Below are 144,179 nucleotides of genomic sequence, written 5' to 3' on the forward strand. Positions count from 1 at the left end.
TATGTAGTGTATTACAAAATGGCACCAAAAAAAGTGCTTAGAGAAGGCATTAGGGAAGTAAAAATGTTTTTCAACTAAGATGTATACTATTTAAACAACAGTACTGCATTTAGCAGATAATTAGTCTATGATATCTTTTGAACTTTGAAAATAAGTTTAGAAGGAGCAGATAATCTGTGATCTAAAAAATGACAACTTTGACTGCTTGCTGGTTGCTTTTTTGTTTTCTTTTTCAGCCTTTGCTTGAAGATTTTTTTTCAAAGGCAGTTTCCTAACCATGCACTCATAATTATGGACACATGGATAGGCCTTGAGGAAAACATACAGGTCTGCTCACCTATACACTACAAGAATTTTTTTTATTAATTCATATTATTTTACTTCCAATAAATGCTTTTAGCTAAGGTTGACTAAATTTTTTACCTTTAAGACCCTGCTTTGAATTGCCTATAATTGCCATATTTAAACTGTTAAACTGATACGTCCCATGACAGATGTCTACTCTAAGACGAATAATTTTGGAAAATTCCAGCAAAAATAGCTCTCCAGTTTTGCAATTTTAAAGAAAGACATTTTTCTTTTTTTTTTTTTTTCCCTCCATTAATGTGTTATTTTGAAGCAGTTAACTTGAATATTCTTGGTATTTTTGAATAAATCTCTCTTCACTTTACAATGGTGTCTTTGTAGAAATGGGTGCAAATGAAGTTCCAGATAAATTCTTAGCAACAAAAAGCTGTAGCAACAAAACAATCACACACACACACAAACACTCCCTTCCCATTGATTTTATTGGGGGTGAAATTATGCCATTTGGAGTTAACAATTTTATACTAACTACTAATATAAATTCAGTATTGTTCAAATATTTTCTATTTGTCTGTGGTTTACCTGTTTCTCCTCTTTTGTTGCCTTCCTCCAGGCCCTTGTACATGATGTTTAAGGCAGCAGGTACAGGAATCTGTGGACCCACATGATTAATCGTATAGATGGTTCAGTCAGCCTGGTGCCTCAGTACGCTGTCAGAAAGAGACACCACAGGATCACAGTGACAGGAAACACTACCCCAATGAGTTACTTTCTTTTGTAGGTGGAGAGAAGGAAAGGAAGGAAGGAAGGAAGGAAGGAAGGAAGGAAGGAAGGAAGGAAGGAAGGAAGGAAGGAAGGAAGGAAGGAAGGAAGGAAGGAAGGAAGGAAGGAAGGAAGGAAGGAAGGAAGGAAGGAAGGAAGGAAGGAAGGAAGGAAGGAAGGAAGGAAGGAAGGAAGGAAGGAAGGAAGAAAGAAAGAAAGAAAGAAAGAAAGAAAGAGAAAAGAATTAACATATAATACTTAAACCAGTATTTTGACTCTAAAAATTAATTTAAGAAAACTTAATTTTCAAAAAATTTTAATGGAAGGAAATAGAGAACCACGATTAACACCTACATGCAGATACACTTTTTTTTTAGACAGCAACATCACAAAAACGTAACATGCTATCATGATAACTCTTCTGTCTAATTTCTTTAATTTTCTTCTTAATGAAAGTACTTTTCCAAAGCCCTATTCCAACCCTCTGAGAAGATCTTTTTAGGAAAAGTAAAAGTGAACTTTTCAAAGAAATACTTTTTGGTATCCATGGTTGAAGTTGTGCTATTATTCATTCACAGTAGCTCATAATATGTTAGGCTTTAACTCTACCAATAGAAAGAAAATTGTGATCCCCATGAAAAATTTGCCTTATAGCAAAAATTGCAGAAGATTTTAATGCCTCGACAGATTATGACAGCCTAGTGTTCACAAACTAAACCTCCAGTTCAGTTCACACTGAAAATGTGTGTGCTTAACTCTGGTCACACAAACAGGTGTAGGCTGAGTCTACTCTCAGCTGCTGAGTGCCCTCATGTCCTCAGCACATGGGAAGAGTGCTCAGTGATTATGCAAACTTTCTTCCTGTGGCACCCACTCCACAAGTACATGTGCAAGTCTGTGCATGCAGAAGACAGTGCTTCACTGTGGAGCTTGAGCAGGGCGAAATTGTTCCCTTGCTCAGGGGAACTTCGGACTGTTTCTCAGTTTAGTAAAATAAACACAGCTTTAGAAGTTAGGAAGAGTCTTTAAGTGGTTAAGCATATATGTGAGTATTTCTAGGATCAAAAGACAGGTAGAATAGAGAAAATTAGTTGGAAAGTAAAAATAACCATTTGCCAGGTTAGGCTGTATAATGTTTTAGTCATTCTTGTCATGTTAGAGGTAAATAATTTGTTTCCCTGTACCAACACTTCATTCAGCCACAGTCTTTCAGAAGGGTTCCCATTTACCGCTGATTTTAAATTGTAAAGTGACAAAAGACTTTCATTTTACACATTAGATCTTCTTGATAAGTTTTTTTTTTTTTTTTTAAAGAGAACCAATCAGTGTGTTGAAATGAATGGAAATCTACTACATATCATAATATTCAATCGCCATTTAGCAGATAAATAATGAAGATGAAAGTTTCTTCATTTTCACTATACATCACTCCCTGCTCAAGTTTGCCGCTTCAGCAGCTCTCTGAAAAAGATATGTCTTGCAGCATGCCTTCAAGGGCATTAGTTTTGGACTATTTCAGATTAAAGAGACTTTCCTGAGAACACACTGCCAAGAATACTTTCTCTTTTACATCCAGAAGGATCCAGCTTGAGTGACACCTGACACATGTTGTGCTTGAAAAGGTCCTGTAAGACATATATGCCTGAGAAGACAATAATGGCTTTACAGATCAGTTCAGAAAGGGCATGCCCTTTCAGTCTTCATGGTCTCATCTGAATGTCCATCAGCTAAGGCAAGTAATTAAAATAGCCTTTACTGCTGTTTGACTTTACGCCCAGATGAGGTGCCTATCTCTCCAGTCTCTCTAAATTTTTTCCGCCACTCTGCTTCTGTTCTCCATTGAATCCTAGCCAATTCTCTTCCCCAGAAAAGGCACTTGGCACCCATAGTAATTAAGAATAGTCTTATTGCCTTATTAAAAGGAAGTTGCAGCAGCATCCTTCGCAATTACACAGTGCACCAGAAGGCACCATTCCAAAAGGTCAAACACTAATTGCTGTTACAGGAGGAATTAGCCTGATCAAACATAGATACCTAACCAATAGGTATCTACAACTGAAGTAGCTGCCCACCAGAGAGAAGAAAAAGACATTTTTAGGCTGTGGTTTATCTGACCGATTTCAGTCAGCTACTTTAGTTAATCATGTCCTGAAGAACCTTTGATTCTTTCTATTGACGCTAAAGAGAGACTTCAGTATGCAGCTCACATGGAGGCACCAGCCCATCTAAAGGTAGGTGAGGTAAAGCCTGTGCTGATGAATGTGTGCATCAGAGCAGGCTGTAAAGTCAGATGGAAGTTCTGTGTCTCTGTGTGTGATTAGACTGAATACCTCCATCTGGAAATGGTAGAAAGAAGTACCTTTCTAGCTTCCTAGAAACAACTAAGTTAGTGGGTACTTTGCCTTTGAAACCTGAAATTGACTTTTACAAAACATTCTTTTAAATTACGTGAACTTTAAATTAAATGAACTTTCAACATTAAATTACATGAACTGGGTTGGGATTTCTACAGACACAGTAACTCTAAAATATTAATGTATCTTATCAACTTCAGAGCTGCTTCATTAGCACTTATACATGGAGGTCATCTTCATAGTCAGAAAAGGAAAAATAAAAGCCAAAACCTTTAAATTAGAATGTCTTAGATCATTGAAAAAAAATGAAAAAAAAATTCAACCATGAATGCTTATCAAGTTTTTGTTTTAAGCATCCAAGTTTGAAAATAGAACCTGGTTTGCTTGTTGATTTATGTTAGGACATTTCGTTGGGATATTTATGTGTCAGTTATGCAGATCTTGGTTGCATGAAACTTAATCTTTCTGAAACTTAAAATTTGTAGGAAGTACCTTACATTTAATCACATAGTCTTTGGCAGAACTTCAAATCAGTAAATTCTGATTATGTATATATGGTAATTCTGCATATATGGATACACACAGTATGATTTACATGTGCAATTTCTGGTTTGTGGTATTTTAGAAAAATGGAACAAGAACACAAATTAAACTCCCATAAATTCCTGGAGTCAAGGAAAACCTGAGAACTTCATAATTCCTTCTCACTTGTTGCCTTTGACTGGTAGAAGTTACAGTACTAACATTAAATCTGTCATTTCAATTTTTTATCTGTAGTGGATGCTGAAATTAATTTTAAGTCAGCTGTGAGTTACAGGAGAAACATAAAATGTTCCTTTGTCTCAGAAAGTGAGGCCTTGATAATTTTTCTGGCTCACTATATAAAATTAACATTTAAAAAAGAAGTAAAAACCTGAACATCATGACGTGAAACACTTGATATTGTTAGTGAAAATGTCTTTCACACACAGTCATTTCCACTAAAACAGTATCAGAAGAAGCAATACTTACAAGTTTGTACAGAAATAGATTTATTGTGAGAGTAAATCTATTTCTGATAGAAATAGATTTCAGAGCTAAAGCCCCCAGCATTCTTGAACACTGTAACATAGGTAGACCAGGTTGTACATCACCATGCAGTACCACATATATGTGTCTTACAAATCTGACTTGTGTGTCTACTTGCAGAGGAAGAGAGTTCAACAGTAATGGACTTCTGTCTTGGAAGAGTTTCCTACAGACAGCTCAATAAAAGAGTAGATCTAGTTTGTAGATATGTGATGTGGACACTTCTGCAATGTTATAGAAGTCACTGTATGCCTTCTGTAAAGTAACAGCTCAGAGGTCATGATGATGGGGTGATGTGGTCAGAACAGCATTTATTTCTGTAAACTTAGGGTAAAAACTCACCATACAAGCAGTAATTTTAAATTATTGCACTTAAAAGTATCTTCAAAATAAGTGAGTGCACAAATAAATGTAAGTTTCCATCTTGGTTCAAGATGAGCATGATAACTACCAGTTATAGTAGGATATATTTCTGATATTTTTTCCAAAGATCAAAAAGGGGTGTTTATCCTTTGTACAATGTTCAGTAAATGCAGCAAAGAAAGGGTGTCTGTATCTTGTTGTCAGCAGAAACCTAGGGGTTGTTTAATTCTATAATAAAGAAACTTCAGACTGCTTATAGTTATTCTAATGGCTCTGTCTCTAATGGCATGCTTTAAAGTTGTAGTTGATTGTATTGTAAGATATTGAGTAAGAGGGCAGCAGTTTTATTTTGGCTCATGGACTAGGATGAGAAAAATCAATTCTCTGTCAAGAAGACAGAACTTGTAGTGTAGAAGAAAAATCTCTAAATACATACATTGGCTTTGTGACAGCAGAAAGTTAAAGAGGAATCAAAACATAGACATGCATATTGTATGCCACACTGTATAGATGACACATCAGAAAGAGTTTAGTTTCAGTGTCTACTGAAGCTAACAAAGTAGAATAATAAAGACAATTGTACTTCAATGTGATGGAGAACAAGGCCATGTCTAATATCGCAATGAAAATGTAATTTAAAAAAAACCCTTTAACTCAATAAAAAAAAATTCTTGCATAATGATGACATCTGCAAGCAATAATTTCCTTTGTGATTTAATTATTGTTAACTATTGAGCAATTCATCCTGTTTGCATTTCAGCTTCTGGAGTTTTCCCTGACTAGCGTACTGGAGGGAATATTACTGGTATCACAGCAGGTGGCACTATTTCCTTCATATTCGTTCTGACTCTGACTCTTCAGACACAGAACACAAAATAATTAAAAGTATTGTATTTCATGAGACCTATGAAACTGTGTTCATTACAAGGTCTGTTGGCTGAACACCAGCTTGAGGGTCTCCGTGTCTTCTTCTTATTCCAGTACCTCCCAGATACTGCTGAACTGGTGTTCAGATGCATAGCTAAGTAACATACAACTGAGAGCAAGGACAGCTAGGAAGTGGACTGTAGGTTCAAATTGCCTCCTTTCTCTTTTTTTTTTTTTTTTTTTTTTTTTTTTTTTTTTTTTTTTTTTTTGAGAAACTATCATGTCCTGGGGTTGCTATTTCTTGGAACAGAAGTGAGAGTAGACAAATTAGATAGTACCTGAGGTCCTGCCTTGTTGGGAGATAAAAAAGTCACCTGCCTGGTGTCTTTGATGAGAGCAATACTAGGAAGTATCTCAAAGGTGTCTCGGTAAAAAAAAGAGCCTTTTCATTGGGTGTTTAGAGAGCTGTCATCTCATAATTTGCTGTCTAAAGCTAGAGTTTATGGCAAAGCCAAATTTTTCCACAGTGCACCAGTCTTGGCTTTACTTTACATCTTCCATCTGGATGAAAAACTCTTAAGGCCAGAAATGCTTGTGCTGCATGTTTAAAAAGAGTAATGCCTAACTATCCTACACCCTAAAATACTGAAGCCTTGATGCTAAAATGCACGGTATGGTGTTTGTTGTGTGACTGATACAACCTTCGTACCTTGTCATGGCAAATTCAGCCCACCCTGAGGGGTAGGAATAATTCCTACCATACCCTGACAAGATAAGCAGGACTTGCGTTAGGTAGGAAAAATGTCTTTTTAGGACTAGGAGCTTCTATTCTGTTTGATAGGTGCAAGTGTTTTGTTAATTAATTACATGAAAACTTGATTAAACTTTTCTCTTTTTTTGTCCTAAAGCTGTGTCTATGACCACAGAAGATTGAATGTGTGGTTGTTATCTAAGAAGAGATTGCTGCACAAGGGTGAGGCATCTGGTATCATCAGGACAAATTGTATTTGCGGAATTTAATTATTTAATTTAACAGTTTCCCATTTTGTATTTTCCATACTCACCTTTATTAAAAATGAGAAGTACAGAATGGATTACATCAAATTATTGAAATTGTGTCAAGATTTAAGATTATTTATGTCCAGAATCAAGTAGCAGATTAAACAACTAGGCCAAGATGTGTCCTGAGGTTTTATCTTTCCTACCAAGGTCTTCTGCTTTCCCTGTGCCTTCTACATGAATTAATTTAGCTGTATTTTCTTCCTCCAACTTGATAAATACATTGCTCTAGAAAAGAGAGAGAAAATTAATTAAATTGACAGTTATGAGCCCATTCTAAGGTAATGGTGCTGAGTTGTTATTAAGTGAGGTGAGGCCTTGAGCTAGTATACTCTGGAGTTCTTTTTGTGTAGACATCTTTTCAATTGTCAAAAAGAAATTGGTGATTTTGTTTGCTTTGAAAAAGAAAAAAATATTAGAATTATAATGTCTATTGTATCACAGGTTTCTACTGTCTGTCAAAATCTCCACTCTTTTGGCACAAATATTTTGCAGTGGGTAAAGCCAATTTGAAAGCATCTAAAAATAATGTTGGAAAAATTCTGCTACTAACCAACAGGTTGACTTTGCGAGCACACACTGAATTAATTTTCTTAAGAATACATTCGAACTGAAAGTTGTTTATTATGGAAAGTTGAGTTGTATTTTGTCTATAGGTCTATTTGCATGCAGAGTCGTCAATCTTACTAAAAAGGAAAATTTTAAAATCAGAGGAATTTGGCTTCTGTGTACGAGGGCATAGTTGGCTACTGCGACATAGTATAAAATAAAAATAATTTAATTCGGCCAAATGTTGTACAAATTATGTTTCTTGTTCCATGAGTTATGCAATGGTTAATAGTTATTAACTCTCATGAAGATAAAAGCTTGTATATCAGTGCACACTTGGCTCCCAAAATCCAAGTCAGTCAGCTTAAGCAGCTATGAGGATGAGAATCTGGAGAGTTGCCCTCTGCACAAGGGACTGAGGTAGTACCGGTGCTTGCTTCAGTGTAGTTTGCTACACCCTGGTGACTGAAGTGGATTGACTCTTTTGCCTGTCCTTTTAGTGGGAATTAACCATGTGGCCTCAGTTTAGAAGCATGCTTAATTCACAAAATCTCATATTGGGTTCTTCCCTTGTCACAGTGGGTACAGCAGCTGTGACAGATGACACAGACTTATCGTCAGTTGGTCCTCGAGGCAGCTGGAGCTAGCAGAGCACAGTGATAAGGGTCAAAATCTGCTCAGGAGAAGTTCTTTTATTTTGCTTGTCACACTTCTGTACTCCCTAAGACTGGGCTAACAAAAATGATAATGCCTCAGCGACAGAGAGATTAGGGCTTAAATGAGGCAGTGTGCATCACCTCCAAAATTTTATAGCAATGTCTTCAGTCCAAAATGGAGTACTTAAGCTGCGTGGTTTTGGACAGGTGAGAACAAAACCTCCTAATTAAATACACTGACCAGTGCACTGCTGGAGTCACTGCTGAACAGTGAAGACTATCACTCCTTTCCCTAGCATTCCCTTGATGGTTTTTGAAATGGTGCCTTTGCATAGATCTCTTTGTCCTGTATAATCAGTGGAGGGGGGTGGATGGCTCTGAAATGTGATTTATGTCAACTTTCAACTTACCTCCTTCCACTGGTGACAGGGGGAGTTGGATGACTTAATTAGACTGGACATCTAAACTGCAGCTGGCAAAGTTAGTAGAGGTGGTGCTCTCTCAAAATGACAGCAATCTAGAGAAAATATCAATTTTATCTTAAAAGTAGATGGGATAATTCAATATTTCTGAATTGATCTTCCTAAGGTTAAAAATGATAGGAATGAAAAAGAGGCAGAGGCTCCTAAAAATATGGAGAATACTGCACTGTGATATGGAGAATTTTAAACAGAATTGGCCAAGCAAATAACTAAAATGTGGAATGAGATTAATCAAATCATATGCAATCCTGCCAGAGAAAAAACTTAAAATGAAATAATATTAGAAGAGATAAAATGTTTGTGCATTTTATGTGGATGATTGTATTTAAAAAAATAGCAGAGGCTGTAATGAGCAGTAATTTCAATCAGAGCTTCAAAAGCAGTACTTGAGTTGCTGAATAGCAGTTCTAAATATGGTAAACAGCAAAAGAGCCATCTCCTCTACTGTAAAATTAAAAAGGTTCATTGAAGCTAAAGATGCTATGATGACTTACATCAGCTGAAGAGCTGCCCCATGAAGTTTATCAGTTCCATATTGAAATATAAATTGGAAGGCATGTATAATAATTACTTCAGCTGCTTCCTGTCAGACAGTGTTTAAACCTGCATGCTGTATCTAAGGGCTGCCTCATCCAAAAGGGTCCAAGAAGGAAGCCAGGGTGAGGAGAAAAAAAAAAATCAGAGAGAAAAAAAAAATAATTTGTCTATTTTACAGGTGGAAAGAAAGACAAACTACTCCCTATTCTTCACAGCATATTTTTAACAGAGTGCTTCAGCATGGACTTTGATTATATACTAACACATCTAGACTAATCTTCAAACAAAGAGTTGTAAAAGCAAAGGATGCAGGCATTAGCATCAGATTTGCCTAAACCACTTAATAATCATGTTGCAGCACTCTGAACAAGCTGCAAGCTTGAGAGTAGGGAGTGACAATAATCAGGCATCATTGTCACATAGACAGATGCCAGTCTGGAAAGTTACCACAGAATGAATCAGATTAAGCCTTTGCAGCTTGGCTAGTGGAAAAGGATATTGGAGGACATATTGGTGGCTTTTGGCTACAGCAAATGACAAAATTAGTTACTTTTCACATTACTTCATGAGGATCCTCTTCCTTCAGGGAAAAAGGATTTTGTTCATGAATACCTCTTCCCTTACAATGAAGAGACATAAAGTTTTACTTCCTCAGTTCTTGACATACACATCTCATCTTTTCTGTCTTCAGTCCTACCCTTTACACGCACAATTTGTGGCTTTATATATGTATATATATAGGTATACACACATATATACACATATACAGATATAAGGTACATATATATATATATATCAGTTTCTCTGCATATCTTGCAGTGATCCAATCTTTACAGAAAACAATTTTTAAGTGGACCTCTCAGATTCCTTAAAGACATAACATTAAGGAAATAAATGACAAATAATCATAACCCCCGTCCCTGATTAGGATAGTGAAAACAGTTGGTGACATGTATCTTTTATATAATTAATTCATCACTAATCATGGAAAGTATTCTACCATTTTGACTTAAAGTTTTCTTTTTTTTTCTGATCACAAAGTAATTATAAAATATATGCAGGCAAAAAAACCCCCACCACTACAATGAAAAGAACACTTGTTCAGATCCTGTAACAATTTAAAAAGACAAAAATGTAACAATTTTAAACCAGAAAACGTTAAAAAATTACTTTGGGTAGAGGCTTAAACAAAGTACCTAAGGGATTTCTTCTTTTATATTGTTAAGATGCTTTTACATCTATTGTTCTTAAATCAGCCTGTGTTTTCAGGGTGCAAGAAGACACTTGATAATATGAACAGTTTTCTTCATAATGTTCCTTGGAACATTCACTGGTGAGAACTAAGAAGATACAGGGCTGTGAATCTCTGGCACCACGGGTTCATAGTCATCTCTGTACAGTGGAAATAAATACATCCAATTCTGATTGCAAGATATGGAATGGGACTGGTGTCTTCTCTGAATGATATTTACCTTAATGTCGCCATCATGTGAAAAACGTGGAAGGGAGGAGAAGCGTCTTATCAACTCCTGCCTATTCAAATAAGCAAAAGGCTTTTAGGAGCTAGGAGAAAATGCTGGAGGTGAGAAGTTGAGAGAAATGTGGTCGTGTCAATCAGAATGTCCTCTTTGTTTGTTTATTTTACTCCTCACCAAGTATTGGATATCTTGGTTGAAGGTGCTGCTCTCTTCCCTACCAGCATGCTCATATATAAAAAAAATATTTGCATCAGTTTACAACAGAAGTGTTTACAGTGCAGCAATATATGGATATGTTGCACAATGCAGGTTTTCCAGAGCAGGGAATATGCCACATGAATGGCATCTGTGGCTCTGAGTTTTAAAGGTGAACTAAGTAATTCATTCTAGGTACGGTAAAGGATATTCCTGTTAACAAATATGGGAGTCTGGCTTTATTTCAGTATATGTTCATATTGATCTAATGGAAAACATATGGCCTATTTATGGGAGTTGAGTATTAAAGGACATTTTCACCCTTATGATGTTCCCACTAATGGGTAAAATGAACCACTTTTATTATCTTAGAGAGCTGTCCAGCTGCATTAAATACAAGGTATGCTTGATTAACCCTCACTGTATTTCTACCTTATAATGTATATGTCTTCAAATGAAACACAATAAGATGGTGTTTTAAATTTGAGCGCTCCTGCTGGAAGTAACATTATCTTTTTTGCTCTTTTGCTATAGAATAAATCTGAATAGATTAATTTCTTTTAAAAATCTTTAAAATCCCTATTTTTTAGTTGTATCAGTTGCATTTAAACACTTATTTTGAAGGCAAAGTACCTGACACCATTATTCCTACAGATAATATTACTAGTGAAACACTAGTTTGAGTCTAGTAAGTGCTGTATTGCCCATAAAGCAATGCAAAATGCTCTGTGAAAGAACTGAGATCTCATTTCCAAGTTAAGATATTCTGAACAACTGGACCATTGCTTTAAAAAAAAAAAGAAGCTGCATTAATGCATTTTTCATTTATTTCTTTTTGATTGCACAAGAGATAGGAAGTGTATTGTAGAATTTTTATGCTATCTATAGTGATCTAGCTTTTTTTCCTTTTATTAAATAATTAATTAAGTAAAATTCAAAATAAAAATATTTTGATGCATTTCAAAAGCAGTGGTCTTGGCTGGCCTTTTAGAAAACAAAACTATTGGGTTTTTTGTTGTCTTTTCTTTCTTCTACCTCTCTCATTTGTAGTCTTAAAATCTTGACTTTGCACAGTGTAAATAGTTTCACTACTCAACTGAACTAATAATAGTTATAAAGGTAAACGTGGAGGTGATATTTTGGAAGATTTAGAGTACAGCAGTCTTCCAGAGAGAAACAAAATAACCCCCCCTGTCATTCAGAGCCATGTGTCTTTAAATGCTTTTTAATCCGTTATCTTCTCTAATTTAATTTCTTTCAAATATATTCTGTTTTACTTATATGTTTAACATCTTTATGGACTACATCTTTACAGCTTTCTAAGCATTTTTCAGAAATCTTAATTCTAACTAGGATATTTTCCTGTCCTCCCCCCCCCGTTTTTTTTTCTGTACTGCAGTCTATCTAGGTAATGAATTGGTCTTTGAATCATAAAGAAGAATGGAAGCTTAACTAAGGCTGATATTTAAAGGATGAAAATATTCTTCTATAACAGGGCTGGACATTCATTTCCTTTTTACACATTCCTGTATTTTCTGTTAATTTTACTATCTTCTATGAGATAGAGGGTGGATAAAAGTGCTTGGGAATTTATCCAATCTACAATTGTACTTGAAGTCCTTTGATTGTCTTAAAAGCTCTTGGTGACCTCTTGCACTTAGTGCATCTACCCAATTTTAGTTCTCTGGTTTCCATGGCTTCCAAACGTTACTCATTTTGTTTAATAAATATCATTACTGACACTCATCTTTCCAGCAGCTAGAGCAATTTTATCCAAGTGAATCCCACAATAGTTCTGCAGTCTGACTTAATGTGATCCTGAAAATTAATTTCCCATGCAACTTCTGCCATTAGGAGTGAAGTGGTTACATGCTGAACTGATTTTCCTCTGAGTTCTGAACCCCAGAGCCAGCCTCACTTCTGGTCAACATAATTGTAGCCAGGTAGCAATAAAATACGCTTGAAGCGAAGAACCTTTAAATGTTACAAGATCAATTATATCAGTTGATCTTTTCTAGGAGCCAGTACTGACATAATCAGACTTACGAGCTACAATTATTAGTTGCTGAGAAATGCTTCCTCCTCTGTTCAAAATGGATGGTCCCCCTCTCAAAAACTGCAGAACTTTAATGAAAGCAAAGCTTATTGCTGCCTTTTACCTCTTCTGTATTGCAGCTGAAGAAATATCTACTGAAATGTATCTTGAGGGGAAGACAAAAAGACAGTGTCAGGTGGGAAATATATGTCTATGGGATAGAATTCAAATTCTGCTTGATAAATGTGTCTTTGTTGAAGACTTCTTTTTTTCCCAAATAGAGAAAACCCATGAATTTATTAAAAAATAATCTGATTGATAAGTATAGGAAGAATAAGTAGAAGATGCAATCCATCCATAGCATGAAAAACAAGTGACATAAATAAGGACAGATCAATGTAGGTAAATTGCCATAGTCAAGTGCCATAGTCATAGTCAGGTAATGTTTGAATTACAGGAATGCTGAGTATCAGTCTCCTATTTGCCAAGTCTAGGGATTTCTACTTCCAAAGACAAACAGTGATGATAAAGGGAGTATTTATGTAATTTATGCATTTGTGTTTAATAGAATGTTTCTGTTTTGATACATAAAAAGCATTGAAAGGATACTGAAATTTAGGTTCAGTTGGCGTTTTACATGCTACAAGGAAAGAGGAAAAAATCAGAGTATTCCTTACTTTTCATTTTGTTGGCTCAGCTTGTTTTTATTTTTCAAAAGGATAGTTCTTTGCAAGACTGATATTTCAAAAGAAAATAGGGTGGTTTGATTTGACTGCCTGGTGGCACATTTCAGGGTAAAAAACTTAATGAAATGTTGTTTCAAGAAAATTAAAAAGAGAGAGACAAATGAACCATGTACAGTAAATAATTGTTCTAGGAAAGTCAAGGAGGTCTCTAATAACTCAGTTTTACTAACTAAACTAAATATTGGCAATTCGCTTTGTAAAAGACCAAGTATCTAAAATTAAGAGCTTCACAGGACTACTCTGATTTTAGGTACCAGTGGCAATGAGCAGCAATATACATGTGTATAAAATAGTAAATGTCTTGCTCTAAATAGTCTTTTAAATTAGTGCTTCAGAATTCCTACAGTTATTGTAAGATATTGACTTTCTCATAGCAATAAATTCACTTTTGGGGTTGCTTGCCACTGTCTGAATACCAATGTGATGTAAATGAAGAACTGACACTCGGTGACTGGCAACCTTATGGCTGCCAGCCTTTCAGTTGGTACCAGCACACAGAATCCCAGTGATTTGTATGCAGTGCTAAATCACTCTATCTACTGCCTAACTGTGCAGCAGATGTATTTGACCATAACATCTGATAGCATTCAGTAAGCAATTTCATGTTGAACTCTTTACCCAAATGCTTGACTTAGTGGCTCTGCTTACTAGCAAATTCCATAGAAATGAACTATGGGGCAGCCCTGGACTCTCTTGTCTCTTTGCTTCTAATTTTAATCTCCTTCACACTAGCAGTGGACCATTAATCCTGAAAGAAAATTTATTTGGTGTCTTAAGAGATGTTGGTTTAGTGCTCTATACCACTGCTTCGGCTATGGACAGGCAAACAAAGATAGGTTCCGCTCTTTTCAAATGTGCTGTCATTCACCCTGATAAAAGATTCGGCAGCTTACAAAAAAATATTTTTGTTTTATATAAGGTCTGGAAATAAAGAATGGTTTATAAATTAAGATTTCTTTTATAAATTAAGATTTCTGTTTACACTTTGTCAGGAGGTTTTTTAAGACGTGTGAAAGGGAGTACAATAAAGAGAAATGAATGAAACTGTATTAATTTAAAAGTAGGGACTAAGATGCTGCACTGAATGGATAAGAAAAACTTTGTGCAAACTAAGGAATAAATCACCTGATTGCGTTTTGATTGTTCATGTTAATTTAATAATATATTCCAGGATTTTAGCATCCACACTAGAGGTCATTACATAACTTCTTACAAATAAAAACAATTCATGACTTCTTGCTCTGTTAGCATGGTGGAGAAGGAAGACTATAAGTCTGAACAAAAGTACGAAGTTAATGTTCAAAAGATTGGACAAAGTGGAACAAGCTGGAAAAAATGCAGGTAAAAAGCTTCAGTAGGAATTTTGCCACTATAGAAGAAGAGTATTTAGAGAGAAGAGAATAATTTAATTATATTTTTGCACAGTCTTATCCTTCATCTCTTTTTTTCTGCTTCATTATCTTGGCTCTACCATATAGCTGTCAGGTCTCCTAGGTTGTTTTGGGGAAATATACTGGGAGTTTCTGCAAAGGAGATAAATATGGAGAGCAAAGCCCTCACAACTACATGGGTACAGAGAGGAATGAAAACAGGCATCACTGTTAGAATTTTGCAGCATATCTCATTCCTCTTCTTAGTATGACTCTAGGCAGAAAGATCATACTGCAAACATAAAATGGCTTTTTTAAACACAGACACTAGCCTCTGAAGCACTTACAAAAGGGCTATATGCCAGGAAACTGGAATGGAACAAATACTACAAGAATGCAGAATAGTTTTCCTTGTAACAACAAAGACAATGTTAGATTCCAAATAAAAGACTTTAACAACCTGCCAAAGTAATAACTATGCTTTCTCTCTTGTGCCTTTGGCCACACTCATCTCTGAGGATTAATCCTGTGTGAGATATAAAGGACAGCTAAAGCTAAAAAAACCCTTTTTCTGTTTCAAGAGGGTGTTAGAGGTCTTGCCAGAATAGGGAAAAATGTATAGCCTTTTCATCTAGGATAACTAAAAAGACTTAGGCAGTGGATTTCACGTTCTGAAGAAGGTTATTCTAGATCATGGTAACAAAATTTTAAAAGGATTCATTCTTAAATGTCATTCCCTCCTTATCTCTGCTAATCAATTAACAATATACTCGCACATTTGTTTGAAAAATCAATTATTTGTAAACACTGCAACATTTCTCAGCTTTAGTTCCTTTAATAGTGTTGCAAATAGTTAAGAAGATTACTCATTTTTACTTTCTAGGCATTCAGAGAATATATTTTGACAGAAACAGTTTGTATGTTGCTTTGCTGCCCATGGATAAAAGTCATGAGGAACCGTGGCCTAAGGTTCTACACTTCAGTTTCCCCTCTGCAGCTCAGCCACCTACAATAAAAAGAAAGGTGCTGAGGAGTGCAGTGTGCTTAGGAAGACATCTAAACCCTAAGATGCTGATTACTTGTGATTAACCAAAATGGAAACTACGTTAGTCGTTTCACTGTGGGTTTAGCTCCCATCCTGCAGATCTCTACAGTTTTGTTTGAGTAATTTGCAGTATAAAGTTGCAGAATTTTCACTTTAAATAATTCTGTATTTGTAATTCTTTTTATTTCCAAATCTGACATTGAGGTCATGATGTCTTACAGGACCTCTTTTTCACATTAACAGACCATTAGCGGTGAAATCTGCACCACGTGAGTGAGTCCTGGAGCAGCAAAAACTTCTGGATGAATTTTGTTTTCTATAATTGTCCATCTCAATGTATTTTAACATGAATGCCTGAATATGCAAAAAATTTTATTTAAGTAAGCTACTGAGTTTTATTCTATAAAGGAAAAAACAAAAAGAAAATCAGGCAAACTTCCCACCCCACTACTAACTATAAATAAATTGATCAAAACTTTTTCTGCATATTGATTTTTTGAAAAAGCATTATCTTTCTGGCTTTTGAAAAATTATTAATAAAGAAGAGAATGCTATTCATAAACACTGGGTTGAGACAAGTGTTTTGAGGTTGTTCTGACTGAGAACAGGCATCTTTACGTTCCATAAAAATAGCCATTATTACTGATTATTTTAAATGGCAGATAACTTTGCTAGTCTGATATAATGGAATGCCAGTTCAATTGTGAAGTTCTGTGATGTGAAGCAGTATGTTTAGGAGAATATTTCACTCTTGACAGTAATAATCCTAAATTACTACATCTCAGCAAGATTCAGAAAATGTGTTTCAAATTTAGTGCTACTTATACTAGTTTTGTAGAACAGTAAGAATTAGAAAATCATGTCATGATTTTAAATTATTAAAACACATATTTAGGACCTGTTAAAAGAATGAGTTAAAATGTGAAAATACTATGAAAAGATTACTTCGTGTGTTCAAGGACGCTGAATATTTATTTTACAGAGGTTGAAGACTGGGTGCACGTTTGTTATTTTTTCCCTGAAATATATTCTAACTTATTCTGTATCAATGTTAAATGATTTTTTGACAGACACAGAAGAACAGTTTGCCTAGGCTAAGTTCCATTTCCTGCTGTCCCACTGCTGACCCTATGATTCTCTCTGAAATATGCTGAAGGAAAGCTCTTCACATGTGTGAAAGTGGGAGATGGCTGTGGGGTTCATCAGTACATAGTCTTCTCTCGTCTTTGCTATTTATATCTTCCTTTCTCAGTTGACAGAAGGTGAAAAACACCTAGCTTTGTAAGCTGGAAAAGGGTATGCTGCAGATTGACACAGCTCCAGATAAATGCAGAGGGATGTGAGAGAAAATCAGCTTCTTTAGACTAGCGGGGCAATCTTACTATAGATTTTAAGAAATGACAATACGAAGTATTAATTTTGATGCAAAAAAGCATCTGCTACTTTACCCATCTACTGGGGATATCTGATAAGTGTGTTTTGTGTGGGTTCTCATCTAGGCTTCTTTTTAGGTGATAACTGTTCTTCCATATAAATGTAATATTAGTATAATGTTCCTCTGGTTAAGTTATACATGAATGTTTTTTCTTTGGAGAAACTCATAATATGTACTGAGACCCATCTGCAACTAAGTTTGTCCTTATTAGCTTTTTCTTGAGAGGTTTTATTACTCGTTTTTGACCATTTCTTCCTGTTGCAAAGACAGAAATTTCCTAACTCACATCTCAACAGCAGTTAGGAAAGATTAGCTATCTATCTGTGAATGCACTCATGGAACAGACAAGGTATAAGGATGTTAGTGTGCACATGTGTGTGGAGGAACCCAGCACCACCCAACCTGATTTTCAATTCTGTGGGCAGTCTTAATTGCCATGAATACCACCTCTCACAGACATGAGGCTCCTATAAGATTGCTTGAGCTCTTTTCTTGTAAAAGCATTTTTTTTTCAAAGACATTTAAAGTCCTTTCGGAAAGTTGCATAGAAAATGGTTTCCATTTTATGATTTCAGATTTCTTAGTAAAATATGATTGCTTCTGACTGTAATATTAAAGTTCTCTGTGGGAGTATCAAGATACACAATGATTAAACACATACAAAAAATGGAGAAAATGAATGACCTGTACATTTATATGAAATATGTATTATTAAAGGTTTCCCTTTAAATGGGGGTAATTTTTGAGATATGCTGCATTGACTTTCTTGTATATCACATTACGCTGTATTGTATGTCTCATTACACTGTGTTATCACTTCATGGTATTGTAGTTTGTATGGTGACAGGTAGAGTGTAATGTAATGTGATGATGTACTGTAGCTGTGAAATACTATTAAATTATGACACTCTAGGGATTCAGTAAAATACACCATTTCACTAATCTCAGTTTCAGAATCTGTAGGAGAGTGCTGAGGGAAATACTTGCCTTGAAAGGATTTTCTGAGTTTACTTACCTCATTTGTGATCCATATGGCTTATTGCTGAAATTGCCATTTCCATAGGATTCTGATATTGGAGGTAATACCTAGACTTTCCTTGTCTAGTGCAGTAATGCTCCAGTAATCCCTTAACTGCATGCTACTAAACTAGTGGTATCTCTTGCCGAGATAGTCCTTTAATTTAGAAGATTATGAATGCCTCCACTTGGTGCTTGACCTCATCTACAGCACAAACTGAGAATTAGCTGAGAATTTAACAGAAAGATTGACTTGGGAAGGCTGTGGACACTGGAAATTTAAAAGCAACAGCAACAAAACCCCCAAACTTCATGCACTTTCCTATATCTCTGTTTTTTGTCAAAAACTGTCAAAGCAAGTCTGTGTTCAATTTTTCATTTATTAAGACCACGGGAGGAGTCCTCTACCAACATGAAAGTTGAGTGATCCATTGTCCTGTATTACAAAGCATATTTAACCTTGAGTTAAAGTGACTCAAAGAATTTTTAATCTGATTATAGAGGAAATGATCACCTTTACCTTTGTTTATGGAACAAATATATTTAATTGCTTAGGTAGGATTTTAAGACATTGTGTATCTATGACAGAAACACAGCTTAGCCAATGGCACATGACTAACAAAATTATTAATTTTAAATTGTATGACATTGATTCTCAGATTGGTTGACATCAGTATTGTACAAAGTAGATGTATGTCTTCAAAAGCATTCTTTGTGAAGAGTATTTCGCTTATTTTTGCTATTTTCCTGTCATGGGACACAGTAGCTGTAGAGGTATTGGAATAGAGGTCTTGGGGTTAATATATTTTTTTTCTTTCATGTAAAAATGGGTAGCCATATGTAGCCTCTATGTACATTTCCTTTTTTCAGATAGAAAGAACATCTTGAAGCATTTTTGAGAATCTTAAGATCTGTATCATATCTGATATTTGTTATCTGCAGTGCTGTTGTCCAAGCACTGTGGGAAACAATTAACAATTATACTTTTCCTCTCTCCTCCTCCAAGAGCCAATTTGTGGAGAAAGCAAAGAATGGTACCTTCCCTGTGTTCTGTGAAGTAGATATTTTCTGCCTTGTTGAAATGACTCTCCAGTACCTTGAACATACTTGAGTATGCTCCTACTGATGTGTCTCAAACGTCTGTTCCTGGCCTTTCCAAAAGTTATCACACTATTTCAGGAGAATCACACAGGATATACCCCAACGTAGTGTGGTCATAGGTGGCAAGGTGTGTGGAAAAATATGGTCAGGATGGTTTTCCAATTGGATAGTGTTAAATTTGAGTATGACTTAAATGGTATGGCATAAGGGGTGGAGGTCGTGCTGGTTTTGTCTAGGATAGAGTTATTTTTCTTCATAGTAACTGGTATGGGGCTGTGTTTTGGATTTGTGAGAGAAACAGTGTTGTTAACACAAGGAAGTTTTAGCTGTTGCTGAGCAGCACTCACACAGAGTCAAGGCCTTTTCTGTCTCTACCCTATCTCACCAGGGAGCAGGCTGGGGGTGCACAAGGAGTTGGGAGGGGCCACAGCTGGGACAGCTCATCTCAGCTGACTGAAGGGATTTTCCAGACTGTATGATGTTTCAGCAACAAATCTGGACTAAGAAGAAAGAAGAGGAAGGTCATTTGGAGTGATGCTCTGACTTCTCAAGGTTGCACATGATGGAGCCCACCTGTCCTGGGGATGGCTGAACCTGCCAGCCCATGAGAAGTAGTGAATGAATTCCTCATTTTGCTTTACTTCTTACTGCACCTTTGCTTTACCTATTAGACTGTCTTTATCTCAATGCACTGAATTTTCTCACTTTCAGTCTTCTGATTCTCTTGCCATCCCACTGAAGAAGAGTGAGCAGGGGCTGCATGGGGCTGAGCTGCTGTCTGGGGTTAAAACATGACAATAATGCAGACTAGAAAGGAAGGGCAAAAGCCTTTACATCACTCATCCCTGTATCTGAATAGCTACAGTGCGGAGAAGTGTTTGTATAACAAATGTACTATGCTGATTTTGATTGTGAATTACACTTCCTTTCATGAGGTAATTAAAGTAAGACAGCAAAAAAACATTCCTAGTTTCATTGGAAAGCTTTAATAATAATTTGCATGTTAATTTTCTTCTGAAAGCTAATGAGAATCATCAGTTCTTTGTAGTTCTGTATTATAACCATGACTTTGATTATCTCCTTCATTACCTCCTCATACTACATTATGTCCTGATCTATATGTACTAGCCATTTTTTAGATCTTGAATTTGCAATAGCATTTTTTGTCAAAATTCAGTGCAGTAGTAACAAGTCATGAATAGCACCTGCTCTGGCTGCAGATCTAGTTCATTGGAATTTAGAAATCTTTTTCAGTTCTGATACCTTTTATCAATAGTTACTGATACTGTATTTGGAAATGTTTCACTTATCTCCTTGACTTCACTTGTGGCCTTTTTAATAAAAATTCTGAAAAACAAGTGTAGCTATTTTTCTACAGCTTCTCTTCAATGAAACTGCGCTGCTTGTAATTTTTGTCAGCTTTGATGCTGTTCGTTGTTAAGGAACACATTCAGGGCAGGCAGCTCTGTTTGCAAGATGCAGTGCCAGCTGCAGGGTGAGCTCTGGGTGGAGAAGGACCCAGGCAAGAAGCTGTGAACTGCTGAACCTTTGCCTAACAAAGGGCATGGGGACCTGTGGCCCAGCCAGGTGAATGCACATGGCAGGAGCTGATGACCCCAGACTTTTGCTTATTTTGACTGTGAGAGCATAAAAACCCATAGGTTCCTTTGCTTGGGGTCCCTCCTTGGAGGCACCCAGCTCAAGCTGCTACTTCGTTATTGTTATTGCAGCAGGATTAAATTATTTTAAGCATCTGGACATCTAAGACTCCGCTGTGGGAAACCTGTGGTCGAGCTGGTGAGGAAACCTGGTGTGACTGTGGGGTGTGTAGTGAGGGAGCCTTGGTCTGAGATCAGGTGGTTGAGTGTGACTGCCAGAGGTGTGCCTGGATGGTTGGACAGGGAAGTTTGCTTATATGCTAATAGCATATGCTGATAGATATACAACACTAATTTATATTTTTATTTCCAGCTGAATTTTGGTTTTAGCCCTCTCCGAGCTTTTCTAAAAGTCATGATGTTATGCAAATCTCAAGGATTGTTTTAAATGCTTGCAGAATTCCAGTTTTTCACACCTAAATAATTGAATACATTTTACTTTTGTATATGTTTTATCTGTTTTTCATGCTGCATTTGTGAATTAGAATTACTTGGGACTTGCAATATACCCTGAGTGATTTTCCTGTTGCTGCATTTACCATTACCTTTAAAGAAAACTTGATCAAGCCACCTCACTGGTTAAAAGTTGGAAAACCACTAATTATTTGGTAATAGAAACCTAGAACAAACATTGCAGTTGAGATTTCATCTTCTGTGCAGTTTTTTGGCTTTCCTGCCTCTGTTCCTCTCAGTTGTTCCTGAAAAGGTGCAAACAATAGAAAGTCAAAATGAGTGACTTAAATCTGTTTTGGACACAATGCATCTGTTCATGGTTAATTCTTCTATTTACCCCCTAAGAAACTGTAGTTATCCACTTCCAAGGAGATCCTCAGCTGATTTAAACATAATGGTCAGGGTTCATTAGAAATCAAACTCTCAGGTTACTGAGAAGCTATCCACTGAGTACCAAATGCCAGAGAAAAGTTTTCCTAATCACACTAAAACGCTGCAGTTTGTTTCTGCATTGCTGAAAAGACTATTAATTATGAGTGCATTTTTATGAACATATGACTTTTTATTAATGATGGATGATCTTCAAAAGGTTAAGCTATGAATAACCACGTTGGAGTTTGCACTAGGTTGATTAGAACAGTAAAATAGGTGTGCTTCTGTGCTGCCTGGCTCTTTGTGCAGAGCAGGCTGCCGTGACCAGGCGGCACAGACAGGGCCTTGCAGCAGCCCTGTGGTGTGGTCCAGCTCCCAGCCTGCCATGCTGGGCTGGCAAGGATGCAGCCCCTGAGGGCTTTCTTGGCGGGAAAATGCTGGCAACCTCTAGCCTGGCACCACTGCTCTGACAATGGTGAGGGAGGTGTGCCACAGCACACTGAATAGCTTTCTAAAATACATCTTATACAACTAAACAGTTTCTAGGGGAAATGGCAATACCCTGACTCAGTTACATTTTAGGGCATCTCAGCGGAGCCTCTGGTATCTTCTGAAAGAAGCAGTAATAGATGGAAAAGCCATTCTTGTTACAACAATATCTGTTCACTAATATCCCTTCAATAGATTTCAGCAGGCTACCATGGTTTTCTGACAAAAATGTTTAATCCTGCGTATCTTTTCTGCCTTCCTCCATTTTTTTTTTTTTAATTCAGGCAATCTATTAACAAAGGTCTTTATTTTACAAGTGCAAAAATGGAGTTGCTGATTATTACTTTTTCAGAAAAGGATATATACATTTCCAGAAAATTAGCATTTTGTGGTTACTTATAGTGAAAAGACTTTATGAATATATTGCACCTGCCGCTGTACTTCAGTAGAGCCCAGTGTTGGCTGAAAAACTGAAAGAACAATTCTTCCATTTAACATAAAACAAAATATCAGTTATTCAGTTTTATACAAAAGATAAGATTTAATTTTGAAGCTAAAGTTATTTGATGCTGAAGCTGCTACTTGACAAATGATTACTTCTTTCTCTAGTTAGCATGATCATTAGTAGTCTTGAAATATCATTTCTTCCTACTTTATAATACATTCCCATTACACTAGAAAGGACCAGTGGTTCTCACTTCTCTGCTTTGCAGCTTCTGCTGAGTGAACAGGCAAGAAGGCAGAGGAGGTAAAGTATTTTGATTGGGCATTTTTGCTGTTACCATAGAGACTCATTGAAAAACTCAACTAAATGTACTCCTTAAAATGTCAAACACAGGAAGCAGGAGGGAAATTTCAGTGGAAAAATATCTGAAAAGCATAAAGCTGTTATATTAGCTAAACTCACTGCACCACTCCTCCATTCACTGTAGGTTAAGTAAATCCTGCTTCTGAACCAAAGGGAATTATTTCCTTTCAAATATGGGCTTTCAATTACCTTTGAGATATGAACTCTAATCTCTTTGGTAGAAGATGAAAATTAACTGTATCTACCAATGCCAGTCTTACATGAAGCTTAATTAATTTGGATTTGATTCCTCCTCTCGCTTCAGCTAAAAAAAGTAAACACATGAGCAATAATTTTACAATGCACAGAACACTGTGTGCACCTCTGATTTTATTATGGAGGGCTAGGGATGAGCCAAATACTTTTTAGCCTTGCAAATTTTTATTACTGGTTTTCCCTAGAGGTGTGGGCTTTCAGCAAGGGGTCAGTAAGCACTGAAGCCAACTCGGCTGTGGGAGTGGGTTGACTTTGTTGCCCAGCGGGGAGATACTGAGAGCCCAGCACTGACAGCCTCTGCCCGCCCTCTGTGCTCACAGCCTGACCCACACTTGCATTACCACCTTCTCTCTCTCCTCTCATTTAAGGAGATTAAGGATGATTATTTAGAGAAGGGTCCTCACTATCAGCAGCAGCGCTGAACTATGGAAACTTCCCAAAACTCATATCACATAGCACCATAACTGTTTTAATAGGAAATAATGTACACATGATGAAAAGTAAATGTAAGATGAAAATTGTAAGTTGCGTGGTTTGCAGAAGGATTAATATAAAGTTGCCTAAAAGACCAATGGGGATCAATTTTAGAATTAATATCCTGTCAGCTCTGTCATGTAGACTAAAACACTTTGGCTAGATTGGATATATTAGAGTGCAGTATTTATTTTGTGGTCATAAGTATTGGGCTATGGGCCAGGATTCCCAAGTTCTTTAGTCCTTTCCCAGGTTTTGACAAATACATTGTAGAATTTTCCTTGACCTTCCTTCCTCTTTGCTTTGTCTGTGAAACTACTACCATGGTACTGACTATGCAAAAATATTCCATATACCTCAGGTCTAATGTTTTAGTAGTTATTCTTGATAATACTTGGTTTCTTGGAATTTCTTATATCTGAAGGAATAACATGCTGTTATGAATTCATAAACACTGGAAAAAACCACATTTTTTTCATTCACGAGTCTCATCTACATTATTTCTTTAGTTGGAGGGTAGACTTCTTTTCCATGTAAAAATCTTATGTTAAAAAATCAAGATTACTGTGCAATGAAAAAAATTTGGTAATATGTAATATTTGAATTATGTGAAAGATCTAGTAATAATTATCAGTAAAAACATAAAGCTTTGTTAGTTGTGTGCTAATTTTTCCTCTTCTCTTTTTCAATGCCCAAATGAGAGATGAAACAAATAAAAGGCAGCAAAAGGAGTAACTTTACCCAAAAAAATTTCTTGTAAAGAAAGGTTTCCCAATATATCTCAAAATATATTTTGAATTTTACCTTTTCTGCAAGTCCTCACTTTTCAAGTCTCTCTTGTTAAAAGGTATTACTTAGTGGCAGTAATTTTGTTTTATAAAATACTCTTCACAGTTATCTTACCGGATTGTCTTAATACATCCATTATGTTGCAATTCTTCTTGATGCATGTTGAAGGTGATAAATATAGAAGTTCCTGTTTTGACACAGTATCATGTTAAAATAAATAAACCATAAAAAAGGCAACTTTTCAAATATTAAATGCTTGTGATTTTTTGAAGATGTATCACATTAGTGCCCAGACTGAGAACTCTTAATCCTTCTTCAACAAGGAAAATCTGTCACAGCAGTAAAAAAGAAAGGCTTTTATTGAATTAACAGGAAAATAATAACAATAATCTAATAATGGTGAATGCCTTGGGAAGTCTTATATGTGGACTTGAATACCCTGATTATATTTAAATCTTTCCACATACATTTAAAGTTGCTTATAAAATGAACCACTTTTCCATGTCATCTGTTCTCTATTCTCTAGTAGGTGTTGTGCATCCCTTCATCATAAGAAAGGACGTCAAGAGATGGACACTTGTGCTGTGACAGTGTTCAGGCCCTGCCTAAAAGAACAGGTGATAACAAAGATGCTCTACAGGTGTGAGGGACAAACCACTCATGCCTGTTTCACCTCAATTTCTGTCAAATTGCTAAAAGTAATTTATGAAAATATTCATTTACTTCCCCAGATATGTCTGCAAATACAATGACTTATTTTGTTAAGAATGGCAGTCTAAGAATGAATGTATTTGAGAGCAAGATCTTTTTATGAGGTAATTGCCTTTAAAAATTCTCCTATTGACTATCTGACTTAATAAACTTGTATGATATCTGGACAATGTTTTAAAATTTAATAAGAAACATAACTTTGGTGCTTACTATTGCGAAATTATTTTAAATATGGTGTTTACAGAAATTCAGAAGAAGAAGAAAACATTGCATATATCACGATGTTATTAAACACTAAACTAGGATTTATGTTAAAGGACTAGTTTTAACCCTTTCAGACCTTTAAGAAATACTGAATGCCACATAGAAGAAGCATGACATATTTTTTTATTTGGTATAATTACATGGTATTAGTCCTCATTCTTTATATTTCTGCTTTGACTCTGGAAAATCATGCGTGAAAGAATATTAAAAAAAAAAATCTTAGATTTTAAACACATCTTGGGCTGTGTTCCTTTTCTTGCTACCGTAATGTGAATTTTGTCTTTCATGGCTACTGATCTGTTCTGTGTTGCAGTAAAATGCTAATCTAAAAATCAATGGAAACATTTTTCCCATAAAACACAACGCCCTCCAGAGGTTTACTTGGCTCTGTATAGGTCAAAATCTGTGACCTCACAGTATTTGTAAAATACCAGTGGTAACTTCTCAGATTGTCACACCAAAATTGTTTTCAGGTCTCCAAGGACGGTTCACACTCTAGTGTCAGTAGCAACAAAGGTAAGGGCAACAATTATATGTCAGCTCTATTTTATCTTCAAAGAGGGCATTTTGCCAGTCTAACACATTGGCTGAAAAAGCCTCACATGTACAGATCTTTGTTTTCTTTCTAATTTATTTTTAGAGATGTGGTAGAACCTGAGATGAATCTATAAAAATAAATAGGATCAGGACAACCATGTAAGACCACCATAGATGTAGTCACAGATAAACTGAAAGGAAGTTCACTTTCTTTCAGCTTTTGGAGCAAAATATATATTCCAATCTTTTCCCCTGTTTTGCAGTTTCCCATAGTAATAACAGTCTTTTACACTGAGCAAGCCAGCAACTAAGAAAATTTAAGTTGCCTAAATAAAAATAATTGTAAAGCAGTCTAAGGTTTCAGACTGCATGGGTTTTATTATTATTTTTTAAATTAAAACCTTTACATATTTTCTCATTTTTCTCTTTCACAATGTTATAAAGGCTTGCGGAAAAATAAAGAGATTCCTCAGGAAAACAATATTTGATTGACTGCTGGTTTTATTCTATGTTTTTTGAAAAAGGTCTTTTCTTTATGTAATGCTGTTGGTAAAAGATTGGTTGTCATCTTTGCAGGTATGGAATAATTAAAGAAGAGGACATAAATGAGATGAACATCTTAGCAATACTAGGGAGTATTATAATATATTGAAGGAAGGAGAAAACTTCTCAAGGGAGCAGAAAGGTTACAGATAAGAGAAACACAATTAAATTCCATTATAAACTTACTAGGGAAGAATTAAATGAAATGCACTATTTGTGAGACTTCGTAGATAGTATTTGTGAAGAAAAAAAAAAAGGATAATGGGACATTCATGGATGTATCAATGCATGACTTTTTGGGGAAAAAAATATAAATATGAGAGACAGAGAGACAGCTTTTGAGCAGAAATAAAGTGCTGAAAGACTGGAATCATAAAGAAACACTGAAAGAAATGGCAAGTTTCTCATTGATCTAAATAGAATGTAGGTGTTCAGCTGGCAACTTCTGAACTAATTCAGCTTTGATCCTCTCCACAGAGGAAGGAGCCATTACTCTGACATTGGTTTAAGACAAAAAAAAAAGGTTATGCAACTGCTGAAAATGGTTCTACTGAACTGAAAGGTTGTTAGAGCAGAGCACAGATCACTGATGTTCCACATTACCTCAGGCAGATAATTGCTCTTTCAAAAAGGATAAGTATGCATACGTAGAAATGACTCATAATACACATTTACACTTTGAACTAATTATTATTTAATCAGTGTCTGATAAAAAAAATAAAACCTCAGAAGAGGTAATTTCCTTTTGTTTTATTGCGTAAACAAGGGTCATGTAGAGCCAGCTGTGTAAATGTGTATTCTTCTTTCAGGCATGTTATTCTAGGCAGAACTAGGAGCAGTCTCTATTTTTAGAGCTGCCTGATACTCCCTGCTGTGCAAAGCTGTCTCTATTATATGAGCTTTGCCAAACTTTCCTGTTTTACTTGAAAATTATTATAGTAAACATCTTCATGAATGTACCCAAAAATGTTCAGCCATAAAAGTGTAGTTATGATCAAGAAGCCAGAGAAGAAAGTAAATTTTTTAATCTTAAATGCTGCTTGAGACACAGAGAAGTGCCACAATACATTGAAATGCCCTATGCATTTCACTTTTTGAAACTTCACATTTTGCAGGTATTATTTCTTGTGTCAGATATGACCCTTATGCCATCTTTAATGGAGACTTAAAATTTAACGTAGTTGCATACTTTAAACAGTTTATACATTCTCAGCAGAAACTCACAATTGGTATGTTCCTATCAGAACACATCATCACTGTGGGTGCTCTACATTGGATAGTGCCCTACTCGAGGCTGCTCTTACTTTCAACACAAGAAAACAGGATATTTTAGGCAAGGCCTATCCCAGTTAAGGGTCATTTGAAGAGCAGAGTGTAACATTTGAAAAGCATATTATTACTGAATAAGCAGAGTACCACATATATGCATGTTGATTTTCTTTACAACATTTGAATTTCTTCTGAACCAGAGCAGTATATGCATGTAACCACTGCACATCTTTAGACTTCTCAGCAATGCTGAAAACAGAATGACTTACCTTAGGCAGGGTGTTCCCATAGTTACAGATTCTGGTCCCTAAATGGAGTTTTTCAAAATCTGTTTTCCTGGTTTTCTGTGGATATATATTTAAACAAGAGGTATACAATGATACATTCACTGTCATTGTCATTTTTTTAAAAAAGAAACACAGTTCTACTGTCTAATTGAAAAAACCCAGGAATGGGCACTGACCTTTCATGCCAGTCATGCCCCTGAGCCTCCACTCAGTGAAGAACTAGAAAAGTTATTTGCCCAGCAGAGGCATGCCCTGGGACATTATCATGCTGCTCAAGTGGTAACATGTAGTCCAACCAAAGTCCAAAAACATGCAAAAAAAGGAAGTGACTTTTCAGCCATTTGGTCACCTCCTAAAAATCTATTGTAAAAGTGGGATGATCCACAAGAAGGGCAACATCCAATATTTCCTTTGTTTTTATTTCCTACTTATTACTACACTTTCCACACTTTTTCTGACTTATTACTACACTTCCACCTTTTTGGTAACATCCTCAGTGTAAAATCTATGTCCATGATAAACTCTTCCAAAGGACAGTTGGAGTTTGCTTTATCAGATAAATTGGTACTAACTCCACAATTTTCAAACACACATAGAGTGAAGGAGAACATTTAAGGCAATTGGATATTTTGAATGAATATGGAAATGAGACAACCATATTCAAAAGGTATAAAGTAAAAGGATTTAGTTTATTATTCAAGTTAAATTCTTTTACACCACAAAACAAGGATGATTTTGCTAAAATAGATATTAATGTAAAACTTAAAAGGCAAGTGTGACCTGCTAGAAATGTGCCTAGTTGTGAATTCCTAGTTAAGTGCACAAGTTTCCTTGTGGATACAAACAGAAGGCAAAATGTCCAAGTCCACATAAAAATGCTAGAAAAACTTGAAAGTATAACCCAAGTGTAAATCAAACCAGTTTGGATGGATGAGAAGGTTCTGATCTGAGTAATAAAATAAAACTATTCTATTATGACTTTCAAGTCCCTAAAAGCAATAGGGAGTCTTGAAGTCGATCTCAGAGCACAACTCTGTGAGGTGTTATCTCTGCAAAAGAAAAAGCACTTATCAAAAATTCCTTTAAAGGTTAGAGCTTTCTTCAGCTATAGGTCACAAAGAGCTGAGGTATTAAAGTGCCACACTGATACTTTTTCTGATACCAGAAAAAGTCCCTCCATCAGCTTCATAAATTCTTACCTAAGAAAGAAGTAGTTTTATTGAACAATACAAAAGAGGATGGGTAGAAGTGGTATAATTGCACCTTGCTTTCTCTCAGTTATTATCAGGAGCAAAATACTAGTAAGGATCACAATAAGGTGAGCACTATCTATTTGCTGTAAATTTTAATCATCTAAAAATCTAAGACTCTTGTGCTTAGTAATCTAAACTGGAAGACTGATTATGTTCAGATACTAAAAAGTAGAAATAAATGTGCTTCTTCATACTTAATGGTAACAAGAAATCAACATCCAATATTTGTAAAATGCATTTAGCTGTTAGTACTCTGTATGTTGTCTGTGTGTAACACTTGGTTGTAGAGGGACAGAACAGTTACTTTGAACCTCTGGTGGGTTAGGTTGCTTTATCCAGATGGTGTATGTGAAGAGAATATGGCAGCCAGCAAAACGACCTTCCCATGAGAAAGTAAAGAGAAGATAGCCTAGACACAGTGGAATTGAGATTTCACCTCCATGGAGGGTTGGAAATGATAAAAAATCCTCACCTCTCTCAAGACTTTGGGACAAAAGAAACAGCTATTCCCCAAAGACATAAGCATGTGGCAGTTTTTACACCAGAAATATGAATAGCTAAGCTCCCAGCAGAATGGTAAGAGTCCCCGAGGAACCTTGGCTCCACACTGAATCAGTGCTACTAACAAAATACACAGGCATGGGGCATGGGTGTAGAGAAAGGTGTTATGTGGAACAATAAAATGTAGGCATTTAGGACTGAGATGCAACCTGAGAGCTCTTTGGTCCCCTGTGGAGACAACACCACAGAGCACCTCTGAAGTACAGTGCTTCTGTTAGGTAGTTCCTTGTTCCTTTGTCTGGCAGATACATGTATTTATAGGGCAGATATATACATTTAGTAGCACATGTTCAGGGTGGTGACCGTTCACACAGTCCTGATACTTTGAAACAGACACACAGATCAAAAACATTCTCCTTGATGAAGCAAATGTCACAGCAGATATGTGGAAACATGCAGACGTAGTTCCAAAATCACAACCAAGTGAGATTTTCTATCTAAATTCATATTTGGAAGGTTCTAAAAGAGGAAGAATATTTACCTTTTAAGTGGAAGATGTAAAAAATTTGAGCCACATCAAAACTGTGGAACTGCTACATGATACCTGGATATACACTGGTAGCATATCAGGATGAGACCTGCATGTGCATCGTGTCATACAGCATTCTTCCCTCTTCTCCCCTGCTTCCTCTTTCCATTGGATGAAATTGTGGGTATGTGACTAAAAAAAGAATTTACTGAGCACTCTGGTTGTTCATGAGAGCAGGTTTATAGGAATTTATAGGAACACAACATAAAGTATATACAGCCAACATGCTGCCACTGCTCATGCTCAACTGGTTAATATTTCAGAGGTAATTCCATTAAGAACAATACATAATAGCATATTATAGTAAAGGTGGAAATAACTGGTCCAAAGTAGACTACTGTTTCTACCTGATTAACATAAATTCCTACAGTCTAACCAGGATCAAAGTTTAATCTTTTCAAAGCTTTCTTGTATACACACATCTGCCGCACTTGACATTTTAACAACATCTGTTTTCACTTATCTGATGTCTCTATTTCATTCTGCTTAATGCTGAGAATATGTTCTTGTGTGCACATGGAATTTTATCTTTCTGACTTCCCAAGTCAGTGTGGACATCTGTTGTTCATGATTATTTACTCTGCCTGCTGATTTTGAGGAAGGAAGATGTTACTGTTCAGAAAAGGAAGTTAAGGTATATTAAAATTTTAACCCCTTTGTTACAGGAGGCAGGTGGTTGTCCAGAGTCATATTTTTGTAGAGTCAACCTTGAATCTTGCTCTAAGCAAGGATTGCTTGTAGTGACTTAGACAGGACAGTATATGTCCTTAGCATTCCAGTAGGAAAACAAAAAGAGGGCTCAGAAAGGCAGACAGGATTTGAGGCTTACATGTTTCATTAGCTTTCTTCAGTAAAGCCAGACTCGTCTTTGATTCTCTGAGATAAAGGCAGGAAATAAATTCTTAGGGATAGTTTCTCTGGCCTAGATGTAAAATAAGTTACAGCATTTATTTTAAGTTCTGATTTTAAATATTAGCGGTCTCTGCTAATAACTTAGGACAATTTGCATCACTGTTGTTGATGCAATGCTGATATAAACAGAACAGGGTCAGAAGGGAAGTTTTTCTTGGCACTAGGAAAATAGGGAAATATTTGTTATATGAGTAGAAAGGGCTTGTGTTTCTCCTATATTTATTGCAAACAATTCTACTACTAAGAGTACTTTTATTTAAAGGATTGTGTCAGGATAAAGCTATCCCCATACAAGAGGAAACAGAGAATCTTGGCAGCCCTGAGCATAAATTTATCCTCTCTCCAAACAGCATTAACTTGTACAACCTTTTTCCCACAAACTACAAAATACTACCTTTTAAGAAATGACAGTGAAGATCTACAATGCACACCTATACAGAGACACAAAAAAACCCCCTCTTGTGCAGTAGAAAATGGTACTAATCTTATTCAAACTGCATAGCAAATGCTCTGAGTCAGCAAGCATCATTTAATCACAGTGTGTTAATGAAACAAAAGAGTATTAGATTTAGCACTGGTGAAAAGAAATTCTCTTGTTATTCAGATTACCAGCTGAGTGAGCATATTCTGATGACTAGGAGAACCCAAAGGCTCATCTCTCAACCCAAAAGTAGGTTTAACAATACAATTGGAGTCTATACAGCCAAATTCTCTCTCCCTCCCAAACTGTCTCATCTTTATTACCTATTGGGAATGCTCCAAGCCCTCTGCAGTCTTCTGATCTGATCATTAGTGTAGCTGCAGTTATTGTCTTACATTGTAGTTTTTGTTGACAAGGGTGTGAGCCAAAAATTGTGTCAGGCAATGGGATAACTATGAAATGCAGTGGATTATTGTAGACCAGTGCTACATGCTATGTGTGAAGCCATTTGGTGATCATACTTGCAGAGATTATGACGCTGGATTTGTATGTGGTTAGTAAACAATGCCTAGACCATCTTACAGACATATTTTGCTGCATTTGAGTGGTGTTAGCCCTACTTTGACTGGGCATGTTGCTCTAGCTGACCTCTAGAAGTGTTTTCCATCTAACACAGTTCTGTGATTCCTTGGCAAGTAATAGCAATTTCCTCTCATTCTCAGGGTTGGCAGGTTAAGTTATATTCACTTAGAAATATTGGCATTAAACAGTGAAGAACTTCACTGATCTACAATATCATTTATGGTGTGAAAATATGCCATGAAATAGATTATTCAAAATTTACTACTCTTCAAGATAAAGATATATGTAAAGATGAAGTGCTGTCAAACCTGCAGCACTTACAGTAGTGTCCTAGTGGTTTTTAGAACTTTTGTTCCCAAGAGTGCATTTTATGACAGGTTGTGAAGACCACATTTCATAACATTACACTTTAATGATACTTCCTGTCTTGATTCAGCGTAAGCTGTTCTTTTTACAGCCCTCCAACCATATAACAGTGAAAGAATTAGAAACAAGGTTAAGTAATAGTTAATGTGAATACAGTGTGGTAAATACAAATAGTTTAGAAGATTTGCTTTTCAATATTTACAATTTTTTTTTTTTTTCTGCCATTCGGATGACCTGGTGAGCAAGAGCAATAGATCTCTTTATTTCTTCATTCTACACTACATAGGTAGCAGTCTTAACTTCAAGACACAAGTTTTTTTTGAATGGGCTTAATTTTGTATAGTATAAATATTTTAAAGTTAGCTGTCTAAATCTAGGATAATTTCCTTTGCTGTAAAAAATGACTATTTGCCATCTTCAGAGTTCCACATTTCACCCTAAAATAGATATCTCTCTCATCATGTCATGAAAGGGAGAAATTGTGACACAAGTCCAAGGTAAAAAATTCTTTAACAGTTTAAGGACTTAGGGTCTGCATATCCAGAACAGTTGAAAAAGAATGTTCAAGTGGTTAAAAGGGCATGTTCATATATTTTAAAATACTTTTATGTCTATGTTTAACTCCTTTATTTCATGCTTTGTTTATAAATATTAGACAAGGAATGAAGGAACCGCTCTGTAGAATCAAACCAAAGGAAAACACATTTTGGCATCCTGTCCTTGGAAGCAACATCAATACTTAGGAAATATAAGAAGCACTGAGTGATCAACCTTTTAGTCAACTCTCAATTTCTGGTATATAGCCATTTAAAATCTTCCCGTAAAAATTACACCTGAAGTGTTGTATTTAATATTCACTACGGGCCTAAATGCCTGAGAGGTATTAAATCCATTATCTGAATACATTTCCACCTTTGACCTCCAAAATGACTGTAATGAACTCAACTCTGCATTCAACATGATGCTCTATGAGGAAAACAGTGCTTGTTTATTGTATATCTGATGAACTTTGGATGACAATCCATAATTATAATGTTAAAATAAAGATAGTACGATTCATAACCATTTACCATTTCTTTTTCAAAATTATACAGATCTTGATGCTATTTTTCCTCAGTCATACCATTTTAGACTCAGTTGCATTTTATGTGGGTGAGATAACATATGTCTAATTGTTCTTTGCTGTAACATTTTTTCTAGTCCTGCCAGTCTGGTTTTAAAGCACAGATAATATTTATAATGTAACTTTCCAGATTGCAGTTATTTATTCAAGTCATCTATACATAGTATACATTCCCAGAGACCTGTCCATATTGACTGGAGGTTCTCTCTATACCCAAATTAGAGATTATAACTCAGTTTTGTAGGTGTTTTTGTTTTCCTTTTGTGTGCATTATTCTATGCTTACTAATTTTACATTTCATGTGTTATTTCATCCTCGAGTCACTGAGTATGGACAAATACTCTTGATGTCTTTACAGATACTTTTGATTTTGACTATGTAGAGTAATTTTGAATTATTTGAAAACATCCCTGCCTGCTATTTATCATGTTTCCAAACATTCAGGCATATATTGAGCAGCCAATGTCCAAATTTAAGAAATTCAAGTGAGAGCTTGTTGAAAGCTTTTTGAAAATAGAAATGTGATTAGATCATACTTATCCACCTACTCAGTGATACTTTAGAAAAGCAGATAGATTTATAAGGCATATTTTTCCTTTGCAAAGCCCATATTAAGTCCTTATCAATATTTTTTATCTATCCTGTGTTTACTACTTCCTTTTTTTACACAGGCTTTAGCAGTTAGATTGATACATATCAGCCAAATACTGTTTTCCCCATTTTTAATATTTTGTCATTTCTGTCCTTCCATTCCTCTGCCTATTGATTTAAGAAACAGGTTACACATGGTAGTAAAGATCCTCATAGCTTCATATGAGAGTTCTTTAAAAGTTTGTTGAAAATGATTTCGTTTTATTCAGTTCACTATACTTGCTTATTTAGACTTTTTTTTTTTTAATCCCACTTAGGAAAGATTCAGTTGGAAGTACTTCCTCAAATTCATGCTGCAAAATTAAGACCAGATACAAGAATCCTCTAGATTACCTTCGGCTTGAGCACAATTCTAGAAATTCACTCCTTAATTCTGCAGTTTTCTCATGCGAATTTATTGTATGAGTGTTCCTCATATCTTTCCATCATCTGCTGATGCCTTTCATTCCCGGAAGCCTTCTGTTTTTGATATGTTTGAAAAAAATTTATTTCGAGCCTGTACAACTTTAACATATAGATCCTTGACATGCTTCTTGACCTGACATTATGGGTCTAAATCTGAATTTCCAGGTTTATGCTCTTTTGCATTTTTCATGGAGGCAGCTTGTGTTTTTTTGAGGCCTATTTTCCCCATGAGTAAAGTCCGTTTTAAGACTCATATATTCTTCCATTTCAATTTCATAATAATTTTCTTTCTCACATATATGTAGCTTGCCTTTTCAGGGAACTTTGTCAATCTTTTTCTTCCTACAAGATACAGAACTAAAATATATTTTGATGATTGTGTCCACCAAATAACAGCTTGAAGGTTAATCTAAAAACTGGCCAGTGAATCTTATTGTGCTCTCTAGAATACTACCCTTCATCCCACCCAGCTGTCTGGTTGCAACTTCCAAAGTGTTTCACAGTTCCTTTTCTACATATGGTTTTCTTTCAGTAGAAATCTGAACATATTGAGAAAGAGGAAGGGGAAGGAAGGTGAAAAGATGTGGGAAGTTTTCTGAGATCTTACTGTATAAGTGAAGCTTGAAAGATATGTTTTGAACTAAAGCTAGTGTGATAAGATTAGAGCAAGAGTTGCCTTTTTTTTTATGGTGTGACTGAGCCTCCAAGAAAAGGTAAATTATACTGTATAAAAATATAACACCCACAGCTTGACTTGAATTTTACCAATATACATAGGAGTTATTGAAAACTCTAATTATCTTTGTGTTTCAATCTTTGCAGCTCCCTGATTTGTGTTTGTACATCGTACTTTATGCCTATAATAGCAAGTTTGAAAGCAAAAGAATCGCAGCATATAGTTATCTGGAGATTTCTATTTCTGGAATAATGTGTAATAAATTCTAATTCAACCCAGTTCTTCGTGTGTATGAGATCATTTCAGAATGATATCCCAGCAGACTTCTTATTGATATTGCAGAAAACATACTAAAGAAGGAATTCTTGTGACATATGAACTAATCTAACAACCCAGTACTATCTTCCTCAAGTTGTTCTTTCTAGCATCAAAGACAACAGACAATATGTGGGAGAGCAGAACTGCTTAAGACTTGTAGTGCATTTGCTATTATTATTACCGTTCACATTAAAATATTTATTTAATCAATCAAATGAAAACATCATGTTTTTCATTGTAGTCATTAGGGCACTTTTTCAGTGAAAGACACTTGGAATTTCAAACCTATTTTAGCTTACTACTTCTCTTTTATTATTTCTCTGATATCAGCAAACTGTGACTTAATTTGATATATTTTGTAATATGTTACAGAGCACGCACTTTTATTATCATTATAAAACCTCAGAAATATTGATCTAGAACTTATGGTGAAGATACATAGCAAGTTTCCACTTTCTTGAACTTAATATTCAAGTCCATATTTTCTTCAGGTAACAGTGCTGGATTTTTTTCTCTTTGGGTGCTTATAATTTCTTTGCTGTTTTACTTTGCTAACTTATATTGGTGTTTGCTTTGTTATCTTTCCATTTTTGATTCCATATGAAATAACATTCACTCTCTTCTCCATCAGAACCATTCAAGAAAATCCAGATCAAAGAGCATGTCAAGAATCATTAGAAAGGCAGATTTCATTACAATTAAAAAAAAATCAAATATATAAAACACTGAGATTTGGATTTATTTTTTAATAAAAATTTAAAATTCCTCTTCAAAACAATCATTTTGCTGAAAGTGTGCAGCTAACCCTCTTCTAGGACATTTAAAACAAAATATTTGCTGATAAGAAGTGGAGTTAAACAATTATATTACATTGGCTATCCATGACCTTACTATGTTAGGTATTAAACTGTGATTCAAGACAGTAAAAAGGCCATAAGGGCCTTACAAAGCAAGATAGTGTTGCCAAGTGAGTTGAACAACATGAGATTAAACATGTAACTGTTTTTGTTTGTGTTCTAGAATAAGAGAAAAACAAAATCATTAAGGTTGGAAAAAAACCCCCAAATCGTTGAGCCTGGTCTTTTAACAAACATCACTTTGTCAACTAAACCACAGTCCTCAGTGCCATATTCAGTTGTCTCTTGAACATTTCCAGGGATGGTGACTCCACCACCTCCCTGGGGAGGGCATTCTAATGCTTAAACAACCTTTCAGTGAAGAAATTCTTCCCGATGTCCAACCTGAAGCACCCCTGGAACAACTTAAGTGCATTTCCTTTTGTTCCTTTTGTTGCCTGATCTGTTAAACTTATTGCATCTAAATTATTTGAAACTGACGTTTCTCCTGCTCAGCAAGTATAAATAGTCAATGTTCTTTTGACACCAGCAGAGAAATGAGTCTGACAGAAAACTTAGATATGGATAATGTGAATCTACATAAATACGGTTTGGGATCATTTCATGCGTAAGAAGCAGTGTGAGAAAAAGTTTTCCAACAGTGTTAAGTAACTTTTTTTATGTAATAGTAAATTTGGCATAAAAATAAATGGAGTGTCATTTTTAATAAGAAATTCAACCTATTTCCAGTTACTAATTTCTGTAATAAGTTTCTAATTGAGCTAAGAAAAAGCAATACATGGGGCTTGAATTTCAAACGGATGATAATGTTATATAACATATTTATTGTAGTATCTCCTACAATATTATGTGAGTACAAAGGGAAGAGAAATAATACGTGTGATTACAAGCAGGAGCAGGTCCAGCAGAGATATACTGAACAGAGAAATTTGGTAAAAATTCTACTATGGCTAAATTTTCAAAACTTTAAGCATTCCTCAAAACAGGTAAAGATTTTTTTCTTTCTCAGGACTGAATACAGATTCAAGTCTCAGAAATATCATTTTATTCAAAAATGTAGACTGGAAGGAAATATATAAATTACATTTTCTTCAGGCTCATAGAATACAGTTTAATTCTTAATCCACTATTTGCACATAAATGAGTAATATAAGAAAATTATATTATGCCATGGAAATCATGAAAATATTGACTACTCATCCCTGTTCCCTTATATACACAGCACACAGTAAATATTTGAGATAGATATTAAGATGAAAATGTCAGTGGAAAATATTGTGAGGTAGGCATTGCTTCCAGTTCTGTCTTCCATCAGCCAGGATGGATCTCCTAATTAAAGTATCTCAATCCTTTAATTATTTTTTTTCTCCTCAGGAGAACAGGGGCTACTGGGAAGGCTCCCAGGAAAATTTTTGGGAGACAAGAAAATCAGTATGACCTACTATAGCAGAGTAGCATGAGAGCAAGGGGAGGAAAGATCTCCTGTTTCTCAGAGTAATACAATAACAGGAAAGAAAGACATATAAGTCAAGGAATAATAGCAATACAGTAAGCACAATCTCACTATTCAAAGAAGCATCCAACTACTTGAGGCTGAATTGACACAAGTCAGTCTCACATATTTTCCAGAAGCTTCATCTCTTGGTCTCTGATTGACCTGACTTATCTTCTTTTAGAGGATCCTATGATCACCAGATTGCTCAGGCTGGAAAGGACTTCATGATGACTCTAGTTCAACCTTTTGCTCAGCACAGCCAATTCTGAGGTGATACCTAATTACTCAGGGCTTTGTCCAGTTTGGTTTTGGGTGGAGGATACAGTACCCAAGGTTGAAGCTTAAGCAGCCTCCCTATATAGTCTGAAATCTCTCTGACTTTGCCCAGCTCACCTCTTTCTCCCTGAATTCACTGTGGCAGCATAAAAAAAAAATTAATTTTTGTCTATAGGGTTCAGAAATGACATCATGTATGTAGCTAGGTAAGTCACAACTGTGTTTCGTAATGTTAGAGATAGAAAAAAGGTGATTATTGCATTGTGTTAATTGACATTAACAAAGTCGAAGACAGTTTTTTTCAGCCAGTTTTAGACATCTTTATATGATTTTTTTAATCTAAGTTCTCTTTATGAGCAGAGCATACATCATCTCTCGTTCATGTACTGTAGATGATTAAAATGGGTCAGTCTAATTGTCATAGAACTCCATTGAGTATATTTTCCAGTTGATATGTTTCTTGAAATTTGCTATGAAACTTAGCACAAGTTATTTCATGTTTAACTAAAATTTGTGGCCACTGCTTAGTTCAGTTTACAAAAATGAACTTCATTAATGTTGCAGACCTGCTATTCAATTGCACCTCAACGAAATTTCCCCAAGACAAGTAGGTCAACATTACTCCTCTTTTGCCAGTCACATTTGTTTCAATACGTTTGTTAGTGAGGTCATTTCTGATACTACCCAGCTCTATATTAGATATATGTGTATATCCATGATATCCGAAAAGTCATGGCAGTCAGGGGAAGTCCTGGTTGATTGGTAAAAGGGAAACATAGCAACCATCCTTAAAAACTGAAGAAAGGAAAACCCTGGGAACTACTGACCTGTCAACCTCACCTCTGTGGCAGGGAACAGATCCTCCTACAATGTCTGGTAAGGCACATGGAGGACAGGGAGGTGATTTGAGACAACCAGCACAGCTTCGCCAAGGGAAAATCCTGTCTGACCAATCTAGTGACTTTCTCTGATGAAGTAACTACATCAGTGGATAAGGGAAGAGCTCCAGATGCCTTTTATCTGGACTTCTGTCAAGCCTTTGACATGGTCTCCCGCGACATCCTTCTCTCCAAATTGAAGAGTGATGGTTTCAACAGGTGGACTGTTAGGTAGATAAGGAATTGGTTGGACAATCATATCCAGAGGGCAGAGATAAATGGCTCAGAGTCCTGATAGACTGAGAGTCCTCATCATCAGTGATGATTGGTGTCCCTCATGGGTCTGTATTGGGAGCAGTGTTATTTAATATCTTCATTAACGGCATAAATGGAGGAATCATGTGCACCCTCAGCAAATTTGCAGATGTCAACAAGCAGAGGGACCTGGACAGGCTCAAGAAGTGGGTCCATGGGAATCTCATGAGGTTTAACAAGACCAAATGCAAGGTGCTGCACCTGGGCCGGGGCAACCCCTGGTATCAACACAGGCTAGGGGATGAACAGATTGAGAGGAGCCCTGCTCAGAAGGACTTGGCGGTGCTGGTGGATGAGAGGCTAGATGTGATCTGGCAATGTGGGCTTGTGGCCCAGAAAGCCAAATGTATCCTGGGCTGCACCAAAAGCAGTGCTGCCAGCAGGTCGGGGAAGGTGACCCTGCTCTGGTAAGACCCACTTGTAGGACTGCACCCAGCTCTGGGGTCCCCATCACAGGAAAGACAGGGACCTGTTGTAACATGTCCAGAGGAGGGACATCAGGATGATCCTATGAGGAAAGGCTGAGAAAATTTGGATTGTTCAGCCTGGAGAAGAGAATGCTTTGGGGTGACTGAATTGTGTCCTTCCAGCACCTGAAGGGAGCCTGCAGGAAAGGTGGGGCAAGAGTATGCAAGAGCAAGTAAGGGCAAATGGGGAGGAATTAGTTTGAATTGAAAGAGAGTAGGTTTAGATCACATATGAGGAAAAAATTCTTTACTGTGAGGCACTAAAACAGGTTGCCCAGAGAAATTGTGGCTGCCCCACCCCTGGAATTGTTCAAGGGCAGGCTGAATGGCTCTGTGAGAAACCTGGTCTAGTGGAAGGTGCCCCTGTCCATGTCAGGGGGGTTGGAACTAGATGATCTTCAAGGTCCTGTTCCAAACCGTAGTATGATTCTATGATATGGAAATTGCAAGACTGCTACAGCACAGAAAAAATTAAGACGTCAGTTATTAAGTTTTTTGAGAGTACTGAGGAATGAACTACTGTTCTTGGGAAGAATTTGATGTTTTGCCTTTAAACAGGGATATCTATTATTTCATAAACAGAGATTTTGATGAAGTAGAGAATGTATTCTTAGTTTATTGGTTAAGAGTAACTGGTTGATTTCCACATGACATTTATTTTGATTTATCTATTAAATATGTTTATCTGATCAGAAAGAAATGACAATTCTGATACTATTGCTTTGTGGTTAAAATCTAATATGTTGTTATTATTTTGTCAAATTCCTCTTTTGTTTCCCAAGTGCTCATTCAATTGAAAAGTTTGTGAAGCAAATTTTTGAAAATATTTTTCATCTAATATTTCAACATCATAATGCTGTGCAATTTGCCTATTAAAATAATTCATTTGTCAAGAGAGTATTGTCATTTTGATAAGTGATTGATAGTAGCTTGTAGACAGCTTTGAGACTAGTGAAGATGAAAGCAGTTAAACTGTCAACTGGCCACAACACTAACTTCAAATTAAGCAAGTATTCTGGAAATAATAAAGTATTTTTGCTAAATTAGTGATAGGAGGAATACAATGCAATGTGAGTTTAATCTATTGGGACTTTGTTAATTTGTTCATATGAATGATTTGAGCCCAAGTTATGAAGACAGCATCATAGTCGTGAAGGCAGGGAAAATACTTCAGAGGATAGGTGAGTCACCTTGTGACTCATGATTTTTGCAACCTTTTAAAACATGTCTGCTTGAATGGTACTTTATAGATGATGCACATCTTGCATGTGAAAAATGGACCTTTGAATCTTGATTACATCAATTAACAGAAAAGCAAATGCTTTGAAATCCCAGATCTCTTTAACAAAAGGTTGCATACTCCCTCCACCAAATAACCAAAACCAACCCCCAAAACAACTAAACTAAAACCAAAAACAAACCCAAACCCTTGCCACCAATAATTTTAAATTTCTGCAATCCAGGGTTTGGACCACATATTTCCTAATCTAAAAAATCTGCATTATTTTAATTTAATTTCTCTGAGCTAGGAATTTAATGCTACTTTTCATCACTGGCAAATTTAAAAAACCGAGAAGCTCCTTTATCTCCTCAAGTTTCTCCTATCTTTTCTTAAGAGCTCTTAGTTGACATACTTTACTATGTTGAAATTAATATGATTTAAACATTTTGTCCCACAGATGGGACAGAATAAGAAATATACATATGCAATTAGTTGGCTTGTACATTGTAACTACAATTAAGCTGCCCTGACTCAGTCATTAATTCATATCCTTATGTACTAAGGCCAGTTAACTGGAAATTTTGAAATCTAATGGATGTCTTCAACATATTTAATCCTTAAACACTTTCAATCTCTACCTAAAATGTAAAAGAAAAGGATCATACAAAGCTGTGACTCTACAAATATGTTCAAATATACATTTGCTGAAAATATAAGAAAGTGCATGTCCATTGTGGTTCAGTAAGGACATAACATTACTTTGTTGTTTTTCTTTTCCAAAATTGAGTGACAATTCCCCTGAGGAAAACAAGGTAGTTCAAAATAGCATTTAACAAGCTAATAAATAAACAGAACTACTGCCTTGCTTCATGTGGAAATTAGTCTATTAGATATGCAGGCAACATGATTTCCATGGTTACAAATGACCTGCTAATCTCTTAAATTATCCAGTCATCACGAACAACAAGCCTACTAAATAATTATACTAAAATGCAAGAACTGTTTCCAACAGTATTTTCAAAGTGAAATTCTCCCAGAGAGAGGAGATTTTTACCTGGTAAAAAGTTGCTCCACTATTTCAGTGTAGGCTCAACAACGGCTTTCTTTGAAACAGTTTACCTTCAACACTTTATTTTAAATAACAGTATTTTATCCATTGTGTTAATATTGTAGGTAAGAAGAACAGTAATCTATTGGGCATGATGGGAGGTCTGTTTTATTTGAGTAAAAACTCATTTAATATAGATTTGAATGTTTCTTGTTGCAAGGACACAGCGTATGTTAGCCTGATGCATTTCTATTTCTGGTATTTTCTACAGCTAATAATCACAATTTTCCATGAAGTAAATTCATTCTGTTTGCTTACATTGAGTTCAGTTTGTCTAACTGAAGGGAAAAAACCAGACAAAAAGTCAATGGCATTTGAATGATCACTCTTCATCACCTATAAACTACAGATATGTCTTCAGAAATTTGTTCAGAATTTTCTAAATCTAATGTAAATCTAAAACTGTTCTGAAGTGGCAACAGGAAAAGCTCTTCATGGTCTCTTACATGAGACAGATATATGTATGCAATGACTGCTATGGAATACATATTTCATCATCATCATCAGTTTTAATGAAGTGGTAAGTTTGCTTTGCTATCTTGACCTAAAGACAGAACAAAACCATTTGGCTAATGACTGATTTTTCATATACTATTTTTCATTGTAATTAGTCCCAAATGCTTATCAAGGTCAGTCCTCCCTTAATGTCTCTACTATAAAACACTGCAACTCCATTAACCTAATTTTTCCTTTTTGGGATCCTTAATCAGCAAACAGTTGCACACTTGAGTATTTTTTCAGCAAACTTCCATAACTTTACCACAGGAATGTAATATTTAACATTTTTAAAGCCTCAGCACCTCCTAATCTTTGCTGTATGAGAAATATTGCTTTCATTTAAGGATATCGATGAGGATACAAACTAAGTTTGTATCCCTTACAAATGAAAAGAGCTGGTTTGGTTCCACAGTAAACTTTAGCTCCAAATTTGAAGGAAAGTCAAAGGAGGATGAAATATTTTAGAGTGTGAAATTCCTGGGGTCTGACTTGAGCGCTGGATAGAAGTAATAGTATCCATTCTAAGTGAATTGGCAGCTGATTTCACCATGATTTAAGATAATTATGAGATTCTATTTTGACTTGATTGTCTAGACTTCATTTGAATTTCTTTGATTTGCCCTATTTAATAACTGAGTTATATTTTTTTATCAATACCAGAAATGAGAACTAAAGTCTTTATCTCACATTTTATAACATGACCTTTCTTTTCACCAGCCTTTATATTTTCCCCCATTTCAATTTACCCCTTAAATGTACTTTAAGAGAAAGCAATCTCCTTCCCAATTTTACTTGGACAATACTACCTTCTATGTGAAAATTTTCACTGTATCTTAGTCAAAACCTGCATTTTTTTTTTTTTTTCTCCAAAGCAGAATCACTTTTTTCCAAAATGTTATTCTAGCAGTTTAGCCTTTCAGTAGTGTTTTTGACATCACTGTACTTTTCTCTTAATCCTAGGAACTTTTATCAATCATGTTTTTCTGTGCATTCACCAAAATGAGCGGAAAAAATTAATTGAAACAAAAACATAGCACCACATGGCTCCTGTTCTAGTTGCCTAAGTCACCACTGACAAACTGATCCAAAGTTTGCAATGTGGTGATTCTGTATAATGCCTACCACAATGCTACTCTTATCTCTCAGAGAAGCCCATATCAATAACTCTGGTAAGCGTGGAAATTACATGTATTTGTATTTCTCTGGACTCAATCAAAAGACTTATTATACTTATGAAACTTATTGCCTATATTTCAGCTATTTAAATGAACTTTAAAATAGGCAAAATATATAACATGTTCTTTTACCCTTTGTCTTGAGTCCATATTTCCTACTTTTTCCTACTTAACAGAGAAAAGGAGATAAATAGTCATTTTACACCTCTAACTGTACTATATCTAATATCTATATTTTCTATATAATATATCATACCTTCCATAATTTTTTTTTCTTCTCTGTCATGCAGTTTGAGAGAGGCAATATTTTAATTGTTTCAACTTAAGCTCTACTCATTTTATCTTTGTGTAGTGCCTTAAGGTGTAAGTAAGGTGTAAGTAAGGTGTACTTAATATACACCTTTTCTATTTCTGTTTCTCATTCCTATTCAGTGATCTGAACTATTCAACTACACTACTGGAAAATGTTGGCTTTCAGAGTTCTTGGAGCAATGAAGGAAACTGCTGTTAGATTTTTCAAAAGGAATGCTTTTACTCATCATGGAGTCTGTTTCTGAGAAAGTCATGTCTGATATTCTCAGAACTTAGAGATCTGCTATCTTTCTTCTAGCAACTATGGTTTCAAAATGCAACTTTTTTTTTTTTAAGGGACATATTTATTTACTGTTATTTTTTTTATCCCAAAGACTGATTTAGGTGAGGGTCTTTCACTGAAAATCACATTTTGATGCCTAACATCTATAGTAGACCTAATCATAAACAAGGTCACTTCTGACTCAGACTCAGAAATAACATTCTAAAGCTTTCACACAATATTTCAACAGAGGTTTGCCGGTCTAAAATCTGGCTCTATAATAGGTTTCATTTAATCAGTCATCTTCATTTTGAACAACAGTAAGAACACAGCTCTGATTATTCTATCTTTCAGTTATAATGAGGATATATAAACCAGTTTTACAACATGCCTAAAAGGAAGATGTTTGGGCTCAATCACTCCTAATGGACTTTTTACCCAAAGTAATTTGATTTCTGTTTGTTTGGTCTCAATCAAAATCCAATTATACACTGCATACAGTAAGACTACAGCTGTTTGAATTATGTATGTTTTTAATGTAAAGGAAAATGTCTAGAACGTGAGGTTCATTGAACTTTCCCACTGAAGAATGCCTAAGAATTACTGAGAGAGGAGGATGGAAGCCAGAGTTTTAATATTTCATTGAAGCAAAGAGTTGTTTATTACTCTATTCATTTCTAAATGTGAACAAATACTACAACAAAGACATATTCTCTTGTCTATGGAAGGGAAAGAAACTTTATTCTAATTAAAGGTTGGCTAGACTGCTTCCTACTTAAGGAGAAAGAAAATAAATCTGGGAATTGAAATGTTAAGCTAGTCCGTATCTTTTGAAAGGCTTCAGAGGAAAGATTGACTATTAAACCAGATATAGTCCACTAAAAGAAAGAAAATATACTGTCTTACTACTGTATAGTTTATTAAGACAGAGCAAGTCCGATGAATGCCATAAAGACAGACCTTCTGATACAACCTAAGGGTTTTTCTAAAGATTTATCACTGAGTTGTCTATTTTAGATACTAACAGTCAATATTTGCATATTTACTGGCTGAAGTAAGCTGGCTTGAAAAAGGTATAATTTACAGCCATAGGAAAACAATAAAACATTCAATCAATTCTATTTTGAAAATTAAGAAAATATGGACTGGATGAACAGATCACTGGATGGGTTAAATGTTGGTTATATGAGGAGGCTGAAAGGGTAGCAGTTGTTGGCTTAATATTTGGTTGGCAGCCAATAACAAATAAACAGCCTAAGGGTCAGTGCTGGACTGGTATTATTCAATTCTCATCTGGATTATGAAATGGACTGCACCCTCAGCACCTTTTCACATGGTACTAGATTAGGATAAAAAATTGTAGTGCCAAGTTATAGAATTGAGTCCACTGGGATCATGATAAAGTCTGCAACTGGAGCCAGCAGAAAATGTGAGAAGTTCAGTAAAAAGAGGGGCAAAATTCTGCAGATGAAGTGATAAAAGAATTAAAATCTCATGAATCTGTACAGCTGGGAAACAATTGACTGAACAACAGGCATTTGAGAAAGACCCAGGTTTTTCACACTAGCTACCAGTGTTCTGCCCTCATGAGCATACCAAAATCATAGTGGGTTGAAAGAGGAAGGGTGTGGTCAGCAGACTGAGGGAGGTTAATGTCTTCCCATTCAGCACTGGGGAGGCAACAAATTTGTACATCACAACTACTACTAGGACTCCAGTTTAGTTTACTCATCTTCAAGCAGGTCAGGCTGGAAATAAACTTTTTCTATTGTAAATTTTCTTACCCTTATTTTCTCCCCTTTTCTTCATTTTACCCTGTTTTTCAAAACCGTGTGGGCTAAAAATTAACCAGTCCTGCTTGCACAGGAGTAAGTTACTCTTCATCCACAAAATAGAGAAAGCTTTCAGATTGTGTAGGTTAAAAGACTACTAAACCCACATGATATGTGAGATTCACCCTACACCCACACTTCCTTCTGATGAACAAAGTGCAGAACATTTATTCCATTGATTTAAATATGTCACCAGGACCCTTCAGGCCTGTGTGGAATGGACATAACATGGGCTAATGATAAGATTAAAAAATGTATCTGCTGCTTTAAGCTTCATTCTCTTCCACACTTTTTTCACAAAATATATAGTATATGTATATATATTTATATAAATCTTTATTTCATATACTATATATTTTATATACTAAATATTTTTAATATCAATTATATATATATATTTAAATATTTTGTTGCACTATATTTGTATATTCATTTATACACATAATATTTGTATATTATATATATATATATATATATTTCTTTAATTACGTTTATGTACACCTCTAGGGAACACACAAAGGTTTTCAAATGAGAATTACTATCAGGTGAATACTAATGCTTGATGCTAAAGCCTTCTACTTACTAGCAAAATAGCTGATTCCAAAAATTCTATATAAGTTAATCTATCAAAGCATCAAAGAAAGAAAGAAGAAGTTGTGACTAGCTTTTTACAAAACTGTGTTTGGCAAGTAAGGTGAAAGCAGATACTGCAAAACTAGTGACTTATTCAGTGTCAAAATTTGCACTTTTCCAGGAGCTCAGAACTTTGTAACATCACTTGTAAATTAGCAAGTACTGACCAGGTGAAAACAGCTCTATTCATTTTTTCCCTCAGTGGATATTTAGCAGCAGTAAATGCTGCAATCCAGTCAAGCCTCCGAAGGGTAGAAAAGTTAAGGAACGCAGGATTATCCAGGTTTCATCTCCTCACTTTTTTCTTAGATATTCTTTGACTGCAGTCATATAGTGTAAAATACTCTATTGTCAGGTTAGATTTGAGTTGATGACCATTTTCACCTTGTAAATGATGTGCAGTATCTTATATATTAAGTATAACTTAATAAAAAGTTATAATGACCATCGATATTGAAGACACCAGAATTGTTCCCTCCTTGGAACACAAAAGCACTGTGCTACTGCAAATGTCATAATGTGGCAGCTATTGGGAAATGTTACCACTAAAAGGAGCAGCCAGTACACCTGCACTAAACTGTTTCAGATTCCTGAGTAAAATGCAGCGTTAAAATTACATTTTCAAGTACTGGTTTTGGCTGAGACATCTTGGCAGAAGTTCATTTCAGTTAAAAATTTACTGCTAATAATTGCTGAACTAGGAAGGACAGATATTTTTCATGCTGCTTCTGTTTCAACATTCCCTTGCTGTCAGCACTAGCCTTTTTGCTGTTCTAAGGCAGTTCCACATTGGGGAGACTGAGGCAAACCACTCAGTCATCAGCTAAAATAGTACCACAGAGTTCTTGGGATTTGGCCCACAGAGTATAATAACTCGTCTACCTGCCTAAAATTTCACTTGGATTTTTTACTAAGCAAACCCTTACACTTAAGTGCTCCCTAGTATTGATTGCTTTTCTGTGGTTTTGCATAAGCAGTCTGGTGCAGTGTATTCATGTAATAAGGTGATGAAAGCACATGAAGAGATTACTTTGATTCTTCTTCTTGAAGTTCCTTTTTGTTGAACATCAGATATTGACTGGGAAGAGAAATATGGAAATAAAGTCAGAGAAATTTAGATACAAGTATTTATCTTGACATTTGAAGAACCAGTTATCTACCAATTCCCAGTCAGAAAGGGTTTGTATTGTAAATGAAATGTTTCTCCAGGCTATTTTTAAAGGCATAACCAAAAAGTTTCAATTATTTTTATTGCAGATCTTCTTTCACAGCCTAAATTCTCTTTTAAATAACCAAATAAAGGAGCACATGTATCCCTAATTCTTCTTCACAGATAATTTTTGACTTTTGTCTTCCTTTCCTTCTACATCAACCATTATAGCACTCTAACAAAGGCTTCTATCCAGCAGTCTTCAGGCTGGTTTGCAGGGTTCAAATTCAGTTGTATCTTTTTGCCACGTAGTGCCCACTTTGAATCAGAGTGTAAAAAAGTGATTGTTATGTCTCTGATTCAGGATGCTCTACCCTGATGTTCCATTCCATCATCAGTCCATGGCCTCTTGAAAATGTTACATCTTCTCAAAGGTATGTCATATTAAATGCCAGCATTTCAGGTTTGCTTTTCTCAGATGCATTAGCCTGACTTTTCCAAGATAAATTTCCCTTTGTTTTTCTCAGCCTGTGCTTTTATAATAGCTTTTGAAGTATTATTTATTTTTTTCAGAAGCTGTTTGTTCGTCATTCTGCTTTTACTTTATTTATGAATTTCATTAATGTGATTAGCTTTGATTGATTGACAGGTAAATCTACCTGCAAAAGGAAAAGTCAGAGCTCTGTCCTAGTTTAATATATGATTGTCATCTGAGTATATGACAGCTAGCTGAATAGTGAGCTCCAAAAGATATCTGGAAGATTTGAAAACACCAGTATCTCAATTTCACAAGATGAAAAATAAGCTGGTAGAAAGATTTAGGGAATTTTGGACTGCCTTGATGTGTGCTACAGCATGTAACTATAATGTGGCTAATATCCAGAGTCATATGCAGAGCCATTATGACTGTATGGAGTATAAATGGTAAGGCTTGTGAAGCAAGGAGCTGCAGGGGACCTTTGTGGAGGAGCCCATGAAGTGCCCTGTGCTTATTTCAACCCAGTCTGACACTGGGCTGAGCAGTCCATCACCTGTCAAGACTGCAGCCTGTCAGGGAACACTTTGGTGCATTTTTAAGGAAGAGCAGCTGGCCCGAGGCACTGCTGAGGCTCTGGATGCTACGAAGACATGCAGAAGGGTATGCTTTCAGGAAGACATAGCAGAAAGATGCTAATGAGGAGACAGCTAAGGGTAAGGCTGGAGACACTGTCCTGGAAAGAGGTGACCCATATTGGCCTAGGGACACCTCTTGGGTTAGGGACTCTGGCTGTAGGTGACCCTTGTCAGGGAAGGAGCACTGCTAAGGGACTTCAGCCTTTGGAAGTTCAACATTAAGGCATAGAGTCTGCTGAGGAACTGTGGCCATGGGTGTCCCAAGCTGTGACAGACACCCTGAAGGGCTGCAGCTATGGATGACCCACCCCGAGGCAGGGGCACCTCTGAGGCCAGTGGCCTGCGAATAACACATGTCAGAGCAGTGGAAAATGAAGAAGCCCAAAGCAGTGGAAAAACAGAGGCATGGAGCAGCAGATAAAAAGTAGTACCCACCCAACCTCCTGTGCTGCCTGTGTTTCCACCGTATGAATAGGATAGGATAGATTGTGTGTAGCCCTTATCAAACATGAGCGAAAACTAGACTAGGAAGGGGTAAAAAAGTAAGTTATGTTTTTTGTTGGGTCATCCCCCCCCACCCCCCAGTACCCAAATCAGAGATGAAAACATGGTGTTAATGAATGATAAATTAAATGAAGTAAAATTAATCAAGTCGATGCTGTTATTTTCATGCTGATGTTGGATATAGTGCAGAATTGTCAGAGAAGAGAAGAGAAGAGAAGAGAAGAGAAGAGAAGAGAAGAGAAGAGAAGAGAAGAGAAGAGAAGAGAAGAGAAGAGAAGAGGTGACCTAGGCTGAATGGGAACCTACCTAAGTGATTGGTTGGAATTTGGTAGGGGAAAAATACTATACTTTAAACATTCACTGTGGTAAAAACTAAGGCATGTTGGTAATGGGCCTCCTTTTTCAGTCAAGAATCCTTGCACCAAGTAGCATCCATGCTATTTAGTATTAGTAACTACTAATACTAGTACTTAATATTACTTGCTTAGTTCGTATTGCAAAAGTAGAGTACAAAGGAAGCATGACTTGAAGCTGAGACTAGGTTCTGCTTCTCTTTTTGTGACTTCTCATACTAACAAGTTCTGTGGTACTTATCATTGTTCCTTGTCTTCCATGAAGCTTTTTTATTTGTGCATTCTATTAGATTCAAAATAAATTCTACACCGAATCCTGAGCAAATAAATTGCGGTACCGACCATATCCAAAGTTATGCAAGAATATTAAAGCAAATTAAGAAATGTGCAATATAACTTTCCAGTGGAGTGCAACATAGTTTTATGCTATAATTTTTCCTGATTAAGAAGCATAGTGAACAGTGTTGATTGAAATGAAGAAACTTTTTCTTTTTTCTTTCCTTGTAGTATTTTGGAATGACTTATAAACACAGAAATTCTGAGTAGTCTCCACAAGCTGTTCTTTTGAAAATAACCATATGTGGCTTTAAAATGCTCCATCCACTTTTTCTTGCAGGCAGTGTTCTGCATGGCCTCTGAAAGCTCCACATTATAAAATTAGGATGAAAAAATATAAATGAAGCTGCTGGGTTCATTAAATAGCAAATGGAAAGACAGCTGCCAGGTTGACACATAAGTCAAGTCTTCTGTGTGTGCTGTGATTTGCAAGTAGAAGGCTGTAAGTGTATTAGCTCCTAAGTGTTTCAGTGTCATGTATCTAAAAGCTGTAATGCAGCAGGTAACAAAGCACATTTATTGTGAAACAATAATATCAAAAGGAAAATCCGCTTAAATCTTCAACTTTGACAAACCTCACATTTCATCTTCTCTGGAAGTGCTGCATTAGTTGTGTTAACCCCTCACAACTGTTTGAGTCTCTAAAATGGTCATTTTTGGAATAACAAATTTTAATTAATGTAAATATTTTTAATATAAAATAATGTAAAATATTTGGAGGGTTTATTTTTTTCTCATTTTCATAAAATGCATGCAATCTAAGTTTACCATTGCTAACCAAGACATTATTTGATATTGGTAAATGAAAAGGACTTGCTGTACCATGCATGTTGTACTTCCAAGATTATTTTGAGCCTATTGAGTATATCAGTACTGTAACTTTTGGTTATCCTCAGTTATCCTTCCTACAATCCCAGGAAGGGAGTATGAAACTTCTGGAGCATGCAGAACCCCCAAGCCTACCCAGAGGCATAGTATGCCATTAATACAGCACCACAAGGTTCGGATACCTGCAGGGAGGGATAGAAAGACTTTCACCTCCCCCAGTGGTCCTGCTTCGATGGCGTGCAGACAAGCTGGGTTCTACCTAAACAGACTAAACACAGCCATATTTGTTCTTGACACTTAATTTACTAGGTGCATCATACAATGCTGATGTAATTCTAGTCAGATCAAGCTACATCTGTTAAAGAGAAATGGTGAAATGTGCTCTGTGAATATGACAGGAAAACATGGTGAGGATTAATGAAAAAGAAATTGAATTATTTTGTTGATTTGGAGGTACTTTTAATTGAAAAAAAAATAGCATTGAATATATGATGATCATATGCACTGCTAAGCAGCAAGTTTTCTTACATGACTGATATGGTGGTCTTGGGGATGAAAGCAGAGGGACAGCCATTCATACAGCTTCAGGGAATGGTGGGTGATAAGTATTGAATTATTAGTTCTAATCTAGTTTTTGTTGAAGTCCAGCAGCCTTCAGAAGAAAATCCCACAAAAAATATTGGGTTTAGAACAGAGTTCTGTCATCTCTACTTTCTTTCTCGACATTGTGTAGAAAGTATTTGAGTTTCAACAGGTAGGAAACCCGCACTTGTGTTCTCCAGATGCAGCATTTATCTAAAGGCTGGTGGGTGATAGGGAAAACTGGTTTGCACAGAGTGTGGGTTGACCCTGGCAGGATTCCAGGTACCCATCAAAGCTGCTCTATCACTGCCTTCCACAAGCGAACAAGGGGGAGAAAATATGACAAAAGATTCATAAGTTGAGATAAAAACAGGGAGAGAACACTCATTGGTTCCTGTCACAGGCAAAACAGACTTGACTTGGGGAAATTAATTGAATTTATTACCAGTTAAAAGCAGAGCACAAAAAAGAGAAATAAGACAAATCTTGAAAACTCACAGGTTGTTTCTGTCACCGCTGAGGGAGAGGAGTCCTTCCCTGGCTCTAGTGTGGAGTTCGTCCCAGAGAAGACAGTCCTCCATGAACTTCTCCAGTGTGAGTCCTTCCCACGGGAAGCAGTTCTTCATGAACTGCTTCAATGTGTCTCCCTTTCCACAGGGTGCAGTCCTTCAAGAACAGGCAATGTGGGTTTCCCACATCCTATCAGCAAACCTGCTCCAGCGTGGGCTCCTCTCTCTGCAGATCACAGGTCCCTGCCAGGACTCTGCTCCAGTGTGGGTGTCCCATGGGGTCACAGCCTCCTCTCAGGCATCCACCTGTTCTGGTGTGGGTCTTCTCTATGGGCTGCCGGTGGGTCTGTGCATCTTTGTGGTCCTCCATGAAAAGGCACAGCTGCTACGCCAGGGTCTTTGCCATGGGCAACAGGGGAATCTCATTTCTGGCACCTGGAGCACCTCTGCCACCTCCTTCTCCACTGAACTTGGTGTCTGCAGAGGTGTTCTTCTCACATATGCTCAATCTTAGTGCAATTACATCTGTGCAATAATATTTTTTTCCTTATTAAATATATTATCACAGAGGTGTTACTACCGTCTCTGATGGGCTCGGGCCTGGACAGCAGCAGGTCCATCCTGGAGCTGGCTGGCATTGGCTCTGTCAGACATGGGAGAAGTTTCTAGAAACTTCTCACAGAAGCCACCTCTAGTCTCTCCTGCTACCAAAACCTGGCCACGCAAATCAGATACACACGTATACCTGTGCTGAGAATGCCTCCAAAGCTTTTTCTATTTCAGCTAAAATAAACTGAGACTTCTATCTTTTTGGCACTTTGAAAAGGACAAGGGATGAATGAACCCAGTGCCAAAGTCCCATCTGGAAATGGAAGGTAATACTGATCTTATCTGGCTGCTTTTCTGGCTATTGTTAATATAAATGAGCTCAAAGACCAAGTGTTATGGTAAAGAAGCATTTAGATATCCTAGCTCTGATCTTCAAGGCTATTTGGATTCCAGTTTACTGAGATTTTTCCAGCTTAAAAGTATAAATGATTTCATAAAAGCCTGTCAGTAAGTGAACCTTTTAAAACACACCTTTTTCTCTGTAGTGCCTATGTTTTTTAGTTCAAATTCAATAGAATATCTCTGTGAAAAATGTGGCATCATTGTGCAGCATGTCACCAAAGAACAGGATATTTTATGATTTGTTAAATTGCCTGGCTAGGAGCTCAAATCCTGGTAGCTTCAAATAATTTTAATAAGATAAACTTTCTTTAAAGTAACTCTTAAAATCAGGATGAATTTTTTAGCTCATTCTGTTACCTGAGGTAACTGCAGAATAGTTCAATTGAATCAAATTTGAAAAAAAACCTTTTCATTTTAACTGCACTGTCATTGTGGATTGTGAGAGTCTGAAGTCATATAAACCAGCAGAGCTAAAGAACAAACAAAAATGCTTTTAGTTCTTTTAAATGATAGGAAAAAATGTGACTTTGAGTAAGTTTTCTTAACAGCTATTCTTCAGACCTTGTTCTACTTGAAGATAATGGAGTATAAAATAATCTCCCATCGAGGACTGACCATATGAAACGGCAACAGATGAAAGTGACAGTTTTTAAAACCACTGAAGCACAGGTAGTAGTGCAATCTGAGGACTGACATCGACAAATAACTTGAGGAAAAAGCAAAAGCAAGTTTAAGTTATTGCGTAATGGAAATTTGGAATAAAGAAGCTTGAGCGTTTCCTTTCAGTAATAAAAATGGGACTACTTTAAAATGTATTTTTTTTTACCACCCTGAGAAAAAAGCACTGACATGCTTGAGCCATGGAATAAATATGAATGTTGAGAAGTCAAGTGATGGTCCACAGTGTGCATTTTTGGAAATGGTGTCTTATAGTCTTTCTTCTCCCTGTGCTGTGGAGCCACTAAGCTAAGGTTCCTATCTGCACCTTGTTCTTACCTCAGCTATATTTGAATTGAATTTGGATTTTAGCATCTTTAAGCCCTTTTAAGCTTATCTTTCATCAAGAGATCTCAAAACTGATAGAAAATTTATTTCAAAGTAAATCTGTGAGTTTTTTACATATATCATTGTAAAAAGATAGTTATTTCAGCTAAGCTAAAAAAACCCCAACCCCCAAAAAACTTATTCCTCATTCTAGAGTAAAGCAAACTCCCTTCTCCCACTCTATTTTAAACGACTTCATCATTATTGAGAAATATTATTAATTATATTCTTCCATGAGCTTCTTTTCCACCTGAAATCAAGCTTATGAATTCCTTACAGAAGCATAACTCGATATTAACACTATTTCTCATGTAATTTCTAAGCTTCCTTTAGACTGTGGTACAGAATTCTGGACTAGAAATTGTATTTTTTGTTTAATAGATTTTGATACACTTTTTGCTCATGAATTCATCAAATTGATTTTTTAACCCATCTCAGCTGTTAACATGCACAATATTCTAAACAGTAAGTGCTACAATTTTAACTGCATGTTATGAAAATATATATATATTTTGCTTTAAACTAATACCTGTTACATTTGATGACGCTTTATTCATTCATTGTGGAAAATGGTGAATTCTCTAAATGAGTAAGTTTTTCTACTTTTTTCTCCATCTCATTAATTATTAAATAAAACTGTTTTATCACCCACAAAATTTTCACATTGTAAAGCTTATAGTTGATTGATTTTGTCCTTGTGCAGAAGTTTAAAACCTTTGCTTACATTGTAGTTTTTCTTTATGTTTTTCCCTATTATACTCTGCCAGTTATCATCTTCAGAAAATGAAATGCTCAAGTTTGAAATATTTACCCAGTAGCCAAATTATGTTTTCTGCTTCTCCTTTTTTTTTCATCTCCTCTTCTAATAATTCTTGGTGTTTTTTTCAATCAATGGTGAACACTGAAATTTTGAAGAACCTATTCACCATATTTACTTCAGCTTTATTTTTGTCTAGATACAGTTACATTTGTTTGTGTATTATTTCACATTGAATTTTGTAGGATCATAGAATGCTAGAGGTTGGAAGGAACCCCAGAATTACCCAGTTTCACCCCCTTTACATGGGCAGGGACACTTTCCACCAGATCTGCTCAAAACCCATCCAACCTTGAACATCTCCAGGGATGAGGCAGCCAGACCTTCTCTGGGCAACCTGTTACACTGCCTCACTGGACTCAATCCATCAGCTAGTCTTAGTCTTTTGTGAAATTCTCATGCAGCTCTTTTGAGACAGATTAAATTTTTCTATATCTGTAACATCAACAAACCTTGTCATTTCACTGTTCTCCCTGTTCACTGTATTATATGGAAATGCATTGAGGAGTACAAGTCCCCACACAAACCTCTGAACAACATTTACTTTCTCTGACCATGAGACAAAGTTTAGTAGTTATTTACATCGTTTATTAGTTAATTACATAGAAGTTAGCTAGTAAAATACATAGATAATTGAAACTTCCACGGTTTAATAAAGCTCATTTAAAAATCTTGACTAACCATAATATTGCTGATTTATTGGTTTTTATTCTTTCAGTTTGTTTTAATCTCTGTTCTATACTTGGAAATATTTTCTCAAACTCATTTCTTTAAAAAGATCTGGCACAAGAACTTCCTAAGTCTCTCTATATAATAAACACAAGAACTTTCATCATGATAAACTGATATGTTTTGTGATATGTAGTATTTTATTTTCCCCTGATATATAGTAATGAATTTCTCATTTTCTGTTTGGTTTTAACTTCCAGCACTCTGCACTAATTTTATATAGAAGGTTCTAATGCAGAACTTAATTTATGTTGGTTTGGAACTGGAGTGTTTTGAGCTAAAAATTGGTTTCAAGGCCATTTCCAAGAGGCACGTACTACCTAATATGACGACAATGTTACATATACTGAACTCTCTTCTCTCTGACCTCAGAACACTAACATATTTTCATATGGGCAACTAAATAACTTTCAGCTGGTAATGATTTTCAGCCATTAGTGACCTGGACTGAATCTGAACTTGTGACCTACATGTGTACACTGGATTCTTAATCGTAACTGTAAAGTCCCTCAGATCAAGTCCTTCTCTCTTTCATTTTGCCATTCTTTTTTTTAAAAGAGGAGTTTAGTCTGATATTCTGCTTCCCTATTCTATGGTTACAATTCCATAGACCTAAGTCACAGTCTTATATGAGATATAATTTTAAAATTATTTTTTCTTACTTTTTCTGAGAATAGGCTATATCAGGAATCAAATAATAATAGAGGTCATGACTGAGGATGGGGCTGAATAATACTGAGCACTTACATAGCACTTTACATCCTCAAAGAGCTGCACAAACACTAAATAAAACTAATGTATCTCATTAAGAAATCTGTTCACGTGTGTTCTGACGAGACAAACAAGCATGCAAAAATGCGTGACAAATTACTTAAATATTTCTCTTTTGCAAAGGGAATTGTGCCTGAAATGTGGTTCATCTTTTCGCAATATAATATTTGTTTCTTTTTCATTAGTAGAGTAGAGTGAATAGACATCATTTAAGGTGTCTCTTCAGGGTGGGTGAATGTGTTTTGTAAAAAAATAACTTTGGATTTTATGACAAATTTTCTGCATGACATTATTATTATGTGAATTAGCAAAGGAAACTTCAGCTTTAGCATTTAGCAGCGTGTGGTAAAGAATTTTAATTTCCTTATTTTAAAGGTTAAGTGTTCCTTCAAGCCTACTTGTTACCATTTCCAAACAGAATAAATAGGGAACTTCCTCTAAGAAAGCTATGAGTTCATTTTATAAATATTTTAATGGAAATATGTTGCTTTCACATTCCTATCCCTAAGTGAGCAGTCAAGAATTAATATAAACAACTTATTTTTATAAAAAATGGAGATTTTTCAATTCTAAGCATTTTTTTTAAATTGATTGAAGCATTTGAGCAAACCTTGGGCATATATAATTCACTGGTCAAAATGTATGTGAGGATTGCTGAGGAATTTTTTACAACTAAACTATTTATTAGAGGTCCATCCTCACCAGCTCTCTGAGACTGACGTAACAGTACTACTCATATACAATACAAAGCAAAAGGCAATATGTATATCCATGAGAAATTGAAGTAATCTTCAGAAATCAATGTTCTTATTCTTTTTATGTGATATTCCCTTCCTCTGGTGGGTAGGGCCACTCAGACTTTTGAGAAGTCAAGTTTATTTTGATAGATAAAATATTGTTGAGTGACATACTGCTATTAAAATTATGATAGAAGAGTGAGATCAATTTTTTTGCTAGTCTACTTCTCTGGATAATCTTAGGCTCTCAATAAAGTTCGATGGCTTGGGCAGAAGGACCATTGGAGCCCTTTCCCTAGCAGATTACCCTTGCTGAGCTTCCAAGCCTTCCCATCCATTCAGCCATTATACTTAAAAGTCCCTTTGTGCGCACTTGACCCCTTGCTTTCTCATCCAGGTCCTGTAATTTCCTTACTGGTAAAATACTTTGAAGTCTTTCTTCCTTCCTGCTTTTACACTATTTCTTCCTAGAAGGTAACAGCTGTCTGCATAAACAGAATGGAAACACAGCCTTTGTATGCAGCTGGAAATACATAAGAAAGCAAAACACTACTTAGATCCTGGACATTTTGGACCACACGTCTTGGTATTGACAGTCACCCCTCACTCCACCCATTCTACTGCACAGTTTGTTACAAAACATTTCAGGCATTGTTGTGTGGAAATGTGCCTTTGCACAGCGATGTTGGCTCATAGTGCAGAAAGAAACCCAGAGCACTATCTTCACTTGATCACACAGGTGAATATTTCTAGGACTTTGCTAAACACTGAGAATGCTAAAATACCCTGAAATGACTGTCCTTATTTCCCTCATTAAAAGCAGGCAAGTGAACATACAAATACAACATAATCCAAAAGAATTAATAAATAGAAGAGCTCAATCCAGCCAACAATTTATTCTGGTGAGCGATTTTTATTCCTTACCAGCTTGGAAATATCTTTGAGAAATACTTACCTGTTTAAAAATTGAACTGGCTGCACAAAGAGAATACAGAATACAGGTTCCATAGGTTTAGGTTTGTATTATATTTACACATTTTATGCAAAAATATGTCCTCTTTATCCATAATTTAGGGAATGGGGTACAAAAAACCCCCACAACAACCCATTTTTAATATATTTTGCAATAAATTCCTTTCTTTAGTAACTTTTTAAGCTGAATTTTGGGTTTCTATTGTTTTATTATGCTTATGTTTCTCATATATGAGCACATGATTGCAGAAGCTATGTGTGACAACCCAGAGCTTTAATTTTCTATTAAAAATATAGACTACTCATCTTTTCAGTTTTTATACAATAGAGCTTTGGAAAACAGGCTTGAGATCTCAGATGACAGCTGAAGGGAAAACTTATGGGGTATGATCACACATAAAGGTTCAAACAATCTTCCTTTTGAACACAAGTGCTGTACTATGCAAGTAGGAGATGCTTTATAAATATGCCCTTTTATTTTTCAGTTCTAAACTATAATCTATGAATTGAAGGACAATTCATTTCAGGGGAAGTTAAAAATTCACTTATACCAGTCACAACCTCATTGGAACAAAACAAATCTTAGCAGACAAGAAATCAAATAACTCAGTATGAAATAACAAATCCAAATCAGGGAGTGACACTCAGATCAAGAATAATATAGAAGTAAAACATTTCAGAAGCAGAGCAGGTAACAGGTGAACAAATATAGTCTCAGGAAAGCTGCCAAGCATTGAAAAGGGAAATAAAAATTGACTAAATTTGAAGTAATTACAGAATTCAGGTTTTTTTTCAAATGAAAATTAATGTTGAAACTACTGGAAATAGTCCAAGTAAGAGTAGTAGGACTGCAAGGTAAAACTTGTAAAGGACTTCTTCTAGCAGTGCAATAAAGAGAAATCCATAACTTGTGTTCAGAAACTTCACACCAAACATAACTTCTTTACTGATCAGAATATGACTGTTTGAAAATAAAGGCAAATTTTGTTCCAGCACAGCTTTTTATTCTCTAAATTTCAACTTCATAAGCCCTCTGTTTTATCTATCCTTATTGATCTTTCTAGTTCTCAGTAATTTTTCTAAGGCTGTATTTACTTACCTGATGCTTGTTTATTGACATGTTCATTTGTGTTCTTAATCTTTTTCTTGTCACCTCTTAGTTTAATTTATTATTTCATAATTATTTTTCTGATTAGCTATAGAATAGAATCACTGAGTGTTTTGGGTTGGAAGAGACATTAAAGATCATCTAGTTCTAACCTCCCTGCCATGGCCAGGGGCACCTTTCCTTGGACCAGGTTTCTCAGACCCTCATCCAACCTGGCCTTGAGCAATTAGAGGGATGGAGCATTCACAACTTCCCTGAGCAACCTGTTCCTGTGCCTCGCCACCTCCACAGTTAAGAATTTATTCCTAATATCTAATCCTAACCTACCCCCGTTCAATTTAAGGCCATTTCCCTTTGCTGTATCACTACAGGCTCTTGTAAAAAAATCCCTCTCCAGCTCTCTTGTAAACCCCTTTAGGTACCAGAAGGCTGCTCTAAGGTGTCCCCAGAGCCTTCTCTTCTCCAGGATGAACAGCTCCAGCTCTTTCTGCCTGTCTTCATAGGAGAACTGTTCCAGCCCTCTGATCATCTTTGTGGCCTCCTCTGGACTCGCTCCAACAGTTCCATGTCCTGCTTATGCTGTGGGCCCCAGAGCTGGATGCAGCAGTCTAGCTGGAGTCTCACAAAAGCAAAGTAGAGGGACAGAATCACCTTCCTCATCCTGTCGGCCATGATGCTTTTTGGTGCAGCCCAGGATATGGTTGGCTTTCTGCACTGCAAGCTCACATTGTTGGGTCATAAATTTCTCATCAATCAACACCCCCAAGTCCTTCTCCTCTGGGTTGCCTTTAATCCATTCTCCACCCAGCCGGTGTTTGTGTTAAGGATTTCCCTGATCCACATGCAGGATCTTACACTTTGCCATGTTGAACTTCAAGAGGTCCACATGGCAAGGTCCATCTGGATGGAATCCTTTGCCTCCAGTATGTCCACCACATCACACAGTTTGGTGTCATGGACAAACTTGCTGAGGGTGCATGGAATCCCACTGTCTGTATCACTGACGAAGATGTTAAACAAGATTACTTGTCTGGAAGTATAGTGTACCTCATTCTGCTCTTTCTGGGCTGGATATTCAGTTTTCCCCCTCATTTTACAATAGGGAGAACTGCACTGCTGAAAAATCTTGTCAGCATGACCATGAAGGATGTTTATGGCCTTCAGGTCAATCACTCATTAAAGCATTTCAGCTATTGAAGTGAGATTTTTGTTGGCACATATAAGACACCAAGTAGTTTATGCAAGAATCATTATGCTTACTTACTGCATCACGTGAGGTTTAATGAATTGCTCTGTGCAGGACCTGTGCGATATCCAGGAACTTTGTGTACTATAAGTAGAGTGATGTGTATTTCATATATATCACTCCTTATATAGAGATCAAAGAGTGGTATTCAACATTTATTTTTAGCAGGTATTAGGACAACTATAGACTGATTAAAACTTTGTAAAAGTGCTTTCAGAGTCTCCTGTCTAAGAGCAATACACCAAGAACAATGATGAAAAATTCTGTTTAAAAATATATTTTTTATTTTAATAACTTGTAATTGTTTCAGACAGTACTATATGTGACAGCGTCTTTAGAAACATATCTAAATTTGCGTTTGTGTTCTGAGGAGAAAAAGTAGACAAAATTATTTAATTGTGGGTTAGCTTATATATGATGCAATCTTTTTTCCCACTGAATTTCATTACATATGTCAGAATAATTTAAGTAAGGTCAGTCAGTCCTGAATCAGAACAGCTAAGAAACTTTTTTAAAATCTACCCACATAAAGTTCTTGAATTCGGGTAGGTACATCAGCAAACGCATTGCATGAGATCTCAGACAAAATCTGGGAATGCCCTAGATTCTGATTCAGGTGCTGTGCGATGGGTTGTGAGTTCAGATGTTCCAATATTAATTGAAATTTAATAACTTCTTCATAGTCAATCCATTTTCAAGCCATATAATTCTATTAGTCAATTCCCATAGTTTCCTTATATGTCTTTTAGACAAAAAGCAGATGTCTTTCAATCATTTCCAACTACAAATGAACCTTGATGACAAAATCCAATCTTAAAACAAAATAAACACCACCACCCCTCAAAAAGACAAACATTTAGAACACCTGCCACATGTATATTGTTGTTCTGTGGTTCTCCTAACCTTTAAATTAATATGACTCTTTTTAATTTTTGTAATACCATATATTTAGGAAGCTGAGATCTGTGGTGTTTTATAGGATTTTTTTTGTGAGCTAGATTAAAATACAATTGGTTTGTCTTGACTCTCACACTATAGAACTATAAGACTTTCAAAAATGTAGTGCTCGAGCAGAATTATTATGCAGTTCAGGAAATGGCTTGTCTCTTCTGAATTTCGTAATATGAGAGGTATCTTGCTCTCTTTATATACAACTCTCCTTGGAATAGATGCTAATTTAATATTTTCCTGATATTCCCTTGCAACAGGTTCAGATAAGAGTAGATGTGATATGCAGTAACTAAATATTACTTTGCCCCTAAAGCAGTGCCTGTCATAAGAATACTTTTTACAAACATTCATTAAGTTCCTGGAACATAAAGATATTATAATAATTTTACCAGAAAGAGGAAAGAAGGTCAAACGGCAGTTCTTCTACTTCTGATGTTGTTCCCCATGTATATGTTCCCCTCCTGTTTCATTCTTCATATTTTTTTAATTTTTTTTTTTCAGAGTAAACATTGTTAAATAATATAATTTTGATCGTATAAATGGTCCTATGATTTTCCTCTGGATTTGCTTAACTCTGAAGTCTCAGAACCTCAAAGTACTCGAAGAGCACTGTATATCCAGCTGGCCATTGGTGCTACTGAAAGCTATTTGCCAGCACATTTCTTTGGGATGTTTGGCCTTCTTATGTATTTTATTCTAGTTCTTTATTTTGTTCCATAATGCCTTGTACAAATCCCAGGATAGAATAAATTACTAAATCAGAAGCTGGGATATACTCATAACTGGGAGTATGTATTAGGAGAACTGCAGATAGAGATTAAAGTTTCTGTGAGATAAGTCTTCAGAAAGAGCTTCTCAAAACTGTGGATTAGCTAATATATAAGGGATATAAAGCATGATATTTCTTTGCCATGTCACTTCATGAAAGTTATATCTTTCCTAGCAATAGTGAAATTTTTTTGGGGATCTGAATCAATGACTTACCCTGAAAAAATATTATACTAATAATTGAAAATTTCAATTACAAATACTCTTTTAATCCAAGGCCATATTAAAAGCAGACTGATATGCTGCCCATTGCCCAGTCATGCAGATTTCTCAGATAGTACTGGAAAATTCCATCTCTTTGAAAGACGTGATGTTCTACTCACATAAGAGAAACACATTTTCTTTTTGAAGGAAATAAATAACCTTTTCTTTTATAAAAGGTGTTTTTCACACCTTCAATCAAGCAGTAGATATCCTCCAAATTAAAAAAAAACCAACTGTGTGTGCTTATGAAAGCATTGTGAATGTCCTCCACCTTTGCACTTTTATACCAGGAACAGAGATACAAGTGCCTGTCTGCTGATGTAGAAACACAGAAGGAATGGTAGTCTTCAGGTAAGGGATGTCATCCAGAAGGATCTTGCCAGCCTGTAGAAGTGGGCCAGTATGAACCTCATAAAATGCAACAAGGCCAAGTGGAAAGTCCTGGATATGAGCAGGAAATGTGAACTTGCATCTTAGAAAGGCAGTCACAACTTGGGCTCACCAAAATAATTGTGGTCAGCAGCAGATCAAGGGAGGTGATTTTTCCTCTCCACTCTCATGGGACTCCACCTAGAGTACTGTGCCCCACTCTGGACTCACCAGTACAAGCAAGACATAAGCCTCTTAGAGCAGGTCCAGAGGAAGGTCACAAAAATGGTCAGAAGGAAGGAACACATCTCCTGTGAAGAAGGGCTGAGGTTGCTGGGGCTGTTCAGCCTGGAGAGGAGAAGGTCCTGGGGAAACCATATTGAGGCCTTCCAACATACAAAAGAGTCTTGTAAGAAAGGTGGAGAGAGACTTTTTTTACCAAGGCCTGTAGTGACAAGACAAGGAACAAAGGTTTTAAACTGGTAGAGGGATGAGTTAGATTGAACATAAGGAGGAAATATTGCATGATGACACTGAGAAGTTGCGGCTGTCACATCACTGTAACTGTTGAGGGTCGAATGGGGCTTTTAGCAGCCTGACCTAGTGAACTGCGTGGCTGTCCATGGCAAGGGACTTGGAGTAGATCTTTAAGGGTTTCTTCCAACCCAAAAATTTTAATGGTTCTATAAAAACGTGAGCAAATAAGTGAAAAGCAGATGTGGGAATCATGAAGTGAAACACAGTACACTCAAAACAGCAGGAGTTTCAGAAAATTTGAACACAGTGCTTCAAATGCATGTGCAAATGAAATTCCAATTAAGTACATGCACATATGAGGATTTGGGTAGGAAATATCTTATACTATGTACTTTTGTGGGACAGTACCTAGCATGGTTAGGTCATGGTACGGACTTGAGTCTTTCAGCACTGAATGAACCTTGTTTAACGGAGTATCAGAGAAATGCCAGAACCTGTGGCTATGACGAAAGAATATTCTACCTGATAAGGAACATATGCACTGAGACCAAGGTACTGGTTCTGAAAAACAACTCTTTCCAGTAGTAGACAGGGAAATGATGATTTTTTTGTTGTTTCAGTTTTTTTTCCTCTATGGCTTCGTGTCTGCTTGGGGCCAGCTGAGTCTAAAGGCTCATCCAGCTGAACCAGATGGAGATATCATAAATCCAGTCTAAGGAACCACTGATCAAGGTTTTCAGGACAGCCACTTGATCCTGAGATGCCTAAAGTCCACATGATTTTGACTAGAGTATTAAAATATTTATTAAGGGGAGTTGTTCATGTTTGTGTGTAGGGTTGGGGGTAGTGGTGTTATTTGTTGGTTTGTTTACTTTTAATTTAGATCTATTAGTCAAAGCCTGGCTCAGGACTGAGAATTTGTGAGTGTTTTCCAGCTCACTCTTTTTCTGTTTAAATGCCTCCCAGCCCAACACACAACAGTAGCATAGTAATCGCCAAGTATCAAAAGGAACACTGCTTTGGCTAGTTTCAAAATTGCTATTACAGCAAAGGGAGAGGTAGCTCAGTATCCCTTGCAGACCTTTTAAATCAACAGCTTGCATAGTATTACTTGTATTACCAGGGATTTCTTCCTTTATGTTGGGTAAAAAGACATTGTATACATTCAGCACTATGGAAATTATTTATAAGTGGCATTTTTTCAACAACAAAATTTTTGAAATGCGATACAACATTTTTTTATCTTTTAATTATTCTCCTACCCAAATACTTTCTGTATATTTACTGACTTCTATTTCAAGCAAGATCCACTGACACTCATTTAACTAGAGCTCGCACTGAAAACTATGCCTTTCATAGACACACCATGAAATCACCATTTTACCCTTAAGAGTATCACATTGGGATGCAGACTATTAAGTTTCCACAATCCTAGTGGGTTTTTTCAGTGTGACTACCCATCTAAATCAAAATATCAGAATAAAGTCTCAGGGAGTGATCTCAGGATATAGTCCAATGAAAGAACAAGTCAAGAGACCACCTTTTATATTTGAATTCTTTGAACAATTCTTCTGCTGTGAAGCACAACATCTAGAGCTGTCTCATCTCACTTTCCTAATTAGTAGTATGGAGTGGAGCATCAGTATGATAGCCTGTTATTCTTGTGTCATGAGCACAGTGCACTATCACAGTTCCAATCACATGGATTGACAAATATTCCCTTTTCTAGTGGCAGGTCTAGAAACCAGAAAATTCGTGTGTCTACAAATTAATTCTAAGACAGAATTCAAGCTATGTGTCTCTGTGTTTGCAACTCATAAGCTTCTTGTTTGATGTTTTTTGTAAGTCTATTACAATTGTGATTTGTATGCAGAGTGACAATATTAACAGCTTAAATATTTTGGGGAGATAAAAGGAAGTTGATGAAAATTTTACACCTAGAAGGAATATTCAATATTTTTTCATTGCATCAATGTCAGAAGATTGATAAATCTTCTCTTGGCTCAGCCACTTTACTAAGTTTAAATTTACCTCAGGATATGTAAAGTGTGTAAAACATGCAAAACATATTCTACCCTTGAGAGATACTCTTTTTCTAAAGGAATGAACTGGAAATGACTTCGCTTTACAGTACAGAAAAATTGCAGAGGAAGGTTGATAGAATATACTTGGCTTATTCTGCTGAACTCTAAGCTTGGAATAATTATTATATCTTTGAAAAATGCAAGATAAAGCATTCATTACTGACTCACATCACCAAAATATAGAGAAAAAGGATACCATTTCTGAAATTGGCCTCATATATCTGGATATTTTTTTTATTGTGTTCTGGTCAGTGGCTGAACCTACCTGACAAGAGCTGGAGGAACATTGTGGAGGGAAACTAACCACTAGATTTGAGAAATTAATGTGGTTGTTTTAAGTAATTTTATTTTCCCAGTGGGTGATATTGACTGTGTTTCTATTTTTACTTAATAGATGTGACAAGTTGGCAACAAGGTCTACCTCTTCTCTACGTTCCGTAACATTGCTTTGAAACACTTTTGCTCACATTCAATAATTTTAAAAATGCCTGGCTATTCTTGTGCTTTAACAATGTCTTTATTAGTGAATATGATTTCTCATTTGTGAATACAGAGCTTCCTTTTAGTGGCAATAATGCTGATTATTTCTAATTATTAATATACTAAAATGAGATAATTTTTTTCCAATAAAGCTGCTTAAGACTGCTTGTGGCTTTGTTTCCACAAATAATGATTCCTCTAAGGACATTTCTTGTTCTTGAGTTTGTTTTATTAGGAGACTCTTCTACTCCCATGCCATCGGCCAAGCCTTAATCACATATTGTCACAGAAAAAAACCCACAGAAATTCCTAGAGAATGTCCATTATTTTCAAGCCTTGTCCAGAAGAGTAAAAAGTGAGACAAACAAGAAGGAAACGAAAATGTCACCAAAATTTTAGTCTTCCTTCCTCTTATCTGTAGCAGTCAGTTGACAAATACTGCTGAAATAAGAGAGAATGTTACAGAGAATAAAAGTGCCGGAAACTCCTAAGCATGCTATAAAGAGAAGAAAACAAATAAAGCTGGTGAGGAATTTGCTTAAGTTTCATCAGGAAAGTCTGGAAAACAGTCTGCATTGTCTATGACCACAGTATTATAAACCTGTGATTGTCTCACACATTATCTACACCAAAGAAGTTTTCTATTTCATTCAGAAAATATATATAAGCTCAGAATAATAAGGCAGGGGTGAATGTCATTGCCTATCAAGTAATTGAAGATTACAGAAAATACTGGTTCTGTGGTATGATTACTGAGAAAGGAAAAAAAATAGCACGAGCATAGAATTCCAGTTTTCAAGATAATGTCTGGAAATGTAATGTGTTTGTTTGTCAGCTATTTGCAGGAGATACTTTGATTTGTTTCTGCTTTTGGATTTTTAAGATCACGCCTTTTATCACTGTGAATTCCTGCAACCCTTATTGTGATTGCACACAAAAAGTAAAATATTTTCACTGGATTTATGACTGTGGGCAATAACACGTGCTTTTTTTGTCAGTAATATCTCCAAGAAAAGCAGCATTTTTTTCTATTATCATTATTTAAGGTTGCAGAATTCCTATGGAAGATCAAAGTGAGATTATTATGCAAGCCAGTATTAAAATGGTCCTTTTATTGTAGTATTTCCCAGAGTTCATTCGAGAAAGAAGGAAAGGATGGCAGTGAAGGAACATCAATACAGGGATAAGAATATAATTGAACAACTGAGTAATTCAACTTACCTGTACTTAGAGGACCTGTAAACAGAAGTTTATTGCAATGCAGCATGTAAGTAAGGAGTTTTTTTATCTTCAGCCTTTCTGAATTATTTGTATACAGAAAGCAGCCTACTGAAGGATGTCTTAGAAAAATTTAAAAAAGCAAACTAAAGGGGACAGGGGATGAGAGGAAGAAAAGAAAACACAAGGTCATGGAAGACTTGCCTAGCTGGTATGAGATCAATATAATTTTGTAACTCATTATCCTGACCCCAAAAGATGGTATAAAAATCAACAATGTATTGAAGTAACTACACTTTCCTCAGCAAGATTTATTAGGCAAAGGGGAAAGAGAAGAAGCTAGATCCTTTATCACCAAAGATATCAAATCCTCATTAATGTTGTGGAAACAAGATAATTTATATTTATTTTCAGTGAGATAGAAAAATCCAATAGATGAATAAACCCAGCAATATATGTTTGCTGTAACATTATGTACAACAGATAATTTTTAGGTTATATTTTCTCCCACCAGATATAATTAAGGCAGATTTAGGCACAGTGGTAGAACACCAATTTAAATTTCCTTCCTTTCTCCTTAATTTGTGCCTGAGTTTTACTCTTTTGTTTCAAAACTAGCTGCATCCAGAAGACCTGTGTTTTTGCAATATCAGTGAAAAGTGAACCACCACTCCAGAAAATAATAAAGGTGGGACAAGAGACAGAAAACCAATCAAAGGATATAGGCTGCAAGAAATATGTATATGTATATGCATATGTATATGTATAAGTATATGTATATATAGATATAGATACAGATATAGATATAGATATATATGATAAGGCTGTTAAAAAAAAGTAGATTTAGGTTTATTCTGAACAATGATCAGAAATATCATAAGAAAGTAATTATGGAAAAAATCTACTTCACGTATTTTGCAAAAAGATTATCAACATCTCTAAGAAAAACCTTTGCATTTGAAGATCCATGCTATACACATTTATATGGCCTAGTTATTCCTTTCCAGATACATCCAGAATTTACCTAAATTTTTATTCTTATATGAAATATTATTCCTGTGTCATTCTTGAAGAAGTGACTCTGGAATAAGACCAGGATATGAGCCGAACACTTTCTAAGCTTCCTTCAGTCATATAAAAATTATCTCCACTCATCTTGCCATTCACTTATGCTGTAAGTAGAAAGGAGAGCAGAACAGAAAGGTGATACAGAACATCCCATGAATTACCAGATCTAGATTTTATGAGATCAAGAAGGGGAGCCATTTTTATGATCAAGAAGATTTCAACTGTCTCCCATAAAACTCTATTTTTACCAAGAGGAAACTATGAGCTCAAGAAACAGGATTTTTTTTTCTCAGTTGCTGTAATATACTATTTTCAGCCTCTAAAATACTGAAATCTACAGTAGACCTTTATAAACTGTCTTCTGACATTATTTTCTCCTTTTCTGTAGACAATAGCTACATGTGTGATATAAAGGAAAGGCAAAAGTATTATTTTAGTGACATCGCAAATAAAAGATATCTGCATATATCTCTGTGTGGTCTGCATTTGATTTGACCTCTATGCATTCAGCAGCTGGTTAAAGCATTATGATTTTATGCATAGATCTCCAAAGGAATTCTTGCGAACTTTCAGTCTTGCAGATTTGTCTAATTCATCTTGTTGATTTATCTTACTGAAGAGGAATTTTCTGTTGCATAATTTTGACCTCACTTAAAATGTATTTTTTAAGTGTAGACCAAAAGACCCCAGTGCGAGTTTTTCAAATGTACAGAATAATTATGCAAATTTGAAAGGTTTCAAAGACCCAGTACCAAACCCTATATACTCAGAATACTTTATTAGATGAGTCACATTAAACCAATTGTGAGCCACAATTCAAGGTCAAACAATTATATATATTTTTTCCCTGTTATATTTGTGAGTCCTGGTAATAAGAGGGAAGTGGTGGAGTCACCATCCCTGGAAGTGTTCAAAAAATAACTGGACATGACATTTTTTGATATGGTTTAGTGGTATTAGATGGTCTTGGAGGACCTTTCCAACCTTAATGATTCTATGATTCTACGAACGTACCAATTAATTCACTGATTCACACAATGGCCTTTTCTACTTTATTTAATGGGTATATTTGAGCTCTGCATAACTAATGAAAAGACGGAATAGGATTCTGGCATGTGATGAAGCAGGATTATGTCTAGTCTAAACCCACAATTTTATCAACAATGGACAAAAATTTTGATAAGACTGTTACTTTTAAATCTGAAAGTATTTTTAAATTTACTTTTAAAAAAATATTTTAAAATCAGCTTTTTAGGCTTTTGATTACAACCTGTTGATGTGGTTATACACATTCTGAAAAGTAAGCATGCCAAGAAAATCTCAGATTTGGTATAGGGTGAAAACTCTGACATAAATTGCTGAGTTGTCATGCACCATAGGTGGAAGGGTTAGGGAAAGGAATGGAAAAAATATTTATTGTTTGGTGGCTTTCTCAAACACCAAATTAGCAATGTGTACATGTGGTTCTATCCTCTCCTTTTCCTGTTGGGTGTTATTTTTCTCTCACCACAAACTGAAACCATCCTGTGTTCTGACCTAAAACAGCTTGTATGTAAAATTCTTTTGGCTGAGGATCAGTAAAAAAGCAACAATTTTCCTAACCTTTCCACCCAAATATCTTCAGAAAGAGCAAAGGGGTTAACAGATGAAAGCCTTTTAGCACATAGTCATAGTTTAGTTGTTGCTGAAGTAGTAAGTATAGGTAACCACAAGAGAAACTTCCTGTGTCTCTGCAAGCATGTGTTTGAGACACTTGAATACTATTTAGCTGTTAAAATAACAAACCACAGGTAATTCTTGTTTCTTTGTAGGTAGATATGATAGGAAAGCTTGGGTACTAGCAAAAGGTAAATATTAAAGAATTTTTGATTGTAACATAACAAGTAGTTCACCTGGGTATCATATGCCAGCCAATTCCTGAATTTCAGATTAAATGAGCAAATTTTATTTCAAAGTTCCTAAATATTGTGGCAGCATGACTCACAAGCCAGGAGAGGAAACTAAGAACATTTGAAAAGGTCTGTTGAATTTCAGTGCAGAGAAGCCCAAAAATTTTGAATTTTCATTTTTCATTATTGAACATCTTTGCCCTAATTCATTATGTATTTATCTATATTCCGTTTTGACAGTTCCATTTTCTTTCTAACACACAGAAAACCTTTCCACTACCTACTAAGGAAAAGAATGGACCCTGTTATCAGATTTTAATCCAGCATATCTTTAAGAGAAATTGATCCTCAAGTGGTAAGTATTCCTTATATTTTTAAAAGCAGCTTAATAATACTCTTCTGAAAAGCAGAATTTCTATTTTGGTTATAATGTGAGTAGGCACATTTTGAATTATTAGCTTTTCAGTGGAATAGTGTTAGCATTGATTTAAAATACCAATTTATTAGCTGTGGAGAAAATAATGCTGGGGAAATTAATGATGATTCAGGATTTATTTAGCTGAGGTTATAAAAACATAGCAAAAATTAGTAGTTCTGATTGCTTTTTCGTATTGAAACTCTCTGGGTGGGTTCTCAGTGGGATTCTGAGCAGTCGTTATGAGCTGCAGTGTTTAAATGTTGGGATTTTATTAATAGACAAAGTGAACAGTGAAGTTCTCCTGTATGACAAGCAAAGGAATTGGGGTACAGAGAATTTAACTTGCAGGAAGGTAGCCAAGAATTACTCATGCATTATATGGTGCATTTTCCTTATTTGGTAAGAAGAGGAACACTTCCATTAAGTTCACTCTTAGATACAGTGGAATTTTTAAAATAAGAGATATATCCAGTAGTGAGCAGAAAATGGTTATTGTAACTTATACAAGCAAAGTCCTGTAATTCTTTGTGAGCTTCATTTTGCATTTCTTATTTACCAGACTCATATTTTAAAAAGAATCAATATATCTAAGTAATTAAATTAATAGAAAAATAAAATATATGAAAAGTTAATTAAATTGTAATACCTTGAAGAATATACTGTAGTATCTTCTTACTTGAAGATATTAATTCAACATACTGGCATTTCATAGACCATCAGTCAGATCTGAGAAATACTTCCAAATGTAAAATATATTCAGTAAAGCTAGCCAGATTGTTACTGAGGTTCATATTTATCACCAACTGCAGCTTCTTTTCTAGTTAATGAATCATCCACAATCTGATTTTTTTTTTTTCCGGGAACATGTCAGTTTTTTGGTATGCCCAGAATAGTTTCAACAAGAAATGTGCAAGTGTAATAATGTTTTGACTTTTAATGAAGGAGTGTAATATACACAGCTTAGAATGGCTTGTTCTCTTTTATTTTGGAGTGTTTTCTCATACATTTGGCCTGTGTCCTTTAGGGTACAAAATACATTAAATAACATGGACAATAAAATCATATTGAAAAACCTGAAGCTAGGTTTGATACATGAGTTTGACTTCTACTGTTCTCCTTTCAGGTTTGAGCCAATTTTTATGGGATCTTATGACTCTGACACTGATTTCTGAATCTGCATTATCTCAATACAGTTACACTAGATACCGCTAAAAGTTTAGGTTCAACAGCTTTCAAAATGTGTCTTGTGAGAGATTGCAACCACTATAGGCTGCACAATAGACAGTTTCCTCTGACTACTTATCTGTGAGTTCTGCTATCAATTGGTTGCCTTTAAATTATGATCCCCTAAGTTTTGAGCAATGGCAAAAATGTTCTTTCTTTTTCTTTCTTTCTTTCTTTCTTTCTTTCTTTCTTTCTTTCTTTCTTTCTTTCTTTCTTTCTTTCTTTCTTTCATTTCAGAGTAGGGAGAATTTTCTGTGTTTCATTTTCGACATTGCATCACTGTATTTCAAAATGCAATACTGGATTGAAGACCTGATGGCCCCAAGGTTTAATTGAAATCTCCTGAATTCATCTCAAATGACAAGTTGGCCTCTTTGCACAGAAGAATAAAATCAATATTTAAAAAAGAATATACTGTACTTTATTCTGGAAAGTACATTCTGGAACTTTTTCCAAGTAAAGTTTATAAAAAATTAATGTTAGATAACCTTTTTGAGGAAAGGACCCCAAGGGTATATGTATTAAACTCTCTTTTCTAAGTGTGTCACTTGACAGGCTGTGCTCTCTAGTTGGCTAAAAGGTGTTTTAATTAGAGAAGAAAAGAAGTTAGAATGGAAAGAAAAGATGTAAGGATGAAAAAGCTGAATGCATTTCATAGTTTATTTTGGGAAGTGTGCCCAGTTCAAGATGAATGCTGTGGTAAATTTAAGTAAGAGTGAGAAAATAGTAGTTTGAAATAGTTTTTGTGTATGAATAAAAATTTAAGCATTGTAGATTTCTTTTATCACACTTATGACCAGCATGTCCCAGTAAGAACTTCCTGTGCATCCTTGGAGAAATATAGGGACGCTAATCAGATCCTGGCAACCTGTCACTAGTGGGGTTCTGTAGAGCTCCATCTTAGGCCCTGTGCTCTTCAACAACTTCAGGTAGGACTTGAGTGCAGGACTTGAAGAGACACTAAACAAGTTTGCTGATGATACAAGATTGGGAGAAGCTATTGACTCCTTTGAAGACCAATAGGCCTTGCAGAGATACCTTGATAAATTGGAAGGGCTGGGAAATCACGAATTGTAGAAGCTTAACAAGGGCAAGTACTGGATTCTGCATCTGGAAACATACAACCCTGGATGTATGACAGACTCAGGAATGAGATACCGGAAAGCAGTGCTGTGGAAAGGGACCTCAGGATCCTGGTAGACAGAAAATTGAACATGGGCCAATAATGCCCTGGCAGCCAAGAGGGCCACCAGTGTCCTGGGGGGCATTGAGTACTGCATCACCAGCCAGGCAAGGCTGCTCTGCTCTGCTCTGATTGGGCCTCACGCCGTGTCTTGTGTGTAGTTTTGGGTGTCACAATATAAGAAAGATATAAAGCCATTAGAGTGTGTCCAAAGGAGGACAACAAAGATGGTGAAGGGCCTTGAGGAGAAGCCATACGAGGAGCATCTGAGGTCACTTGGTCTGTTCAGCTTGGAGAAGAGGAGGCCGAGGGGAGGCCTCACTGCAGGCTACAGCTTCCTTGTGAGGGGGAGAGGAAGGGGACACTGATCTCTTTTCTCTAGTGACCACTGAGAGGAACAGAAGGAATGGCCTGAAGCTGTGTCAGCAGAGGTTTACATTGAATATCAGGAAAAGATTCTTCACCCAGAGGGAAGAATAGGGTCCCCAAGGAAATGGTCATAACACCATCCTGACAGAGTTCAAGAAGTGTTTGAACAATACTCTCAGACACATGGTGTGATTCTTGTGCCTGTCTTGTGCAAGTCGAGGAGTTGGACACAGTGATCCTTGTGAGCCTTGTGCAACTTGGAATATTCCGTGATTCTGTATAGGGATGTGATCAGGAGCACAGCTCACAGTTGGAGCTGAATTTGGTGAGGGATGTGAAGGGGATGTGAGGGATGTGAAGAATAATAAGAAGGGCCAGAAAAAGAAGATTGAAGAAAACTTTCACCCCCAGGTTGGAGCTGGTGGCAACCAACATGGAAAAGTTGAGGTATTCAACAATTCCTTTTGCTTCAGTTTTCAGTGGTAATATCTCTTTCCACATTTAAAGCTCTGAACTTCAGCAAGCTTATGTCAATCTTTTCATCCATCTATACTCCCAAATCCTTCTTGGCAAGGCTGCTCACAGTCCAATGAAATGGAAGTTCATCTTCCATTCAGTACTCATGTCTGGGATTGCCCCATTTGAGATGCAGGACTTTGCATCTTGGTCTGGTTGAATTAATGAGGTTCCCACAGACTCACTTCTCAAGCTTGACCAGATCCCTCTGGATGGCATCCTGGCATCCTGTGCTTTCAGGCATGTCAGCTGCATCATTCAACTTTCTGTTATCTGCAGACTTGCTGAGGATGCACTCACTCTCACTGTATGTGTGTTTGAAAAAGACTTTAAGCAGTGCTGATTCCAGTCCTGAAGGACACTACTTGTCACTGATCTCCCTTTGGACATTGGGCCTCCATCAAATACTTTTCAAATCCTTTTCTAAATTATTTGAAGCAGACACACTCCTTATGATTAACCTCTGATACATCTCTGAATTTGCAACTCTCTCCCCTCCACTTTTTAAAAATGCTTTGTGATAGCTGAAGTGCTTACATTGGAAAAATTAAGAAAGAAGGAAAAAAAAACCCAGCCATTTTTGTAGTGATATCTGTAATCTTCAGTCATGTTTTAGATGGTTTGGCAGAAGGACAAGTAGTGTAATTCTGTGCACCTGTACCATTTGCATCTCTTCTGCTGAGTGAAGGGATACAGGATGAGACATGAAAATCTATTTGGAGTATGACTGACAAAGACTTTACCACTTATCCAATTTAATCTGCTGATTGTTCTTATTACTGACATAACTCTTGGCATAATTTATACCAGGTTTATATACTATATAAATTAAAAATATCGTGATGACTGACTGTCTTGGAGTGACTTTATGATGTGTATCACATATTGCTGCTGCCCTATGCCCAGAAATTAATTCTTGTGCCTTTCTATGCCTCTAAACTGAGCCTGAGAAGAGGAAGGAAAAACTGAGCAAAACTTTTTTCAAAGTAGTTTGCAGCTTGTTCAAGGTCACACAGAGATGGTGACTTTTTTCCAGCTGCGGCGGGGGAGAGAGGAAGCACCCGGCTTGTGATTTTTTGTTCCCAGTCAGCTTTTGGCCAGTGGTTCAGTTTCTTTTTCTCCAGAGAGAGACTGAGAGTTGAATTTTTTTTTCCTTCCCTGGAATTTCAGATTTTTCCCCTTTTCTGCTGGACTGCTTCAATATCAGAACACATCAGGAGGACTTTCCACCGGGCACAGAGGGCCTGGCCCTGGGCCAAGCCCCAGCTCCGAGGAAACCAAAGGGAGGACTTTGACACTTTCCCAGATTTTTTCTCCACAGTGAGAGATTTTATTATATAGCATTATTATCCTTTTCCTGTGTGTGTTTGTTAAATAAATAGTTTTTATCTCTTTCACTTTCCTTCGGGGAAATTTTTTTTTCCCAAACCTGGTGGGGGGAGGTGTGGTTGTGCTTTCTTTCAGAGGATATATTTCTAAATTTGACCAAACTGGAACACTGACTTAATGAAGTACGGTTTTTAAAAGAATAAAATTTATCTAATTTTAGCTAAACTTGAAATTAAATTTCACTATTACTTAACACATACAGGAAATGTTCCAGTTTTAGCCATTGTATTCAGAAAAATTAGCCATCATTGTTTGTAAAGCTTTACAAAGCTTCAAATTGGTCACCTTATATTAGAAATGTTTTTTTGTTGAACTATTGGGCTCAAATGGAATCACTCTAGTACTTCCTCATTAAAAGCAGCCTTCTGTTCATCCAAACTTTTGTGAATAAGGAAGCAGCTTCATTCACATTTCGCAGACAAGTCTTCCTTAATGTGCATGTCATATTAGTGTATGGCATTTCCTGGATATTTGACTTGTATACATGAATATAAAAGGAGAAGAGGAAACATCACCACAGAAGAGGATAGGGCTTGGGGTACCATAGGCAAAATGAACTAGAACAGGAACAGAAGAAAATTAAAGGCGAGAGAAAGGAAACAAGAAAGAAAAACAAAAAAATAGTATCTGAGATATGAGAGGCTGAAATGGAAGAAAGAGAAGAATTAAATCTAAGCACAAGAGGAGGGAAAGCACACCGCTGTGATGAAAAAGACAATAGCAAATATAACTTGAAAGGCAAGAAAAGAGCTATATACGTCTGGGAAAAAGAAAAACTACATGAAAGAAGATCAGGATTTAGGATTAGTATATTCAATATTTTTTATTCCAATCCCTGTATTTAGTTCTTTGGCAGATTTCCAATAACAGTGTTCACTCGGGAAAAAAAAGAGAATAGCATTATGATACTTTAAGGAGTTGACTCATTACATTTTATGCCAAAATATAGTCCTTGGGAGTGTACTCGGTATACTTTCTTGGTGGTCCAACAGTAAAGTTTTTAGAACATTCAATAAAGTGACAATTCCTATGAATATATTTTTCTACTTTTACAAGAAATTAAGGGAGATTGTTTTTAGTGAGATCATTCTTTTCATTGAACAAAAATGCAAGCCTTAAAGACTTTTTTTATTAGTGTTCATGACATATTATACCAGAATTTTTAAATAAGTAGATTGTGCATACCTCAAAGAATCAAAAAGGTTTTTAGCAGTCATTTGCTTGCTGAAAGAAAAGTTTGAAAAAACATGAACTTTACCATCACCAGTTGCAGTTACCCATTTAATTCAGACAAAGGAGTTCTGTCAGTGGAAAGCAAAATTGTATTTACAGCTTTGTCACCTGGTAGTCACTTTTTTTCTGAATGGAGGAAGTAATAAACAAGGAATTATTCCGTAGTAACATCTAAATAGCACCTGGATCTCTTATTGGATTTTCTCAATCATGAATAGATTGATTTAGTTTAAAAGATCAGCAGAGAAAAACAAAAATACTCAGAAAAAATGGCATAAGACAAATTGCCCTACTGCAAGCCACTGTAACATAAAAAAGTGAGAAAGATCAGAAAGATGATCTAGGCAACTACACAAGGGTCAGCCTTACTTCCATCCCTGGAAGAAAGTGAAGTAACCTTTGTGAAAACCCTGTAAATCTTGGAACATACTTCTGCACATTTCAAGGAGACAAAGGTTATTGGAAGTAGTCAGTAAGGATTTTCCAAGGATAAATCATGCCTGCCCAACCATTTGCCTTTTATAATAAAATGAATGGATTTGTGGACAAGGGTAGTAGGTAGTAGGTGTCATTTATCTCAACTTTAGTAAGGTTTTTGACACCATCTCCCATAATATTCTTGAACTCAAGCCGAGATATAGCAGTATGGATGAATGGATAATGAATCTGTAAAACAGTTGCTTGGAAGACTGGGTACAGAGGGCCATGATTAATGGGTGGTACTCTGGCTGGAGGCCAGTGACAAGTACACTACTGCACAGGTCTGTCCTGTGACTTCTCCTGCTTAGCATCACTACCAACAGCAACAGACGACATTCTCATCAAATTTGCATTTGTCCTTGTTGAAATTTAAAAGCTTCCTTTTTGTCCATTTTTCCCCTTTTGTGTAGGTCCCCCTGTGAGACAGCTCTGCTCTCGAACACATTGACTGGTGCCCCCACTGTCACATTATCTGCAAAGTCATGCTCCTTGAAAGGATTAGTCCTCCACAGTGATGCGCACCGGGCACTTCCTGGCTGAGGAGAAGCTCTGGAGAAAGGAGCTGGGTGTTCTGATGAAAAGCAAGCTGAACCTGAACCAGACAGAGAGAGACAAGAGCATCCAGGGTTACTCCATCAGAAGATGGGAAAACTAGGAAAAATATCATCTCCTTTTAGCCAGCATTCATTAGATAACTTCTGTGCCTAGCTATGGACCCCCAGTACAGAAAGGACTGACAAATTTCATTGAGTTCAGCAGCAACCATCAGGATGGTTTGAGTCTGGAACGGCTTCTCCATGCGGAGAGACTGCGGGAACAGGTGTCTTTCAGGAAAGGTTGGAGGTGGCTTTGAGGACACATCACAGCCACCCCAGATCATACAGGGAGATCATCAAGGAGGTTTAACTAGGCTTTTCAAAGTGGTGCATGGTGAAAGGGGCCTAAACTGTAAAGACATTTCAGATTGGATAAAAGAGGACCTTTTTCCTCAGGAAAACAGTCATTGTAACAACTTGCCCAGACAGGTAGTCTCCATCCTTGGAGGTTTTGAGTAAAACCCTGAGAAACATGTTTGGGCCAACAGTGCTATCTGGACTAGAGACCGCCTGGGTCCCTTCCAGAGTGAGTGACTCTTGGACTTTGACCTATGTGCACAGAGGTCCACCAGAGAAAGAGGGACAAACACCGATTCCCAGAAAACTCCTATTCCCTGCTTCCTTGTACATCAAGTCCTTATTTCACTAATGTCAAACCCTCTAGTTTCTTAAATAAATAGCCATGGACCTAAAAATGCCATAAATTTTTAGGATGTGGCTCTGATTTATTCATACAGAGAGTGAAATATAGAGTATGATTCAGCAATATATAATTTTTTATTCAAAATATGTGTAGAAAGTGACCTTAAATAAATGTGTTAAATTTTAGACCTTTGATTACATTTTTTTTCTTTTTCAAAATCTTCATTACCAGTTGATACATTTTAGTGTTCAGATTACTAACAATTTTATATTATATTCACTCTAATTTCCAGGAAATTGTACACATTTCTGTGTCAGGAGTAGATATGTCAGCATTCTTTTAGGAGAGTGGTTCATTCACTTTGTCTCAGCTGATACCCTTCTTTCTCCTTGATCATCCTGCCAATCTGGAAGTTCAATTTTCCTTATTGAGCTTCATAATGGTTCAGTTCTCTGTTTCTGATTTTGTTTCCCTTTGTGCTGCAACACTACAGCTGAACACATTGTATGAAAAACTTATGCACTTTATTTATCAAACAAATATCTCTCTATAGAATACTCAGGAGTATTGAACTCTAAAAAAAATTTATATGTAAAACACGTTTTCTGTGAGACTCCACAAAACTTTCTCTTATGTTATTTTAACACTGTGTGTGAGAACATTCAAAAGATGAAGCTTTCACTTATTTAAAAATAATTTCAGGACTATATAAATATAAACAGTATTAATTATTTTAATTTAAGGTTTCTCCTATGCCCTCTTGTAACCTCTGTCTGCAACAGGCAATTGTCTCCAGAAAATGCCTGTTTAGTGGTGAGTAAAGTTTTATACTTTTGGACTAGCCTTTTGGACTACCTTATTGCAGATAAATTAAGTCTGAATAAACTGGTCTTATCATAAACACATTATAAGTAAGTTAAGCTAAAGCTTAAAGCCTTTTCTAATTCTCTGACTTCAACCTCATTTGCTATGTTTCAGACTTCTCTAAGAGAATACAACCAGCTGAGCCACCTCTGCTTCCACTCATCCATATATAGATGATCCATCTTTTGTGTCAATACTATGATGTCATTGCTCCTTTTTAAATGTGGTATATTTAAAATCTTTGAAGGAAACACTCTCAAGGATGAATGCATGTATTTGTCAGCTTGCAAAATTTAATGGGCTTCATGACACTTCACTATCACATCACTTCAAATGACCTAAGCATCATGAGGCTTCTCAATTTTAATTTTTGTTTTGGTTGTTGTTATTCTCAAAGGCATATCAAAAATAAATGTATTTTATATATATGCATCTATATTGTATATTTGATACATTACCATATAAAAGATGTAATTTTTCTCCTCTGTTCCTGTGCAGATACAGAAAATATTTTGTATTCTAAACATGGAAAGCAAATTATGGTGTCAGATACCACTCTGTGGTAACCAAGCAGAAGCACTGCCCCTGCCGTGGTGTTGCCTAGTCCTCTCACATCCTTATCTCCCAGGTGGCACATGCAGACTCTAGTCCCACAGTATGGGATATGGAGTTTCTCATCTCACAGCTGATCTTCCCACACAGGGTTTTTAAGACTCTACTTTCTGGAAGCATAAAGTTGTCTTAAAAAAAACCCCAGAAACAAAAAAGCAAACGAGCAAGCCAAAAACACCCACTAAAGTCCCAGAGTGGCTTACAGAGAAATACAGTTGTGGTTATAGCTGTAATCCATGATTTAAATATGACAGCTTGCATTTTTGCTGCAATGTCCCTTAGGGCACCTTATATGATCAGATTTTGTTTTTATTATCAATTGTCTTCCCATCACAAAGATTCATTGTCCTTAGTCTTTCACTAATTAATCTTGAAGTTTCCTCATGGTTTTTCTGTTTAGGTTCATTTCACTGGTCCTTGCCATACACTCATTTTTTCCCCCCTGGAGAGTGTTGTCCTTTATTTAAGGACAGGCCAAGTAAAGTATGAAGAGAATATGTTTAAGATTCATACTAATTGACAATAAATAGCCCCTGGGACTCAGAAGCCACAGCTGCCCCCCTATTAGATCACTATTCAGATTATCAAGCTAAAATAATCCTTTCTGAAAACTCCACTGTACTGGGATAAAAAGAAAAACATCAGACAGATCCTGAAAGCCTCCAGGGTGAATAATGTCCAGAGTCTGCATTGAGAAATGGGCCAAATGACAGCCGACTTAGTATTGTCTGTTGATGGACCTAATATTCATTGCTTCTGTATTTTATGGGGAAGTGCAGCCGAATGTTTGCAGCTGACTGACTGTCAGCTTTAGTTCAGCAGGTCAGGGTCCATAGAGATGTGGAGCTCCCTATCATATCAATACTCTGTCTCCTGTGTATATTTTCTGAATTATGGGATATTAAAGTCAGGCAGGCATGAATGTACAATATAGAGGCTAGAGACCTTAATGAGAGGGAGGGGCTTAGATAAAATATTTTATCAGGGTAGTCTCCTGAGAGCTGTTTAATGCTGATTTTTGAGCTAAGTGGTTTCAGGCTATGATTTGTGGAAGAGGAATATATGTTAGAAGAAAGTGCTTTGCTCCTTCCCTAGTCTAATTCTTAATATCTCTGGAGAACTTTATATTGCCATTAGGTAATTGGTGTGGAAGATGCTTAAGAAAATAGACTCTCTTCTGGTCTTTGGATGCTAGGGTTCTGGCAGATAAACTATATGTGTTCTCACTCAGTTGTAGCTCTCCCCAGGTAGCTAGAACTAAATAACTAAATCTCAGTGTAATATCACAGTTTTAAATTTTGGTACTGCAACCCTTCAAAGACATTCAAACATTTAGTTCCTGATTTTGAATCTGGGCTCTCAGATATATTATCACTTTTTTTTCTCAAAGCACTGGTTTGAGAACAACACATTGGAAATTAGAATATCCATTTCTCACCTCGGAACTACATTTCTCATCCTGAGCAAACTTTTCATACAGACTTTTAGCTGTTCTATGGTATTTTTTATCATATCATACACTTGACTATTGTTTTAAAAATATTATTTCAAAGTCATTGAACTTCATGTCTAGGTCCAGGCACTTTTAAATTTATCTTTAGTGTGTTTAAGAAATTTTGGATGACGCCTGCTTTTCAAATTGGATGTGGAGTGCTCTTCCTAACCACAATAACCTGCCCATTCAGTCAAAAGATAGAAAAAGGCAGAAAGACAGTCTAAGTTCTGGCTCTCACAGAGAACTTCACAAAAGTAGAATCAACTTCTATAATTCGTTTGTCTCATGCATTTTTAAATTAAGCTATAGCCTTTTATTAGTCCTTGCGCTTTTATGCAACACAGCCCTGAAGACACATGCAGATGGCTTTTTTCCTTTCCCATTTCTAATTTTTAAGCCAAACTTCTCACCCGAGGTAGCCTAGTACTGTGGAAGTAGATACAGTTGCAGAATATGGAGAGTAATAAAGTCCAAAACCAATTTCTCTTGGCTACTGTTTCTAATGAGATGAATTGCCCGCATTTTTATGTCAACCTAACATGGAAATCACTTGCGTTTTATCGCTTGGGTGATATATTAATCACTAATATTAGCTGGTTGTAGCAGCTCTTTTTATGGTTTAATTGATCATGTCTAAACATTATCTGAACTGCTCAAATACCTGAAAGGGTAGAAAGCAAAAAAAAACCCAAAAACATACGAACAGTACAGGAGAAAACTACAAAATGGATTCCTGTATCATAAGTTTTCCCAGTAGATTTTTTCCCCTTGTATCTTGGACAACATACTGGTAGGAAAAAACCAAAAACCATCACAAAGCTTTCCCACCGCACAAAAAAAAAAGAAAAAGAAAACAACAACAAAAAAATCCTACCAACACTAAACAAAAACAGAATTACTGGAAAATAAAACAATACAAGTTAATAGAAAGTATTACCCATTAAAGATCCCGTACAATTTCTAGAAGGTTTTTCTTATTTTTATTCATTTTACTAGCAATTTTAACATAATTTTCAAATATTTTGCAGCAAAAGAAACTGCTTACTTTCTGTTAAAGTGCATTGGGACTATAAATAAATGTGCTTCAACTTTCTCCAGAATGCCTGCAGATGTGGATATTATAAAGAGAGTATCTTGAGATTTCACTGGGGAACCTTCAGTACTTGACGGTTGCTGATGCTGGATGAACATGGGAAACACTGAGGGAGTTCTTAAAATAGTTCTTTCTGTCCTTTAGAATAATTGTTTTCAGAAGCATCTAAGAATCATAGAATCATTAAGGTTGGAAAAGATGTCTAAGATCATTGTGTCCAACCTTTGACCAAACACTGCCATACCAACTGAACCATAGCACTGAATGCCATGTCCAGTTTTTTCTTGAATGCTTCCAGAGATGGTGACTCCACAACCTCCCTGGGCAGCCTGTTCCAATGCTTAACCCCCCTGCCAGTGGAGAAATTCCTCCTGATGTCCAGCCCGAGCTTGAGGCCATTTCCTCTTGGCCTGTTGCTGGTTGTCTTGGAGAAGAGACCTAACCCCACCGGCTACAGCCTCCTTTCAGGTAGTTGTAGAGAGTGACAAGGTACTGCCTGAGCCTCCCTTTCTCCAGACTAAACAAACCCAGCTTGTCATAGAACTTGTGCTCCAGACATTTCCCCAGCTCAGTTGCCCTTCTCTGGACTCACTCCAGCACCTCAGTGTCTTTCTCGTAGTGAAGGGCCCAAAACTGAACACAGAATTCCAGGTGAGTCCTCACCAGTGCCGAGTACAGGGGGAAGATCACTGTCCTGGTCCTGCTGTCCTTGAATCCATTAACTTTATGATTTTAAAAACTTCAGAATGAGAAATTCTAAATGTATTAATCAGGACAGGGTGAAAAAGTTGTGGGAGAAAACAGCCCTGAGAATACAATCAGAAAGCAACTTGTTGAGTTAGTGAGGGGTTTATGTGTGCTAGAGGAAGATTAAAAAGTTGGAGTAATAAGAGTAAATAATATTGTAATTTCAAAGTGCAAAAGGAGAAATATTTGCCTGTTACAATCAGATAAATGTAATATAGACATTTTAATTGTTGATTTTTACAAATTCCTTATTAAGACCAATAGCTATCTCTTAAATCATGCATTTCAGTGTAAGATATTTGCAGTGTATGAGTAACAGCATGGTGATACTGGCTGTTATTTCAGGCCACTTATGAGTAGTTACAATTATTATTTTTAATTAAAATATTTTACTTGCTAGCTGTTTTCTTGAGATCAGCCTAAAGCCTGCACAGAGCTGAAAATTCAGAAGTGGTACAGGCCACCCTCTGTAGAACAGAGCTTAAAACCAATTGATTTTTGTCTCTGCTCAGCATGACTTAGATGGTCCTGAATTTCACTGTTAAAATTAAATACACAAGTTGTCTGGGGTTGAAAATTCAGGTTGTTCTTCTTTATCAGTTACAGCATGACATTTTTTAGCATCTCATGTAACCACTTGCACTTTCCATTTGTTTCTTCGTTTAGGGAAAAAAACCACCTTTTTATTTTTAAAGAAAAACGCTAAATCTTATGCAGTTTCAAATATTTAGCTTATTAATTTACCTTACTTAATATATGACTCCTGTATGTAGATTTGCAGTTTGAAAAATAGTATCTGTGTCTAGACTTGCATTATATTATCTGTGACTCTCTAGAGACAGTTCCATTTCTGGAGCAGACACAGCTAGAAGTGATGTTTAGCAAAGTATAAAGCAGTCTAGCATGAAGAAAATTATGCTTTTTCTTGTGAACTATATCTGACAAAAACACAACTCTGCATCAATTTATCTGAATATCCTATACCCTTTTCCATTATCTAAAATTGCAACTGCAGTATTCATTGCAGCGTTCATATATGTCATAGACTTCAGTTTTTCCTAAAGGAAAAAAAAATGCTCTTCAGAGCTTGTTTGGTTTTTCTTAAATAAGAATAGAGTAACCCCATGTTGAACTATGAATTACCTCATAACTCCAGCTTTCTATAGGGTGCTGCTAGCACTTTGTGGGCAAAGACTTGAACTTTATCTTTGCTTATTAAAATATTTGTAGGCAACACAAAAATGCGCAGCTCAAAGTTTATTAATTTGGGGACCTTTTTTGAAAAGCCTTCTATCTGTCCCATGCTGTAGAAATAGCTTATTTGGTTTTATGTAAAAGGTCATGAATTTTAAAGTGTACCATAGGGGAAAAGAGTTGCAGCCATTCTGGCACTATATTTGGAATTGGAAATAAATGTTATGTTTTACATGAATAAGATTATAAAGAGACTTGGCTACTCCAAGCCTGGAAAGTAGACAGTGGGACAGATAGACATGGTATTTTAAATGTTAAGACATGACAGATTTTAAACAAGAGACTTCAAGAGTTTGGCAATTACTTAGATAGATGGAAGATTGGGTTCATATCATTGCATTATATCTATTGTTTTTATTGCTTCCTATCTGAACCACAGTGGATCTGAGTGAAGAATAATTTTGCTAAGAGTCATAGTTTAACCCCAGCCAGCAAACTAAACCTCAGCTGCTTTCTCTCTCCCCCTGTAGTGGAGGAAGTGTAAAAGTGAGAAAACTCTTGGGTTGATATAGACAGTTTAATAGATAAAGTAAAAGTTACACACACAAGAAGAGCAAAACAAGGAATTTATTCACCACTTCCCATGGCCAGGCAGGTGTTCGGCCATCTCCAGCAAGCCAGTCTCCATCACATGTAACAGTGACTTGAGAAGAGAAACGCTAGCACTCTAAAAGTCATCCCCTTCCCTCTTCTTCCCCCAGTTCTATATGATGAGCATAATGACGGTAAGAGACGGTATCTGGTCAGTTCGGATCAGATGTCCTGGCCGTCCCCTCTCCCGAATCCTTGTGCATCCCCAGCTTGCTCAGTAGCATAGCAGTGGGAAAAGCAGAAAAGGCCTTGACTGTGTTCACTCGCTGCTCAGCTAAAGCATGCTTGTATTATCGACACTGTTTCCATCACAAATCCAAAGTTCAGCCCCACACCAGCTACTGTGAAGAAAATTAACTCTATCTCAGCCAAAACCAGCATACTAAGTAATTGTAAATAATATTACGTTATACCTCATCATTATTAATCTGTCAAAAATATGTCAGTTAGTGAATTTAAAGCTCTGCAGCTCACCTTTCTAAAATTGAAAGACCCTAAAATAAAAACAAGAAAATCAGTACATGAAATGTTACAAAAATTTTCTTCACAGGCCTTTTTCTAGAGAAAATTTATTCTATCTTTGTCACATATCTACCTTTGTCAGTCTGCTGATAAATGCAGGAAATAAAATCACGCTAGGTTGATAGAAAGCCTGTTCAATAAAATTGAACTAAATAGTGTCTTGGAGAGCTGCATTTCTGAAATCACTTTCCTGTTTTAGGTTTGATATTTGTTGCTAATGCTTGTCAACACAGGATGTTTTTGGTCCTTTAATGATTTCTGTAGAGAAAATTATTGACCACATTTGTTTTAAGGTTAGGTTTTCAGAAAAGAGAAATTTTCTCAATCTCAGGGGCACTGAAGCATTACATTGTCCTGTTATATTCAAATCTGGCAGGACAATTCTTTCCAAGCTTAAATAAATTCAACTTATTTCTGAATCTATCAAAGTCTATTTAGCAGGAAATTTGATTTCTCTGCATCTCTGTTTGCATTTTATACTGCAGAGTAACACATCCATACACAAGAAAATGAATAAATCTTGATGATTGGAATGACACCTGAAGTGTTTTCTTGTCTCACAGAGATTTCAGGAATAGGTTAAATCCTTTAATGTATGTATTAAAAATCAAGTTTAAATTTTCTTTGAAAGCTTAGTGAAAACATTTGAAAACATATTTCATATTTTTGCCTAAATGTAATGAAAAATGTTTTTGTCTTCTTCAGGAAAAAAAATGTACAATTATTTAAAAATAAAGATCCAAATATGAAGTTCTGTAAATGATTTCAGAAACCCAAGCTGGAAGCATTTGGAAACATCCCGGATAAACAGTTCTAAGCACTTATTTGCCTTTCGTATTCAGTTGCATTAAGACCCCTAATTTTACTTTCATCCTGTGAAAGCAAGCTATTTAAGGAAAATAAACTCAAAGACAGAACACCAGGTCATAAGTTGAGATTTCATGCAACTTTAATGAGCTATGGTAGTTAATGGTTATTAATGGTTTATTATGACGATTACACTGATTATGCTTGGCTTGAGTATGACAGTGTGAAATACTTTGCTGTGTTATCATATTGTGCTCTGTACGCACCACAAATGCAGGACTGGTTCTTTTATTTCTAAAACACTTCATCAATGTTGAGTTGTAAAGAAATCTGATAGATACATACATTTGTGTTGTGTACAAAACACAGTAATAAAGAAGGTTCTTATCTTTTTTTGTTGTTTCGAGAGGTTTAGAGAAAACCTTATTTCTCAAAATCTCCTGAGGAAACTCTGAGAAAAAGGAAAAAGTAAAAAAAAAAACGCATTAAAAACAAAACTACAAAAAAATTGTATTATGGTAAGAATAAAAAAACCCCAAAATTTTTATAGACACATCTGATTTCTTAGTTATTAGTGACAATTCTATTCAAAGGCCTTTTATCAGTAAAGATATTTTGGTATATTTTTCCTCCCATCACTATCATAAATATATATAATTCATCAGATAATGATGAGGAATCTGGACCATGGTGTATAAATCGTGTTTCTGGTAATTTTCCTTCTTGCTTACTGGTTGTGATTTTTTAATTACATTGCTTATTCTGAACAAAGTGACCGAGAAGGGAAGAGACAAAAAAGAAAAACAAAATAAAGACTTTAAATAGACACTCTTCTTTCTTACAGATAACCTTAAATGATAAATATGAAAATAAGCAAGTGCCTTTTTAAAAATTATTTGTTGCGGGAGTTCTAAAACAAAACAAGCCATATTAATAATTTGATTTGTGAGTGAATAAATAAATAAAAAATAATATGTAGAAAATATAAATAAGCAATATAAATATAAATAAACAACAATTAATTGTCTGTTTCATGTACTAGAACAGAGTGAGCCTTAACAAATTGGCTTATGTTTAAATCTGGATGTATATTTAAGTATTCCATGCAGTATTTAAGATTTGGTTTTGGGAAGGTATCTTAGACCACTTTATGACTGCATCTCATCTGAAGGACTAAAGGTGTTTCCACATATGATAAGACCAGTTTTCTGCCTTGAACCCTCCCCAACTCCATATTACAAGACTGAAGCCCACTTTTTAAATATCACTTAGCTTGGTTTCATGGAAAAATATCTTGTAACTTTTCCATGACATGCTTAAAACAGGTCCTTAATCATGATGATCAGGGAACCCACATGCTGGGATGGGTGCATCACTCGTGTACACATCAGTTCAGCCCAGGTCTGTATATATAGAGTAAAATAAATCTTATTTTCAGATTCCAGATGTTAAATATTAATTACAGAGAAAATTGGCAGGGAGGATGAACAGTCCAAAACCAAAGTAGTGGATACAAATGAAATACACATGTTTACATTATCTGCTCAGTATTTCATCATTTTGCAAACTCAGAAGAAAAGACACAGTGGAATTTATTTCCATGAAAGTATGTCTATAGAATAAAGCCATTTCTTTCCAAGTTAAAGAGAAGATCAAGGAAGTGTAGAATAAGATTTAGGAGAAATAATTAACCCCCATTAAGGTCACACCTCTCAACATGAGGATATATATGCCTTTTTTGTTTGTTTCTGTGTTAATAAGCTACTCTAATATTTGAGAGGAAATGGTACAATTATAATTAAGAAAGTTATTTGATCATGAAAAGTATTATGAGTTTAAGCTGTAGTTTGGTTTTCTGGGAAACCTAGACTCAGTGACTGTTACTGAACATAATGTTCCCTTACTTGTCATCAGAAAGGATTTTAATTTGGTTTCCTAAGAACATGAGTTTATGCAAAGGCCCTGTTTTTCTGCTTACCTGTCAGTTCTCACATGAAAACTGAATCCATCCTCACTACCGTGTGACAGAAGGGTAAAATACAGGAAAATAATAAACTGGACAAACCAAATTAAAACTTAAAATTTCATGAAAATTCAGAGCTTGGTAGCAGACAGAGCCTCAAATTAGAGAAGCTGGTGTAGAAAAATCTTGAGTCTGAGCCTCTGACTTTTCTGTTCTCATAGATCTTTTCTGGTCTGGTGGGGCCACAAAAAGAGTTCAAGTTATAGTAAATGTAACAGAAAACTTGTCTTCCTACTAAATAGCTTTAGAGAATAGACTAATTAAGGCAGAATTTAAAGCTTCCCCAAATATAACAGGAAACCTTTTATTTGTTGTTTATGATTTAAAAACAATAGCAAGCCTCATCATTCTCCTGCCATGACAATACAAAATTAGTAAGAAATGAAAATTTGTTCACCTACAGTGTTTCTGTTATTCAGAGTATATGAAAACCAAAGATATTTTAAATATAGAAACATTCCACATATATTTATATCTTGCATAATGTAGATGATTGACATGTATATGTAAGTATAAAATATTGTATTGTATTGTATTAGTTCTTAGTTATATATGTTTATTAATTGTTTTACTGTAATGAAATAAACACACAGAATGAAGGAACCAATGATACACCAATTTATTGAACCAGAATGGATATCTATTTAAGTAAGATCTGCTTCTTGCTCAAGTTTGTTGAAAACAATTCAATTCAGTGGGACTAGGGTTTTTTTCCAAGAATATGTTATCTTGATCTTAATTATAAAATATTTAACCAGTTTATTTATAATCCTTGGTTTCTGTGAGATGCTTTCACAAGAAATTCACATAACATCACCAGCCCTGCATAACCCAATGTGGAGCATTGCAATCTTTGGATGATAAAAACGGTGTGTCATAGTTTCTGAGACTTAAATTGTTGAATGAGTATATTGAAAACAAAGGTCTACTGTAAAGTATTTAAAGAGGTCACATTAATATTCATTAAATGAATTTATTATTGTAAATTAAGTATGGTAATGTGTTACAACATATCATTAAGAGTGCCATAAAAAATCCCTACAATGGTATGCTAAAATGAGATGGGTTATACATCATTAAAGCTGTGTGTACTTGCTTTATATTTGGATATAATTACTGCAAGAAGATAATGGCTATTTAAGTATAGCAGAAGTATAAGACTTCCCATATGGTACTACAACATTTTGAACTATGGAAATGGCAGTATCTCCTTTAAGGCTGAAGTTAAACATTATTTAAGTGAAGATGAGAAAAGTATTTCTAAAAATGCTGGGGAGAGACTAAAAATTTATTCCAGTTTATTGTAAACAAGACAAGATAGTGGTCCTCACAATGAAAAATGTTGATAGCTTTGATTACCTTGGTAAAATGGCGTACTTTGAATTATTCTTATTAGACCACATGTTTATTAAGTAAGAAGATAATAAGGTCCTATTTCTGCAATGATTCAAGTATATCTATAATTGATAATCTATTAACTTCTCAGTTTGAGTGTATATGACTAAACTTAGCACATACACAGAAACCTGAAATAGATTTTTCAAATCATTGAAAATTTATTTTAGAAGGCTTTTGAAACCAAGCATTACTCAAAAGCATTTTAATATCACAAAACCCCACTATCTGGTTCAAGCACAGTCTTGGAATATTCCTGTAAGGACAGAAATCAAAAGTGACCCTCTGTTGTCATTGCCTGGCTCACACAACTTAAATTATAAGTTTGTTTTTTTTTTTTTTTCTTTTAAATTTAGTGAATAGGGATGGTGAGGGAGGTGAATTAATCCTGGTCACTGGATTAAAAATAATAATATTATTATTTATTATTTTAAGTGAGATCTCCAATTGTTGACTTTGCACTTCCGAAAACTTCTGTAGCGTATCACCACAACCATTTCAGTAAGCAGAAGCGTCTCATAACATGCAAGCAGTCTAATATTTTCTATGAGATTTATGTCAAGCCACCAAAGCTTCCAAAGCTTCCATACAAAATATCAGCTTATTTTAGGAAATGCTGTAGGGATGTTAACAGGATAGTTACTGGAAAATGAAACTCATTATAGTGTGATTTCATATTTGAATGCTTCACAGGAAATAAACTGGAACTTTGAATTAATGGGATAGATCAAGAAGCACAAATAGACAGTTAAGTATTCATATCTCATATACTTTAACTCTTTAAGGAAAAACAGGAAAAGAAGAAGAAGTTAATGCTGGAACTAAGCACATGGAGTTTTAAGTAAACTAAAATTTTTTCAGTTCAATTAACAGGGTTATAATGTTCTTTAATCCTGGTTTAAGCAGCAAAAATTGCTGGAATGGAGGAGAAAACTGTCAGATACCACAGTGATGGAAAATTTGTCTTCTGAAAAATCTTTGATTCTTTCAGTACAAACTGAGTTTTTAAAACACTCAGTTGTGTGTTTTAAATATTGCTACAATTTCAATTTACTTAGGCTCTTCATTTTCAAGAGAAATAAAAAAACCAACTCTAAACAGATTCTAGTTTCAGAAACATAGGTAAAGATCAGAATAAGACAGAAATAATTACAGGAAGGGATACGAAGGTGCCCAGGTTGAAGGAGAAAGACATAGTCGTTTGGAAATAATAAACAAACTTAATCTGGTTCACTTCTCTTGGAATTCAACAGAGAGATTCCTTTGTGTTCAGTTTTCAGATCTGATCCTCATAAAAACAAATATATAAGATCACCTTAAGTTTTATGGTAGGAAATCTTTTGAAATGCAAAGACTAAAAAATAAATAGTGTCTTTACTCTGTACAATTTTATAACTGTAATAGAATATTATGTAATACTGTAATAGATGACAGTATCATACTACTTTTTAAAAGCTGTAGTTTTGGAATATGTGTGTTAAAAGATACAATTTTATGCCATCTAGCCTTTTATTATTTGCAGAAGTGCTGTATTGTTTAGATTTGTATTTTTTGAAAGTCTTTTTTGGGGGGGAAATAAAAGCAAATACTGATGATTCTAATGTTTGAATCCTATTAAAAGTGTTAATTTGCTGCAGTAATAATTTAGGATTTTAATTATAAGCTCCAAAAGCAGATTTAGAAGCATAGTTGGCACAACTGTAATGTTAATTTGTCCTTTAACGTTTATTGAAAGCAATATGTCCAATATAATTACAGTGTGTGTCAAATAACCCACCACTTTATTTTTTTAATGCTTGATCTGTTAATTTACTTGATTAAGATGACTTGCCATCTGCTAAGGAATTTTTCTGTGGTTCTGTCATTACTTCTAAATGCTAAGAAAAGATATGAAGCATTTCCTTCAATTTTGTTTAATCTCCATTTACTTTCTGTTATTCTGTTAAGCTCTTACTACGGTGTTCATCATAAATTTCTTCCTGGCTCCTACAAGGGCTATATAGTAACTATTTCACTAAGAAGGACAAGTGAATTACAGAATCACATGAGTGCAGCTGTATTAGACATGAAATCAGTGTCAAATACTCAGTACTGTATTACCTTGTGAGGGTATTCAAATATTTATTTTCCTAAAAGTATGGCTATTGTCTTATAATTAAAATTATATTCAATTAAAACTAGAGAGTTTATTAACTCACTTCTTCCATTTCCTTAATTACCAAACCATAGAGTTTTACAAATATTGCCAAAGAAATGTGTAGTCAATTTAAACCTAATGAGATTACATACTTAGTGGCTTTGGCTGGGTATAACAGAGAAACAGTAAGTATGATTATGCATTTACATGCTCCCTTTGTAATCCATAAATTTCACATGTACTTTTTTGCCAGCATTGAAAGTTCCTCTGTCCAGACCTTTTTGGCAGTGTATCTTCATAGCCCACAAAACTGAGAGTGTTAATTCTGAAATCCTTTAATTACGCTGAGAATATAGTTATTTTTATAAATAGACAGTAAATGTAGAGAAAAAAGTGACCTCAGTAAAGAAAATGTCCTAGTTTTCTCTTTTTCATGGCTTTCTTAGGAAAGAATTTTGTCTTGCTCTACCTAAATTTTCAGGTTTATGTGGTTATCATCTCTGCTTGCAAGAAAGACTTTTGCAGATCTTAACTAAGGAATTATTCAAAGATTTTTTTAAAAAATCAAAGCTTGAGTTGAAATTCCAAACACACATCTCTCTTTCAACTAGTACTGATTAGGTATTCACTTCTGATTTCCACTGGCCTATCTACTGATGTATGTACCAGCAATTCATGCTAACAAAAGGGAGACACCTCAAAAATTACTGACTACAGGCAACTGCATACTCTGGGGATTGATGCCTAAAAAGAATGATGAATTTTATTACGTCTTCTCTGGATGAGATAGACAGTTGCCTTCACGACATATTCTCCTTTTCCCCCAAGACTGCTGATACCACTTGATAAATATGAAAGCCAGGTCAGAGATGGGGTGCCTAGAGGCAGAGCAAAGAAAATTCAAGTCATTCTTCCACCAGGACCATCAAACTGACAAGGAGGTAATAATGCAGCCCAGGGCTGCAGTGGTTCTGCTCCATGAGGACTTGAAGAATTTTATTATAAGACCGCCCCACTCAGTCCAGACTAGCCCTGCCCAGGGAATCCCTGATAAAGTGCTTACATAGATCTGTGTTGCAGGGCCTATGGAAAAGGAAGTCAGCAGAGCAAAGCAATTCTGCATACTTAGTGTTTCTTCACTGAAATTGGATGAATATTTTATCCTTGAACATTCACCTTTGAGGAAATCTGAATTTTCTCTGCTTTGGGCCATTTTCATCAAAAGGATTTGCCTCAAATGAAAAAAGAATATGTTTCAATTCTCTGCATCACTTTGTAGAACCGTTTTCGTTTCAGTGCCTTAGAAGTAAGGCTGAAGAAATAAAGTTAAGTCTTACACAACTGACTGTAGTGACTCTCTATTTAGCATCTCAGCCATGAAAACTTGCCAGTGATATAGAGAACATGATCCTATATCTGAAAATCTTTCTACCTAGAACACTTATTCTGCAGCAGGTTGAATGAACAACTATCCATTAGCACAAAAAAGGAAAAGAGGTGGGGTTTTTTTGGGTAGAAATTTGCTTAGTATTCTTCCTGTGCAAATTATTTTAATATCAGAGCAGGTATTGGAATCACCCTGAAAGTGACTGTCATAAACATTAAGATGTAGAGTAATTGTCTCATTGATCTAAAAAGTACTTAAAAAAATTATATGAAGAAGAGCTCTGTTTGCAAGAGATGCTAAGGAGCTGATACCAAATTTATTATATTCCTGTGGTTAAAGCTCTCACTGGGGATGGGCAAGAGCTAAGTTTAGATATGTTCTTTGCTGGTTTCAGAGTAAGAAGGCAACTGTACGTCCAAAGTAGCAGACCATGTCATTATTTACATTTCTTAACACACAGTGGTATAATACTTACATTTGAGACTGAAAGAGCATGATCACAAAACGTCCTCTAGCAGGCTGACTGGATTCTTCTCTTAGAAGATGAGATGGATTACTTATCCTGTGAGACAGAGGAAGAAACTGGTCCTAGATCTCCAGATCTAAGTATTGGGTTAATGAAAATACATCAACTTTTTGTTTACTACTGGAATTATTATCAATATTTTTTCAGGTAGTATGTTCAAATATCCACACTTCAATGTTGCTATATCTTATTTTTAAAACATCCTGTTTCTCACTGTATATTTTTTGGTTTTAAGTGATAACGCCAGTTCCTTAAGCCTTTGCCTTCTATATTAATACAAAATTGGTAACATCTTTGGAAATTGCACTTAACAGACTTTAATTGCAAGACTTTGTGTTAGCACCTGACTATGCCTTTAATCAGGTTCATAAGAACAAAATTATCATATTTTTCAATACCTCCCAAGACTGTACACTACAGCAGAACTTAAAAGGTGAAGTTCTGGGGAAGAAAGGTCTACAAAATTTCATGTGAGTTAACATGTATATCCTGTGGAATTCATATATAAAAAAACCTTCACAAATAAATCTCCAAACATTTACTAGGTAAAGATAGTATTTTTGGCTTCTTTCCCTTATATAGCTCTTCAGACAAAAATGGTATTTGCCACACATAATTTTATGGGGAAGAAGGCCTTTAAAAAGAAAAAAAAAAAGGGCCTAAGAAAATTTAACTGAATGTCTCAAACAATTGCAATGGAGTCTAATGAAACCCTACCACAGTGCCACTACTACCAGCAACAGCCCTGCTAAGTAAGAATGTTTCCTAGGCTGAGGCAACTTGTGATGGCCAACCACCTCAGATTAGATGACAAATGGTTGACAGTAACATCAGAGGTCTCACTTACATGTTGATTTCAGCTGTAGACCTGGAGGTGCTTTTATATTGATGGGCAGCTTAGGAAGACAACAGAAAAAAAGAAAAAATAATGGCAGCAAATAATTTGAATAAATTTAAATTAAATATGCTTTTATTCTTTTCCAAAAAATGGTCAAAAAAAAAATTCATATTTTTGAGTTTGAGTTTTTATGAATCTTCTAAATTTGTTTTTGAGAAGTGAGAATTTTTTTCTGTCTTTGTGAAATGTAGTAGGAAGGGGAAAAGGGAAACAGAAGGAAACTCCCCGTCAAGGTAGAATAAAATATGTTGTTTTTTTAAAATTTATTTGTCCATCATATGTACTTTTTTCATTATATCAAGTATGGATTTATTTTTGTGGTGAGTTGACCCTGGCTGGATACCAGTTGCCCACCAGAGCCACTCTATCTCCTCAAGGGAGAGAAAATAGGGTTCCATTTCAGCAGAGAATTGCAAGGGAAACATAGAGATGGAAGTAATCTGTTTGCCTACTTCTACACAAAGTTGGATAAAAAATGATGAAGTAGAAACATTTACGGTTATACGAGAGATATGACATAACAGGCATCTCAGAAACAGGATCAGAGTCAGCAAAATACTGAAATAGCAGGACACAAATGGCACTGAAATGAGAGTAAAGGTGTTATATGGAGCCATGACATTGCACATTAAAGAGGTGAAATAAGGTAAATACTTTGAGTTCAAACACCAGATTATTCCCATAACTGAAGTGAAGGTTTGACTAGGCAAAGTTTTAATAGTACCAGACTATCAACTACTCAATCAAGTAGGTTGCAAGTGAAATGTTAATGTAAAATCTAACAGCTCAAAGCAAAAGTATAGCTACAAAGAGAGAATCCAGTTACCTCCATGTAAACTGGATAATATCCTGTAAGGAACAATGCAGGGAATCAGCAATTAGATAACATACATACCTGCTTATTGTCATTCCTAATTTAAAAGTTCACAAGAAAAGAAACATCTCTTAATTTAGGCCTGAGCTGTTCATTCAGCCACATTGAGAAAAGCCTGTTTGTAATAGAAAATTACATGAATTTTAATATTCTTGAAAGATTAAAATGTCCCTTCGGAATCTTTCACAGTAATATTTAATTTTAAGAAAGAAAACTGCATCAAAGCAAGAATAGTTATTAAAAGCAGCAGCTAAAATTTCAGTGTCCTGGAGGCAGCAACTCTGGAACAGGGAGATCTATGTTATATAGTTTGCAAAGGCTTTCAACAATACCCTTCACCAGAAGGATAAGACAGAAAATCATCTGTCATGAGATAATGGGGAAGGTCTTCCTGTGGATAAATAACTGGATAAACACTGGAAACAAAATGGGGGTAAACAGTGCTTTTGCAATGAGGTCAAACACTGTAGTGCCACAGTGATCCATGCTGCAGCCTGTGCTGTTTGACAAGCTTGTAACTGACCTGGAGAGAGGGTCAATAGCAAAGGACACAGCTCCCTGATGGATACTGAGTTATTAACAGTAGCAAAGATGAAAGTTGATTGAAGAATGGCAAAGGACAGTACAGTACTGTGTGACTGGACACTATAAAAGAAAGAGAAATTCAGTGCTGACAAATGTAATATGGTCCACACTGTGGAAAAAAAAGAATCCTAATTTTAAAGAGAAAGGATTGATCTGAGTTGGCTATTGCCACTCATTTATGGAAACTTTAATGGAAAATAGAATTAGTATTTTATTTACCAGGGTTTTCTGCTGTTAAACATATTCATAAGTTATTGGGAAACAGAATAAATAATGAGATGTCAAGCTTTGTTAGTAATAAAAATATATTCACATAGTTAAAACTAAAATTGACTGCAAAATACTACAGATGACTCTCATGACAATAAAATGGTAAATGAAATTCATTGTTGATAAATACAAAATAATATTCAAGGGGGAAAAATACCAAATGCATTCTAATTATACACACAAAGTGATTGGCTCTAAATTAGCTTTCAGTATTCCACAAGGAAATTGTGTACAGTTTTCTAAATGTCAGCCTGGTGCTGAATAGCAATTTAAAGAACAAATAGAATGTTGAAATTATCAGAAAGACAATAAAGAACAAGATGAGAGACGTGACTCTGCCATTGTATAAACCTCTGGAACAGTCACAGCGTAAATGCGGCACTCTCTTTCACTGATAAAAGGGTAGAGCGGGACCCAAAAGGGTTGTGAGGTCAGTCAGAACAGCAGGACAGCTACCAAGGAGAAGCTAAAAAAGAAGATAGGACTGAGGTCTATAAAATCACCAATGGAATGAAGAAGCTTCTTACATTTTTTCACAGCATTATGTGGAAGACACAAGGCAAAAGCAAGGCAGTAAGAGAGGGCCTGAAAGAAAGTCCTGTTGTGGAGCTCTTATAATTGCAGCCTCAAGTTCAGGATATACTTGTAACATTAACTCCCAGGAACCAGGAAGGTACAGATGGAAAGTGTATTCTCTCTGTTTTAGATAACCTTTTCCTTTGAAGCTACCCTTGACTACTATCAGAGACAAAGCACTGGGCTAAATAGGTTTTTGGTCTAATCTGGGACACCAATCATAAAGTAAATTTGGGATTGAAGCATCATTACAGACACACATACATATAAGAAATTTCTTGCATCTAACTTTGGACAAATCATTCAGAATGATGAAACTTCTCATGTGGAAGGTCTGTCTTTAGAGGAGTTAACCTACATGCTTCTCTTGAAGATTATGTTTGAATACTTTATATATATATGCACATAAGAATAGCATAGGTACAGGCATTTATTACCTGTTAACACTAGTTTTTGGCCTCCTTTCTGAATTGTTCTATGTTCTTACAAAATGACAAGTTTTCAGTTTTCTGAAGTTAGGGCAGATAAATCTGAATCCAGATATTGCATTGAGGTTTTGGTGATACTTGGATTTGTGCTTCAAGACTCTAACTAGGTCAGGCTCAGAATATACTTGATTCATTTAATGAACCTGTATTTTTATTTCCTAAATTGTTTAATTTATTTTTCAATCTCACTTGTCATCTATTTATTGTTTCCATTAAAATAATTTGTATCATTTTACATCTCAAAACACCATAAGGTAAGAGTTGTAATAAATTAAATTAAACAAGCAGCTTAAAACAATTTGACCATCCGATGATTATTCAAAATTCAGTGTAATAGGCCTTAATTCAATTTTTGGCATGAATGATACTGAAGGATGATGCATAAATTCCACTATGAGATTTTTATTCTCCTTCTAGTCAATTGCAGGTGCACTGAGATAATTGTAAGTGCCAAAATACAGAATTAGAAATCATGATTATTCTCATGCAGCTGTTTTTTTCCTCACATTCTAATATTTAAATAGTTAACATCCATTTAAGTGTATTTAAGTGGACTATTAGCAAGATTTCAGGGGAGTATTAGCAAGATTTGTATTGAAATTAAGCAATCTCTGGTCACTTGCTGCTTTTATTGACATTTAGGGACAGCAAAGAGTAATATCCATCAAATTTCTCATGATGTAGGAAGGACATTCCTTCGTGTGTAGAACATGTTCACATAATGCTGCATTTTTAAACCTCACTTCATCCAAGAGAAGGAAATATTGCTGCAGTAGGTGAAGGCCACTTCATTGCTGACCTAAAAGATCAACAGAATTTTCACTCTCTCAGCCATAAAAGCAGAGTGGGCATCTTGTCATGCATTGAAAAACCATATACTGTCAAGTTGAGGGAGTCAATTGAAAAGGTATTTTGAATAATTCTTTTGAAGTAAGATGAGAAAGAAAAGAATAAAAGAAAAAAGAAAGTCAAATGAATAAAAAGGCTTAGAGGCATATTAACACTTGAAGTAACATTCTAAAGGACCTGTTCTCTGGAGCTCATCAATGCAGACCTTATGCCAGCTTGAACAAGATAAAATGTTATTTACAAAGGTGAATTCCAGTTCTAACTCTGCTTTCTTTCCAACAGTTGGATTTTCTGGGCCTAATTCCTCATTTAGCTAAGTCAATATAAATGGAAAATTACTCCAGAAAAGAAAAGACTGTGTTTAAAGGTCACCTCAAAGCCACCTGCTACAGTCTTTGGAAATAAACTTCTACAATTATTTTACAGCTATTAGAAAGTGTTTCATAGTTCATTGTTGGAACCCTGAGTTCAGAGAATTTCAGTCTTTCAGTGTTGACAGGCAATGATCCTCAAAAGAGCACTACATTTGACCTGAGGCCTTGGGAAAAGCTTCCCAAATTGCGTGATAACACTGAGGTTGTTGCTGTGTAATTAAAGTTATATCACTGGGTGGAATATGTAGAGATGTAGAAAATTTAGGTTTATGGGATACAGTAACAATATGGAGGATTTTGTGTGTGGATTAGTTGTTGTTCTTCCCTCCTTCTTCTTCACAAATCTGGGTGTTCAGGTATTGTTCTGGTATTGGTTCAAAAAACCCGCAGTGCAGAATGTGAATGTTTAGTTACTAGATTATAAGTAAAAATAAATTAGTTGGAATACCATATTTGGATAGGTTGGACTTTAAAAGGCCTTGGAAAGTAGAACTCTGGGCCATTTTCACCTTGTTAACTCAGAGGCGCATTCTGTGCAGCTATATTACAGATAAGAAATAATAAACATTTGAGTCTGAAGATAAACCCCTTGTCTCCTGCATTTCGACCCATACTCTGAGTAAAAGAACTCATGAAACAGAGGCAAAGAAGAAAAGAAATGAAATGGATAAAATTAATAGTTCATGAGGTATAAAAATAGCCAGCAGCAATGACAATCTATAAAAAGGATGTAAAATGGACTAAATTAGTCTAAAACCAAAAGAATGACAAGATAATATAATGAAATAAAATTGTGAGTCCTAAATAAATGGGTGATCCAATCAGAAGTTAATGGACCAAAACTGATATTTCAACAACAGACTATTCAACAAACAGAATAAAGAAAGAGATTATGCAATATTATTCTCTCTTTTTCCTTCAGTGCACTCTCTGAACACAGTGAGGCATCTGCTTACATTTGCACTGATGCTGAGGAATCTATAGCCACTAACAGTTTTCATATGTTGAGCTTATCTTCTTACCAGGAGACTTTAAAATTGTCTCAAATTTGGAGGCAGTAGAGCTAGTGTATCAAAAGATAACTTCTTAGCAGAAAGGTAATTCACCAGGTTGCAATCAGTCCTTGCAATCAGTCCTTCACTTGACATTCTGATCTTGTTACAGAAATTCAATAATTGCAACACCTAAACTAGCATATATATGCCTGGGAGAATGCTACATTAATGAATATTGGATGACTTAGAAAAATGGGCTATTGCTTTGCCTTCCCTACTCTTTTGATTTTTCTTCTACCAACATGCTGTCCCCATACATGTTTTTCTATCTGCTTCTTTTCATCCACCTTAGGAGAAATTGTGCTGGCCAAGAGCAGAAGAAGCATCTAGAGGAGACAGAACTAAAAAAGAAAACCAAAGAACTCTTAATCAATCAGAAAATTACTTTGTCCATAGCAAAAGCAAGCCAGAATTCACAGCAGTAACTGATACATGTTTACCAACTGATAACATAAATCTATGAGGGACAACTTATTCTACATCTATTGACAAAATCCTATTTTTTCTCATATTTTCTTCATGTTTCCCATTGTTTTCCTTCTTTCTACACCTGTTCTGGCAAATGCAGGAAATAACTACTATTTGTATTGATCTACTGAAATCTTATAGAAAGAACATTTTCTTCATGTCTGAAAAATTTCACTTGTTGAAGGGGATGGTAGAGCAATTTTGGTGGGCACCAGGCATCCACCCAGGGTCAACTGACCACAAGGCATAAAACATGCTTGTGGCTTCCAGACTGATGTTGTTGTTGAAAAAAATTGGAAATTGTAGTTTTCTATTCAGTGGTTACATCTCTAATTAGTCTTTCTTTATGTACCTTTGTCTTTCTTGAAGCTCTGGATTTTAAAAGCATCCAAAATGAATGACAGGCTCATAAATTTCAGTAGAATTAGGCTAAGATCTTTATTCTCTCTTTTCTTCACCTGCAGAATAGGACTGTATGTTCTTCCGCGTGGGAAGAATGCTTTGAGTCGTCATAGATGCATTAGAGAACAATCAAGTCCATTTAGAAAAAACAGAATTATTAATATAAAGCACTCTTCTTTCAAAGGACTGTGGTCTTGTTCATATATTTAGGCAGTGTCCAGAAATTTGAAACAATTTCATATAGAACAACTGGTCTTTGTTCCTCTTGACATTATTTTCATCAGGAGGACATTTTCCTCTCTTCTTTATTAAAACTGTTTTCTCCTCACCAGGTGCTGGTAATTTTCCAAAACGGTGAAGAAGGCTTTTCAGGGAAAAATATGAGGTGATTTGTGCTCAAAATACAGCAAAATAAAGAAGATATGTAAGCCAGAATTATTGGGGGGGGGGAGGGGGGAGAAAAAAGTTGTTTTAGCTCTTTTTCCTCTAATTCTTCTGCTGTTAGTAATGATGGGTTACAGAAGGGTAAACAAAAATAAATAAAAGAGAGACTTTTGTTGTAGGGCAGTGGTCTCTTTAAACACAGAAACTAGTGATAAGCTTTCTTTTTTAAAAAAAGTGCTCTTATTTGCTCATGTGTTCACCTTTTCAATGTCTTTGGATGAACCGCAATCCCAAATCAAATATTGTCATGCATTATTAAATTAAGTCAATTATATGTCAAACAGATGACGTTATGCATTAAATTTGTGCTGATAGAGACTGCATTTTTAGAGGGCAGTCAACATATTAAATTCTAAAAAGAGGCAATATATATTTCTTCTTGCAGGTCCCTTTGTAATTCACTAGGATACATTATATAGGAGCTCCCTCATGCCAAATGCAACCCTAATAATTTACTGGGAAATGTAGTGGTACTGGAGGAAATACAAATCCATTATCAACTTTAGACATCAGGCTGTGTTGGCAGTTTTTAATTCTTCTAAAGTTTATTCCACTTCTGTTTTTAATTTACCTTCAGTTTTTACTGCCTCACATGACATCCATATGTTATTGCTATTAAAAAAAAAGGCCAAGAGAGCCCAGTAGCTCTTCTCTCTAAACTCTCTACTCTCTCTAAACTCTCTAAACCTGTTTAGTATCTTGTGCATGCTTACCAGGTGCTTATTCTTAACTTTGAGAGGGTATCTAAGTGGCAGCTTTTCTGATTCTCACCTTATGCTGCATCTGACCATCTGTGTAGAGATTGTTTGGAATGTCCCTGATTTCTCAACCCACCAAACCCCACACTCAAAGTTAGGTTTACAAAAAAATATCTTCAAGTTGCCTGGCTTATTGATTAAAAGGAAAAAGAAAAAGTAAAAGGTCAAACTTGCAGCCATATGGTAAATTCTTGACTAATAGTATAATGAATATAGTCTTTTTGAAGGGTAAACTAACCTTTCACAGGTTGTAATTACTGTGCAAGACACAGAAAATTCCCTTTTATATGTTATGGAAATGGGCTTCTTCCAGATAAATAATGTAAAATTTGCTTGGAAAAGTAGGGAGATCCACAACTCTGTTCTCCTGGACTTGTTGCAGACAAGTTGTAACTTCGTTCACAGCTAAGGTTTTCTTTCTAAAATATTCTGTCAATTACTTATTTGTATTGTTTAATATTTGTTTGATATTTTCCAAGGGAATATATCTTCATGTAAATCTTCTCCTTCCGCTTCCTCTTCTCCTTCCCCTTCCACTTGTAAAAAAAATTTTGTTTAAAATAAATATGTTACAAATTCAGTTCCTATTTACACACACTTGAATATAAAAACAAAACACACTGATGATGTCAAATTCATAGGAGTAGAACTGATGACAGAATCTGATCCAAAATAACTGAAAATAGTGGTATCTGCTAGTATCACACAGGGGGTTAAGTACATCTAAGGCTTATGGAGTCCTGGATAAAGGTAAGTGCATTAGCTTTGCTTTGGTCTTTTGGGAATAGAAACAGATTGGCCAGATGACTTTTGCAAGTTCTTTCAGTAAGTCATGAACAGTTGTGGAAAATACAGTACAGGGCCAGCCAGCTTTTAAGTTTAAGGCCAGACAACACATACTCCTTATCTTAGCTGACAGCTGATTTTCAAAGACACACTGGAAATGTTAACTCTTCCCTTAAGGCTCATATACCTTTTCTGAAATAAAATTTTTTCCTAAATACTGAAATTTAAGTGCTTCTTTTTTTTTTTACATTTTATTTGTCTTTATTTTCAGCATACACTACTAGCAAGGTTATTGCCAGCTGTCTCTGAACAGCTAAGCTGGCAATATGCTCACTTTTGGTTTGGACTCCAAGCTGAAAGACGTGCTGCACCTCAAGTATGCTTCCTGATTTCCTAGGAAGACAGCTGGACTTGTAAGCTGAAATTATTCCTTTACTATTTCTGGTCAGAAATTATGCAGAATGTGCCACTAAAAAATCTGCCTTTGGTTTAATCCCCAAAATCAGCAATCCAACATTAAACTGATTTTTGGGAGAAAAATCAGTAGTAGAGCTACTTCTACTGAAGGTTCAGGAGGAAAAAAAAATTCCCACAAGAATTTAGAAATCATAAGGGTAAAAGAGAATATGTGAAATATTTCAAAATTATTTCATGAGGAATTGCAGAGTTACGACAGAAAAACACTCCTGTTTGACTGAAGACAATGCACTTGTTTCTTCCTTTTTTTTCCCGCTCGCTGACTTGAAGCTAGAAACCAAATGCCAAATATATTACTGAGGCTTTCAGATGTGGTTGATAGACAGTATCTTGCCACTTGCAGAAAATGACTGCTATTGCCTAAGGGAAACTAAAGCGCTGTCCAGATACAGACAGGAAAATTAAGCAATTTACAAACAGTGGTCTAGATACTGATTTTGGATCAAATTCATTTTATGTAATGAATTCTATTCAAAGCCAGCAGAAAAGATTTAATCTTATTAGTACAATTTCTTGATAAATTGCACAGTTTTAAATTGCAAATGGTGGTGTTAAAATGAGGAGTGACTTCCAGCAATGTAGTGAAAAACTGTTAGCAAAATGAAAACTCAGTAAATGGCTCCAATCTCTGCTGTCACAGTTCTATAAGGACAAAATGGATTTATAGAAGGAGGCTTTTTCTGTTTCTTTCCTTGTATAGATTTAGCGATCAGAAAGATTGTTTAGGAATGAAATAAATTTATTATATTTTAATTTGGTGAGATTTTTTTTTTCTCTTTAGAGAATGACATCTTATCTCTTTCCACCTTTGGTTTTTTTTTTTGTTTTTTTTTTTTTTTTTAATTTATTTTGGAGGGGTAAACCAAGATAAGTAAAACTCATTCCTGTCAGCAGGCATGCATTGAGATGTGTTCAATGCTCTTCATATTCACTACTACTTTCTTCTTTCTAAAAGCCAAAAAGGTTCAATTTTACAAGACTGTCATCTGTTAGTCTTTTCAGGTTTTGATGCTAGAGAATGGGTTTAAAAATAACAAAGTCACTAATCTTTGAACAAAACAATTGAAGTTGTCTTAGCAGGCCATGACCGGCTAAGTGGTGACTAATTTAATTGCTGTCTTACACTAAGTAGAAACTCCGTGTGCATGTGTGAAAGCAAGTGTGTGTGTGTGTTGAAGAACTAATCCTAAAAAGCAATTAAATATTTAATGGAACTCCCAGTTGCATGTATTTCTATCTTTGACTTATGATTCTATGATATTTCAAAATGTTAATCGTTATCTTCCTTATTCAGTTTGTAATTGTACTCTTATTACGTTGTATGCACTTTATTTTTAGAATGACCTTTATGCTCTGAAGGAGCAGACAAGTTAGTTTCTTCCCCAGAACCACAAGAATGAATAGTGCTTTCAATAAATGATCCAATCTAGATCAGCTGCAGATGCAAATGGAGATCCTGTATCACTAACTGGTATTTAAGTAGTCACATGAAATCTTTATCTCTCTAAAGACCCTTTACTGAGCTACTGCTTTTCAAAAGTTCTCTTGTCTACTTACTTACAGGCTTCTCATTTTTTTTTAGTCATTGTCTCCAGGATATGTCTTGTCCAGAACCATGCATTTTGATGTATTGCATCTAACTTTGAAGGGCAAATGCACATAAACTGGCAAAACTCAGGCAAAATGTGAAAATCAGAGACATGCCTCTTACACTGACAATGTACTCCAGATTTCCTGTAATACTTTCTGAATGAATTGCCCTTCTTCCCACTCTCTGCCACCTAAAATGCTTCCCTCAAGTTCCTCAATAAAATGTTCCACTTTAAATTGTAGTTTCTCTGCCTTGTAAAACATTATTTAGCATAGCTCAGTAGAGGGACAAGTTGCTGTAACATATGGCACTACTGTGCTTTGGCAAAAGTGTGCTGACGTGCTTCTGCTTCCTCAGCAATGATTCAGGTTTGGAGCCATTCGCTCCTGTCTCCACCCATTGATTGGCTTAAGAGCTATCTGGCACAGTGGAAGATTTGTAGAATCATTCCTTGGTATATACAATTGGTGTGTGTTTGTGTGTGTCTGTATTGTAGTACAAGAATTAGTTCAGTCAAGCTTTTGTGTATCTTTTTGTTTTTGTTAGTTTTTTTTTTTTTTTTTGCTTTATGTTCAATTTTTTTTTGTCCTTTAAATTCTTAATTACACAAGCAAATATTTTTCAGCAAAAATACAAAAGCATTTTCTAGTTCACAGACTGTAATTTTAAAATAAGTTTGTTAATGAAAAAGTCTAGTGCCTTCCTTCCCCCACCCCTTCAATCTAATTCAAACATATGTCTGGACTTTGCTCAGATTTTCCAATGTCATTTTGACTTGGGCAGAAACCAAGTAAAAAATATTCCTTACCAAAAGAAAATGTGTAATAGTTGGTTATAAGTAAAACCAGGAGGTTACAATGAAACCCGAGCTGAGTGAACTGCTACTGCAAAACCTCAGATGGTGGAGACCAAGCCTCAATTTTTGCATCAAAATATCAAAGCAGCTGGGTTTCACTTCAAGAGTTTTGAATCCTTTTGGCAAAACTTCTTGTATTCTCTATATTGGATCCTATATGTGCTCATATATATATTCAATTTCTGAGCAATAAACACATTCTTTTCCTCTGTACAGAACAACTTTAAACCCCAAGGCTGCAGATTCTGAATCCTGACATTTTGATATTTTATCTCTGTGGCAGACAGCATGATTGGTGAACTCCAAACCATGGATTCATATATGCCCTATCCTGTCTTCAGAAGGGCCTGAGAGTTGAACATGCGCCAGTTGTCTGCTTTCATCTAAGGTCAGCACACTCATATCTGGTCCTCATGATTGCTCTTCCTTTTCTGGGCAGCTAAAACTCAGCATTCAGATGTAGCCCCATGGAAGGAAAAGTTAGGATGTGTATAGAAAGGCCACTGCTGGGGCCTCTCATGTTCAGGGATGTACCTGACGTGTTGTCTCTGGGGAGCAGTGTTCTCTGAAAACTGTTCTGCCACACAATCTTCAGCCACAGAGGCCTGATTTTGATAAATAGTAGCTTAATCTTCCATTTAAATATTATGTTCTGTCAGAGCAGAGTCCCTCTAATTTAGGTTTGATTTGATGGCTCTTTTTGTGATTCTCAGGGTAAATCTTAAACGTTATTGGTTTTCAAAACTATGTGAATGGCCATTTGATGTTCAGAAAAAAATTCTATGTTGAATAGACATCTGCACTTATAATTGCAAAAGACCTCTAGGTATTAAGATGTAGAGATGGATTTACAGCCTGTTAAGTCCTGCCTGAATTTTTATAGCAATAGTTAGTCCCATTACTTATTCTAAGTAATGAAATGTTTTTATTATTTTACTGGTATATTTTCACAATCTTTAAAAATTTCACAGTCAGAAAGATTTTCATGATGGTTAATAAATTTTCCTTTCCCCTCTTATTCTTCATCTCTCTTTAGCTCCTCTAGTCCTTTTATCAACAGCTTTATTTTTCAGTTGTTTTTCTCCTACATTTTTCCCTAAAATGTATTTCTTCACAAAAAACCTTTTTACATAAGAGTAACTAGCTGGAGAAAGTTTTGTTTGGTTGGTTAATTTGGTTTATTTTGTGGTTTTAGTAATGGTTACAAAGGGAGAAAAGAGAGGTATCTTCTTTGCAAAACATTTAACTAAGTTTCAGTATTTTTCTTCTTGTCTGTGTCCTAAACATATGTTTATAATTTCAAATGTCAAAAATATTAAAATTTTATCTGACCTTAAATTTCTAAGGGAGATTGAAACATTATAAAACCAGAGGTCAAACAGAACTCCTGATGTTGATTGTGATGACAGCACTGTTTATTCTAATACATTAAATGACACCTTGAATGACAAGGGCCAGGCCTGAGAGTAATGTGGAGCAAAACAACTTCAGAAAGAATAAGAAGGAGGACTTACAGTATGATGAGAATAGCCATGAATCGTCATTCACTGCAGGAAATCAAATCATTTTTTGTTCAAAATTCTGGTCTTGCCTAACAGCAGGAAGTTCACAGAGGTAAATACAATCAAAATTTGGGACATTTTTATATGGTTGCAGACCATATTTGCACTATCCCACCAACAAGTGGAAAAAAGGTATGGGAAAGGCAGATATCCCTCTCTTCAGAATAGTTTAGGTGTAAGTTTTCTTTCCTAGAAAGTCTTGTAAACTCTCAGAGAAGAGGTGAGAATTTGAAAGTTGAGAAACAGATGCAAACTTCAGAGCCATTGTAATCTCCATACATCAGACTGGGTGTGTAGGAACAGAGTGATAAAACCATTTCTCCTTTTTTCTCCATTGGGTGTGAGTCAAAGCGATGCAGAAGTTAAACCAGATTCACGCTGTGAATAAAGCATGTTATCGAGCTGTGAACTGGTATAGAGCCTTTACTATTGGCTTCCCATAGACCAAGAAACATCCTTTTGAAGAGCATTACAGAATCAGTGAATCAATTAGGCTGGAAAAGACCTCTGAGATCAAGTCCAACCTATGACCAAGCCACCATGTCAGATACACCATGGCACTGAGTGCCACATCCAGTCTGTCCTTAAACACCTCCAGGGAGAGTGATTGCACCACCTCCATGGACAGCCCATTCTAATGTTTAATCACCTTTTCTCTCAAGAAATTCATTCTTATTTCCCATCCTAACCTACCTTGGTGTTCTTGTCCTGTCCTAGTTGTCTGGGAGAAGAGGTTGATTCCCACCTGGCTATAACCTTCTTTCAGGTATTTGCACACTTATTTCAAAACTGGGGAAAAGAAGTCTTCAGAACTGGGAAGACCCAAAATTACACCCATCAAAAATACTTTGGACTTTTCAAAAACCAATAATCCTAGCTTTCTATTCAGCAGGAAATATTAATTTATGTTTCTTTGCCAGTGGAAAAGTACTGTAACCGGAGATTTTTCTAAAATGCAACCAGGAATGCTTCGAAACAAGGACTTTTCCTAACATAAAAACTGAATAAAAGTATTCTTATAGAACCTCTGGAAAGAGTCTTATAGATAAGACTCCATTCTGAAAATCATGCTCATGTCTGTAAAGTGCAAGTGATAAAAAGTAAAAATGTAAGATTGTCTCTTCGTTCCTCTTGCTCCACTACACAGCAGCACCACAGATCATGATAGCTACAGACAAAAATAATTTTCTAATTCAGATAGTACCTCCCACTTTCCAGGAAGTTTACCACATTCTTTCCATTCAGCCTTTGAGATGAATTTTGCATATATATTTTGATATAAAGGCTTGTTTTTTGCATTAAAAATGGCTGTGCACTTAAGGCTACCTACCTATTAAGCTGAAGGGTAGGGAAGAAAAAGAAGAGAACTGGTGGAAAAGATTACCCAAAGGTATGTGAATCTTGCTGTGGAATAACGGGTAAATTAGATTCTGTTCGTTAAGCCTTAGTATAAATTGTTTGAGGATTATATGAGAAATCTGCACCAAAACCAATACTCCATAGCATTATTATAACAAAATTAAGCATACATAAATCTTCTATCTATAATACTATCATCATGCCATTTATCATGAAAAGCAAGTTTAGCTTAAATTAAAACAGTCTATTCATTGTGAGTGTCAGCTGACTGTTACATACTTTGTACAATAGACTGTCCACTGAAATAGTGGATTTAAGGTAATTCTTTCCCCCCAAATATATACTATGAACCACATTAATCAAATTAATTCCCACATGTAACGTTCTCGGTTTTTTTTAATTTTAAACGATTGTTTTGTGTTTTTACCTTTAAAATGTACTGCACAACAGGCATTAGTTTTTCATGCTTGTTTGTACAATTTCAAATCTTAAGTGGAAAGAGAAGTAGAGGCCTACTGCAGAACCCAAGTCCCGATCTGAGTTTCATTTGGACTGAACCCTTAGAGAACTTGTTAGGAGTGTATGGGTAGAAAATAGTGATTTGTATGCTTTGTTATGAAGTCAGTTGCTAGAAGAAAGCATTTCAGTATCTTGTTACCAAGAGGTAAAATCCAAGGGTCATTATAAACATTTTATAGGATATAAATTTTAAAATCAAACAGGACTTCATATTTTTTGGGCAATGATAGAGCACTTGATGAACTCCGCAGCTGGCAGAAAAAAGGAAGGATAAGGGCAAGTCACTCAAAGTGCAACAGAACTGTGGACTACAGCAACTTACTGAAAATATAACTTTTGCCTTGTAGAATGTGTAGGACAGGCAAAAAAGAAACTAAATGCAGGTATATATAAAATATTAAACTTTAAATAATTAGCGGTGTTAGGAATTTATGCCACTACTTATAGTTTGTTTCTTGCATCCATCTTAAAAGACTTAAATTATCCTTTGAATAAATAGGTCAGATTGGTCACACATCAGACTCTGTTTGCTATCCATAAATTGCAAATTAAAAGGTTAAAATAAATTAATTTAAAATTATAATAATTATAGTACATAAAAGCAGAACACCTAACATTGTAAAAAGTTTTGAGTAAGGCAGTAAGACTAATGAAAATGAAATAATTTGTTTATAATAAACTGAATAATTCAGTGATGATTGAAAAACTACTGATCACATTTAGATACTGGGAGGATGAGTTGACTTGTGTCCCTATTCCAAATATGAAAATGTGTCCCTTAGAAGAGTACTTCCCTCTATGTAGTTCCCTGTTTACTGCATGAGGGCACTTAGAAATGCAATAGAATAGATAATTTGTCTTTGTAAAGGTTGATATCAAAGTATATTAACTAGCATGAGAAGTAAAGAAACTGATGAAATAGTAAGACATCAGCATGGCTTTTCCTGTCCTATTTTCTTTCTCTTCCATGTGGAGTCTTTGAGATGTGAAAGTCATCTAGGATTTTTTAATTTCTTACTCAATAGGAAACACCATATCGGATGGGAATCCTTCTGATATTACATTCTGGACTGTTTAAACCCATGTGGAAACAAGACATAACAGGCAAAAAATCCCCCACATTTAAAAGTAACATTGGAGCCCAAAAGAAGTAATAGAGAGTACCAGATACTAACCAGGATCACTATATTACATGGATTCAAAGGCCTTTAAAACCTTTGAGGAGACCACTTCAGCTTTCCCCAGGTTTGCTTCCCCCACGTCAGTGTTAAGGAAACACATTCTTGCTGTTAGTCTGTCTGCTGAGTTTCCAATGTTAAATTTTCTTAGTGACCTCTACCCTTTGATTTAATTTCAACACTAAACTTGTGCTAAGATTAAAAGAAGAAAGTATAGGTACAGTGCCCTCTCCACACTCCCCTAATATGTCGGATATATATATACTGAAATGTTAAAGTTACATTGAAAATTCAGAAGAATCTACACTACAAGATGGGTCTCCTTGTGATAGCATAAAATCTCAATGATTTCAAAGGAATTCTAAAATTATTCTCCCTGGAGGGTAAGTACTGTGGGATAAGGAGCATTTTTTACCATGAAAATATTGTTTATTTTCTGTTAAGCAGTGGCAACATTGAGATACTAAAGATTGAAATACCAAAATACAGGAGACATGAGAAAACTCCCTTGCTCTCAGAAATTAACTAGAAAATATTTTTGAAGAAATTTTTAAGAGGGATGAATATAATACCTACATAATTATCTATCCCTAAATGTCTCCTTTATTAATTGAACATATTGCAGGAGAATTTTAAATTTTGTTTTTTCAGGCAGTAGACAGTAGCATGTATTAAACACCTACTCCTTCTCTGAATGATAACCAGGATCTTCTAAGTAAAAATATATATGAAATTTTAAGACTTTAATTCCTTTTACATGGCTAAATATCGAAATAAATATTGGCATATAACATTATGTGAAGACGTAAGCCTATGTCAATATTTTTTTCATAGTTCATATTTCCTGTATGAAATAAAATGTGAATCTTTGTTGATGGCAGTTATTTGTAACAACTGATTGCAATATCAGAAAAGAAGGAAAAAAGAACATAACTGTGAGTCTCCCACACATTTGCTGACTAGATAAATATTTAATTGGAAAGGACCCTAAGATATCAGCTATTATGCATTCCATCACATACATAATCATAATGTTTAATTTTTGATAGATGTTAAGCTATACTTAGCTCCCTAGCCCATATAATGGTCAGCAGATCTCTTCAAATGTTTGCTTGAATATGTTAGCAAATGTAATGTGGGTTTTTATAAGAGAAACACAGAAAATTTGAGTTTCGATCACTTATTTACTCTTCAGGTTTTCCAGTACTGTGTCAGAACTTGAAAAGTATTCCAGAAAATATCATCTCACCCTTATGATATTGCTATTATACTCAGCTGGGCAATTTGCATAGTAAGTTATTTATTATCTGTGAGTAGAAATATCAGTATTAATCATTTAACTACATTTGAAAAATATAGGCTTCCTTCTTGCTACTATTCTGGTAGAGGCAAATAATTTCCTTTGGATGATTAAGGAAGTGATTGTGCCTGCAAAGCAGATGCCTAAAACTCTACCAGGTATTAATTATATGATGGGAGAAGTTCATGATGGTAGCATTTTCTCTTTCTAAACTCTCACTTAAATACAGGATTTGTTCAATATGTTTTGCTCTTCAAAAATAATATTCTTAGAAAACTCTTTAAACTTCCTCTTTGTAAAGCGCTCTCCTGCTACTTTTGACATCAGATTATCATTTTGTCTTTGCGACACTGTCACTGTACAGAAGACTGTGATGTCACCAGAATAAGTGTTTCTGTTAGAGGTGCTGGACGGCTGTGGGACTATCTATGGCTTTCATTGACCTGGATTCAGTTCTGTGTGCTGTGCCTCTGGGATGACTTCACCACAGTCAATAGTTCTGGCATTATGTGCATTCACATCACTAGATACTGTGCTGTTTTATTCCCCGGTGTGGAGGTGCCTTGTGAAGCAATGTACATCTGTGAAAAATGAGCAAATATAAAATTTTACACATAAAAGGTGTATTCACATTTTACCACATAAAAATTTTATGACTTAGCACTTACAGCAGATTTCACCTTGTTTGACTTTGGTCATGTGAAAATTCAACATCTATTTTAATCTGGTGATAGGGCAATGTATTCCAGACTAAAATGATTTTCTTATGGGGCTAAAATGGACAACTACCTGAGAGATTTGTCTCTCACTCCACTATACACAGCATTATGATGGCAAATTAAAAGCTTGGTCTTTAATCTTGCTTAAATTTAAAGGCTGAAAGTTGGATGGCTTGTCATCACCCTAGGCTCAGTGCACAAGGGCAGAATATGGATAACTCTGTCCTTCAGGAGTCTGAGTTAAAAACATAATGTTTAAACTTTCATCCTGTAATATACAACAGGTGCAATTGATTAAAGGAGCAGTTGAGCCACCAACACACCTGAGTTTTTTGAACCTTGTTTTAAGAAAGCTGATAATCAAAATGTCTCTGGAAATTGGAAGCCACTGTTCACATTGAGAAGTATAAAAAATCAGACACTAATGTGTCACTGAATTTGTTTTAAGCACAGAATCTTTATTATGCCAGACTAAAAAGTTGTTGCTGAGTTATAAGCAATGAAATAGTTCTTACATTTTTTAAAGAAAAGAGAAAATTTCCTGAACTTGTTTTTATTTTCCAAAATAAATGCCTAATAACATAGATACCCTGAACAGGGTAAGCCTTCCAGAAACAGGAAGATCTGCTAAAGTCACACTTGGAGATCTTTTTTTCCCTCTCTGCCTTCCTAACTGGAGCTCCCTGGCCTTTGTAGCACGGTAACACTAGGGAGCACACTTTCATCAGGAATTATGCCGTCTGCAGCATCTACCGAGGCTGGGAGATAGTCAGTTCTGCACATCAGCAGTTGGGCAGCGGGCCAACCCTTGCCCTGCTGCACAGAATGACAAGGCAAGCGAAGATGACAGAGCTAATGGTAAACAATGACAGATCTGTCGAGAGTCTGATGGGATGCATCTCTTGTTTGTTCACGTACAGTACAGGAATCAGAGCTATTTTGTTCAGGGTGTGCTTAGATGCCTGCTTGAACTCTTCACCCCGCCTTTTACAAATCAGACTTAACAGCGCAATGAAGAGGGGTTTTTTTGTGAGTATGAGAGACTTACAGTAAGCTCAAAACTAGGACAAGCAATTCTTAGAGAAGGGAGAAAATATACTTGCTCTTCAATTTTGTTTATTTTAAAAATTCCCTCATTCATATTACCAGTTAATAAAACCTTTTTGTGTAATTATTACTTCTAATAATGAAGATATTTGTTTATAGAATTAAAAGTGCAGAAGTACAGAAAAGAATTCTTTATTTGGAGTAGCTTTAGACTCGATTTTAATAATATAAGAACAAGCTACAATTTAAAATGCACTAAATTATTCCTTTCTTCAATAATTTCCAAGATTTATTTTCTTATTAAATCAGTTTATCTGCTGATTTATATTTTGATATAAGCCAAATGTGTTTATCTTGTATATTGTACCATTGCTTTTAGGAAGTTTAAAGTCTTTATTTAAAGTCTACATTACACATTTTATACTTTTGATACACTACTTTTTATTTTGTTATGGTGATCAAGTTTGATTTTTGCTAGGGTGTGGAGTTATGAACAGGTTAATTTTAACCTGTGTAACTTTGATATGATCACACAAAAAAGATGTTTGGCAATCCTCACCGTTTATACTGTAGAAAATCTTTCTTATCAGAAAAAGATATGTTGGACAAGACACTGCAAGAAATAACTAATAACAATAATAATAACAACAACCCCAGCAAAACAACAACAAAAACAAACACTGCAAAACCATTCCCAGGTCTTCAGCAGAATAGCTACTCTGAATCAGATCTATGGTTCGTACAGTCCACTTTTAGGTCCTTTTCATTATCTTCATGGAAAAATTTAATCTAACATGAAAAGAACAGCTGACAGGCAATCAGCATAAATTCAAAACAATATTTCAAGTGTTTCAGGTGTTTCAGGCTATTGATTTTCTTTACATTTCTCTGTTCTTCTCCATTTATGTAAGCTTGCCTGTCACCTTCTGTGTGCTGAGGTATGGTAAAACAGAACCTTACTGATTTGGTTTGTGTATTAAGAAGGTTGAAATATGTAGAGCAATATATCAGTCCTTGAGATCCTCTTGTCTTAGGGGGACTTAAGCAAGGGCAAGTATTTTTATTCTCTGGTAGAGAGCAACCCCCTCCCAAAGTATTAAAGTAGACTACTCAAAAAGATTTTGTGTATGAAGCAGAACCTACTGCTAAATAAAGAACTCCAGAGCTACCACATTCAATTAAAAAATTCCAGTTGAGAAATTCTGGTCTTCAGGGGGGTAATAGGGTATGTGATCATAGAATAATTAATTTCCATTAGGAGAATTGTATTAAATCAAATTATGTAGCTATTACTTTGAGTAGAACTTGCCTGAAATGAAATTTAAAAAGTGTTACCCCACATAAGAATGAGTTTGGGCTGCAATTCTAGAAGCTCGACACCTGATTCAAAATACAATCAAGTGAAAATCTCAGACTATAGAGCGAATAAATGTAAACTATTGATAACATGGCTGCACGGTCACTTTTTAAGCAGAAGTTCCCATTGATTTCAGTGTTTAAAAATCAATTCATTCTCTGCACAGATATACATTTAGATTAACAGTGATTATTTATCATATTGACTTTATCTGAGGATATCTCCCATTTCATATATATATGCTTAGTATTCTTGTTTAATACCCTGTCTGTTGTGATATTCCTACTATTCTGTGAAGAAACCATTATCTGCCTTTATGAAGTTTCTGTGGTTTTTATGCAAAGCTATAAGGAACTTCTTGGGAGACTTGTAATCTGCATGGAAGAACTCCAGCCTGTGATGTTGCAGCTCTTGTTTCCCATCTGCACAACGACGCCAGCCGGAGGTCACAGCTACACAATGGGGGTCCACCACACAAGGATCTACTTGCACACTCTATTAAAGCTAGATGCTGATCTAGAAGGCTTTACAGCCTAAAAAGACTGAAGAGTTAAAAGACAAAAAAAGTTGAGATAGCTCAGCTTCCTTGAGAAATGTCAATGACAGAGATGGATGCAACAACTAGAAGTGTAAAACCCTTCTTTAAATTCAGTAAACTGTGCAGAATATAAACTGTGCAGTTTTACCACTTCCTCTTGAAAATTTTTATTCAACTTCAAAACCCTAAGGTCTGATTATTTAAGATATTTTTGATAAACATAGAAGATTAAATTAAAAAGGGCAAAATGTTTTGCTAGATAGTCTGCTTATTTCAGAACTGTGCCAGATTTTACCACTTTAAAGATTTCCATGCCTTAAGAGTAAAACCCTTAAATATTTATCATATGAACAATTCTGCTAACTGGTAGGACTATATATGCAAATCTGGAATTATGTATTTCCAAAATGCTCTAGTCACTGTATACCTGATCCCATATGTAATGAAAATTAAGTTCACTGTCAAAATTTTTCTGAGAGTGGAAATATAAAATTAATTTAAATACTGTTTAATTTTCCCTCCTGTTTCCAGAAGGAATCATCTAAAGATATGCTAATCCAAGTGTATAACTTCTGGCTTGTAAATGGTGTGTGTTTTGGAAGCTGAAGAGATATGCCTGTTTAATAAGGGTCATAAAGAAGATTTAAATGCCTCTCACAAATGAAAGGTTCTACTGCCACAAGTTTAGCCCACATACAAACTTTTCATTCACACAAAACAGGGAAAATTCCCAGCGTAATTCTGAGTGAAATGAAATAACTGCAGAAAGTAAGTCTAGTGTAAGATTGTGAGGAAAGACTGCATATTTTATGAAAAAAATAATAAAAGGTTGAATTCTAACATCCCGTCATTGGTCAGTGGAAAATGGAAGTTAATAGTTCATTCCCAGGCTTCTATGTTATACCTTGGCTTCAGGAACAAAAAACCAACCAACCAACCAAACAATCCCACCATATTTTCAAAAGCTATTGTAATCACAAAATCAAATATACCATCAGGAAAAAAGGATGTATTTCACCTGTCATTTTAAAAAATCCTTACTAAATATAGAAACGTTCCATCTGATCTATTTTTTACTTTTTCACTGTAGAAAAAAACTAATAGAACTCTATATGGGTTATTCTGTTATACACAAATATTTTCTGTCATAAAAAAGTTACAGTGACTTTTATTGTTCATGTCTTCTCCAGAAATCACTTAGCATTTTCTTTGCTGTGGAAACTTGTAATAAAATGGTTATAAGAGGAAAAGCAAGTCACCTAGCAGTATAACCCACAGAAAAAATGAACAGTTCAGCACTTATTTTTTATGGGCTAGTTAACCTCTTTGGATTTATATAACTGCCAAAGCCTGACCTCTATTACTGCTGATCAGAGCCGAAATTTACTTCTATAACATATTATACTGACCACTTTAGAGAAATGAGGGAAAACACAACAGGCACAGAACCTACTTACTCTTATTATTGGATGTTCTTTTCCCTATCTCTGAGGCTTACCATTAACAGCTACACTGGGTAAACTGGAAAGCAAGTCTGTGTTCATGCACTAAAACCTGTCAGTAATGACCTATCAGTTTCCAAATGTGTAAGTGACTACCTAATAAATAAGAAAGGGCAAGCCCCTAAATATAGCAAAATCTAAAATGTGACCTACTGCCAAGTGTTAGGAGCTGAATTTCATTGGCTCCGAGTTCTGGTTTTGTAATACTACATGCATTTATACTAGGACCTTATTTTGACAGTTTGCCAGCAATCATCTCTCACTATCTGATTACCAGAAATAGGCTTTGTCTGTCTTTTGTTCTCTTTATGTTGATTTTTTCATAATGTCTTAGTTATTCCACAAATACATTCTGCATATTCAAAATGTTTGGGTAATTGAAATCCTATGTATAAAGTACTGTTATAATAGTGTAATTAAATTGAAATAGCCTGGTGGTCATGCATCATAATAATGAAAAATAATTTAAAACAATTAATTAATATTATCTCCTTTTCCTTAGAGTAACCCTGTGTACTTGATTATCTTGAGCCATGAGTAAGGTAAATGAAATGTGTGAAAACTCAAAGTGCTGTTCTAAACTTTGGTTGACTAATATGTCTGGGTGGCTTCACCTTATAGGTATTTCTCAGAAATTCTGAATAAGAATTTCTGAAAAGCTAAGTACATGTAGGTTTCTGGATGTATTATTTAGGAAATGTGGTCTTAAAATTTATGTTTATTTTATTGTATGAGTGAAATATAATTTAAATATAGTGATATTATCTGTTAGGACTGATATTTTTGAGATCAGTGTAATAATATAGAAGAAAGAAGGAATTAAATCTATTATCTGACTTTAAATTATTTAGATTGACTTGTTACTTATAATTTTACATCTTCTCTTTTCTTACTTTGTCTTATCTAGCTTTCTGACTTACAAGTTTTGCTTTTCCCACTTGCCAACTTTATTTTTTTTTCTTTATTTATCTTGCACTATTTTTATTCTTTGAACTCCTTTATTTTTTTAACAGAAAGAAAACAGACAAGATGGTATTATTGCACATTTGCTGGAGACACTGTAAACAGGAAAATCAGACTCTGGCAATAAATGCTAATTTTATTTATAAGAAGGAAGGCAGCATTTTACCACAAACCTTCAAGAATCATAAGTCAAGACATGGGAATTGAGACTAGCTTGAAAATCACAATTTGGGAGAGGAGAGTGACATCCTCTGTGTTGCCTTTTGTGCTGCTTACTCATTCAGATATGCTCTAAAAGTTTTCTAACTACAACAGTGATTAGAGGCATACTAATTTGGAAATTACTCTAGTGTAATACAAAAATGTCAGTAGCTGGGCTGAAGAACAAACTGATGCCTTGAGATACTTCTTAAAAGCTGCAATAACTGCCAACTGAGTGGCAAGGAGACAGCTGTTCTGAAGTCTTTTGCTGTGGGTGTGAAATGTACATTTGGCTACTGACATCATTGACCACAACTAACCAAAATATACAGACATGTGAACTTTAGGTTACATGTGAATTTTTTTCAATTTGATAATAAGCTCAGCTAATCATATGGTTGAAGGTGGAAGGAGGCCTTTTGAAAAGCAGTCAAACATCTCAAAGAGGTTTTTTGAGGATACATGTGTCAAATCATATTTCTAATGGTGACCTATGGGCAACCTCTTCAGGGTACCTTGTGCTGTTATTGGTGGTAATCTAGGTCTCCATTAAATTTTTGAAATCAGTGCTTTTAAAGACATTACAGTAAATGTATCAAGAACTAGTCGTATAAACCCTTATAGTAAATATTTAATTCAGAAATGCCTGGAGCATTTCTTCAAAATTTCTTCACTTTTGAATTGAAACACAACCTAAGAGGCCAAGTCTCGAAGAAAAGGACTTGAAAAGGTAGATTTACATTAGAGTGATAGTATAGGGGTATTAGAATTGATTTTGAAAATTTAATTTTCACCCCCACTGCTAGCTGCAATGATGCTAGTAGATGTTATATGAGTATGCTTGTTACTAAAGATTAGAGCTTGGATCCTTTTTAGTGGAAGTTTGAAGATTGCAAGCAGTCAGTGCAGCTGGAAAGAAAAAAAAATTAATAATGATTCTTTCTGTATTTATGTATTAAAATCACCTTTGACTTTGTAGGGGATCTGCAGATTCTCACTCATTTAATGGATGAAATAATATAAAAAGAATTTTATAGATAAAAATCCCCCTTAAATGACCCTTCTGAGAACTCTCTGTCTTTTCTGAATGTAGGATCTTTACAGCTAAGCTCCAAGTGCACCAATTTTTCTGTCATCCTAAGCGGAGTCAAAAAAGACCTCAGTGGTCAGTAAGTATTTACGTTTCTCTCTTTTCCCTCCTGAGACTACAGCAGGACTTGAACCATATCAAACCAATTAAAACTCACACACCAGCATCTGCATCAACCATTCAAATCTGCAGTATTACTTGGGCAAGGATCATATGAGGAAAATGGGTAAAATGTAAATTGTGCTAGAAAGAAAGCTTATTTTATAAGTTGTTTATATTAAAATTTTGTGTAAGACAGTGCATTACTAGATTGTACTGTTTTTTCTGTTCTTTCCTAGGAAAGTAAATTAAGACCTTAGTTTCCTGGATAATTTAATTTATTTCCTGGATAATAAAAGCTCTTTCTGAGCTTTTATTTTTATTTTATTATTCATTAGATGTAAACCACAATTAGGTCAATGAGGTGAAACAGGCCACTCAAGCAGACCTTCTTGGGAAGGACTATGCAAAAAATTCCTGTGCTCTAAGTAAAAAGTTGATCTTAAATACCTCTTCTCTCCACATGAAAGTACAGTGGAAGTTCATTTCTATATTCTTCTGTTTTGCTTTGTTTTAACTTCCTCCATTTGATAGCATCAAAAAAGGTCTCCAGATTCTCTTTTAGATAACCACTGTACACTTAGAAATAGGTTTCAGAAATGAGATTAGTTCTTCCGGAATGATGATGCTGAACTATTGACCTGCGGGGAGAGAGATGATGATGTTGACTTTCACTCTGCCAGGTTCTCTATCTCTAGTAATTTTTCCTCTAAAATTCAGTAGCAGTAGGTTACAAAGCAGGGGTCGAGGCAAATTACGTGGTAGCCAACGCACTGCATTACTCTATACCTGTGATCTGTCTTAGTCTCTTGGTGGTTCAAATGCAGGTGATGGTTTCAGTGCTGAAATAGTGAGGTGAAATGTAACTTGATTTAACATTTTAACCAGAAGGGACTGCTCTCTTCCTCTACTGCCTTGATGTAAGGCCTTTGATGATAACCAATGGTGATGGCAAAGTATATAATGAATGAAGGAACTGGGTGCTAGTACTACTCATAATAAAGAGCTTGGAGGTAGTTAAATCTGTGGGTTTAAATTTAGAATAGGCATGCAATTTGTAATGAATTATTTATTGGGTTAAATTTCACCAACTTTTTTTCTGTTCGCCAGTTGTCCACAAACATATGGCAAAATTTGTGGATTTATTCATTACCTAGAAAATATTCATTTATTTCCTCAGTGAATAAATTCTTGGCCTGCAGATTGCTCATGAGCAGTTCATAGGGAATATTCAGAAGATGCACTGTGTGTGTTAGTTTCCACGTCTGCTTCGATATGCTGTAAATTAGCACTATTATTATGACTAAAAGATCACACAAGCAGATGCTGTGCTGACAGCAATATTTCAGCTAGCCCTTTATTTAATTCTCATCAGAACATAACGTAGTACTCTAACATTACGCTTCTGGATTTACCTGCAGCATATTATAGCTCCTATTAAATGAAGAATTATTTTCAGTCTGGGTTAATTTACCAGCCCTATTTACATCAAGACCCCAGCATTGTGTTGGCACAGATGAGAGGACAGAGAATTGAAGTTCAGTCAGGAATGAATATTTAACAGCAGGATGTTATTGCCCCAATATTATCAGCAAAATCTATCTGGTTAAAGCCTTGCATAAAAGAAAAGTGCATATTCATATATTTTATTTACATTACGGTGCATGCACTTAGCAAAGAGAGAGCTCTTAATTTTTTACTCTGGCTGAGGGGTTTGCTTTGCTTGTTTGTTTTTTTCGTATGTTAGCAATGCAGAAGCATGCATATTTTAAAAAGGATATTTTGGGGATGCAAAAATAGGTCAGTAAAATTAACAAGAATTAATCGGAATATCCCCTGTTTGGAGAGGTGACAACATTTGCATGATGTCAATAGTGTATGTTCCCCAGATGTTAAGGATCACTTGTGCCCCAGTGGAGATGGTTGGGTTTGAGGGAATGATAAAGAAGTGATAACCACTTTAATAGGGTTCTTTGTAGAAGCCATTTTCATGCCCATCCTTTCCTTTTACCTACAAAGAAAATCCTTCAACTTCTCCCTGTACATATTGTCTACAGACCGCCACAGTACTTCTCTGCAACTCTCACTCAAGCAGAGGAACTTTTTCACTAATTTTGCCACAGCAGAGCATGAAAAATAACATTTGGGGACAGCACTCTAGAGGTATCTTCTCAGTTCCCCCAGAGAATTAGGAGAAATGGAGAAAACTTGTAATTTCAAGGGTCTTTGAATTTGTCTAATGTTCAGAGGCACATCCACTCTCTGGGTGTTCACTTAGTAGGTATGACTTGGTTTGAATGTTTCTTACACTGTAGTGAGGCAACTGGATCTATAAATCGGAGATGTGATGGACCTTTGCAAATAGGCAAATCTGAAAAAGAAGAAAAAATCTTATTTTATAATTTTTGGCAACTCAGCTCATGATAAAGTATTAGTTAAAAAGCATATGATATCAAAATGAAAGATGATACTCTTAAAATGTTATTTAATGTAATATAATGCTTTAGAATAAAACAAAACTGAAATATTCACTAAAGGAATACTGAAAAAAAGGATTATTTTGATTTTACCACAATGGTAGTGATTACAATTATTATTCCTAGAGGGGAAGAACTGGGTTTGGTGCTGTTCTTGGTTGAAATTGTGGTTAAAGACCTACAGCAAGCTGCAAAACTCAGGAAGAAGGACTCTTCATTGCTCCAACTGGAGCTGCATTTCTATGCAGTCCTTAACACAAGATTTATGAAAGGGGAATAAACAAACAGGCTTTTTTCCTAGTGGTTAATATCTGTACATCAGAAGTATGAAGTGTGAATTTGAAATTCATGAAACCAATTATATTCTTGAACTGAAGTTTCCTGCTGCATTCACTGAGTGTAACAAAAGTCATTGCAAATGGTTGGTGTGGTATAAGCAACAAGTGTGGAAGAAATTGTTTTAATCTCAGAAACTTGGTGAGACATAAGCACTTAAAGGAGAAAAGAGAAATGAAGTTTCATTATTTTGAGGGTTTGGTGGTCATATTGCCTGGTTTAAGTATTTTTTGTCACAGTTCTTGTCCCATTATGAAGTGCCAGTTTTTCTCTTTCATTGTACATGGAATGTGGGAATGTAAGAAATCCCTGAATTACACACCTGGGCTCACTGCCTAACACTGAATGGCTGCAATGCTTTGTGCCAGGAAGCCTAATCCCATTCGGGATCTGACCCAAATGATTCAATCCTATTACACCCAAAGGCATTGTGATAGCTTTTATAGGAGATTTCTGATATTTTTGAAATAAATATAGGTAATATGTGTACTTCAGGAGAGTAAATGCTGATTAAAAAAATCCTTCAAATTACTATTATATTTCCATTCTGAAATTATACCTGCCAGTGTAGCAGTGAGAAAACTGTTTGACCATTAGAAATACCTATTCACATATATCATAAATAGAAATAACTATTTCAACTTCACAAAGAACAATATATTTACTTGGTCTTATCGGAACTCTTTTCAGATGTAAGAAAATGAGAATATTTTTATCTCAAGATTGAAACACCTGTAAAATGAGGACTGTAGACTCAAAGACAATGGAAATATTTTTTAGCTATTTTTTTCACTTTATTTTAGTAATCATATTACTAAAAATTAAATTTGTAATAGAATTATCTGATTTTTTTTGCATTAACATCAGTTTGTCATTTACTTCCACCGAAATGCAAGTTCTCAGAAATCTTCATTGTATTTGAAATGATAAGAAGATATAAAACTTCAGATAGTTTGAAAATAGTCACTTTAAAATAATTTACCTGTAGCATTTTAACAGGTTCTAATTTTTTAAAATTGCTGAATTTTTATTCATGATTTAATTATTCATTAGTTGATATCACTAAAAAGATACTGTATCATAAAAAAGATAATGAAATAACTTAGGAAAAATGATAGTTCAAAAATATGTTTGATTATAGACCTCTTGCCAGCATATAGAAATAAATATTGGGGCCTTTAATGGAAAGATTATGAGCATGGAAGGACCTCTGACATCATCTGAGTTGAAGGTGAAATATTTCCCCTACAGCAATAAAAATGAATGTGCAAATTTTTTTTATAACCCACCCAGTGCCCAAGATCTTCTGTAACCTCTGTTTGACTTGTCACTTGGAAGACAAATTTGTTCATAGATCGTGACTGTCAGAGTGCCTTTTCCACAACAGTATCAGTAATTAGCTACGCCTTTTTAGTGCTCAGGGCAAGTACATCTGTCACGTTGAAATAAAGGGTTAGATTTTTCACAATTTTAGATAACATTTTAGCCTTCTGGCTTTGTAGCACCAACAAAAAATCCAAACTATTGACAAGACTGTGTCAATGGCTTTCTTAAATGTCTATGTGGTATTAATGTGTTAAAAAACCCTAAAAAACCAGTTGTAACTCTACATTTTAAAATATTTTTTTATGAAAACAAGAATTTTGGGAAAAATGGGGAGAGTCTGTGATCTGATTTTAGTTTAGGCCTAATCTTAAAGTTTGTTGAGCTTTTCTGTGACTTTCTGCATGCCATCAGTTTAAATTGATTTGGTGTAGCAAGGATCAATCCTTTGTCACTTAATTGTATTATAGCTGTCTGGGTCTTTGAAAACAATTACAGAGCTATCTATCAATCCAGCTGCACCAATTAAAATGACCTCATATAATTATAACTAATAAAAAAATTAGTTTATGCACATTGATTATGGCTGTCTTACCAAGAGGCTGGAGTTTATTAAAGAACCTCATGAACGAGATGGATTGCAAGTATAACGAGGTGAATCTGTGTTAGTATATGATATTATCAATCAAAAATACAACAGTCCAGGTATCCTGCACTTAGACAGGCACAGAACAGAAAAGAATGATGGGCTGCTCCAGAGTTAGCTGGCCCCCTGGTTGTCTTTGACATTTTCGCAGTCTAAGGGAATCAGGCCTATTTAATTTACAGAAATTTAAAAGAAGCTTCAGACACACATAGGGTTGTAACATTCATGCTGTTAGTTATTACAGTGTAGTCTGTTCTCTTGCCAAATGAGGAGTCCTCTCATGTCCTATGCCAAAATTAATGGGCATAAATAATGCATGAGATGCCAGATTACAGATTTGGTCTAACTAGGGAATCTTCAATTAACTAGTTTTAGCCATTTTGATATCTTGTGCTGCTTAAATGTTGCCAGTTGAAAGAAGAGAGTTTTTGGGCATAGAGGGCAAATTAATGAATTTATTAAATAGGTTTTGCCCACGTGAGAAATTTTTTCTCAGAGGAACATGAAATCCAATAAAACTTAGAACCATGGAATATCCTGAGTTAGAAGAGACCCACAAGGGTCATCAAGTCCAGCTCCTGTCCCTGCACAAGACAGCCACAAGAATCACACCATGCATCTGAGAGTATTGTCCAAACACTTCTTGAACTCTGTCAGGTTGGTGCTGTGACCACTTCCCTGGAGAGCCTGTTCCAGTGCCCAGCCACCCTATGGATGAAGAACCTTACCCTAATATCCAGTCTAAACCTCCTCTGACACAGCTTCATGCCATTCCCTTAGTTCATATATTAACATATTATTAAGTGACATATTTCTTCATGGAGGTTAAACATGTCCATGTTCTTTACTGCAGCATTGTATTGCTACAAACTGTTGCCTGTTATCCCTACTCCAACTAATTTGTCTCTTTTTTTGCTTAGCTTTTCCTCTGAAAGTTTTTCTTGGGATAATCTGTACCTTAAAAGTTTTTGGCCACATGAATTGAATTCTCATTGAAAATATCAGGTGCACATATGTACTGCTCCACTGTAAACATTCTGCACAGTAGATACCAAAACTAAGACAAGAAGGTCTACATTTTCTGAATTTTCACCCTTGTGAACTAAAGTAATTTTTTTGCCATATATTAATCTGTAAAACATTTTTTGGCATGTCTATCCCTTCATTTAGAAAGAATGAAACATGTTTTTCTTTGCTTTCAACTTAAAAGCTGTCTATAAGCCCATTTGTTTTTATTTTCTTGTGTTTGTATCTTTTGTTTCCAGGGCTTGACCTTTATAGGAAAAACAGCTGCCATTTAATGAAACTGCCATGAGGCAGACTACGGAACTTTAAATTGTATGCTTTTTAAGCTTCTATTAAATAAAATGCAACTTAGAATGAAACTCGCTGTTGGTGTGTGCTCACTCAGATGTGAGAAATGAAAAGACAAAACTTCCCAAATGATAAAATAAATCATCACATGAAAGTACAATAAGTGAAATATTTAATGTGTTGGCAGTCTCTTGCTCAAGATTCATGCAGCCATGATGCACGTATAAGTTATTACAGATAAAACAGTTATATAAATTTTGTAAGCTATATAACTTTTCCTTTACATGTTCCACTTTGGTTTTTTTAGGCCTGTGTGCTTTGCATAGACATAATTTTAACCATGGAACCTCCGCAGTAATGTTTTTAATATTTTCATATAAATACTGAGTATCATAACAGGTACTTTACATTCATACTGGAAATTTCAAATTTTTCTTTCCTGACTTAAAAGATTCTCAGGATTTTTGAATGTCTGTTTCAGCTATCATCTCATTGGGGTATATTCAAGCAATATGCTAAGATTTCATTATAACACCAAAATTCACCAAGGACATTTGCAAATTTGCAGTTCAGGAATAAAATCAGAATGTGATGACTCCTATTTTTCTTGTTTTGTTTAAATTTATTTTTTCTTTAAGAAACCAAATGTCACTTTTCACAGAATAGTATGTGATAAAGTTCACACTGTAGTGTGACTTCACACCATTTTCTCTCACTACTGTTATGACGAAGGACTATTTTTGACTGATTAAATAGAAAAAAAAAGAAGCTTTAAATTTTTGCCTTTTTCATTTGAAAATTACTTTACTCTTAAATAAGTCCACCATTAAATATTGGCTTTAATTTCAATCACAAAAAGCTTCTCATTTTAGTTAGATACACAAGCTTGGCTGCTTTGCACCCTGTAATATATACATAATTTTTTACTACAGGTGTTCCCAAGTATCTACTCTTGATCCCACACTTTTGCCATGTACCTATTTTTCCTGAGCTTCATTTACTTTGTGAAACTTCACACTTTCAAGGCAGGGAAACACTACAACTAGAACCTTCTTTTTATCTCCCCCCAAATTTATATGTCCTCTGATATCAAGAAAAAAAAAAAAGCAGGCCATGTTTAAAAAAAAAATAAGACCTGAGATTTTCTGTAATGTCAAATATTCACTTCATGATTGAATCTGAATAATTTTTTTCAAAATTTAATTTTTTTATTTGGCAGGAGGTTTTTGTTTGCCCATACTTGCTATTAACCTGAACCACTGTACTGAAGCATATACTGGAATAGATGGTTGAATACATGACACGACCAACAGGACAAGGGTGTTGATTGTCCCCATCTACTCTGCTTCCATGATACCCCACCTGGAGTACTACACCCAGCTCTGGGGTCCTTAGCGCAAGAAAGACATGGTGCTGGTGAAGCAGGTCCAGAGGAGGGACAAAAAGATGATCTGAGGGCTTAAGTACTTCTCCTACAAAGACAGACTCAGAGAGCTGGGGTTGTTCAATCTGGAGAAGTCTCTGGGGAAACCTTAGAGCAGCCTCCCAGTACCTAAGAGGGGCTTGTAAAACACATGGAGAGTGACACATCATAAGGGCCTGTAGTGATAGGACAAGGGGTAATGGTTTTGAATTAACAGGGAGTAGATTTGGATTATGTTTTAGGAGGAAATTCTTTACACAGAGTATGACAAAAACTGGAACAGGCTGCTCGTAGAATTGTGGATGTACCATCCCTGGAAATGTTCAAGGCCTGGTCTAGTGGGAGGTGTCCCTACCCAGGCAAGGGGGGTTGGAACTAGATGCTTTTTAAGGTCCCTTCAGATACAAACCACTCCATGAGTCTGTGATTCCATGACATTTGACATACGACAGTGATAGAAAGCACGATTATACAGGTATGGGCTCTAAACCCATGAGGTAACTCGAACAGAGAATCATGGACTGCTGTGATCCTGGTATAGTATACAACTTGAAAAACACTGCTCTAGTTCTTAATTAAGTACATAGTCTTGCATTATCTTCTTAGAGTAACTGAGGTATACCTATGTCGCGGGTTCGGTTTGTAACCGGGCAGAAACACCAATTTAGTGTAGTGGTTTGGTCCAAAATACTCATTACTGTTTATCTGCTGTGAGATAAGAATTAGGAGAAATGCAAAGCAGGCACCAAACTTGAAAGAATATAAAGAAGTTTATTAACAGACCTAAAAGAAGGGAAGGAAAAAAAAAATTATACCACCTTCAGAACTCTCCTCCTCCCCCCACCTTCCTCCCTTCTCCCACTGACAATGTAAAAAGACAACCCTTAAGATGTTCAATCTGTTTACCACTTCCATAATAACCTTGTTTAGTCCATTTAGAAAGAGAAGTCTCTTCTTGCTCATGCTATGAATGAAAACATTATCACAACGAGACAGCCGCCCACTTCCAAATATTGTTCAGTCCATTTAGGAAGAGGAGTCTCTCTGCCTGCGTGTGAGTCCTTTCCCCCGACTTGCAGCTTTTCCCGCAACTGCTTTCGAGGGTCCACTCTTGAAGTTTTTTGGGATACAATTTTAAGGTTGAGCTGTTCAGAAACAAAAACAGAGGCCCTTCTCCTTCCCTGGGAGCAAAGGGTCTTCATCATCTTCATCGTTAGGACTGTCTCTGGGAGCATCTCTAGGAACTGAGGTTTTCTCCTTTCCTGTTTGGAGCAAAAATCCTCATCTGGTTCATCTCTCCCTGTCCAAACTTCTCATGCAATTACAGCTGCGTCAGCATCTGCCTATCTCAGCACAGGTGCTTTTGCTCACGAGTTGAACACTCCACCCCCCATATCTTCATGGAATTACAACAGGATACTCTGATATATCATAGCTTCACAACAGAATTTCAGCTTTAAGCATCTCCTCTCTCTCTTCCCTCAGGTTTTCAGCTCTTCACAGCACTAAAAGGGTTAATCTCACCTTGGCCTTGCAGCTTTGCAGCTGGAATGTTGAATTTTTCTTATCGAAGTGGAGAGGGGGGAGAGCCGAGCCGCTCCGGCTGCCCACGGCAAGGCAGTGGGGGGGGTTCCACGGCTGGAACAGGTCCATGGCTCCAGGATGGCCGTGGCCTGGCCCCCACACGGGGCCTGCAGCCACCTGTGCCAGCGCCGGAAACGAGAGAGAGCTTGGGGGGGAGTTTGTCTATTCTTAAATGTGGATCACAGAGGTGTTCACAACTTTAAGTGGCTTAGAGAATTGTCCATATTCAAACTGGCCAGCTGATAGGTTCTATCAGTTCCCAGAGGAAACTGTAAGCACCCCTTAGCAAGGACATCCCTTCCGGGACTATGCTAGCTAACCTATGACATCCTAGCAGAAAAAGAAAATTCTTTTCTATTTTTGAAAGCTCTTTTCTCTCAGTAATTAAGGCAGTTTTTAATTTAAAATTGATGTTTCTTCCTGAGTAAATGTTCCTTGAGATGGAAAAGAGCCATAAGTGGTGACTCCCAGAATGCTCAGTTCAAAAGTTAGCACAAACCTTATCTGAACAATTCAAAGGTAAACATGTCTGTAAATCTTGTGAGGAAATTTGTCTTAGGCAGGCTTTTTAGTTTTGGAAATGCTTTAAAAAAGGGATCACTTGAAACTTTTTGTATATGCACCAAAATTCTAAAGATCTGTGGAATTTTACAAATAATTTCTGCACATGAATTTAAGTTTTAACACTGGATGCAGCTGAAGAACAAGGATTAAACTTTTTATCAGTCAAAAGTGGTTAACAAAGTAGATTACATCATGAACATTTGTAGGTTTAAATTTTAGCTGAATGCAGATATTTGCCTAGGAAGGGTAGCCAACATGTTATAGAACTAGAAGTAAATCAGTTTAACTCAGGACTGTCAAGTACACAGCAATGTATTAAATAAGTAAGTGTAATCTTAAAACCTGTGGTTCATTCACAGATCTATGGCATGAAAAATGTAATACTGGAAAGCTGGCAGCATAAGACAATTTACAGGAGTCTTCAGGTGTTGCAGAGCAATTATTACGTTCTTTATCCAGAGCCTGTAAAATGTTCGCTTGACAAAATGGTACATATCTGAACATTTTGTCACTACAGGTGTCATACATATCAAACAGAAGAAAGATTTACAGTGCTCAGAGATAATAAATGAAATGCATTTTCCATCCAAAATTTTGAAACAATTATAACGTTCATAAATCCCAGGCATTATTTCTGCATGTCTGTAAAAAAAGGACTTGAATCACAGTGGGAATCACGATGTATTGCTGCTTTTGTACTATCAAACATCATAATTGTATGCAATGTCACAAAGACGTTCATGTTGCAGATGGAAATGGGATGAGGTTTGAGGGCTTTCCATGACTAACTTTTTGATGGATTCTTTAAAATCATGAAGTTGATGCCAGGGGAATTAATTTAATTGTGAGACAACAGCAGCAACAACAACAACCACCACCAAGCTACTTATTCTAATGGGAGAAAAGAATAGAAGAGAGAGATAAGTGTACCAGTGCTAGATAGAAGTAGCCTAGAAAATCACTGAAGCATATCAAAATGATGAAATTAAACATCTGGAGAGTCATCCAGTAACTTGAGAGAGGTTGCTGTAGTGAACCACATCAGGACCACCTGTCAATTAGTGAAAGAGCTCAGAGGAAATTAAAAAGAGAATTCATAAGTCAAAAGAAAAGTGATAAGAGAAAAGTGACTTCAGATTATGATTTATTCAAATAATGAGAATGTCTTTTGCAAGAGATTTACAATCACACTCTCCAAATCCCAGGAAATAACTGTCAAAATTAAGTCTATTTCCTTAACATCTTCAAAGCAGCAATCACATAAAAAATGAGTGGGATGGTGGAATGCATCAACAAACCAGGTGTGTAAAAAATAGTTTATGTAGGTTGAGATGTTACAGCCAAGGTGCTTTCAGGACTGAAGCTTTCAGGTCATTGTGTTACTTTTCAGAGCAGGCAATATCTCACTGCTGATGACTCGTTAAAGCAAGGACCTGCTGTTAATTGTTGCAAGGCTTTACAATGAAATTCTTTTGAAGTTACTGTGTACATATTTTGATGCAGGGGATTAAAGATAACATAAAAAGGAGGAAGTGTTTGAAGCACTTACATGCATTCTTTGCACTGAGATGGATAACCTAAGGTCAGAGTAGCTTCCATATATGTTCAGGTAGGCATATTTGAAACTCTATGACATGTTCAACATGGTGTTTCAAGAAAGCACAATTTTTTCCCTAGATGCCTTGTATAATTTTGAATATGCTCTCTTTATATAATCCTTATCATTTCAAGTCAGATATCATCTCTGTTGCCACATGAATGTCAGTTTCATCCATTTACTAATCTTGCCAGCTAATGTACCAACCAGAACTTTTTCATTTAAAATTTTTAATAACTGGAGGTACACTTATACAGATAGTTATGTTTGCCATGTAACATTGAGCTCCTTGTCATGATTGAAAGGACTGATTTTTTTTTTTTTTTTGATCTGGTTTTCTTTGAGCACTCCTTCAGATAATTTATGGAGTATATTGTGCTGGTATCTGTCCTAATTCAACAAGTTAATAGCTGGAGACTCTGAGAGGTTAGCATACTGAGCTGAGAAGAGATAAAAACAGCTTAACTAAGCTATAAAGCATTTAAACATGTTTTGTCTTAGGCTTAGAAAATCAAGCTTCTTTCCTGATATTCTTAGCCTAAGCCCATGCACTTGTCCAAACTCATTAAGTCCAGTCATGGCATTGCCTCAACCTTATCTCAGAAAGAAAAACCCCAACATAACCTTTACCTCTTTGTCACCTCTGCTCCTAGCCAGTCTGTTAGAACTTAGCCTTCTCAAAAGCCCTCTTACTACTACCCTCAGCAGACATCCAAGCACATACCAGGTCCTGAGGAGCGCATGGCATGATTGCTGCATAATGAACCAAGTTAAAACCAACCTAATAATGTACTAGATCCAGATCTTCTTAGGTCAAGAACTAACTGCATGGATAGGGGAGGAGTTAATTCAGAATTTGTTAAACCTGAGCTTTCTGTCCTGCATGCTGTAAAGTACAGCATTCACTGCTAAGTGAATTCACAGTCCTAAATGCTGATATATTTAATCTACTCAGTGTATTTAGTTTTCAATTGTTGCTGGTACTACGAGAGTATTTCAAGAATTTACCCTGTGTGTCTCTCTTTCCTCTGATCTTATGTATCAGATATTGAGACTGATTTGAGGAAGACTGTTGAAAATACATCTCCCACAATGAAAATAACTTTTCCGTGGAAAATATTGGAGTGATCAGTTTTGCAAAGAAATGCTGAGAGGTGCATAACATTTCTATATTCAGGATACTGGTTTTAAAGATATGTTTGATTACAGGAAGAAATCAATACAGTTACATTGACTCACTCTATATGTGCTGGTACATTGTATAAATAGATCCAAATATATTTTTGAAGACTTCTAAATTAATGCTACCTTGCCAGGTGGAACATATGTTTGCATGGATCAAGAGGAGTTGTTGCTGCAAAGAAGAAATCTTGGTTTCCTCATTAGCTGATGGAGCAGGTCTGCTTTTTACACCAAGTTTTTGCTGGCTATATCTATTTCAAAAAATGGGTATTTATTGTATTAATTTTAAAATATATGTGAACATCTCTGGAATGGATTTCCTTTAAAATAATTTTATTTAAGTAAACTTTACTGCACTGCTTTTTATAAGGTCACCACTGTTTCAAGTTTCAGGCTCTAAACCTGCTATATCAAAATTGTTTTAGACATTCCTGACTCAAGAATGCTTTGCCAGTAGATAAATCCCTTTCTATTACTAGAAGACAGTACACATAGGACAAACAAAAAGAGTACAGAAAATTGACAGAATTCAATTTGTTTCTGATTGTGTAATACATTTGGTATTATTTTATTAACCCCGATGTTATACAAGAAATTTCAGTAATCCAATTGTGTCTCAAGTTTAGCTCCCTAAATGGGTTCCTTGACAAGGATGAGTTCATATAACTTACCATCAACTTATGTTCACTCTTCCCGTGCAGTTACTCTCAGTATTATGTGAATTAGATATTACAGTGGCTCATTGCTCTTGCTCTCTCAGAAACCACTCCAATGGATTTCTATTTCCCACTTAATAAATGTGCTGTAGATTTCTGGTAGGAGTCCTAGAAACAAATCCTTTTGGAGAGGACCAGAGACATGTCAAGCAATGCTCAGCACATTTCTGCCTAATTTCAGGGCAAAGGAGAAAACCAAAGAAGTTTCCAAGCTAGTAACATGGATCTAATAATGTGGTTTTGAGAGTGGGCTACCTGCTCTGACAAGTCAAATTCAGTGAATCTAAATGAGCAGCACTTAATTTCTTTGTGTCTGGCACTTTATTGCTGGGCTGATGTTTTGATCCAATACCAGATCCATGTGTTTCCAAGTACTTTTTCTGCAAATCATGCTGACTCTTCACAATTAAAGGTTGTGTGGGTTTCTCTCATTACATTTTTGTCCTTACTTCCACGTATCTGGCATGGAGTTGAAAGTTAATATTTCATGTATGTATGTTTTTCTGCTCATTTTGACTGCCAGAAAAGAGCCCAGTAATAGTATTTTTTATTTTTACTGAAGAGTCTGGAATAACTGGAAGATTCTATAGTCTATTAGCCCACCTTCCTTTCCCAAAACATTGCATATTACATACATGTTAGAGTTCAATGACTGTACTTCTTAAAGTGCAGTCTCTTCCATCAGCCTGGTTTCCTTTCATTAAAGAATTTTTCATCAATAAAGGGTTATGGATTTCAAGTGAAACAAAACCACAATGAGGCTGTGATTTGGCTTTGATAAAACATCAAGGAATTTGAATTGCTATTGCTTTGGTATCTTTACATCTGTCACATAAAGGGTATTCTTTCACAAAAACACAGACTTTATTTTCTTCCTTTTTTTCTCAGCCAGTAATATACCACCTAAATTTCACATTCTCCTTCCAGTAATATTCTGATAGAAAAGAACAATTTTCTCTTGAGACAAAATTTTCTCTAAACAACCATTATTCCCTTAAATTTGTAAAATCAGACTGTAGTGCTTTTTTGGATGATCTTTTCCAGTCCTGTCTTCATGTACATTTGGAATCAGAAGTATGAATTTACTAAGCAGATGTTGAGCTGGGGATAGCTCAAAGCAACTTTGACGAATTCAAACTTTTTGTACTCTTCAAATTTTTATTTCAGAGTGAAAATGATCTTAATTAGGAGATGAAAATATTATGAAATTTTGGTTAATCACAGCACAGCAAAAAATAAAAAAAAATCTGTATAGTGACTGTTCACAGAATCATTTGCAATAATTAGTGGCAAGCAATCTTGCCATGTACTGTCATACATATTCATAGCAACAGTTTCTTGAACTTTATACCTCCAGGAATACCTGTGCAATGACATAGTGCCTTTTACAACAGAACCTGGATTCTGACTGTGAAGGCAACTGATGGATAGGTTTTTGCTTTACATATTTGTGGATAATTTGCAGGTGGAAGAAATGGCTGACCTTTTTGACTCAGTCTGAAGTGTGCAGTCCACTAGCAATATAAATAGGACAAAATTTATTGGGTTGAAGTACAAGATCATTTATGGAGTAATACAATTTTGCTCTGGAAGCTGAGAGCCACTGGAAATGACAGATGAGGAGAAAAGTCCTAGCTATATTATGTGGTCACAGAGTGACTCTGTGTTATGATAAAGGAGAAAGCAATCCCAACTCAAGGAAATTTCAATTGAAGCCCCTATGAGAGAGATATTTTTGTACAAAACCTTGCTGGAAGTTCCTTTATAATGATGAGAAATCAAAAAAGCGTAATAAAGAGGTATATGAATAACATGAGACCCAGAAAATTTTTACTTATTTGGAGAAATTAAAGCTCATAAAGGATCTAGTTCTATAAAAGTTATACATAATAGATTAATGTAGTGGAAAAATTAAGAATTCTCCTAAAAACCCGATAAAAAGTGCAAATTGTGAATAAATTTAGAGTAGAATAAAGCTGATATGAATCTCTGAAAGAAACCTTGTGTTGGAATAGTGAGGGGAAAATGTTTGTTTTCAAGACTGTGCTGACAACACCCTTTACCATTTTGTTTTTATGTTTGTGGGTGCATATGTGTTAACCCACAAACTTCAGAAAACAGTACCTTTGCTGCATTTTATTAAGCTTTTTTTTTTTTTTTTTTTTTGTGTGTTGTTTTTTGGTGTTGGTTTTGGTTTTTTTTCCTGACACTTACCTTGCCTGAAGAGAAACAGCAGTATTGTCAGCAGACGTATCCTCCACCTGCTTTAAGCAGATCTGGTTGCAGCCCTTGAAGACTGCTTCTTTTCTCAGATTAAAGCTTATTCACAGGAAAGACTTTCTTCCTTGCACTCTGATAACTGCTCTTTAGAGTGCTGTCTAGATAGGTAAGATGGGAAGACAACAATAAAACATGATCTAGCTCTCACCTGTCAAATTGTGAGTTATGTTTCAGCAGAACTGAATGTAAGCTAGTTAAAAATTATTTGCATTGTCAACAGTGTTGTTCATCAATTGCAGTGTCCCATGTACACCTGATGAGATGGAAACCTTGTTTCCTTTATTTTTAATTCATGAAGCTTTTATACGTCCCTGCTATTTTTAAAATTCCCACATTGGCAGAAAGTTATTTCTAAAGGCAATGCAAACTCATCTACAGCAAATTATAAAGATCTGCTGTAATGAACAAGAGCAGCATAAGACCTTTGACTGTATTATGTCATGGGTTTACTTGTTTAAAGCAGGAGAAGTGATTTTAAATTGTTTGAACAAGGTTCAATGCAGAGTATGTCTATGTCAGCTGTTACAAATTACACTAATGGCAGAACTGACAGTTTCCCAAATAAAAACTTTTTCCAGGGTGAAGTGCTTTATTATAATCTGGAGCTACATGTTTTCCATGTACTTTATGACACTGCTTTTCTGCAGCCAGCTCTTGATGGAAGAATGTCTGTGAATAGAAACTGAATAGGTTTGCATCTGGCACTGGACCCAAGGGTGAAGCTGAACCTTATGCCATTTACCTGTGGAAATATTAGAATCATAGAATGAGTTGGACTGTAAGAGTCCTTAAAGATCAAGTATTATTTTCTGGTTGTTTTTTGTTTGGTTATTTTGTTTTGTGACAGAATTTTTTTATTATTACGTCTAACATGCTCATCTTAAACAAGAAAAACACTAATAAAAGGCAGTTAATGTTTTTTTCATTATTTCAATTTCTCTATTGTGCACAGAAGTTGTAAGCACTTGTGTGCCCTTAAAAGATTTTCCACGTATGTATTCCTATGAATGTGCTTGCATCTTCTCAAAATCAGGAATCCAGGCAATATTCTCAGGTAACAGCATAGCAAGCACCTAATTTAAAACATAAAATTGAGCTGCAGTTCCTGCCTTGATCCTGCAATAGCTTTGGTTCAGATCCAATCAAAGAACTAGTGAAATTATTAGGAGTCTTTCTTCTTACTTTGATAGGGCTTGGATTAAACTGCTGATTTTTAGCAGTACCTATTATTCTGCAGTGTTCACTTATTAGCTGAAAGACACCTGTCTCTCGAATCAACCAAAAAATCACACTGCCACATCAGGAGCATGATAACAATTCTTTGGATACATCACTTCTTTGGGATATTTATCACTTTTGTCTGACCAGATCCATTTCTACTAAGACTAAAAAAATTAACTAGAAAAGAAAATAAGAGAAAAATATTTGTTAACGAATGATCAGTCAAGGGATGCTAAATTTGCCTAGATATTGAAAAAGTCCTTGTTTATATACAGCTACAGTCTGATGAGAAGATATTTTGGGTCCTGCAGATACAAGAAAATTGGTGAAGGATTTGGGACCTTCCTTTTGATAATTTGTTTTTTCTGCCTAGGATCCTAGCATGCTAACTTTATGATGATTGTGTCAATAGTATCATACCTATATTTTTCCTAGCAAATGTATGAATATTTTATTTTATTCTATTCCTTGTTTGTTTTTTTTTTTTTTTTTTTTTCCCTCCTTATCTTGTATGACCCACCTAAGATACAGGACTCTTTCTGAGGCAAGTAGGAAGCCAAAGTTCAAATTGGGTGAAGATGAGGAAGAGATTAATTACTTAAAGTACTGCTTGGATGAAACTTACTGCATCCACAACCACAAGGTTTTAATTTAAGTGTAAAAGTAGACTGTCAGCAAATTCAGTCTTCTGTTTTAGAGCTTGATATGTGCTTTTGAAATCCACATCTCAATTTGCTGAGCTATCTGAAAGCCCATGTTACAGTGCTAAGTGACTAGGTACATGATTCAATCTTATTCAAATTTTTTTCTCTAGATTGTCTTACTGAACATATTTTTGGGGTAAACATGAGACAAATATGTTATTTGACAAAAGTCACAACACCAGTTACGTACCCTACATAGACTCAACATCTAACAAAGAAGCAATGTCTTTTTAAAAAATACCATAAAAACTGTATATACTGTATAAACTGGACATAAAAATCAGGATTTTCCCCTATTCAGTTGTCCAGTGAGCACTGCTTGAAAGTTGTGCCTTAGTGCAAGAAAAGCTGTGAAAAGAGCTGTATAACAATGAAGACTCTCTTCTACTCTACAGTCCTTCTTTATGACTTTGAAGAAATTTAATCCTTACCAGTTCTGAAATATGTAGCTGCTAAGGGTGGCAGGATACCTATCTCTATTAAGGAAGCAGTATAGTTTGCATGTTTATCTGTATGTCTTCACACATACTGTACACATTCCCTGTGTATTATTTAAGTAGAAATGACTGTCAGTGAATAAAAAGACTGCTAGTTTGGAGTACAGACCCTGGACAGCCTTGAATACTACATATACCTTACAGTTAACTGAAATAAATTAGGAAAGAATTGAAATTAAAAACCTCTTTACCCTGTTTTCTTAAAAACAATTCAAAACATCCCACCCTGAAACAAATCAACCAAGTTAATCAACAAAAAACCAACAAAAAAGCCCAGACTTGTATTACAGAGAATTCTGAGGAAATTGATTCAGATAAGAATGAAAAGACTGTTGACAGTCAAATGTCAAAATGCAGAAAATGTTGACTGTCAAATGTCAAAGCTGCTTGATATTCTAAATAGTTTCAATAGTTTAATATTCCCAGAAACTAAAAGTCAATTACCAAAATATCATTTGCACACAGATACATCCAACTACAGGCAGGACAGAAGGAAACCTGTAAATTCTTAATCCAACAAGTGATGGTGGTGGTCCAACAACAAATACAGTTTCTGAAAGAGAATTCTGTACCTTTTAGAATGTACCATTTAACTAATGAATATGCCAAGCATTCCCTCCATAGTTGTATTAAAGGAGAATAAGCAAGTAACAGACTAAACAAACACAATAAAATTCAGGTTTCCATAATTATACTGCTTGATGTCTTAATTTATCTGGGGTTTTTTTTGTGTTCTACCATCCCTTTGAGTGAAAGAAGTTACTTGCCTTTGGTTCTGAGACCCAACCGTGACATTAGCTGAAAGTCCAGAAGACTGCAGATCAAGAAAATAAAAACTTTAAAATGCTGAAAAATATATGAACTGGGAATTCTGAATTTTGTTCAGAGAGACACACACAGTAAAAATCACATTAATTAAACAAACTGTTTTGTAGTCTTCTTTTTGCAGCAGGCACTTTGTTGGATTCTTTTGGGCAGTCTTTTCCCAGTAATGAAAAAAATAATTTTAGAAGTTATTTCTTTCATCATATTGCTCTCAATTCTCCAGAAATTCATTTTAGCTCTTGCTCAAAGTATTTTTAAAAATTATATCATTAGACAAAGTTGTACTTTATCTTCTCTTTCATTTGTTCTGCCTCTTGAACACATCTTTTTTCAGCGTCTTAGGGACACCAAAATCAGTCATAATAAGAATTTCTTAGTTTTCTTTTCTTGCCTTTCCTTTTCTTAATGGGTGAACATCTAACTTAAATTATTAGCATATAAATCAAATTTCAATATATCTGAGACATAGCAGAAGCCTACAGTGGGTAGGCATGCTGATCAGTATATGTTGGGTCTGCAAAAGTACCAGAGAATCCCTAGATATTTTTCACTCAAAAATATTCTTGCACAAGAAGGTTCCCAACTGCAAAATTGGCAAAAGATGAGGTAGTTCCTCTTGTATCCTTTACAAGCGGCAAAGAAAAGGAAACAAAAAGGGAAAGACACTTCTAAGGTGTATCTCCCTGGAAACCACAGCCATCTGACACAGATAAGCACTAACCTAGAATTTACATATAATGATTCTCAAAATTATGGAGCTGCAGATGCCTTCTCAGATCTGTCAGGTCTGTTTCTGAATGGATTTTCTCAGGAAGATGAGGAGCACTTTAAGGCACACAGTCATTAAAATCTTTTTATTAATTTCTTCTTGTAACAACCACTGCAGGAATTCTCATATCTGTAGAATGTATATCTTAGTCAATTTATCCAAAATACAATATGTGAAGGCTTTCTAAGTGCAGGTTTCAAGTCAAGCTTCCAGTAACCCTATTCCAAAACTGCTCATGAAAAGGAATTGGACAAGCACATAGAAACCTTGTTTTAAGAAGTTGACCAGAAGCTTTCTTCAGTACCAAAGACAGAAAACAAAACTCTGCAGTAACCTACCCATCCACAAAACCAGTAACTGGGCAGCTGCAACTTGAAATGCTTAGAACCAACTGGATTTTACAGAAATTTGAAACAACCCCACATAGTAAGGCACTGCAGCAACATATTGCCTTCCTTTTGTTCTTTGCAGACTGATTTATGATCAGGACATTTTGCTTCCTCCAGAGATCAGTGAACATCCTTTCTGAGGGTCAGCTGTTCAAAAAATGTGGGAGGGAAAAGAAAGCAATCAGGCAGCTTGGCACCCTGCCAGAGTTCTCGTTGCCACTCCACATGTGCAAGCTACCTGGCTTTCTTCCAGAACTGGAAAGATGCTGTCTTTAGAAGATGAGATGCCAAAGGTCTATTGACCATAGAGACATTTTCCAGCACAGACTTCTTACCTCTGAACAGGTCAGAATTCATTTTAATGTGCTGTCTTTAGGTTTTCTGTGTGAATTTATCTGCAAGTGAGACATATCCTAGACAGTCGAAAAAAGAGAGTCCATCCACGGGGATGGAATTAATTGAAAGAAACGCTCAGGCAGAAACTTAATTCAAGTAGGTAACCTGTATAAATTCTTTTGTGAGAAAAAAATTGTAAAAATATATTCCACTTCCAATACTCTGCTCTTGAGATCTTAAAATACACGAGGGTAATCAATAGGAAACTGCACAGAACATTCCTTTGGATGAAATGCAGGACTTTCTACTGTATAGATTTTACTATTTTTTTCTCATGTTGAACAAAATGAATTAAGAATGACATTGAGGATGCTCATGGCACACCTTCACTCAAACATTGTTTATACAACTGCCATTACATGCACTAATTTGGAGAAACTAATTTGCAATTTTTTATTTTATTATCTTGCAAATTCAGTTTTTATTGCTGTACAATACTTTCCATGAATCTATAGGTAGAAAGAATTGTGTAAGTGTTCAAGTCCAGACAGGATGGGGCTCTGGGCAACCTGGTTTACTTAAAAGTGTCCTTGCCAATGGACAAACAAAGCTAAGCTACACCATAGACAAACAAAGCAAGACTAAACAAGATTAAAAAGAAATAAAAACAACAACAACAAACCAATATTTTAAATTGTTTAATTTAGATTGCTCAGTTTCCCTTCATTGATTTCTGGTCTCACATAACTTAAGTATGCTTTAATATTCCTGAACAGGTATTTAAAGGGCAACTCAGACACAAAAATCAGAAAAAACCCCAGTGATTTTCCAATATTTCTCTGGTTTTGAGATGAATAAATTCAATTCGTATATATAATTTCATTTACTACAGTGATTTCTAAAGGTAAAAAGTCTAGAAATTTTTAGAATTTCTGCCAATTCCATATCTTAAGAAAACACCTTATTTGAGTTTTGAAAGATTTATTTACTGGCACTCTTACAGATGTTTCTGGATATCAAGAGAAATATTTCAGAAAAGCATCCAAAAGATTTTATCCGTACGTGAGATGTCTTACCTCTTTTGGCCTGTGCAGTTGGGAAGATTCCTGCTAGTTTTTGTTTGGACAGTATACCACACTAACAGCTTTTGCTGTTTTAGTTTTACACTTAATTTTTTCAGGGTTGAGGTCAAGAAGTATAAAGTCTTGTGGAAGTGAAGAAAATCAAACAAGGTAATTGAATGTACTTCCGTATTAAAAGGATTCATAATGACAGAGTAGGCAATGGCTCTCTAAAAGACAGTGACTTGGAAAAAGTGTCAGGATAAACTAGTGACTCATATTTTCTCTAGTGGGGTGAAGTGGTTAAATGGACATAAATAAATTTTTCATTATTCTTTTTTTCCATTGAAAAAAATTATGTTCGTATTTTAAGAAAGATGTCAAAAGTCTGATAAAAAACAATTAGTTATTAATTTGAATATTATACAATCTGAGATTCAGTATAACATTAAATTAAAAGATTATTTGTGTGCAGTAGATAAATACTTTCCAAAGATAAAAAACAGTAATGTCAATGGATAGTGCAGTATTTTTTAGCTTAGGAGAAGACAACAAAATGAGGACTTTGATGCTGAAGCCGCATGTTTGACTGCTACAAAAAGTAAGACACTCACTGATAACCAATAGATATTACTCTCTATGAGAAAAAACAAGGTAGTTGATTTTCCACCTCTTAATGGCTTTAAATCAAGATGAAATGCTTTTCTGCAAGAGGTGCTCTTTGTAAACACAACCTATGCTTCAGTCAAAGACAAGCTATTCTTCTAAGAAGATTTAGTGAGATTAAAAGGAATAGCCTGTGACACAATGACACAATACAATCGTTCTCTGGCCTTAAATGCCATAAATTTATGAAAACACAAAAATGTATCTTACTTTCTTTTACGATATGCATTTAATGTGGATATTCCTATTGCAGTTTCTCTCTTCACCCTTTCTAAATATAATACTTGTGCTCTTATAAGTAAATTTACCCACTAGACCAGTGAAATTGAGGGCATGCTATGTAATGCTTATTTAAACCAAGTCTTTTATTTCAGTTCAGTAACCTATTGAAAGAAACTCTTAGCCAGCTAGAGAATGTGCTCTATTTAACTTTCTTTGCTATTTGCATTTAGTTATACTAGTTAAACTTATTTTAAGACGCAAGAAGAAGAAGAAATTTTCTAAAGAAACCTTTTGCTGAGGTCAAGCTCAGAGAAGTTACACAAATTTTTGCTCTTCCTCTTGTAACAGTTTTCCGGATTGTTGATTTATAACATTTTTGTCATTTTTGTGTTATGAAATCCACTCTGTGGATGAAGAAGGCCTATTCTGTCAATGGTGATAATACTCATTTGAAAATGACCCTTTATGAATTTCTGTTACTTTTTAATCCTCTTCTGGTTTTCCTTCCTTTTTTTTTTTACATTTTATTTTATATGGGTCAATTAAACTTGCACATAACAGATGACTTGGTTATTACATTCCTGTTAGGAACTGTACAAAATATGAAATATCAATAAACTACATGTTGTCAACTGTTGCTTTTGACATGCTATTACCTAAAACCTCCATGCATACGGCTACAGATATTGTGTATTTTTATATCACAGCTTATATTTGTTTCATAAACGTACATCTTAGTTAATAAGCTAGATTTTACTATGCCTGACCAAAGGACTTAAACAGAAAAGATTTAGATGAAAGACAATGAAGGAAAGAAATGTAGAACTAAGGCGTCTTAAAAAAAAAAAACATGTGAAAGCTGTGAATTGAAGAATGCCCCTGACAAACTTTAAGTGCTGAAGATTAGAGGTGATTTAAAAACCTTTAAGAAGGAAAATGGGAGTCAGTAATCCTGAGTTGTTCTGCTGAGGTTAAAGTCACTAAAGGAGAGGCTGGATAGGCCTGTTAGGATATAGATGAAGATGAAATGGTTAAGGGATGCCTGTGACTCAAGAGACTTATTCTAAGAGATTTCATCTCGTGGAAAGAATGTGATGGTAAAATTTGTCCCCAGACAAGTTGACAGGGGAGAAGCTGAGACTCTTCACCCAAGTCTTTCAAGATTCAGGAGGTATTTCAGATTGATAGAGAGTCTCTCATCATTTTGTGTACTGGGGCAATCTACCACATCTGAAACTGATTCAATTTCATGGTATCACAAGGCACACTTATCTCATTGCACTCTGCCTAGGTTTTTGCTCTTACTCATAACCATATTTCTGTCTGCAGAGACAAGGTCCTGCATTTTAACGTGGAACTTTTGCCCTTCATGTGTCTTTTTTCCTAGCATGCCCACTGGGGTAAGAATATCCAAGGCGTGAGAAGTGTCTGCCCCACTGTCTAGTTTGAATGCAGATTACTGCCTACAAGTGACTTGTCATTTTTATTTTGCCCAAGTTTTGTTTTGGCTTTCATTCCCCCAAATCACAATGAATGCTGATGTCTTTGGTCCTTTGCTCACACTCTAGCCACCACCAACCAATCATAGCAGTAAAAAAATTGTCAAGTAAATACAGCTAAACCATGTCACTGGCTACTGCTTAATTAAGCAAACCAGACTGAGAACAATCTTTCGACTTTCCCTTCCCCGCTGTGGCAATGTCACTGTTTCATTACCCATCAATAGAATATTTTCCCAAAGAGTAGCTGTGCCAGTTCTGATGACTAACTCATGAAATCATACTCATACTAAATAGTTGTGAATCCAAAGCTCTTCTTTTTTTTTTTTTTACTGGTTAATTATTTAGTAAAAGATGGAAGCCCTTTTATAACCATAAACATCACGTTTGAGTACATTATTTATTCCACTAACCCAAGCAGGTGAATTGCATAGCCACAGAATATCAAGGGAAACTTCAGAAAAGATGGTGATGTGAAAAACAGAGATCTTTCATCTTTTGAAAACTGCAAATATGCCATTTTGGTGTTAAGCTGTAGGTACCCTATGTGTTGGCTTCCTATTTCCATTGGCCTGAGAGCAGTGGAGATAATTTTCCCTGAGTTGGAGACTGTATATTTACTTAGAGAGACATGAAAAGCCTTCCCTGCAATCTGTCCAAAGCATTTCACCAAAGTTTGGCTCAATGGAAACTTGGTTTTAGAAAATTTTGTAGAAGGAAATCTGAAGTCCTCTGCCTGAAGTGGTAGTAACGGTGTCTGCTGAAGGCATGCAAAACATGTCAATAAAGATTTTAGAGGTGTTAAAATACATCCATCTAAAAGACCTCCTAAAATAATAAATTCATTAGTGCAGATTTTTTTTCATAAATCTGAATCTTTCATGGTTCTGTAATGTTCCTACCATGTAAAACAGCACATTGTGGATGACTGATGTCAAGTAGTCAATGCGTTTTATAGAGGGCAAGGCTGAAATACAACAGGAAAAATAAATAATTCTGGGTTATTTTTCCAGCCTAGTTAACCCAGCCTACTGTTTCTGTGCACAGACAGCACTGAAGGTGTCTTCTTCAGAAATTAAA

The sequence above is a fragment of the Coloeus monedula genome (assembly GCF_965178545.1).
Source record: "Coloeus monedula genome assembly, chromosome: 3".
Lineage (NCBI taxonomy): Eukaryota > Metazoa > Chordata > Aves > Passeriformes > Corvidae > Coloeus > Coloeus monedula.